This window comes from Parus major, chromosome 1A, assembly GCF_001522545.3.
Source record: "Parus major isolate Abel chromosome 1A, Parus_major1.1, whole genome shotgun sequence".
Classification (NCBI taxonomy): Eukaryota; Metazoa; Chordata; class Aves; order Passeriformes; family Paridae; genus Parus; species Parus major.
This window is the reverse complement of record NC_031773.1, coordinates 20426277-20570455: the sequence shown is the minus strand read 5'-3', so window position 1 is coordinate 20570455 and position 144179 is coordinate 20426277. Positions and strand designations below refer to the sequence as shown.

The 144179-nt window shown below is 39.5% G+C and overlaps 3 protein-coding genes, 1 long non-coding RNA gene and 1 pseudogene across 7 annotated transcripts; 4 read left to right on the top strand and 1 right to left on the bottom strand.

Moving 5' to 3' along the window:
• The first annotated feature begins 6891 nt into the window (after window positions 1-6891).
• On the top strand, window positions 6892-13137 carry LMOD2 (leiomodin 2). Its single transcript, XM_015628043.3, has 3 exons — window positions 6892-7372; window positions 11027-12349; window positions 12692-13137. Exons 1-3 carry the CDS (start codon window positions 7100-7102, stop codon window positions 12716-12718), a joined length of 1623 nt encoding a protein of 540 aa, XP_015483529.1. The 5' UTR covers window positions 6892-7099; the 3' UTR covers window positions 12719-13137.
• Window positions 13138-25104: 11967 nt separating this feature from the next.
• WASL (WASP like actin nucleation promoting factor) lies at window positions 25105-81853 on the bottom strand. 3 transcript variants are annotated; one of them, XM_033514428.1, is made up of 12 exons: window positions 81383-81853; window positions 55705-55839; window positions 54344-54430; window positions 53733-53829; window positions 48598-48621; window positions 43585-43753; window positions 40307-40349; window positions 39760-39913; window positions 36160-36680; window positions 34923-35031; window positions 33351-33442; window positions 25105-25251 (listed from the first exon to the last, which is right to left on the bottom strand). In XM_033514428.1, exons 1-11 carry the CDS (start codon window positions 81494-81496, stop codon window positions 33381-33383), a joined length of 1515 nt encoding a protein of 504 aa, XP_033370319.1. In that variant the 5' UTR covers window positions 81497-81853; the 3' UTR covers window positions 25105-25251; window positions 33351-33380. The 3 variants fall into 3 exon arrangements, with proteins under 3 accessions (XP_033370319.1, XP_015483530.1, XP_015483531.1); XM_015628044.2 differs by lacking the exon at window positions 25105-25251 and having other exon boundaries at window positions 30638-33442; XM_015628045.1 differs by lacking the exons at window positions 25105-25251; window positions 81383-81853 and adding an exon at window positions 70674-70784 and having other exon boundaries at window positions 30638-33442.
• Window positions 81854-82021: 168 nt separating this feature from the next.
• Window positions 82022-89355, top strand: LOC107205235. 2 transcript variants are annotated; one of them, XR_001521895.1, is made up of 3 exons: window positions 82022-83223; window positions 84206-84262; window positions 84795-89355. It is a non-coding gene; the product is annotated as an uncharacterized LOC107205235 (long non-coding RNA). The 2 variants fall into 2 exon arrangements; XR_001521894.1 differs by having other exon boundaries at window positions 82022-84262.
• Window positions 89356-104914: 15559 nt separating this feature from the next.
• LOC107204172 (hyaluronidase-1-like) lies at window positions 104915-123070 on the top strand. Its single transcript, XM_015626982.1, has 4 exons — window positions 104915-104992; window positions 114029-114982; window positions 121451-121540; window positions 122642-123070. The coding sequence occupies exons 2-4, from the start codon at window positions 114065-114067 to the stop codon at window positions 123068-123070; spliced, it is 1437 nt and encodes a 478-aa protein (XP_015482468.1). The 5' UTR covers window positions 104915-104992; window positions 114029-114064.
• A 13206-nt stretch (window positions 123071-136276) lies between these two features.
• Window positions 136277-137364, top strand: LOC107204171 (annotated as a pseudogene).
• The last annotated feature ends 6815 nt before the right edge of the window (window positions 137365-144179 follow it).

The window sequence follows — 144179 nt, the reverse complement described above, 5'->3', positions numbered from 1 at the left end:
CACTGTTAAAAAAAAAGTTACATCATCACAAAGGAAATGCTGAATGTAGTAAGTACCTGTTTTCCTCTCTGTGTGTAAAAAATAGAGTAATTTTTTTAATGGAATGACAAACTGTAGGTTTGTCTAAGTTATGTGGGAGAATTATCTGTGACTCAGGTATTAACAAAGGATGAAATCCATGCAGTTTTAATAATCACTTATAATTTAATAACTACCTGATATGGACACTCATATTACAGTGTATTTGCTAATACCACTACAAATAATATAGTTCTCACATTGATAGATTTTTACCTATTTTATTATGCTTCATTTTTTAAAGAGTAGCTAACTGTATCCCACTGAAATTAGCCTTCCAAACTGCACATTTTTTGTGCATACAGCAGTTCCTCTGTTACTTTCTTTGCAATACAGTGGCTTCTACTTCCTTTCCAAACCTGTTGAGCAATATTGTGATGTAGTTCCAAGCAGCTGCTGTGGTCACCCTATGTCTGTACATCAGTAGCAAGTGAAATGATTTCTATATATAGTTTGTAAATCTGTTGGCAATGTTTGTAAAGCACACTGAGATTCTTCCTGAGGAATAAGAGCAGCTATATGAAAGCAGGAGCGTTAAGACCATCCTTGCATCCAAAGCAGTTTATCTTTTTGGTGTAGCAGAAATGAGTAAATGGCTGTTCTGCAGAGACATGAAGAAGCGCTTGCTTTGGGCAAAACCCTGGCAGGAACAGTTTGTGCTGTCAAAGATAAGCAGGTTCATCTCACACTGTTATTGCAGAACATGACATTGTACTGACATGAGATGATTAAAAAGTATTGGCTGTGTAGGAAGGAAAGAAAACTGGGAATGGGAATGACATTTATTCAATAAGATTTATTTTTCCCTGTTGTCTTCCTTATTTTAGTGTGATTCAGGTACACAGAAGGAGCAATAAACCCTGAGTCTGCTGAACCCTTGGCACCCAGCAACATCCTCTCAGTATAGTAAAATAGACCTCCAGAATCCATGCACAAAGGTGCCTGTGCAATACGAGCAGTGAGTTTTCTTTCTTTTAATTAAAGGTTGAGAAATTTGTTAGTTCAGAAATGTTCTTATTTGCAGTCAGATGTATTTTTCCCCCATCCTTCCCTGCAGTCAGGTTGACCTCTTGACTCCCCTTCCAGGATGCATTCTGTCTGCTACTGTGTTCCCATCAGAAGCCCTATCAGAGCCCAATCACTTCTTCACTCCCTCTTACTCTTCTGTCTTGATAAGTAAGGCTATGCAAACTCCCCCACCACTGAAATGCATTAGATTAGTGGTTGCCCTGTGGCTTTTTGGTATATGGTATATAGTTATGTTCCCAGCAGCTGTTGGGAAAGCTGTTTTCAAAACTGATTTAAGCAATAAGGCAGCCCACATGCACATGTTTTTTAATAAAAGCTGATTACCATTTGTGATGGTCTGACTTGTTAAACTACAGCCTGGATCTGGAATCTCAAATCTGGAACCTCCTGGTAGCCTATGGTGTGTTGCAGGGAATCTGTGGGGAAAATCTGTCTTTGAGCTAGAATGCTGAATCTGATTCCCAAGCAAAGACTGGTTTTGAATTAGGGTCGTTTTTGCACTTACCCCACTTTGTATTCCCCCAGCACGGATAACAGAAAACAGCTTTTTCTTCTCTGTGACTCCCTGTTTACAGCATCACCCGGAGAGATGGAGTGAGCAACAGAATCATCTGGCATTGAGAAAAGCAGCTGAAAAATTGTTTCTTCAAATGCCTTCAGTGCATGCTTCATCCCATTTGCTCTGCTGATACCACTGTTAAATGGAGGTGATGACACATCCTTTTCAGGCACAGTACTGTGTGCACGATTCTCACAAGTTATGTGAGTCTCCCAAGGGAAAGAGCTGCAGCTTGTCCCATCAGTCTGCCTCGTGGTCTTATGTACTTGCCAGGCTGCTTGACCCTGTGTCTCTCCAGCATGGTTTGAATTCTGCATTCAGCCTGGGTCTGTACATGCAGCATACAAAAACTGAGACATATATAGAGATAAATATATATATATATTGCTATAGTGGGAGTGGGAGAGTGGCAGTGAGGAACACGAGGGCAGGACAGAGGAGATGTGCAAGAAGGAGTAGGAAGGGGAGGCCAGCAAACAGGTTGTGGAGGTGGCTGAGAACATTGAGGGCCTTGCAGGGAAAGCAGGAGCGGGGGTCCTGCAGGACCAGGCATGGAGAAGGCAGCACAGCAGCAATGAGGCATGAAGAGAGAATTCAGGGGCTGGTGCCTCAGGGTCTGCTTGAGTGGATGGCGTGAGGGAAGGAGTTGGCTGAGGAATGAGGGTTGCAAAAGTGGTGGTGGGGAGGCAGGAGGAAGCAGCACTGCAGATGGGCAGCAGAAGACAGGGGAATGCCCAGCATACTGTGGTGCATTGTTTTTAATGTGCTCTATGGCAATTGGAGCTGTTCCTGCAGTGTGGGACTGAGCTCAGTATGAGCCAACGCATCTGTCCCACCTGACAGGCTGTCCTCAGGAGCCGGGACTGAAATAGCCACTGTCCTGCGCCAGAGGACAAGGTTGTACAGCTCTTTCTTTGCCTGCCTGTAGTTTTCCCTGTGCTCATCTGAGTGGAAATATACATTTAACTGTGGGCTTTGTGCTGCTGAGAGGTGAGCACCACCTGCCACATGTTGCTTGTGGCCTTTAAGCAATTGAGCCAATGCGCCCCAAGTGTAGTAACATGAGAAGCGGAACAGAGTTTCCTAGGCTGCTGATTGAAATGGTTAATTGCTTGGAAAGGCAAAAAGGACACTTAGAAGGGTTTCTTCTTGTAAAACCAAGAAAATAAATAACCTTTCCAGCAGGTTAGGAAAGGTTGAAAGTCTTGTCTGAAATCTAGCTGCTGAAAGCCAGGAACCCTGGGTGCCAAGATCTACAATGACAGAGTGAATCCTCCTCCTATAAAATGGATTCTTTCAGTTCTCGTTTTCTCTCAGCTCAGGTTCTGAAGTGAACAAACCTTTTAATAATTCTGTTGAATGAGAGATGAGTTTTCATGGCCTGTTGTTGAAAAGGTTAATTCCCTGCGTACAGGATTTCAGCAGGGCATTAGGGAAGTGAATTTGGGTTTTCTGTTAGGAGTTGGAAAAGCACTTCATCAAATCATCACAAAGATCTTTTAGGTCATCAGGTTCAAATGTTAACCTAACACTGTTAAGACCACAACTAAACCATTTTCCTGAGCGCCACATATACACATCTTTTCAATACATGCAGGGATAGTGACTCAATTACTTCCCTGGACTACCTGTTCCAATGCTTGACAACCATGAAGAAATGTTTCTTAATGTCCAGTTGGAGGATTCATCCTAAGCAGCAGTCAATGTAGCCACTAGAAATCTGCCCTCCTATACTACATATGGTTCATGCTCTATTCACTGCCTCCTGTGATGGAAGGAAGTTCACTGTGCCACCTCACTAGCACACAATGGACTCTTCCTAAACTGTTTATCATGGTGTGACTGAGAACACAGCCAGACAAGTAGAACAGTTTGCTCAGACTGCTCGGTTTTTGCTTGTTTGGTTTTTTTTTTCAGAAATCAGAACATGTATAGTGCTTTCTCCAAGAAAGGAGACCACGATGTTTCAGGTAAGAATGCTAATAACAGAAAAACACAATCACTCCTGTCTTTGCTCTGAGTTGCTCTTGGAAGTTGGAACCTGTGATCTGAAATGTTGTAAGGATGGAAAGCTTCAGCCATGGCTGATGCCCACAGGAACTGAACTTTGATCAACTGAAATGCCTGCATAATGCCAAATACTGCCAGAAGGGGAATCCAAAATTACAAATTAGTGAGTACTTTCAGTCTTAAGGTTTCTGTACCTCTCTTCCTCTTCCTAAAACACCTTCATGTCCTCTGTAAAGGCCACTGGACAATTAAAATAATTGATCGCTTTACTATGCTGAAGAACAGGGGCAAAATAAAATGTTGAAAGGCTATTAAATGTGTGTGATCTTTCCCATGCAATGAAAAACAGTAAAGGTTCTGAGTACTCACTCACATGTCCAGCATCACAATATATTTGATTTCAGAACTATGTAATTAAGGACTGTGTTTCTGTGCTCATTAGCAGGCAACAACAAATACTATTCCCACATTTTCTGACGTGTGAGTACTTGTCTTTACAGTTGTTTTTGTTTTTGTTTTTTTTTTTTAATTTGTCATGTGCTACAGCCTTATTATTTTTATTAAAATTGTCCAAGAAAGTGTTCGTGGCTCTTTGCCTTTGGCCATTTCCCTGTACAGAATAGGTCCTAAAATTCCACAAGTGTCATATAGGATCAAGAAGGGACACAAACCTCTCATAATCTCATCTGACTGCCAATTTTCCCCCTGCTTCAGAGGAGAAATGTACAAGAAAGTACACTGTCCGTTTTTAGTAATATCTTTAAATTATCTTATCTCATGGCTAGAATGGACATCATTGGCATTTTGTATAGAAAAACATTGTCACTGACACAGTGTTGTATTGTGTCTCAGCAAGGAGTAGCTGAGATATTGAAGGTAATCATGTTATTTCATCTTCTTCTGGAATATTATTTTAGCAGTGAATAATACATACTGCTTTTTGAAGTTTCTTTGAGTTTAGAAAATTTGGATTATACATATAGAAGTTTGAATAGACAATTAAAGTATCTGTATGTCTGTACTTTGTATAATGGGCTCTCAGCTCAGGAAAATTGAAAGACTTAAAAATTTTGTTGTACCTGACAAAAAATAAAAACAGAAAGATGAGATTTTTCTGGAAAACAGTATATTTGAATAGATTTCATTTTTAACAGCATATTTTTCCTTTTAAGATTGCACATATCAGTGTTGTACATATCAACATTGTACTAATAAAATATAGCATATTTCTAAAAGCATTTCAGTTTCAATCGGCATTTTCCAACAGAAAATCTGTCCAGTTCACATTTCCTAACTCCATCAAAAAATGAAACAAAATGTTCTCAGCAAAAATTTACTCAAGAAAGAGAACTTTATTGTGCTGCTTCTCTGACTAACTCCAAGCATAACAATGTCAACCATTGTCCTAGACATACCAAAGAAATAAAATTGCTTGGAATGCAGCTCTATACATATTCTTAATGCCTATGTCAGCTCTACCAAAAAGCATTGATGATGCCACATTAAAAGACAAGAGGTGCTTATTGTATTTTCCTACTCTTTCACATTTTTCAGAATTTAGCACAGACCTCATTCTGCAGGTGCAGATGAAAGAGTGAACAGAGCTCCTATGGACCCAAGGAGTTGTCTGTGTGCACTTGACCCATCATGGGACATTATGCCATGAAGATATAAGGGTGAAGATAACACTCTTAGCTCCATAAGCCAAGCATCTGCCTACTTTTTATTTTATCCAAAGATTCTGTCAATGTAAATGACCTGCAAATATTTATTTTATATTAAGGTGTACAGTATTCTTATGTCTGTTTTATTAATGTATTTTGTAGGTTAGGAAAGACAAAGGCTATAAGCTTTCATACCATTTTTTGATCAAGATAACTGCATGAAGTTCATATAGAAAAATGATCAAAGGAAAAATATAATTATAAAATCTTTATGAAAATCATGCTCAATCTCTCTCTACTGTCAGTAAAGTTGTATGCATAATGATGAAACTAAATGAGCAATTTGGTTTAACAACATTCTTCAGTTCAGGTGTCCAATCCATACTGACTTAAAAGACATGATGTTGGACAGGAACAATACTTCAAATTATGTTCATTTACATTTCCATTAAATATTGGCTTGGCTGTCTAAAACAGACTGGGTGTTGTCATTTAAGGTTGATATATGTTGTTGTAGATGTGTTCCTACTTCCACGTACCAAAACCTCTCTTCCTCTCCCTCCCTCTCTCTCACAACACAGATTAGCAGATATTGCTGGCCTGCATGTTTCAGAAAAAGTTGCTAGTTCACCATCAGTCACTGCTAATAGAAAAAAAAAAAAAAAAAACACCAAAAAAAAATCAGAAAAACAAATAATAAACATTACAAAGTTTAATCTTTCTTTTTGTAATTCTTCTTATTGAAAGATGCCTGTCAATAAAAATAATATCAGAATAATATATAATCTATTAGCAGAAACTACAATGTAGCTATGCATTTAGAATAAAGAATTGAAGGGCACTCTCCAGCTGCACATCAGTCAGTGCCAGCGAGCAACAGCCCTTAAAAGAATAGCCACTAGAGGCCTTCAGCTGCCTGGCCTGTCAGAAGTGATGAAGGCACAGCCCCCTGCCCACCCGGGGCTTGTTTCCCTTCAATCTCTGGGTGACTCTGTCGTTTCTCCCCAGCAGAGCACAATTCTCCACGTGAAAAAAAAAACCTCACAGATGCTCAAATGGACATGTCCAGCTGATTCTCAGTCCTAGAAAAAATAAGGGAATTAACAAAAAATTCAGTTGTGTGATTTATTACAGGCAACATGTGACACTGCAGGAGCAGTGCTCCCCACAGCTGCCGGCACGCTCACCTCTTCCCCTTGGCTGCCTTTCCACCGATCCCAACCGCCTGCAAACACCTTGGTGGGATAAGAGCCTTCCACTAGAAAACCGTGAGAGGAAGTCCACTGAACAACAGCAAGGGTGTTTTATTTCCAGCCACTGTGAGAGCTCAGGATTAAATGGATTTTCATTGTTTTTTCCCTACTGCAATTTGGACATGATGCCAGTGTAAGTGCAGCCGGGGTTTTATTTGGTGCCGCCCCCCCGTCTGCAAGGCTGGTATTCTCCCACTAGCTGCCTGTTCTAAATATGGCCATGGCCAGTGTGTCAATAATCCCCCTCTTTAAGGGACTTGCAAACATTAGTGTTGGGACATTCTTGCTGTTCAGATGTCTAGCTGACGTCTGATGCTTAAAACGGAGCATGCTTTCATCCCTTCCTGCATTGTCGTAAGCCCCCAATGATTACTCTTAAAAGGGTGCCTCTGGCTATGCAGGGAAACAGTTGCTGACCACAGGAGACACAGCTTGCTTGCTGTGCTTGCTTGCCTTCTTGAATGCCTGGTCACTTTAGCTTTGTACCAGCCTGACCAAGCAGGACCATGTCTACCTTTGGGTATAGAAGAGAGCTCAGTAAATATGAAGACATTGATGAAGATGAGCTCCTCGCTTCCCTCACTGAAGAGGAGCTGAAGGAGCTGGAGCGGGAGCTAGAGGACATAGAGCCCGACCGTAACCTTCCAGTGGGACAGCGGCAGAAGAGCCTGACAGAGAAAACACCAACAGGGACTTTCAGCCGGGAAGCGCTGATGGCCTACTGGGAGAGGGAGACCAAGAAACTCCTAGAAAAAGAGAGGCTGGGTGCATGCGAGAAGGTAAGGTGCTGAGGCATTTGCTGTTTCCTATAGGTATTTGTTTTTTTCTTCATTGGCATGATCTCACTGACTGATTTCATTTCTTTTCAGTCTCTTGTAGTATTTTTAAGAACATTGCTAGCCATACCTCTATGCCTGCTAAAGCACTGAGTATTAGCTCAGAGAGTTTTTGCTCTCTCTGGAGGTACCTTAAGGGCTCAGCTCAGAACAGAGCAAAGTGCCATAAAATCTATAATTAGTGATTAAAATAGGAAAAAATTAAAGGGCTTGTTAAAAAATATTAATAGGTAGAGATGTGGGCTTTTGGATAGCATTTGATTTTTTAAGAAAGCTACAAAAACTGCTTTTGCCTTTCCTTAAAAAACAGCCAGTATTGACTGCTGAGAAGCATGTAAGGAAGATGATTTTGACTCCATGTTATGTCAGAAGTTGAGTAAGCGGATGCCAGGCTTTGTGCTCGCTGGAAGAAAGCAGCTTGTGTTGCTTTGTTCCTGCTGAGGACCCTTGGCATGGTTCAGCAGTCTTCTGACAACTGTTGTCAGAGGGCAGCTGTACATTATTTAAAATGTGGCCTCGGATAGAGTCATCAGTCAAACCATTTAACTGCATTCCCAAAAAAAACAACCAATAGTGTTTGTTAGGCAGCTCATCTCCCAAAATAAAAATGTTAGTAACAAAAGCCATTTCCTGAACTGCAAACAAACAGTACAGCTGGACAGGAGTGAAGGGCTTAGTTTTGGCAAGCAGTGAGCACTCTAGGTCTCAGCTGATGTCCACATTGGCACTCCTGATCTGTGCTAAAAGTGTATGTGATACTGAGCCCAGCCAAAAAGCAACTTCTGCTTTCATGATGGCTCCATGTAATTTCAGAGCAAAGTGGGACTTGGTAATTTTTAAGCACTGCTTCATACCAAGCTCTTACTCTGTTCATAGGGACACATTTTCCCATGTTTAAGCAGAAAGTAATTCAACAAAGGCAAAGACAGCAAAACCGAACTCAGAACCTCTAACAGCCCTGATTTGGGAGCTAATTTCATTTGCAAGGTAATAATTTCAGTTTATACATTAGATAAAATATCCTCCTAGAGGAAAGTCAGATGGATTAAATTACCCTGCAATATCCAGGATGTTTTTACATGTATTTTCTCTTGTTCGTGAATGGTGGTATAAGGTCTTTGCAAGCAAGTGCACAGACCAGTAGCTGTCATCAGACCATTAGTATCAGCTTGCAGACATCAACTTCACTCCCTGTTTGTCAGTCCTAGAGAGTAAATGGCAAGATTAATGTTTATTTCCAGCCTGGAACTTGAAACCTGGGCAGTTCTAAAAAACCTGCTGAACAGGTCTAGTTCAGTATCTTATACAATGGCAGGATCTTTGGGGTTTTTTTCCTTTTTCCATGTATACACAGCATTAATGACAGGTAGTGGCTAAACCTCCAAGTCCTGGCAAAAGACTCTATACTTTTTGATCTGAGAAAAAACTTCCTAAATGCATCCTTAAATAAGAAAAGGTTGATATGTTGATAACTGTCTGGAAATTTTTCACCTTTATCTAAGATGGTTATTCATGCTCCTTCTATAGTTAGTGGTGACAGATCAGCTGGTCCAAAAGGCAAACAACTTGCAGATAGCCTTTTAGGGTGAGTAACTTGTCCTCCAGAGATATTTACCTCTACATTGACTCTCTTAGTCCTAACTTTTCATTAAATTCCCACAAAGTAAGGTGATGCCCTACAGGCTGCCTGCAGCAGTCTTGTACCACAGTGCTGCCACAGTAAGAATACATCTCTGTATTAAATTTCAAAATTATCATGCAGATTATTATGACACCAGACAATGTACATGACAGGCAACTAAATTCTGCCTTTGACCTCAGAAATGCCACTCAAAAATGGTTTTATTAATCTAGCAACATTAAACATATCAATAGTGCATTTAAAGGCACCTCCTTCTGCTCATGTGTAGCATATGTTCCTCAAGATATAAAACCAAAGCTGTGAAGATAGGATTTTGGACACCTGATGTTTTCAGGCCTTAAAGCCCTACACATATATAGAAAATACAGATATAAATCTTGATCCCATAATAAACCTATAGGTAGCACAATATCTCTCAGCACAGGGGCGTTGCTGCACATGTTCTACAGGAGAAGCAGTGGGGCTGGGTCCTACAAGATCTCTGTGTGCAGGCCAATGCAATCAGACCCTGCAAGGCCCCCAGGTACTGACTGCTCAGGAGCATCAGGCAGAAACAGCTCAATGTTCTGTTTCATTAAGAGTCACAGTTCTGCAAACATTACAATTAGCATATTTTTTGCATGTATCCCAGCACAAAGTTGTACTGAAAATTCTGAAACAGCAGTACCATGCATTTTAACAGTTTTCTATTTTCAGAACCAGATAACTAAAACTGCACAGGTTGTCTAAAAATAGGCTGTCCTGTTAATAACACTTCTGTTTTCCAGAAACAGAATCACTGTGTCTCTGCAGAGTGTACTCGTTTTGGAAAATGCACTCTAGTATTTTACAGAGATTAAAACATGAATATTGCTAAACTAGTGCATACAGAGAAATTATAATTAATCATGTAAAGAAAAATACATACATATAGTTTTTCCAGTAGACAAAACATGACATGGAAGGTCTTTTTGAGCAAGAGGTTTAAGGCTGGTTGTTGATTCTGGGTTCTGTCATGCCCCATAGATCCCCATCACACTACTGGAGTCTCCATGTGGAGAGTGAGGCTTTCTTTTTCCTGCTCCCCTGCAGAGTGCTCTCTTTTGCCACCATAACTGCTAAAGGCAGCAAGCAGGGCTTTAGGGCATGGTTCCAAATTTGCCTTCCTAGTACCCACCAAACACACTAAAATAACCTTATGTTTCAGGAAAACAGTGCATTGGCTCTGTAGGCAATGAGTTATAACAATTCACAGTCTGGCAGCTGACCTGTGACCGCGGGTGGTGAGCACCAGCTTAGCTCTTTACAAACACAGAGAAATTCAGGGGTTATTGACATGTGATTACATGTTACCTGTGGGAGTGCATCTCAATCCTTTCATCACAAATAGTTTGTTAGTATGTACAGCGCATGCAGTACATCCAAAGAATTTTTGACATGACTTCTGTGATTCTGTATTGTTTTGCATGCTGGTATACAAGACTACACATGCAGACACTATTTGTATTTTAAATCATGGCAACCTTTAATTTTTTAGATATACTAACATATTTAAGGGAGTCTGAGATGTCTAATCCTCATGAAATGAAGAAGCTTGTTGCTCATGTTCATTTTGAAATTGTTGTCTTATGTTTCTGCTGTCAAGGATCCAAATTATATCCCCTGGCAGACATGCCAACACATAGAAAACCTGAAGTATGTCCGTGTCATAATACCTTGTATCAAGTTTTCTCTTGGCAGAAATCACTGACACTGGTAAAGTGGTTGCAATTTTTGCTGAGCATTTTCTAAAGAATGTAAAAGAAATAATGTTAAAAAGTGTTAAATGAAACATTTTCTGTTCTCCTAACTGTATCTGTTTGTTTTTAGCTTTCAATGTTAACTTACATAGTGTCAGTATAATTGTTCCTGTGCTAAAAGGCAGTAGTTACATTACTTCAATCATGTTTAACACCTACACCTACGTTCCTGTCCAGGATTCTGAGCAAGAGGAAGACAATTCAGAAGAACTTCAAGAAGAATGTTTCACAGAAAGCAATAGTGAAGTGTCTGAGGAGGCATATACCGAAGAGGATGATGAAGAAGATGAAGAGGAAGATGAAGCTGAGAGTGATGATGAGCATGAGGAAGAGCAAAATGCTGCAGCTGGCAGGCGTTCTGACCATATCAGACACAAAAAGTGTAATGGTGCAAAGGACAATGAAAACTTCCTCAATGGCCATGATGGAAAAGACAGTGATAATCGGAGCTTAAAAAGCAGTGTCATCCACCCTTGTGGAAATCCAACGGTTATTGAAGATGCTTTGGAAAAAGTTAGGAGCAATGACCCTGACACCACAGAGGTCAATCTGAACAACATTGAAAACATCACTTCACAGATGCTTATACAATTTTCTCAAGCCCTGAGGGACAACACAGTGGTTAAGTCATTCAGCTTGGCTAACACCCATGCTGATGACAACGTGGCAATAGCTATTGCTGGTATGTTAAAGGTTAATCAGCATATAACTAGTCTGAATATTGAGTCAAATTTTATCACAGGCAAAGGTGTGCTGGCCATCATGAGAGCTTTGCAGCATAACAAGGTTCTAACAGAACTGCGGTTCCACAATCAGAGGCACATCATGGGCAGCCAGGTGGAAATGGACATAGTCAAACTGTTGAAAGAGAACACCACCCTGGTAAAGCTGGGGTACCACTTTGACCTTGCTGGCCCAAGAATGAGCATGACAAGTATCCTGACAAGAAATATGGATAAACAAAGGCAAAAGCGTATGCAGGAGCAGCGGCAACAAGAGTCAGGTTGTGATGGAGCTGTCAGTCCAAAGACCAAAGTTTTGCAAAAGGGGACACCTCGGTCCTCACCTTATGTGTCACCTAAAAGCTCACCGTGGTCTTCCCCAAAGCTCCCTAAGAAAGCACTGCCAGTGAAATGTCAGCCTCCAGCACCTGCACCCCCACCTCCCCTTCCCCCCTCGCCCCCACCTCCCCCTCCTCCTCCCCCTCTTCCAGTTGTTCCAGAGAAGAAGGCACCTACCAGGAATATAGCCGAAGTCATCAAACAGCAAGAAAGCTCAAAAAAAGCCCTACATAATGGACAGAAAAAGAAAAAAGGCAAAAAAAGCAGAAAACATGAGAACAACATATTGAAAGAAATTAAAGATTCTTTAAAATCAGTCTCAGACAGAAAATCAGAGGAAGGTTCACGACCCTCCACCCGGCCATCCACCCCACAAAGGTCTCTCCATGACAACCTCATGGAAGCAATTCGGGCAAGCAGCATAAGGCAATTAAGGCGGGTAAGTGAGAGATCCTAGTTCAGTAACTGATTGTGGTCCAAATATAGCACAAGTTCAGTTAATTTTAATACACTTAGTTTAAAAAAAAAAAAAATCCTAGAAATGTGAGCATAATAAAGCACTTGGGAGGAGACTTCCCTCTGATTTGTCTTTTCTCAGTGCAGTGATTTCTGTCTGGCTGTGATTTTAACAGCAAGTGGGGTACTTTCCCAGGCTCAGCCTTGTGGGAGATGATGTGTAGCACAGAGCTCTTGGCAGTATGTCTGACAGCAGTTTCAGGTGTTTTTCCATCTAGACTGTACAGCAAATGTAATGAATGTCCTTCCTACCACTGTTTCATAGGTGGAGGTACCAGAAGCCCTTCGGTGAAAGCCTGGGTGACAGGAGAAGCAGAGCAGTGATCGAGGGGAGGCTGCTTGTCCTTTCACTGGTGGTAACAGACTGTCTAGAAAGCTGCTTCCAAAGTACACTCTTAGATGCAAGCCATTTCTCTTTTATTTCAAAGAAATAAACCTGCTAAATATAAAATAATGCTTTAATGATACACTTACATTGTAATCTGTAAATATGGAAATATTTTTCTTTTTTATTTAATGAGATTTATATTGAGAAGTTGTTGCTTATTTAGATATTCTTGTCAATATCCGATTGCACATCACTGGACAAGTTCTTTACACTGAGATGTAATAGTTTACCAGCCTGTGGTTTCTTCTTTTTCTTTTTCTTTCTTTTTTTTTTTTTTTTTTCCATTAATTTACAATAAATGTGGTTTGAAGCTTTCAAGCAGACACATAGTCCTGAATTTCTGTGAATGAAAACCCACCAGATGATTGCACCAAGTTCATGAGCATTTGGGAAGTCTCATGGGAAAGAACCTGAAATCTTTCTCAGCTGCACCTGAGCCTGTGAGGCAGATAGTATCTGAGCCCACATTAGTGCAGTTTCATATTTGCATTGTAAAAAATGGTTTATAAAGCTATATACCACTAAACCTAAGCTATGGGTTGTGTCAGGTCACCAGTGTTGCACACCAGGTCCTGAATCTTGGCCTAAAGAACTGGGAGATGACTAGAGCTGTAGTTCACCTTGACTTACAGGCTGATAGTTAATGTCAATATGTTAAGGATGCAGCAGATTTATTCAAGTGAGATCCATTCAGTACAAGTGCTGTTGGTAATCAGAAGTAACCCCAGTGCAGACATCCAGTCAGGGGAACTTGAAAAGCAGCCTACCGTCCAGGTGGAAAAAGGCTTTCCAATAGTATCAGTTGAACAACAAGCAGGGTGTGAACTGTCAGTATGATACAGTGGAAGCAGAGCCAACATCTCTTGGAGATGAACGACTGGAGGTATCACATCGCAGGCAATGGCACAAATAGCCCTTCTTCATGTAGCACTAGGCATCTCCCTCTGTCAAATTAGTTATGCTTCTTGGTGCTTCAGCTACTGTGAAGGCAGTGATAACCTGAAGAAAACTGAGTAGTGGCCAAGATGTTGAAAGGTGAGAAGAGATATGTTCAGAAACACTACTAAGTATTAGTTTGCTCATTGCAATGATAAATAACAGAATTAGTATTTCTTTTATATAAAGCCACATCAAAGAGAATTACTTAGGGTTACCCAGTAGTGGCACTGAAAAAATATGGGTAAGCTTGTACCTACAATTATTAATGAGACAGATTTTCCCAGAAATAGGAACAAATTACTGGAGGGAAATTAAGCCTAATGGAGAGGGGAGTCTTCTAATGAATTGTCAAAAATGTTACTGCCATGGCAAGGAAACAGTGAAGACACCTTTTTCTTTTGTATTTATTGACCAAAACATACCAAAAGCAATTTATAATTGAAACACTTTCCAACAATTTTCTTCCTGCTCAGGATCACAACAACTCATGAGTATTTCTAGATCCAGTATTACAGGAAATATGTACAATTGGTCTTTATCTGCCTTTATAATTGCATAGGCTCCCATAACATAAAAATCAACCTATGGTCAATCTCCCATGACCAAATGCAAGCTGGGGTTTGGGATCTTCTGAGGATGGAAGCAATACTGGAATGCAGACCACATTCAGGTGTAGACCTGTGGCCCCAGAAACTTGGGAAGGATGAGAAACATCCTGGATGTTTAATCAAATGGCAAAAGCAGCTAAGCAGCTGCAAGGGAAAACAGAAAGCAATGAGGGAACTCATGGAAAGCATGATGGAGAGGATTTGGACAAGTAAATGTTTTTTAGAAACAATACCATACTTTTGAGGAAAGAAGTAGAGTGACAAGTGAGGAAACTGTCTGTATGAGAGGTGAAAAAATACATAGAAAAAGGAGACAATAAAGAAGAAAATGAATACTTGAAAGTGGCAGATGAGAGAAGAGAAAAATGTGGAAGAATAAAAAGCCTAGAAGAAAGGAAGAGGATAGAATTCATTTTTTAGGATGGTGAGAGCTGTTGGAATTACCCTTTTGCAGAAGGAGAGGATGATGGGCACAGCTCCTATGAGGCTTTGTGTGGAGATACTGCCTGTGGGGGCTGTCAGGTGGCCATCAGCCCTCGCAGGTGTGAGCCCTGCTCCGAGGCGTTGTGCAGTCAGGAAGCAGTAGCCACGAGCAGTTATCAAAGCTCCTGCAGCACACTCCCTCACCAAGTGTCAAGTCCTGTGCCTTAGCCAAAGTCTAATCTGGGCAATTACCTTCTGCCTACATACATTTCACAGCAGTTTCCCTTGGAGACATTTCAAGGCATAGCTCTTATTTGCAGAGCCACGAGGCACCCCCAAATACCTTGTTAAGGTTTTGATGCCCCACTGAAAGGAAAGCCAGTCCCCTCCCCTCTGGGGTGTCAGCTCTGCTGCCAGCGCTGCTGAGCTCCCTCACAGATGTGTCCAAGAAGCAATTTCTTTTCCATTCAAACAGACAAGCAAGCACTGTATCACAAGCATGCCAACCGCTCTGGGAGCTACTGTGCTGCCTTCCTGGACAGTAACACGGTTCATTCATAAACCATTCATATGGTTTAGCAGGAGCCAAGAGATGCCAAGACGTGCTTCTGCCTTGGGAACAGACACCCCTGGGCCATTTCCCCTGGGGCCCAGGTCCTGCCTGTAAGCTCAGTTCACTTCTTTTTGATCACAGGGAGACAAGTGATCTCTGCTGGAGGCCTGACTGCCTCTTGTTTGACCTGCAGGAAAGGTGTCCTGGAGTCAGCTCCTGCACACCCTGTGCTATGCTCCCATCAGAGTTGTTGGACACAGGAGCCTCAGGATGCAGGCATGCTCCTCACTTGGACTCATGAGGCTCCTGCAGTGGGGGGCCAGTCAGAAAAACAAACACATCAAAATCCATCATTTACGTGTTCCATGTGGAACACGGGACAACTCAGCAACATGAGGCTGCACCTCGAATCCTGTGTGCCGCAAGAAAAACATTGAGGGGCTGGAGCACGTCCAGGGAAGGACAACAGGGCTGGTGAAGGGTCTAGAGAGTGACTGATATGAGGAGTGTCTGGGGTAGCTGTGTGTGCTCAGCCTGGAGAAAAGGGAGACCTTGTTGCTCTCTGTAACTACCTGACAGAAGGCTGAAGCCAGATGGGCGTCAGTCTCCTCTCCTGGATAAAAAGTGACAGAACGAGAAGAAATGCCATCAAATTTTACCAGGGGAAGTTCAAACTGGTTATTTAAAAAGATTTCTTCAGGAAAATGTGATCAAGTCCTAGAATAGGGTGCCCAAGGAAGCTGTGGAAGTGTCCCTGGAAGTGTTCAGAAAATGTGTAAGTGTGGTGCTTAGAGACATGGTTTAGAGGTGAATCTGGCTGTACTGGGTTAAGGGTTGGACTCAATGATCTTAGAGGTTTTTTCCAACCTTAAGGATTCTGTGATTCTATAAAAAAGCTGACCTTTGAAAGAACCAGATACCAGAGCCTGTTACCTGTAAATCCAGTATGTGGCCCTTTAGTTCATGCCTCGCCACCTAGAGAAGTGTCTGAAATTATAGAAAGAAAAGGACCTCAGAAAAGAGCAAGAAATTTTATTTTCTGGAAGTTTTGCTGCCTCCTTCTGAGTTCACTGTTGATGTTCTGGAGAGTGAACCACCTTTCTAGGGCTTGGCTGAGGGCGAAGGTGCTGGTCCAACCACCCTGCAGAGGTGACACCTTCCCACCAAACAGGGCAGGTGGCCATGGGGGCTCCTGCCAGGTGAGCCACATGTATTTCTGGAGGCCAAGTCTGTGCTGCACACAGGTGGGGAGCCAGAAGAGCTGGTGTGGGACAGTCCCTGCATGGCATGGTGGGAGAATGGATGTCCTGAGAGGCTGTGAGCAGACAGGAGTGGGAAGCTGTAGCCAAGGCCTCTCTGTTGCCCACATTGTAGCACAACACAGTTATAACTCTTGCAGAACTCAGCAGAAGCTGGGAGTATTGCAGACTTCCACGCCACCACTTGTATATCTTTCTCAGAAGTCCATCAGTTCAGTGGAAGTAATGATTAAGGCAGAGCAGCTCCACACCCAAAACAGAGAGGACTTGTCTGCAGGCTGTTTAGAGAGTGGCACGAATGACCACGGTGAGTTAGCCACAAAGGGGGTACTTGCCATGCTGGATGTAAGGGGAGAGGTAGCTCCAAACACTATTTTCACAGGTGCAGGCCCAAGTGAAACAGCATCTGGAAGGGTGTGTACAATTTCAGTAACTACCAGCCAGGAAAAATTGTTTTGAATTGGAAGAGGGACAGAAAATGGCTGAGATAATTGGGGAACTGAAGAGCTGTCCTGTGAGAGAGATGAGAACAGGTGGTTGGATCAATCTAGCCAAACAAAGGCTCAAAGGGATTTCTGCTCATGTCTATAAATACTGCAATGTGGAAAGAGCTACAGGACATAGTTAGCAGTAGAAAAAAACCCCAGAAACTGTGCATGACTGCATTTGGATCAGAAATTAGAAGACATATCCAAACTCTTAGAACAAGAAGGTGCTTGGAACAGCCTTCCCATTAAAAAAGAATGGGGAAATTCTTACTGCTAAAATAATGCAAGAAGTTTATGAAAATAAGCTTCTATGGTTTGGTGTTTCCAGAAGCAGAAGCTTGAAAGTGGTAACACAGAAGCCCTGCCATTATTAAATTAATGCTCTTAGATGTGATAACTCCACAGGATCTTCAACCTAGAATAGTACTGAAAGTTGTAAAAATATCCTACAATTTGTAGTAAGATGGTCTATTTTCAAATCCATGTAAGTGAGATGTAACTTTAGACAAAGACTATCACATTGAAATGGAAGTCTTCTACTAGATTCTGGCTTAATATCATCCACACTTGATGCCATCAGGAAACTAATAATTTACGAGAGGGAGTAGAATTTGATTCACATATTGATAAGCCCAGCACTGCATGTACACTCTCTGATTCTGTCAGATCTGCTTGTCCAATATTGCACTTATGACAGAATTCATTTTTAGATTCATTCTGCAAAAGTTATAAAACAAGTTTACTTTGACTTGCCAGTTCAATTACTTGATTTTGAATTTTAAGTTCTTAAATAGGATAGTAATAATTGTGCCACACACATAAAGAGAAATACTGCACCCAGGAAAAAAAGCCTTGCTTAAAAAAAAAATTGTGTACCTGTATCACAGAGAAGATGCTCTTTAGAATCACCTGGTGATTTTTCATCGCCCCTTTTATTTAAGTAGCATGAGATATTTTTCTTTTCACACATGTGAAATATCTGCCCACTCACAGTGTTTCAAGTTAGGCACTAAATGAAGTTTATGTTTGGGACTGTGATTTTTGCCGTATTTTAGTAATTTTATTTTATATGACAGTTCTCTTGCTCTGAGAAGTACAGAGGACTTATGTTGAAGAGTTTTTTTTACTCAGAAAACACCATTATCAAGGGAGAACACCTCAATGTCCTACCTCTTGGCTGGGTCTTGAGCTTCTCAGTCCTCAGCCTGACCCTGAGCTGCCAAGAGCTGGAGCCAGAGAGGATTAGGGACAAGGGGTGCTGTCACAGCTTGGGTAGGCAGAGTGAAGGTGTACATCTGGACAAAGTGGGTGATTGGTAAGGATGAGGTAGCTCCCAGCACAGACTAACCGATTGCCCCAGCTCCACACTGCTCCCTGCCTTGCCAGGGCTGTCCTGCAAGGGCAGCATGGGCTGGAGTCCATGGTGGTGCTGGGTCTGCTGGGGGGATGCAACCTTGTGCTGAAACTGGGAGGCAAAGGAGAGAACTGCAGTGAGAGAGAGCACAACAGCTGAGGGCTTTCTTTCTGTGTAGATAGTGGAAAAATAGGGCAACTGTCATGCATGGGCTGCAGGATAGCTGGGGAACTATCAGATCCAAATGTAACTGTTCTGTGTGAAAAGGATGGATCAGTCCAAAGGAAAAATGGAGATATGAACAAATTCTGTCATTGTGGAAAGCGAGGAAACAGTCTGATGAATGTATTTATTTCTATCTGTAACCTTTGACTGCTTTCAGCTTCAAATATATATTAATTTTATAAAGTTTTTTAATGGAAATAAAAAAAGGGTTATTTTCTACAGAACTATAACACAGAGAAAGACATTTTTCTTTTAATAAAATACAGTCATGGTAAAAAATCTTACTGAGTGTCTGGTAAGAGCCCAGACACGTATCTCAAAGCCAAGACTGAGGGGTATGGGCTGTTTGTGTACTCTGGGGTATATTTTTAAATTTGTTATGGCTCTGCTTTGCCTTGGAGAGATCAGTACTGATCCATCTCACAGTACTGCAAGGTTATGGTCACGCAGACTGAAGTGTGCTCCCAGACCCTCAGGCCTCAAGTGCTATTGGATTCATTATTACTATATTTGTTTTATTTTTATTTTTGCTAACAGGAATATATTTGACTGGTGGAATATAACTTCATATTTCTAAATGGTGTATTTCTAAATGGTGAGAGAAGCACAGCCCATGATCCAATGCAGGAAATTTTGCAAATGCAGATGAGGCAAGCCATGAGGACAGGAGTCACCTGGCTGTGAAAGAATGCCTGTGAAAAGGAAGACTTCCTCACTTAAGAAATAAGCAGCTAAGGAACTGATAGTCAGAAATGCTTATGCAATCTGAGGAGGATAAATCTGGGATTATTCCCAGGAGTGGCCTAAAAGACATTTTACCAGACTAACCAAGTATAGCCTCCATGCATGAGACTATTTTTCTTGTGTAGGACATACTTGAAGTTTCAGTTCTATAGGTAAATTCCTTCTGCAGCCCATTATGCCTTTCTCCTGAGAGCATTAGCTCAATCCACCCATGAAGGACTAAGTATATCCTGGGCTTTTCTCTCCAGTTTTTTTTTTTTTTTTTTGCAAGAATCCTTTGGAGCTATAGGTTTATTTTTTAATTATTACATTCATGAGTGTTCTTGAGGGCTGTCACTGAGCTACAGTTAAAGCAGTGAATTTTGCAGGCACCTGAAGGAAGTGTTTATGTGTACACAGTGTGGGGTCACCCCTGTTGCTCGGTCTCAGCTTACTGCTCTCTAAATCTGCAACCCATGCATGTGTTGCTGTGTTTCACAAACAAGTTGGAAGGCAACAGTGCTCAGGTTTCATGTGCTCTTAATCACTTCTGCCAAATTCCAGGCCTTTGTTTTCCTCCTCACCAAGTGTGCCTGGACTGTGGCAGGTCAGTCTCAGCTGCGGAGGACGGGCAGGTACAAACAAACTCTGCCCATATTGCGAGTGGTGGGACAGGAGCACCAGTCCAGGAGGTTTGTGACTGCACAGGCAGCACCCAGACAAGGCAAATACTCCTGCCTTTCATCCCAGTTTAGCATGGGTTTGGGTGTGTTACAAGATTTATGTCATCCCATGCCAGGATTATCTTCTGTCTAACCAGTCATGAGCTAAACTTGTCAGTCTCTGCTATAGTTTAAAGTGACTAAAATCAGTTTGAGATCCAATCACTCCAAATATACCAGTAGTTGGATTTTAGGTGCAACACCAGCTGGTGCAGCTCCAGGACAATTTTGCAGCTCTGGATGTACACTGCAGAAAAAAAAAAATAAAATCAACCAACATAAAGGAAGACTCTTCCAGTTTTCTTCCTTAGACCTCTCACTACAGTTTCAGAGCTGTGCTGCTGGTGCAAAGGAGATGCTGGGAACCTCTAGCTAGGAGCACAGGGAGGACAGTATTGGGCAGCATGGATTTAGCTTGGATTTAATTTTTCTGGATCAGTACCCTGACTACAGAGCCACAGATGTTGATAATTGATAGCCCAGCACAGCTGAGCAGCCTGAATAACCCCACCGTGCCACTGGCTGCCACTCTCAAATTCCCACTGCAAAGAATCCCACAGGTCACATGGAGAACTGAGCTCACAGCTGGGTGTCAGACAATCCTGAGCCCTAATCCTGCTCTGACAGCTCCCTGCTACAAGACATGGTGTTACCTCAAGGGCACCGAGCACATTTTGTCAGCTTCCCGTCTGTAGAGCATAAAAGCTCCTCCAGACTGGCCTTTGCTCCAAGAAAGCATCAAACATAATTAAATCGGCTCTTAAAAATACATAGTAGATAGAGTTCCTAGTCTGCCTAAACAATGTCCACTAGAAATTCTTATTTAGTACTTTGTCATCTTCCTAGGTGAAAAGTAAAGTCATTAATATCAACCTCACTGGACATGGAGGACCATTCCCACTGGACAGTATCACCTCAGAGTGGCAATGAATGGCCTTGCCTGTGAGTGACTGTACAGAGTGTCAATATTACAATTGTGTCTCATTCTAACACTTACTGAAATGCAGGGTGAGCAGACCTGCCCAGTGCACAGGGCACTAGGTGCTCAGACAGCTGTGGTCCCACCTACAGACTGATTCTAAAGCTATCAGCTTTCCCCCTGCAGTGTGTTTCTCCTCAGCTTCATTCCACACCAGAGGAGATGTGGTGCTGAGTAACTGGGAATGTGGGGTCCTCATCACATCTGGGGACCTGCATTACCCAAGACTGCTCTCCCATCACTTGCTCTGCCTCACATGCCTGAGATGGCTCAAAGCAAAGACCTGAACTTCACTCTGCCATATTTCAATGAATGTATAAACACCTGCTTTTCAAATCAGCTTCTTTCCAAGATGATAAATATTTAACTCCTCCTCCAAATGGAGCAGTGGTCTCAAAAGATTTTAAATTTGACTATAGTTTTGTTTAAAGGATATTTTCTTTGAAATTCAAAGTTAATGTGTCTCTTGGGCAAACTCAGGGTCTCTGTCTCATTTTATTTTAAATTAAGAACTCTGGACAGTTCATTACTTCTGGGGAAAATGGTAAAACTGCTCAGTTCTTCAACAAGCCATGAGGTGGAAAACTGCAGGGTCGTTCAGTTCTCTTGCTGGTTCTGGGGGAATTGCAATGGTCTGTGAAAAGAAGATTCACATGTGTTCACGTTGTTCCAGTATTTGTCAGCAAAAGATGCTGCCTGCTGTCCTGAGGTCATGGGAGATTTCCAGGGCCCTTCCTGGCATGTAAAAGCAAGCAGTGGGCTTGAGTAGCTATTTCTGACACAGAATATCACACTTTAAAAGCAGAACCTCTGGTTTAGTTGAAATAAACTGGGCATGACCTGAAGGCAAACCAGGAGTTGCATAATTAAACTTAGCTTCTAAGTGAAATTAGGGATTTAGTCTGGAAATTCTGTAGAGGCTCTTGCTCTGCTCTGATCTCCTGCCTCTTACACCAGATATACCATAATCCTTCAAAATACAAACACGGAGCTAACCAGGGCTGGCAGAATTCCCTTCACCGTAGCTGCTTTTGTGCGGGGCCCACACCGTGCTGCATTCAAATACACGAGGTAGAAAAGATGCCACACCCCAGCACAGTAAGGACACGTACCTTGAAGCTATCCAGAGGAGGCCATCAAGTTGATTAGAGGGATGGAGAACTTTTCCTGTGTAAAAAGACTAAGAGAAACGGGATTGTACAGCCTGGGAAAAAAATGGCTTTGGGGTGACCTAATTGCAGCCTTCCAGTACCTGAAGGGAGCCTACAAGAAGGCTGGAGGGGACTTTTCTAGATCAGGCAGTGACAGGACAAGGGGAATGGCTTCAAACTGAAAGACAGCAGGTTAAGATTAGAAATTAGGAAGAGATTCTTTAGGGTAAGGGTGGTGAAACACAGGAACAGGCTGCTTAGAGAATCTGTGGATGCCTCATCCCTAGAAATCTTTAAGGCCAGGTTGGATGGAGCTCTGAGAAACCTGATCCAGTGCAAGGTGTCCCTGTCCATTGGCAGGGGGTTGGAGCTAAATGCTCTTTAAGGTCCCTTCCAGCTCAGGCTCTATGACTCTAGGATTTTACTTGCTTTTCCCCCAAGCAGTGTGTGAAGATCACCTTGCAGTGGGGCAGAGGTGAGCACCATCCTGACAGTGATCTGACTTCTCACTTGAAGGGCCTTCTCACCAGCCTGGCCTCCATGCTGTACAGCACCAAGAAAAGCTTGACTGTGGCCAATTTTTCTTTTTTCTTCCCATATGTCTCATCATTCCTCTGATTACCACTTTCATAATTATGGAGGAATATGCTCTATCCCTTCCATTTTCTTCTGCTGACCCTTCCCTTCATTGCAGTGTTTTGCATAGAAAATGCTTGATTTTTTCTCGTTTGCTTTGGGACATTTGTCTGTTTAATAACTCTCTTGGAGACATAACCAGTGTGATTCAAATGTTATCAGCTTGGGCTTAGGGGCTCTCATCAGCATCAACCCTTTCCTCACATGTCTGCTTAAGTCCACATTTTTATATCAAAAGACACCGTGCAACCTTTTCCTCTTTAATCCTCATCTGTCATTATTTGGATAATGGAAGAGGAAAGTACCTGAGGTAAGAAAACCCAAGCCTAATCCATGAAGACAGTCTGAATCAAAGTTTCATCAAGCTGCTTTTTCCTTCCCACTGGCTCTGAACCAAAACAAAGGATAATACATCTTTTCATCTTATGTCTCACTACTGATAAAGGATATTCTCTCCTAGTATATATCACACAATCCCTCAACTGACATCCCTCACTGTGTTTCAGGTAAAGGGATGTGTCCTTGTGGTCGTGGTATCAAGCCCCTCAAGATCCAAGCCCCCCAAAATCTGAATCAAACTGCAATTTTTTCTGTTGCTAGTCAGCAGCTAGAGATGGGTAGTTATGATTAAGCAATTGCATTGTGAACATTGTGTGCTGAACTAATCTTTTAAGGGAAAGGGAAGACAGTCCCAAGCTGAATGGACTGTTTGGATAAGAGCCACCAGGAGTGAAGTCAGCACAACTGAGCAGTAACTGGGGGAAAGGTAATTCCAGCAGTGGGAGATCCTGACCACCAACTCAAAATGAACCCAACTCCAGTGGAGGGAACAACTGTGCATGCCGACTAATTAGCATGAGAATGAGAGACATAACTTGGGAATAGGAGTTTCAACACTAATTAATGAAAAAGTTATGCAATCTGTAACCAATGAATGCTGAGGCCTTTGTTAAAATGTATAAATAACATGCAGCTCTGATGATTGAGAAGCCAGCCTTTTGTGAGTTACGTCCCAGCTCCCTACTTTGCACAAACTTGAATAAAAAATAGAAATACCTAATCTCAGTGTGAATTGGTGCTCTGCACCCAATAACAAGCTTGTGTTTGGGACAACAGCTGGAAATGTGATAAACATGAGAGGCTTCCTTGGTATATAAAGATAAAACTGAAACTTCCACTGTGAATCTAAATAAATGTTCTTCAGCATTGATTTCTCAAAAGCAAAAAATTCACAAAGCATTTTTAATATAGATTTGCTTCTGTTCTGTATTCTAAAAATCTTTCTTACAGATTTTATTAGAAAACAGTTACATAATCACCTGCACTGCATATAAAATATGTAATTGTAACTAGGGGGACAAAATAGGCTTGTTCTGGTAATAAAAATTCTCTATCAGTAGAATTTTGTAAATACAGTGCAGCATGTAGAATCAGCCTTTTTTAAAACTGCCTTCTCCAGTACCACAGAGCTATGTTCTCTATACAGCTCCAACCTCTGGTCAGCCTAACAATGACTCCTGATACTATGCAATGTTTTGCCAGTTTGCAAGAACCACCAAAACTGTAGCAAGAACTTGTGGAACTCTTGATACCCACTGACATCCTTCTGTGTAATGGGGCACTGCTTCAGATCGCCTGGAAAATCCTTTCTGAACTCTAACTCCTGCCTTTGTTTTGCCCTGTGAATTCTGCCAATCCACAGCAGAGTGAACAGGGCTTTGTACACACTGTGCAGATTGCTTCAGATGCTCCCATCTGCAGTGTAAGCTTGTACCTTGTGCATCAGCTATGTGCTCCTCTGAGCTAGCTCACACTTGAGAGAAGCAGGGATGAGATGCAGAGACAACCTGACAGCACAGCTAGCTAAGGCACAGTGGCCACTATGAATCCTACAGGGACTCACTCTCTGCAGATTGTTAACTCTACTCCTGTGGTTGAAGTATCAAACCAATTAAACACATATTCTTCTCTGGGACTGAGACTACTGCTAGGGAAGTACAACTGTACCCTTGCTGCTGCAGGGCTCCCATCCTGGCTGTTTCCAGGACATCCCAACAGCATGCACATGCATGCACAGAACAACCAATAGTTAAACTAAGTAAAAGAACTTGGTGTTAGTACCTCTATGAGCTTCTGCTCAGCAAGACCTTAAGAAATTGTGTAGGGCAGAAACATTTTGCTAGTTTCACTCAAATTAGCAACACAATGGACAAAGGTTTTGTTTCGTTTTTCCTTCTTTAATGCAACAATATAGATGCTGCTAAATAAGCGCCCGTCTTCATAGGGATAAAACAGGAGGTCAGATTTAAAGAGCTGCGCTTGCCCTTGTGTTTCTTAGAAGCCTTCTCTGTCTCCATGTTGACAGTGCAGCTGTCCACTGAAAATTATGCAGAAAGATTAATAAAATCTTAGCTGGAATCTAAAAATGTATGCAAGTCCTAAAGTTTTTTAAGTAAGCAAGGTTCATGTTGTTCAGATGCAATAGCTGACACATTTTTACCTTACGGCTGTAGTAGTTATCAAGTGCAAATTGTAAAAAAAGAAATTTAATAGAGGAAAGTAAATCAATCTGACTTCAGCCACATCCTGTCACAATTTCTCCTAATGTCCCATGATGATCCAAGAGGCTGGGGAATATAATGTGACTATCATCCAGCAGCAAAAATATTATCACACGCTTCAAAGCTACTGGCTGCCTTTCCTCTAACCAAGTCAGAGCTGTAACGTGCACCCTGATGAAAACAGGATGGCCCCTTTCAAACCGAGGTGACAGAGACAGACGAGGCAGTAAGACGAAACCAGCAGAAGCCAGCACACACAGAGCTGCAGTAAATCTAAGCCATAAACAGAATGCCTTCTGTACTTCCAATCTTCCAAGGGCCCTGCACTTTCTGAAAGCACAGCAGCAGCACTGCTGCACCTCTGACCTTGCAGACCTACAGGCAGTCGGAGAAGCCACAATTCTAGTGATTTTAAAATGACTCAGGCCCATGAAACTCGATTTTCACCTGTTTGGGGAGGAATGTGTGGCTGTTGGTGGGCAGCCAGGGAGGCAGCCTGGTGCAGCCTGGGCACAGCCATACGATAGGGCTGCCCACACAGCGCTGCAGGACTCCCTGTTCGGGATCAGTTAAGCTTCTGACACCGTCACTCACAGTGAAGTGCTCCTGATGCGCGCTGTGCTGCAAACCTGGCTTGTAAACCAAGGGATTAGCAACTAGTCTGTAGGTCCCAAACCTCCTGTCTTTCACACAGTATATTAAAACATTTCTAGTTTATTAAAACTAAATCCATGGGGAACTGCATGCTGTGGTTGGGTTTCCAAAATATTAAATTGAAAACCAGTTTGATGCAACACTAGAGCATGACCCAATATTTGCACCTACAAGTAATCAAACTGCTCAGATTAACTGCTCTACAGACATGGTTCATGTTGTTTTGATTTTCATTTTGAGAGCTTAAAAATGGCTTCTGTTTCTGAAAACCAGACCTTGTGGAAATGAAGAAGTCTTACCTAATGTTTTTGTTCTGAGAACTGAGATAACTAAATTTGAACATGGAAATGGCATTTAAAAATATTTTAAGTGTCACACGTCTGGACTGCAGTACATGTCTGGACTAGATGTATTTATATGCATTGTGCTATTAGCACTGTTAGACAAACGAGCAACTGAGGCACAGAGCAAGCCAGATTTGGTTTCAGTTAAAACACCTGCATGGAAGTGTCTGGAGTACAAGATGGCACCTGCTCAGCATCTACACGCTCATTGCAGCGGGTGGAGATGAGTAAGGGTCAGAAGAGTGACTGAGTTGGACAAATGCAGGATTCCACTTTGAGCTGAATCCCCTATTGCTCAGTTACACATCACACGTTTCTGAGAGAGCACAGCTACCCCTCCTGAGCACTGGGCCATGGGGCCTGGTGTAGGGGACACGATCCCCACGCTGTTCTCTATACTTTCAGAACACACTGCCGAGATGCCCTGTGCAGACAATCTGCCCTGATGACTCCGTGGAGTCACCTTCAAACAAGCACCAACAGAGAACCTATTTGAGGTTACACAAGATGCTTCTGTCACACACAGCAGCAGTTTCATTCAGGACTCTGTCCTCCTGCTAGCAACCTGAATTTGTTTTATGGCAAAGAATGGACAAGACAGCAAATGTACTGACAGCTTGACTCTTCTCTGTCCTTCAGAAGGCACTAGTTCTACCTAGGCAGAGAAGGAATATTTGATCACAAGCCCTAAGAGGCTGAAAATGGCTTGGGGAAGGACAGAAGGCAGCATATAATCTAGTTTAGGTGGAAAGTCAAGAACTACAAAGATCTGTAATGCTTCCATACTGTAATGATTTCATATTCCATCACTCTTCTGGAGGATTTTAAAAGCAACAGAAAGGCTGTTCTGACTGAAAACACAAGGGATGCAACTAACAACTTGATCTACCACAGTATTTGATTTCAGTCAGGAGGTTGAAATTACAGCCTTTTAGAAAACAAAGATACCTTGTGTCTACAAGGGAGCACTGTGACATTTCACTTCTGCTTGACAGAATACACAGGACTCATCAAATCCTCCCAACTGCAACGCAGTTGAAGGCAACTCAGGTAAAACCTATCATCCAGAGCACAAAGTACAAGGAATCTGATCTGAGCTCATTCCCAATCCAGGTACCATCTCTAGACTGAACAGGCAGCTTGACCAAGGATGCATATCCTATATACAAATAAATATATGCATATCCTATATATAAAATGTTGGAATGATGATGATTAGCGTTGGTTGCTGCCAAGGTGTGCATGGCTTCCTGAGGTTTGCAGCCAGGAGAGTGAGCACACACAATGAACCAGGCAATGTACCCAGTACCAAAGAAAGACTGTAGACTTTTTGTTTTCCACCCACTTCTCACAGTGCTCATGAGAGCAACCAGCACAGTGTCTTCCCAACTGATCATTTAGGATCTCTGCTGTCCTTCACCTTGGTACATAGATAAGATCATTTTTTTTCCCAAAGAATTCAAATCAGGACAACTGTTCCTTTGAAATGTGCTAAACAATAGCCATGTGCTGTTAAGCTGTATTTCTACCCAGAAGTTTAGGGGCATTGTTAATGAAGACAAGAATGGTTAAGTAGCAAGGGCTGAGATGTGGCAACATCTGGGTTATCCAGGCAGGACATGAGTGTGAGTCAGGAGAGTATCCCAGCTCCTATAGGGCAAGCACAGAAGATACTACAGCACAAAAGGGATCTTTTAACATTACAGAATTATTTCATACTCTTTTTCCTCTACTAGCTGCAGGCCTGAGCACTGTGAACACAACTGGCAGGAGAGAGCTTTGCTCTCCAAAAATTCCTACACTTCTTACCTGTCTTGGAGGCAGCAGGTGAGTTTCAGTAACATATTCTCTAGGGATTAGATACTAGCAGCTACTACAGGTGAAAAAGACTACTACTGTCTAGCAGATTTCTGCTTTAACTATGGGCCTTTCACACTCATACACAGGAGATGAACCACAGAAAACATTTTTGATGTTAATTTGGTGTAGTCTGTTTTTCCCATTTCATTTTGAATTTAAAAATAAAGCCAGATTCTCTGCTGACAGTTGGAGAGCCATAGTCTGAATGACTACATTCTGAGGATTATTTCTTCTCGATTATTAAATAAGCACTGTTTTGGTCCAAAGGACTACTGCTCTGTAGTATTATCCAGAAAGAAAGAGAACAGAAAATGTGCAAGCTTTTCAACAGTTTGTGCGTCCATGTTCCTTGTATCCTGAGCATCTGGGAATGACCCATCTACCAATAAAGTGCTCCAAATCCAGCTCAGATGCTCCAGCAGTTCCCTGCTTTTTGACATCAACATCCAGAAGAACCAATCCACAATTCTGTGTTCCTGCCAATGTCATTTAAGCAAATACTTTGTGACTGATATATGATACAACCATTATCCTATTTCTTAAGCTTTAAACACCAGATTTCATTGTGTTCCCAAAGTGGTATGTACAAATATATAATGCTGCTAATGGGTGTTTTTTTAAGCAAAACTTGCACTCCCTCATTTAGTCCTTAGGTAATAAATTCAGAATTCATACTGCACAAGTAACCAAACTCAAGATGATTAAGCTTCAGGGAGGAAAAAGCACGCACATGAAGTAATGGCTCAAGAATTTCACTCCAGAGAGTCTCCAAAAACCCTTTAGAGCACAAGAATAAAAGGCCTTAAAGTAAATTTCTTAATACTAATAGATGGAAAAAACAACCAAAACCCACAATAAATGTAACATATCAAACTTCTTAATTTCAGGCATTGCTTATAGATGGGTAAGTACTGAAGTTATTACTTAAAAGTATGTTAGAGAAAAATTTGAGAAACTGATAAATTACTAGTCTAATTGATTTTAGCAGGTCACACCTGCAAATTCTGTAAAATTCAGCATAAAATAAAATTTGTCAGAAAAACATCCCACTAATTATATTTGGGCAATGATTCTATTTCTCAACATGTATCTGAATTGTTTTCAAACCTGTAAATTCAAGCAACCAATTTTTTTTTTTAATTTTTCAAGCTCAATATAGCAGACAAGCCACAGCAATTTGGCAATTAAAAAAAAAACAAACCAAAAAGGCTCCTTCACAACTGGATGAACATCCTCCAACTTTCAAAGACTGTCTTAGACACGACAGGCTAGAGTCACTGACAAGGTAGTCAGAACACGGATATGAAACCTCCCCAGCTCACATTCTAGCTCTTACTACCCCATCCTTTCCATCTTCTCACTCACAAGAGAATTCCAGGCAGTAAACAAATACATAGCAACAGGAGTCCTTACTGCAGCGCTAGAGGGTAACTCTGGTCCTTTGAGAGACAAAGGCTGAGTATCTTCTAAGCTCCCCTAAACCATTTTCACTTTTCTATAAATAAAGCTGCTTATCACTGTACTTAAGCTTCAGGAACTTTAATTAGACCAAGAATTCCTCTAATGATTAGATAAAGGCTGTTGCAGTTGAATGCTAACAGTCTTAAAAGCAATAGGAACTTTCCTCATTTTTCCTCTTTACAAGAAACTTACTTGGGAAAGTGACTACTGTCAAATAAAAAAAAGCCTCTTTTCAAAAGCATATTTTAACCTTCTGCTTATGAAGTGGAAAGGAAATTATTATATACCTCAGCTCATCCTGCAATTAACAATTCCAACTTTGCCTCACACTTAAGGCCTAGAAATCAGATAAGCACTAAACCTCAAAACCTAGTGTACACCAGGTGACAGCTTGAAATGCTGGATTCTTCAGATGCTTTAGGAGAGAGAAGCAAACTTCTGAAGAATCCTGAACTCAAACTCCGTAACATGCAGGACAAGGATTTACATCTGTATAACCCAGGTTAAGTTAGAGCATTCACTGACTAGAATTAATTATTTAGAACTTCTAGAATGTTTATTAATGATCCCGTTTGTTTGACCTTGAAATGTTGCTGGTTTATTGCACTTGCCTGCAGCAGTAGCTGTTTCCAAGGAAGCTGCTTAGCAGCGGAGAGATCTGCCAGGAGGATGGGGTGTCACATTCTTACTCATTGTGTTTACTCAACAGCACAATCCAACTTTCCAGAGACATGAAACTACTGCGATTTGACAGTGGCTATTTACTGCTTTGTGAACTTGGCCAGGTGACCAAAGTCACTTTTAAAGTGTGTAATCAATCTACAGATCTATTTTAAAACCTGTGCCGCAATCAGCACTTAAAAACCACACAGTTTTACACTAGTTGGGTCAAATTAATTTTATTATGCTTCATGATGAATTGCCACCAGTGCAACATCCTATTCACTGTACATTTCAAAAATTCACATACTAAAAATTTCAGTTTGATAAATGGAAAACTGAATGATTGAGAAGTTCTTACGAATTTCATACGTACAAGTGGCTAGCTGATATTGTCTATGCACATAGAGTGTTGAGATACAAAAGCCTCATGCTAGTTTGTTAATTGCTAAGGCTATCTGGACAGTCAATTAACCAGAATATATAGGAGGCCTTCATTACAATGTTTAGCAACAATGCACCAGTATCATGAAATGCTGTCTTCTGCTCGGAGTGCAAGTGGCAGAGTGCTGAAGCATGCAGCTATGACTAACTTAACTGTCGTCACAGTCTTTATGCCTGAAATTAATCATGAACAAACACTACTTGAAAGTAAATATTAACCTGGACACCACAGGTGTGAGTGTACTTTTTGTATGAAGAAATAGAAAACCCAAAAACTTTCTTTGGCCAGTATCTACAAATCAAAGTTTTATTCAATAATGCAACTTCAGAGCTCCTAAAATCCAGAATAGAAATTTGATTAATGAACTGTGATGCTTAATTATGAACTATATTACAGAAAGTCCAATTCTGGGAACAAAACAGCTAAACATATCTAGTAAGTAGCATGTTAGGAAAACCTCTAGGCCTCATCTGCTTAATTTTAGAACGCCCTATATGCAATAAAAATAAGAGTGCAGTGCCAGAAGTTATATGAAAGCCATACAAATATTTTCCTTAACTCCACTGCCATTAGCTACACCAGGCTGCACTTGCACTTGATCCAAAGCTCAAGCTATTACAGCAGCAAAGCTAGCAGGAAGTGTTTCCAGCAGCAGAGGCCAATGTGAAAGTTACTGCAAGAAAGTGAGACCACTTGGCAAATTTTTTCTCAAGTTATGTGCTTAAATTACCCTTGGAAGGAAGTTAGCATCCTCTGAATAATTTAACTACAACCTTACCTCTCCCACTACTTTTCAGCAACTTTCTTTTCTCCTCCTACAACTAAATTAATTTGCTAAAGACTAGGTTATAATTGGGTTAGAAATCCAAGCCATATCATGCAGGTCCAGCCTGTCAAGATCAGGTCAACACTGGGTTTCAGTCAATACTTTTCTGATAACTTAAATTTCGTTTGATACCCTGACTACAGTCAAAGACCCAGGACACTATGTATTAACTACACTCCAAATGTAACTGACTTAACTAAACATTCTGTGTCAGATAATGTGGTTTTTAAAAAGGTTTTCTACCTGAAAATTACAGTAAGTACAGTAATTAATGCTGCAGATATTAAATACCCACATAGCATAGATTAGTATTTCATAATAGGCAGATGTGCCAATGTTTACTGCACTACAAAGTACAATGTATATAAATGTGCAAGCTGTGAAATGAAAATCCCATTTATTGTCTACTTATTCAAATACTACTCTTGTGAATCAGGTTCTTGATCTTCATCACAACCCTCGGTCTTAAAGCCAACATATGAAGACAAAATAATGCCATTAAGTTCAGTACTTATCCAAAGTGTGTAATTCTGAGTTAATGACTTTCCAACCTACAGGATGTAGGATTGGTGTTTCAGCATCTGCTGTGTACCATAAAGCAAAGACTGCAAAGTAATACCACTTGTGTTTATTAGTACACCAATGTCCTACAAATTTTAAAAAGTAATTAAATGCTATTGAAGCAAGCCTTAAATGCAGCCCTTCAGCCTAAAAAAACCACAAAAAACTGATTTTAAAAATCAGTTGCCAGCCTCCAGTGCAGCCCCCAGTAATTTAGATATTTTCATTCTGAAAGTAAGAGCGGGGAAGAAAAAAACCAAATAAACAAAAAACAAACAAAAAAAACCCCCAAACCACCATAAAAAAAAAAAATCCACCAAATAAAAAGCCAACCAACAGAACCCAACCACCCAAAAATCCCCCAGAAACCCGTCCCAAAAACAAAACAAACCAACCAAAAGTTGAACCTGTCTGCATCAAAGTTGCCATTACCACTATGAAAATATAGAGCCACCCTGTTTAACTTAGATAGAGGTCCCCAGTTGAAGAATTTAATTACTACTGCTGTTCATAGCAGTCAGTACTATAGTCAGGGCAAGGTAATTTTCACAACTACCTCTGCATTTCTGTAGTGCTTTTCTGTTATGTAAAGCACACTGCTAAGATTTGAACTGCAATGTTTTGATGTATTTGAAACCATGCAATCGTATAAACCAGCCTCAACATTCATATAGCATTGCATTTGAAATCAAGGGGCTAAATAAACTAAGAGCTGCATCACTTAAAGAACATAGTGCTATACTAGGCTTTAATAAGAAAATTTAGATACAGAAAAAGTAGGGTATGAAAATAGTGTTTTCCTTCTTGCATTATAACTAAATTACATTAAGGTTTTTGTCAGTCTCACATATTACATTTAAACTCCCTTATTGATGGAATGGAAAGTATTCACATGTACATGATCATCCAGGTGTAAACTTGCACACATTAACAGGGAGTAGCTTTGTAGAGGATTATGACAAACCTTTACAGATTAAATGAGGTATTGCACAGATTAATAAAAAAGCAAAAGGCAACAAAAATATACAGCAAAATTGGTAGAACATTTACATGATAATTTTACAGAATCCATAGACAGAAAGCAGTGTTTAGTATATCATTCACCTTAAAAAATATATATATAATAATATATGATCAATCATCCCATTCGTCATCATCCTCAAAGTCTTCTTCATCGTCTTCATCCTCATCTTCATCTGCAAGATAGGAAAAGAAAGTCACTTGCATGCACAGAATTAACATGATAAAAGTATTACTGATTTCTGCCACAATTTTCTGAAAAGAGAACGATCAGTTCAAGGTTGTCATGACAATATGTTTAGCAATACCCATTTTAAGATTGCTAGACATGACATCCAGTTCAGACAGTTACTAGCTGGAAGTTAAATCTAATTTTCTTCTTCTTCTCTTACTCTTTTCCTCATGTAGGAAAAAAGTGTCTTGTTCTAGAGAAAAAGAATCAGAAGCTCTCATTTAACAGTTACTACTTATTACTCTTTCTTAAAGAATGTGCAAGTAGCCAGCATGTTCCAGACTGGCTGTTAAACTTCAGGAACAGATTAATTCCTGGAATGTAAGAACTGCCTCCCCAGCATTACTACATAATGGAATTTGTTTACTTTACAAGCAGATAAAAAACAGTCCCCAAAAAAAGGTCTGGTGAGCTAAAGACCATCATGGATACTGGAATATTCAAAGCTGTGTAATGAATATCAACTTCAAAGTCAATGTTTGTTGACTTTATTCAGCCTTCCACTTTTTTTATATACATCATACTTAAAAAAATATAGCCTGTTAAAATTAAACTACTTATTTGTTGGACAAGAGCATTTCCTTCCCATAAGAAAACATTGTATTTAACTCACTTCAGGTATTTAGTTTATATTAAGTACCAAAATTGTCAATTATTAAATAGGGCAGCATATCAACAAACCATACTGCACTTGGTGACATGCTCTGCAGACTGAATACCCAATTTTGATATCAAGGCAAGCTCTAGAAATGTATCAAAGCCTAGACAGAAGAAATGTACCCAAACAGCTGCATTGCAACTACTGAACTAAATTTATTACAAGCTGGTATTTGAGAAATGCAAATCCTCTTGCAGCCCTAATTTCTCTCAGCTCTTTGGAAAGTTGGTTCGGTCCCAATAGAAGCCTAGTCAAGTAACACTGAATATCTGCTCCTTATCCAGGAGGTGGCAGCCAAAGCCCACTGGGAACCACAGCACAGGAACTGAACACTGGCAAGAGATTTAGCATCAACAAACAGAAAACATCAAAAATTTTCTTCCAAAATCTTTTGACAGCTTATTTCATCAGATAGCTAGTAAATGAAAACAAGTCAGTTGCAACAACAACAACAAAACCTTTATAAGATAAAGCATATATGTTTTATCTTATATTATTATCTTATATATCTTTATATACAGATATAAGCAGTATATTAACCCTGCTTAGTAACTTAATCGAGGATTACTGCAAATTGCTATAGCCCAGTAGTTCAAAGCAGCATGAAGGAATCATTCAGCCCATTGCCAGGGCACTGCCAAGAGCATTCTACCCTGCTCTACCTGCTGGAATTCATGCTTTTCTCCAGGAGTATTTTGTGATAAACACAAGTGTTAAGTCTTGAAAACTTGACACCATGAGGTCAGAAAAATTCCATCAGACACACCTGAAGAATGAATGGCTTTGCTCCTTTTCTGCATAACTTCCATTAACGCACCCACAATTCCTGAGGTGGGTGCAGGTGTAGGTGGTGCACTCTCCTGACCATCAGATACCTTGGAACAAAAAGGTTACAACAGAAAGATGCAATTAGTAAAACAGAACCTCTGTATTTTGAGACAAACTTCCTTTATGATTAATGAGTTTATTTTCCACCAGAAGAAAGTGTGGAACAGCTTGTTCCTTTAACTCAAACTGCAAAATCTTTATTAAGAAAAGTCAACTTTTTTACCATATAGCTGAACAGTAGTTAGCTATACCCAAAGTTAAATATTTCAGCTCTGATGAAGTGGGTACTCATCTAAAGGAAAGCTTCGTAATATGGCTGTACAGGAATGACTTGTGTGGCTGCATAACCATTATTTATTTTATCTTTGGTATGTATATACCACAAAATATTTTTCATTGTTTGGGTTTGTAAACTGAGACTGCTTTGGGCCGATAATCCCTTCTGAAGTAATTAACTTGGATAATGCCTACCTCTAATGGCATATAAATATGAACACACCCTTACACTTTTTACAGCCAAAGCCTTGAGTGCAGAGGAGTGGTAAAAATAAGCATAGCAGGCAATATAGTTTTTAAGAAATTATTTTTAAGATAATCAGCGGCATCAGTAAGAAACAGTAATAGCCTGTGCTGCAGCAGGGACAGCTATGGCATCTCTTATGGGCAGCACTTGTAGCAACACAAGCAGCCACCTTCTCACAAGCCCTCAGTATTTGCAGAATACAGGTCCATTTTAGGATGAAAATAAAAACAAACTAATAAATCTAGTGTTTGCCTTCCACTACCACTACTCCTAAACTCATCCCCTGCAGTTTAGATTATTTTACTGTATAGTCAGGAAAGCAGCAATCTTTCATAATTCTTGCAAAAGTTCTGTACAGCCATGACACTATGGCATCACCATTTGTGGATTGTAGAAATTGTAGACTGTACAAATTGTAGGATTTATAGATTTTACTCAAAAGTGCAAAATGAGTTTGAAAGGGTAATTTCTTGCACCAAGACTCATCTGTAGCAGATGTGTGTTCTTTGCATTTTCTCAGTACTACTGTTAAGGGACTGCTTCAAAAACTCTAAAACTTACAATCCAGCCCCCAAAGCAGAGCCACACTTTACTGTTCATTCTGCATTTACAAGTCCCAAGGGGACCTGGATGAGAAACAGCTTTTACTCACAGATTTCAACTGTATACCCTGTCGTATCTGGTCTAGCAGTGCATCTCTTCCTGAGCAGGACACCGGTCGACTGTTCTGTTCTACCTTCTTTAACTGAGCTCCTTCTCTGATTTGATCCAAGAGTGCTGCTTTGTTTCCCGCAGGAACTGGAAGCTGGTGATCAACCTCCGAAGGAAGGCCTGGTGGTGGAGGAGGACCAGGAGGGGGTGGAGGAGGCGGAGGGGGTGGAGGAACAGATGACCCACTTGCTGGTGGCGGTGGGGGCGGAGGAGGGCCGGATGGTGCAGATGAGGAATGCACTGGAGGTGGTGGAGGGTACATCCGGTTGGGAGGAGGCGGGGGCACTGTTGCACCAGGTCTAGATGGAGGTGGGGGTGGAGGTGCCGCTGTGGGAGCTCTTGAAGGAGGTGGAGGTGGTGCCCCTCGGCCCCTAGCAGGGGGAGGAGGAGGGCCCGAGCTATGGGGAGGGGGAGGTGGAGGTGGAGGGGGTCCTCCTCTGCACGGTGGTGGCGGAGGTGGAGCTGAAATGAAACAGAACAACTTTGAATTACCTGCTGCTCAACACCTCTAAGTCTTTCAGACACCAGCAGAAAAAGAACACAGGCTGTGGCCTTGCCTTTTGCAAGGATCTCTGTGCCTGTGCAAATTTTACCAATTCTGGATTAAACTGGATACAGCTGAATATAAGCTATGCCTATAGGGCAAATCAAGCTAAACATAGTTGTGTATCATATCAGTTGTGCATTTTGTAAGAGTCAACCACTGCAGGAAGCAGGTGCAATACATAAAATGACTGATTAAAATTCATAAGAATCTTGTAAAATTTTGTTGAGCTAGGACAGAACAAAATAGAAAAACTTTTCAGAAAATACACTTAAAGTAAAATACAGAATTTCCACTTTCCAATCTATCCATTATTTTATTAGGTAATTAAAGAAGCAAGCACTTTTTGAAGCAGTATCTTCTAGTAACAATCTCCTCCAACTAATGCATTATAATGCAGCACAAACTGACTCTTCAGTCTCCTACTGAAAATTACTTACAACAATGTCTTTATGGTAGGGGCTGTCAAAAGGAAACAACTTTAGGGCTACACACAGGATCATTTCTCTGTGAAGTGGCCTTGAAATGTACTTGCTCTGCTAATGGCATTTTGAATAGCACTGTTTCATTTCCTCTTCCATTAAGCATCTAATGACTCATGGTACTTGAGGTTGTGTGGTTGCTATACATAATTACTTAATAATCCAGGTGCCATCATATAACTAAGAAAATTCATGTTTGATTTCACATGCCTTTATAACAAAAAGGGTATTACACTCAAGAAGATAGTTCTTTACCCCTTCTATTATCCCCTTCACATTATTTGCAAAGAAAGCAGACTGGCTGCACTGGCATAGAGAAGGGAACATCCATAAAAATGGGATTGTGGGGAAGCAGGAGTCACTAGTACTTCAATGCCTCCTTCCCTACTCATCTTTAAAGATACTACTCTAAATCATGTATTATGCTCTTAAGGTCCACGAGCTGGGTTTTTTTCCAACCCCTTCAAAAGAGCACCACAGAGAGAATTGCCTCTGAAATGCCATGTATTTTCCAAGAGATATACTGCCAACGTTCTTGATTTTAAAACCTGCCATTTTTGGCTGACATGGCTGTAGTTCAAGGCCACTGGAGGGCGGCATTACCAGGTGTAACAACCTGCCAAGCACTACAGATGGGTTTTGTGATACTGAGGAGATACTCGGTGTGCTCACGGCTCCAGAGTCTCAGCTGTTCCTAGATTTCGAACACAAGGTTTAGGTTTTCCAGTGGGGAAACGGTTTATTCACATTATAACTAGAGAGATATGCCACATCCCATCTGCAGAACCAGCATTTTGCACTCAAGTGTAGTGAAATGAGGGAGGAGCAGCAAGGAAGAGCACCATTAACTTATCCTCTGTCCCTTCCCCCTAAAACAGGTGGTACAAACAAAGCAAGAAAATAATTTTAGGTTTTTTTATAAATGCACACTAACCTGTACACTGCTATTAACAATAAAGTTTGAATAATTGTCTATAGATGGTAGTGACACCAAAAAAACAACCACCAGTACCAAAACTAAGGAAAGGGCAGAAAAAACAGGAAAATAATTTCCATCTCAGGAGAATAACTTGTCTGCAACTCTCTAGCCAGCATCCTAGCAGGATGAATATGTAAGCACAGAAATTCTTGCAATAAACACAGAAAAATGTTTTTCAGTTGAGAAAGAACACTTCAAACAGCAGTGAAGCCCATACATCAAATAACACAATTGTGGATAAACCCACTGAAATACTGGAGGAGTATTTTACCTACCTCTATCAAAAAGCACAGAGGTAGATTATCATCATGCATATTATAGATGAGGCAGTTTTTCTTTTAATTGCATACATGCAAATGGCCATAATGTGAAGTTAACATGTACAAAATAGAAAAATAGGCATTTAAAAAATATTTTAAGCTAGTAATAAGACTCCAAGGCAAGTCTCCTCAATCTAGTTTTGAAGTTAGCAATCTGGGATCAACAACCCTGTAAACATTTCAAACAGAGTTAAGATTCTATATAGAAGCTGACAGATTTCTTACTGAGCAAAAAAATTGTAATTGGGAGTTTTGCTTGAAGTTTAACTAGGAAGTTGGAACATAATTTTTAGTATTGCATTCAAACAGGTGCAGACTAAAGTATCATCTAGGAAAGAAATCACACAACAGCATGAATACTTTGAAGCATGTGATTAGACACCAGCTCAAGTACATACCACTCCACCGAGGGGGACCTAAGGAATAAATGTAACAAGTCATTGTACCCTGATTCTGTATCTCTTCAGTCACTGAACAATTTACCCACTGCTTTCAAACTGCTATAATTTCACCTTAGATACATTCTTACGAAGATCTCTAGGCAAATTTTTGAAAGTTTGATACCGGCAGTGTATTTTAAACTGACTTGCTATCTTCCACTAGATAATGCATCAGCTGGGGTCACATTTAAAGGTGAGGCAGGCAGCAGAGTATTTGAGAATTTTTTTGCAGCAGAGGCAAAACTAGTTCAAAACTAGTTTTTTAAATTTCAAATTAGAAAAAACCCTAATTTTAAGAAATATAAAAATTGAAGGTCTGTTGCTGTTTGAAGTCTCTCTACAGAGTGCTGCCAGGGTAAACGGGCAGCATATGTATGTGCCAGGCATCTACTTACTACCACTAAAACTGACATTAGCATTATGGCCTACAATATTTGAATTTACTTGCAAGATTGAGATTATAAATAAATATTTAATGTACACAGTCTGAAAAATCTGTATCAAACATACTGGGTAGCTTTGCATTCAGACTAAGTGCCACTGGAAATTACTTAACTGGCATAAATGTCCTTACTCCTCGGGGACAAGTACTCTCATGGATCATGCAAAAATGTTTTTACATAGTGTATAGTGTGGAGACATGATCCAGTGCAACTGCAGTGACATGAAGCCCAGAGATGAGAATCAAAAACTGCTCACCATCAACAGTTTCTACTTTAATCCTTAAGGTAAAAAATACCCTGTTAATTTTTATGTGGAAATAAAAAGAATCCCACCTTGTCTGCGCAGTTCATTTTTAACAGCCTCCACACCTCCTGTTTTTTCAATGAAATCGTATATGACCTTTGAAGTTTCTTTGTCTTTTAGCTGAGCCTCTGAAATCCCACACAGATCAAACAGATTTTTCAGTTCTGGGTCTAAGTTGTTCACCTGCAAGTCAGATAGATTAGTTTTAAGTAGCTTGGAATGTGGAGATATTTTAAAAATATCATTTGTATTAGGGGAAAAAAATACCCACAAACCATATAGTTACAAGGAACAGCAGGGTGACCTATCTGTCTCTGAATCAACCTTTCAAGTTAGAAAGTACTACTTTAGGAGGGGTAAGTACCCTGCATGAAAAACTGAAAGTTTTGAGTCTTTTCCCCCCTCACTCCTCCTGCCTATTCCCTTCTACTCCAACATCTGTTTACATCACATCATAAAAAATCCCAATTTACAACTATGTAATTGTACAATTAACTTTTTCTTAATGCAAATCTTTAATGCAAAAAGACTCTAAAGTTTAAATCATTGTCTTCAGTAACTTATTAAATTACTTACATCAAAACCTGTGTTTGGATCCCAACCAACATGTCCAATGTGTCTAAAAAAGCAAAAAAGTCCATTTAATCAGCATAAAAAAGATCTTGTTAACTAAAATATGAGGACACCAAGACAACCAGAGATCACTACCAGCTTCTAAGCAATTCTTATTTGTCAGTGCCCCACCTGAGAATGGAATAGTAAAACCTCTTTACTTTCACTTTTTGTCTCATGTCCAGAAGACCAAGTAGATAATTTCTCTCCTTAGGTTACAATCTGTGGCAAAACATGGTGGCTTCATGCCACCCTGTGGTGCATATAGATAATGATGGAAGGACTGCACAGAAATCAAGAAGACCTACTGCCAAATTTTTCAGTGCCATGCAACTGGAAAACCTCCTCCTCCCTATCACCACTGGGTGCTCTCCTATCAGCCCTTTCCCACTCACATCTCTCCAAGATAAGTCAGGACTGTTTTCAGCTGCCATCTTCCTAAGCATCTAGTAGCTATTTCATGTGGCTACTAAAATATTATTTTATGTGATGCTATAACCAGCTAGAACACAGACCAGTTTTGTGCCCCTCCAAGTTACATCATGATACTGCCACTGGATATGGAAAAGAGGGCCCTCATGTTACCAGGACTCCATGTTTTGTGATTCTTTTCACATAGAGTGACTTTTAGAAGCAAGATACAGTTTTCAGGAAGTACAACTCGGAGTTATAAAAAACACCAGGTGAGCTGTTAGTAGCCAATGAAGTCTAGGCTTAGCTTGCTAAATTAAAAAGACTGTTTGGCTGCTGTTAAACAGTGCCTTGCACAACAGACCTTCTATTCTTGCTTGGGTCTGTTTTTATCAACAGCACAAGTTTTCTTCATTAAAATACTGAAGTAAAATGATCAGTTTAGGTTTTGGTATAACTATGACTAGTTAGCTAATTTTAAGAAGCAAGAAAAGTAGAAGACCTGGTTTAAAGTGACCTTATGCCATTAAAAAGGAAACCAAAGTCCCCATTTTGCCAATTACTTAAATGCTTCTACCAAACTACCAGAATATGGGATGATTTGTTAATTACAGGATTTTGAATGGTGAACTACAGCTTGCTTCACATAAATTAGACATGCATTTCCCAACAGGGTCTCACAGCTGATCACAATGTATTAACCTGGCATATGTAAGTTGACATTAGTTTACCAATAATATAATCTTACCCACATATAAATATATAATATAATTTTACACACATCTATGCAACTTGGGATGCTCTTTTAAGAGGCTGTGAGTGTACAAATCAGAATTTAGTGCACCTAATTGCCACTAAAGTTTTATATGCCATAGTTCTAGCATTATTTTTCATTTATTTTTCACCCTTTTAGAATATGATAAATTACTTGTACACACTGACTGTAACACACTTTTTCAGATCTTTTCAGTGCAAATACACTTACCAGGTAACCCCAGGTCTTATGCTACTTAGAAGAATGTATACATTCTTCTATACATGTACTCAGCATGAATGTAATAAGTTACATTCATGCTGAGTACAGATTGTTGCCTTTTTTCTCAAAACATTGAAACTCTACATCTGTCTAATAAAAGGCATTTAAAAATTTCATCCACCAATTGCAACTTTGATCTGGCATAAACAGTGACCATGTTGGTCTTCACAAGTATCACAGCATATCACAGCACAAGTGATACAAGTTATCCTACTGGCTTATTTGCCCAACAATACCAAGTACCAGTTTCCATATGTTTGTACAAAACCAGCAATTAAAGTATCTTACAGAATAAGATGACACATAGCTGCTGCACTCTACAGGAAACTTAAATAGACCTTAAGCCACAAAGACTTTCAACGGACTTCTTTTGTAACAATAAATTTACAATTTAATGTTACATTTAATGATACTGAAATGTGTCTTTTGTTTGAATATCATTAAATATTTTATCATCTTACTCTCAGCTTCTCTAGGTCACAATCTGATATGTAAACAATGTCTCAAAATAATTTTTTATCTATGCTGCTGCACAACCCCTTCCACAAATTCCAAACAGAGGTTATGACAGGGTAATGCAAATTTTGTCTGCATATGCTCAAGTCTGCATCAGTAGACATCATCACAACAGTGACCAGCTACTAAGCACTCTTCATTTTTGTTTTCTTTTTCCTTCTTTTCCTGTATTTTTCCGTTCAATAATGTGACTAATGTGTTAGTGTGACACACGTGCAGCACTTCACTGATACTCAGATCAGTAAGAAAAAGCCTGATGCCTGAATTTTCTACACAGAGTCTGTTAAGAGAAGTGTTTTAGCCCACCTCTTATGTTCCATCCACTATCCCATTCCACAGAGCACTGTCTCAAAACACTCTGAAGTAATGTCACTGTAACTAGTAATGTGAATATTATTTTAATGGAATTTTATTCTGGGAAAACACATCAGTGCAATGATGCATCACACCAGTTCAAAAGAATAAGACATTCACTTGGCATGTAAGCATCACACTGGTTTTCTCATGCTTCACAGAAATGGATCTCTCCTGTAACTAACTCAAGCTCTTCAAATTCCTGTTGCTTCAGCAAATAAAGTACATTTATTTTAAAAGGCAGAAGATTATTATGTCAATTAATGTTCATGAAAGCAACAGTTAATTGAGTAAAGTGATAAAAACCAAGTTTCATGAAAGTGAAGCTTAAAGTGATACACCCTAACTACTCCAAAAGATTAAAGATACGTAAGAAATGACAACAGGAAAAATTCCTGAAGGGTGTATGCTGTACTTTCATCACAAGATACAGGTCCCAGCCTACACATCAGAAAAAGTTTGTAAACAGAAAGACAAAGATGAAATGATGGCAAGTAATTTTGGCAATTATGACAAGTCAGGACCCAAATATGTATTTCACATGATAATGCACAGCTAAATATGCACAGGTGTAAGAATCACAGTGTTGAAGAGTTGACCACTGAGGATGAATGTGTGTGTCCACTGAGCTGACAACTTCAATAAGGCACCTCTATGCAGCAAAAGTGTTTTCTAAGCTGATTTTGGATAGCAAGTTACTTTTTGTTTACAGCTGCAGGAAAATCTTCATCTGTGCATAAGCTAGCATTTACTTAGTTCGGGTTACACAGATTTAAGAGTTGGCCACTTTCAAGCATAACTGACACACACACAAAAAAAAAAAAAATCAGAAAAGCAAAATGCCAACATCACCCCAGGCCACCACCTCAGACAAAAAAAAATCCCACCCATTCAAAACCAAACTCTAACTCGAGAACATACTTACTGGAAATTAGATGGAGTTCCAATATCTGCCTTCGTCAATCTTCTCTTTTTAGTTTTTCCTTTCTTTTTTTCTTTGGTATATGAAATATTGTTGACTTGTGGAGTATAAAATCTGTTAGTTGTAATTTCTGGGTTTTTGATATCAACAGTTGCCATTGGTAGATTTGGACCTGTGGAAGTCAAGTACAGGATTTTTACTGCTGTGTTTTACCAATGCCATGCTCAATCCACAAACTTTGGGAGTTGTTTTTGAGCTGTAGAATACCTGTACTCTAGGTGTAGCTCTACATGCCACATGCATCCAGAAAGGTTCTGAATGTCAGATGCATAAACTAAGATATTTGATAAAAAAAAAAAAAAAAAGTTGCTAGAGCAGAGAAACAGGAATATTTTCTGAACTACAACTTTTTTTGCCACATGCACAGAACACATGGAATGATGAGATACATTAAGATACAACATGGCTACATCCTAGACAGGATCAAAGATGTGACTTTCATAAACAGTTAAACCTAAGAGCCAGCAGGCCATTACCTGGGTAGCACATTAAACTGATCTTTCAGGAGACAGAATCTTCATCTAACAAGCCCCAAGTGGGAATGCCCTCTGCCAGCACACACAGAACCTGAACATCACAACAGCTTCAGAAGGCTGCTCTGGACACACTACTGTCTTCAAATATAGGACAGTATCTGTGGAACTATTCAGGATTTTTTGTCTTACTCTTTGGCAAGTTTTCAAAACAGTAAAGTTCCAGATAAGAAACAGCTTTCAGAGACAGTAAAAAGAGCAATAGAAATACAATTCATAATTTGTGTGTTTCATTTATGTTCTCAAACTTTGTTCTTAATTAAAATAATTCTGAATTATTATTCTAGTTATTTTAAATGCATCTGAATTATACTCCTGCCAATTTTAGCATTTTAATATCATGTTACTTGTGTAGTACCAGCAAATGAACATATCTAGCACAGGTTCCACTCAGGTTTTTGGCTTCGATAGAAGATAACTCTTAATCTTAAGCAAGTGATAGAAGTACTTAAATACTAAGGGCCAATTTATGCATTTATCATATATATACATATGTATACATACATATACACACAGGTGTATTTTTAAAGAAACCGACAAAAATGGTAAGTAATTTCAGTTTTGGAAGAATGAGATTAAGCAGGTCATTTAAAAATAGTCTGGCAAGAAACAGTTTGAAAACATTCCCTACCTCCCTGTGGAGTTAGGACCCAGTGGTTAGCAAATCAACTAAAGTAAGACACAGTCTCACTGGGCAAATGATAAAAAAATGTCTCTAATGACTTCGATAAACCTGAACCTTGTTTTGACACTATTTTTTCATAAGTGTATTCAGAAAGAACCAACAAGCCTTATGTTCACAGTCCAATATAAAAAAACAGAAAGGACAAATAGACAACACAACAGATAACATAGCTGACACCTGCTACACATCTCAGTGGGAAGCACCTAGTACTGGCTACGACAAGAAACAAGAACAGAAACATGACCCTGGGCTAGACAAAACTCATCTAAAACATCATAAAAATTCCAACACTCCTGTAGGAATCCTAAAGAACAAGATTAAAACTGCATTGAAACTGCATGAAAAAAAATTCTAAAATGTTTCCTGCTAAGCTGAAATGCTTTTATCTAGAAATGTTTTGATCTAGACAACTGCCCTTTGAGAATACCAAAACATAAATTGACAACAGAAGTCTACACAAAACAATTCGCATTGTTAGTGTTTCACTTAAAATTACTAGAATTGAATTGACTAATCATCAAGTATTATCAACTCTAAACTTAATAATAAAGTTCAGTAAAATCTTCAGAATTAATTGACAATTAAAGTCTTAATTTCCTTAGTACAGAACAAAAACCACTAGGAGTTAACCTTGACTTTAATCACCTGTCACATTTTCTGTTACATTCTGCCCATTTTCACCTATTATATTGGTATTTACAGTTTCAATAGCTGTACTGACATTCAAAAAAGAAACAGGTACCTTTATAATGCTAATAAGTTGGTGATACTCTTCTCTCAATTTCTAATAGTCTTTGAAATGCATCTTTTTGTATACAAAATCCTGAACTAACCGAACATGGTCAGTTGTATGTAAAGCAGCAGCAATTTGCAAACGAAAATTTTATTCAGCTGAGCTAAAATCAAGGACTGATAGCCTGATTCCTTAACAATAATATTCATACATGAGGTCACTGAAAATTTAAAGATGAAAATTTTTCTTACCGTCTGGTTTAGACCTTAGCTGTCCACGAGGGATAAAAGAACCTTGGAAAGAACTGTACTCCTCTAGAACTGCCATATTTATATCCAGTAAAATTTTTCCCATCATTAAACATGCACCTTCCCCAGCAGGTGTAGACAGCTCAATAAACGAAGATGAGAGAGGCATATACAGCTCATCATTAGGAAGTACCTGACAGTACAGTGGCTTTAAGCATCCACTATTATCAATATCTGTGACATCTTCAGAAGGGGCTCCAGAAAATGTTGTACAGAACATTTTGAAATGTTAACTCTAGTCTGTATTTTATTTAGAGCCTCTCTAGGTATCTGTCCCAGACTACAGACAGCCCTACAAGAAATGCAAACTGTTCTAGTTAACAGCTGAAACAAAATTCTGCCACATGGTTCTTCTTCAAGATTCCCTTAAAACCTAATACTCTGACAAATCCTCATTTCATCCAGCACTTCACTATGAGGTCAGCTCAACCACAGTAATTCTTCTTTATTTGCATAAAGAGACCTAGCTATTACAAATGAGTAGAACACAAATCCCAGGAAATTACAGACTAAAACATTTTACATAACTGTTAATGCCAATTTGAGTTTAATCCTGCAATTCTAAAAAAAAAAAAATCATCTTAAATCCCTACCATTGGAAACGTCATACAAAACACCAAGTGCTTTTTCCATGCAGCTTCAATGTATGCAGAAAACCCAGACTAACAAACCCCAGTAAAACCAAATTCCTCACAGTATTTCAACTATGGGTCATGTGAGTACAGAAATGTGACTGTTCTTGTTTTTCAGTTTTAGAGCAATTAATGCATTAAGACCCAGCACCAAAAAAAAAAAAAAAAAAAAAAAAAAAAAAAGAGGTGCTTTAGCTTTTCTCCTGAACAGAATTTCTGAAAAGAAACTGCATATAGAGAGTAAAATAAAAACTAGCTTTTATTACAACAGGTGCATTTTTTTTTTCTTCTGGTTACATGCTGATAGTTATGTATCTGCTCTAGTCTTAATTCTGAATACTGAAATGTGAAGTCTGTGTGTAGGGTGTAACAACCTGAGTCTATAACCCATGCCCTGACCACATCTTATCTGTGACTACTGAGAACACAGCCACACAGCTTTTCATCAGCAGAGAAGCCAGGCATTAAAGAATTTGATAAAATCAGAAAAGGTTTTGACAGGTTTTGAAAGAGTATGTGAATGTCCCAGGGAAACAGCTTATTAAAAAACAGATGCTGAAACCTTTTAAGTGATTATAAATCTGAAACACTGAGTATAAACTCTGCCTTCCACAGAACACTCAGGATAAATTCAGCACAGGGACAATGACTCTAAGTTTAGCATGAGAGAATTTTTCTCAGAAAAATATTGTTCCCAAGGTCTTCTAGCATGAGTTATGGAGAACATTTTAAGCACAGAAGTTTTTCCAGTCTTAGTTTTCTTAAATCTTACTCTGTTCAAGGATAGAAAACTAGACCAATAAATTGTGTTATAACAGAGACAAAGGCTAAATCTTTTGTGGGAGGTGTTACTACATGATCACCACTACTGATGTAATTCTCATCTGCTCTGCAGACATTGCTATCAGGGATGTGCTGTTTAGGTGAACAGAGCAGTCAAAACCTTCTGAAAGCTCAGAAAGCTTCACATATGGTATTACTATAAGTGTTTCAAAACTTAACAGCTCAGTCAAAGTTTAATCTATACTAAAAATGACTGACCTAAATTGATGATTGCCTGACATTCCTCAAAACTTAAGCGCGTTTATGAAAAAAAAGCCATTTTTTTGAGGAGGATTTCATATGAGGGAAGTTTTATCTGTGTATATAGAAGGAATCATTAGTTATCATAATTCAAGATTAGTTATGAATTACCTATTTTGGTGATCGACAGAGAAATGCCTGAATGACTTGGTTAGAACAAATTTTTAGGCTATGACCTCAAGCCATAAGCAGATTTCAGAAGACCAGGCAACTCTACCCTTGCTCAAGCAGCACACTCACAGATACATACTATGACCTATGATCTAGATCAATGACAGAAATATGACAGGTGAAATCCCTTTTTAACTTCAGTGTGAATTCAGAAATCAAAACCACCAAACTTGATATTCATTGATGTGCCTTTTTCATGATTTTAGAATGGATGGTAAAAGAGTTCTGTATCAAACTGATACACAGTTTGATTCCTTCCATCAATTTAATAAGAGGATCTCCTGAGGAACCTGTATCTTCATGTTAGTGAGACATGATCCTGAGAGGCAAGGAGATTCAAATAATTCTTGATGAACATATGACATAAACCCGAAAGACCATGTTACATATTTAGCCAGATACACTGAAATTGAAATATTATATTCTATTAAATCCATCATTATTATGCCTGCCATTAAGACAAATGGACAAACTTTGTGCAGTGATCCTATACATGCATATTGTAAAGATCAAGCAGCAAATGCAAGGTACAAAGTTTTCGTCTCAGTTTAAACTGAAGGGCCCTCTCTCCCACTTGCAACAAAATATGTTCCTCCAGAAACATTCTTTACAAATGCCAGCTAAGCCACAAAGTTCTCAAGCCACAACTAAACAAATACCAAAGAACAGAAACAAAAAGAATACTGTAACCTCCAGTTTACTGCTTTGTCACTACATGACTGTCCTGAACAAATCTGAAACAGCTATACATAAACAGTAAATGAAAGCAGAAGGGAAAAATAAAATGCAGTGATTCATGCAAAAAGCTTACCATTTGGCGGGTCTCGTCTTTTCTCTGTTGAAAAAGAAAAAAAACACCTTTTAATCACAGGTATCACAGGAAAAATTAATTCTAAATTTTAGTCTCTCGTGAAGCTTTCTTTCAATGACCTTGACCTCAAACTTAAGAATCTATTAATATCCTTAAGAGTCCACTAGTGCAGTTGAAAAGAAGTATTACAGAATAAAAAAAACGCCAATCTTAGATAATAGACACTGATTTCAAGTGTACAAACTGAGCAGGAGCACAAGGTAATAGTTACTGACTTGGTTTCGGGCACTTCAACTATGAAGTAGAGTGAAATATTCAAAAAGTGTCTGTTTTAAATACAACCTACCAAAGTAATATTTTTGAAGCATTATACTTTCTGATGTTGACTGAATGAAACTGTTCTTTCATTTTAATCTGAAATGTAATTAGCACTTTTATAGAGTATTGTTTCCTCACAGGACCTAAACTTTAATTAATTTTTGCTTTATGCATAAAAAACAGAACACAGAGGGGCAAACACTTTACCTATGATATTCAAGGTAACTGAACAAAGTGGAAAGAACTAGAATCTTCTTGATATTATGATATTCTATGCACAGCACCACAGTGTTTCACAGGCTGTGAAGAATCTGGCTAAATGATTTAAAATGTAATATTCAATATTCTCAGCTTATAAATTCCCCTTTAAAGTTTCTCAGTTACTATTAATTCCTATCCACCCCCAGTATACATTTACACTATTTGTGTATCTATACACACACTCTAAAGACCTTTGGAGTCAGCAGCAGCCATAAAAGGCAAGCAGTTTATCATCTCACTACCACAAAAGCCACAGCTCTGTAAGGATCTGTATCTGTAGTTTAATAACAGGGGCTCCCAAGAGTTGCATAATCAGAATTTGTAACAGGCACTTCACTTTCCAGCAAGCCCCAAAAACTGTTAACTTGTTATATTTTTCCAGACTCACAAACATAAGAAGGGAGAGAGTACCTCCACAGATGGTGCTGACCTTGTCCTAGTGTCGCCCTGAAAACTCAGCTTCTGAGCTTGCTAACATAGCTTTCTAAGGACTTTCCCAGGACAGTAACTGTAAACATAGATATGTGTACATTCTTTCTGTTACATGTCTTGTGATGGACATCTCTCATGGCCAGTGCAGTGAGAAAGTGTTATCCTGACCATCCAATCCCTGGCCATGGTCAGAAGCCTATAAATCCTGGGAGGAAAAATAAACTCTGCTCTTTCTTTCACCACACCTCAACCTGTGTCTGCGTGATCTATTCATCTTCAGCAGTAACATCCTAGGAATACTTAAAACCAAAAAAATACAATCTTAAGTATGCAAGTCAGTCTCATGCCGGTCTGCTGATCTTTAGGTAGGAATAAAGGAATCTGTCAAGATTATAAAACCTTCATGGGAAGTGACCAAAACCTGTAGAGGATCAACTTTTGATGAACAAGCCTTCCAAAGACAGTTGATTTTTAGGTCACAGCAAGTTAGTTTCAGGGATAGAGATGGAGAACCTCTGCAAGGGTGCCTCAGGATAAGGTAGAGTGTCTGAGGTGAGAAAAAGATAAAAGGCTTTTTGGCTAAGTACTGTGCTCTCTCTTCCTACAAGATTCAGTTGGAGAAACTACATCTGGTACTGTTCCCCAGAAATAAATTAAAAAAGAAAAAAATCAACCCCAAATTCAACCTTTGGACCATAATCTAGTTCCAGTCAGCAACACAGAGATGGCAAAGGAGACTGCAGGACTGGTTGCAAGTCATCTGTCATAGATGGGAAGATGGCAAAAGCAAGAGGCATTCATAGGAAGTGTTAGGTGGCCTTGAGTCAAGTCATGGGAATCCTTTACAATATTCATTATAATAAATAGCTCTAGAGAAAAAATAGTGGGAAACAGAACAAAATATATATCCACTTCCTGTAATTTTTACTGGCTAGATTAATTTGTGGCCCAAAGAGACTAGTTCTGTTTTCCTGTGGTTACCACTGTTGACAAGAAAGTATGAACTTTTGTTCCTGAAGTGCAGATGACTTGATGAGAGTGGCAGATTTTCCGGTTTTTGAAGATGAACATGCCTACTGATCTAAAACAGATGAATATCAGCAGCTGCCTATGTACAAAAAACACAGCTCCCTTCAATGAGCATTCCTGGAAATGAGAATAATCTCTGCCAAGACTTGAATCCAATGCACGCTGAGCAGGTTAGAAATGTCCTTGTCACCCAGGCAACAAAAATAGAAGCTGTGACCAAAGATGAGAGAAAAAAACCAGAGCAAATCCCTCTCCAAATGAAGTATCTACCTTGAAACCTATTTAGTCCATTATGAAGGTACTCAGGAGCTAAAAGCTTGTGAAAGAAAGAAGCAGTTTCATGGAAGGTTAACAGAGCTCCCGTCCACGAGCTACAAGAAGTACACAAAAATCAGTCAAGAAGCCTCCTGTTTCAGAAAGAACTACTTGCAGTTATGAACAAAAGTCTGTTTCCCTTTCAAGGATGAGTGCTCAGCATGGGGAGAAGGCACTTGTGTCTGCTACACACATTAACATTTTTGAGGCAAGATAATGAAAATAAAAACTAATGATATCTATGTGCACTACCTGAACTGAGCATGTACTACAGTGACAAGCCCTGAGAAAACACACACAGTGTTCATCCTGTTTACTGGGGAACCTATTTGGGATTGGTTTAAGAAGTAAATGGAGAGATTATTTAAGTAAATCTACAGACAAATTAATGTATTACAGTAATTTTTTTCTAACATAAGTTTAAGAATTTAATTGTTTAAAGAAAAAAAAAAACACCTCAAAACTGAAAACACAAAACCTCCAAAGCATCAAAATCAAAAGGCCAACCCAAACCAGAGTTTATCTAGATTAAACCCTACACTATTACAAAGATTAGGACAACAGATCAAGAATTTTCTCTCTACCTTTGTTCCTCATTCTGTTCTCTACTTGATATTTACAAGATTTTATACATTTTCTGCTTGGAGCCAAACTTTCACCTCTCTGGAACTCCAGATGCACTTACTCAGGGGTTGCCTGTATACTGGAGTGCATCTCATGCTGAGTGAGGAAGAGCAGAACACTGTTGTGTCTCCTCTTAGCTGTCAGACGGTGTTTTATATACTATCCTCAGCACAAAGTCATAGCTTTGTGAGCCAGAACTGCTGTTACTGCTACCTTTCAACAACCTAAGTTTTCCATAAAACTCTTGGAGAAGTCTCCTAGCAAGCCCTGAATGCATAACAGGCAGCTAAATGATCACATGGGATACTTAGTTGAGTTGAAAGCATCTCAAGTGGCACTGCTATGAAATGAAATACAGTTTGGAAAGTATTCATGTAAAAATCCCATGAAAACAGAAAAACATCAAAATTATTACTGTTACCTCGCTAAGAAATTAAGATGTATTAATATTATAAATTACATACAACTCTGGTACCATATAAATCTGTATATAAAATAATATATATTTTATATAAGCATTTATAAAAAACTGAAAGCATAACCACCAACAACAAATCAGCTCTGATTTGAACAGTGTAAAGCCTGTTATTTTAGAAGCACAATTAGTCACAAGGACAAATACAGAACTCCATCTGGTGGCTTGACTAAGGAATCTTGCAACTGTTTTAAATTCTTGGTTTGCAGCTCTTAACAAGGAAAAATCTGAAATGTTTTGTTTTGAGGGTTATTATTCGTTTTCCATTTAATTTTCTTTTTTAAATGTAGGCTATCCTGAAGTTGCAAGTGTTTGGGGAGGTGGAAGTGTTAAAACAATATACGAAGTAACGTGACCTTTACCGTAAAAACCAAGATATTCAGAGAGTAAACAAGAAAAACTTAATGTGGTCCTGTGGAAGAAAAATCACTATGTGGAAGAAAAACTGCAAACAGAAGGTTTGAGTGAATCATTATTTTCCAAGTTTGCTATGGCCAATAATACAAACATACTACTTCCCACATCATGTCTGTGCATTGTAGCACTGTGTTTCAGACATGTAATAGAGCAAAACTTCAGGAACAGTAGATGCAAAATTACTTTTGCAATGTGAGTAGGAGAAATTTCATAAATGCCACTTCTTAATGATCCAACTTCTCATGAAACTTCATGAACTTATTCTGAGCTGAGGGAATCTTAAAGAAGTCATTTAAGCTCGAGGATCAAGTGTTCTGCTCCTGAGTCACCATGCTTTGGTGCAATCCATTTGAATATATCCAGGTAAAGCACATTTGCAAGAGTACTTGCAAGGGCAGGTCTCCAGGATGAAGGCTCGCTCCTTTTTCAGTAGTCTCACTGCATTGCTAGTATGATTCCAGAATGGATTACAAAAATGCATCCTGTAGCTTGCACACATGTCCACACTACATCTTACAGCAAGCCTGATCACATCTGCTTGTTCCAAGCCTGTATTTTGTATCACTACCCTTCATGGACATATGGCTGTCAAGTCAGGAAAGTTGTTTATGGGTTCCCTGGAAAATGACCAAGACCAGACCTGTAGGAAGTCTGAGCTGCCTTTAAAGCACTAACCACGTTTCCAAGGCATCTTGCAGCTGGCAAAAAGCATGCTGTGCTTCACTGACTGTCCTGTGCTGCTAAGGACAGTATAGGCACATTATGTCTTCTGTTCTTGGCCTGAGCCAAGATCACTAGTTCTGAATGAAAGATATTTCTCTACTAACTGTTGGATCAATGCCAAAAATTCATGAACTACTGAACATACCAGATGGTAAATTTTTTGTTACAACCCATTTGGGCTGAATTTAACTGACCAGTTATAAACAGCCCAGGGCTAAAAGAGGGTTTATTCCAATATGAAAACAACTTAGAAAAAGATTTCTAGTTTTCCCAATGTCAGCTTACAATTTTTGTTTCCCCCAATCTGTATTTTCAAATCACTACCTTGGGATCACACGGACTTATAGAACAGAACATCAAGGTGGGTTGTTTCAGGCAAGTTCCACAATAGAGAAAGAAGCACAGTTTAATAGCATAATTACTTCAAAATATAAATATGGCAGTAGTGCCTCCAGAAACTTTCAGACATAGCAGTGTCTTCCTGCCTCCCCCCCAAAACAACATAAACAAGCCTGAAGTTAAGATTAATTTGAATATTTACCAGATTTTCTCTGCCGTCGTCCAAGTAAATCTGTTACTGTTTTGCGGAATAGTTTAGCTTCTTCTTCATTAGCAAAATTAAGACCAACTTGACATGTCTGAAAAACATTAATATTTCCCCCCCCATGACTAAGACAATGTTTTAAAGGCTTTCTTAAATATTGTCTTATGCCCTTCTTAAAGATATAACAAGAAAAAAATCACTTCAAATTTGGAACCAAGTCTTAGTGACATGTATCTTAGGAATGTCTGTTTACTAATCAAGTTTCTAAAGATCATGGCTAACAGATATGAGCAAAATCTTGTAGCTTCAAATCAAAGAGGGGAAAGGAAAGGAAAATTTGTGTTTTAATTTATGACATGATATGTCATAAATATTATCTCCAAGTCAGAAATTAGTTTCATTAAAGAAAGTTGAAAATTAAGAACCATGCTTTATACTCCTGTACTATATGTTAAATTTTCTTGTTGAGATATCACAAAAATTCCTTTAATAAATAAGCTTTTACAAATAATTCACAGAATTAATTAATAACCTCAGTTACATTAAAAGAAGATACTGTTCAAACCAAAGGCATTTTAAAACAGGTATTCAAAGACATTGAGACTCACATCTCCAGCAAAGGTATGAAAATATCCTCTAGGACTATTATATACAAAGTTATTGTACAGCTCCTGCTCCCACAATAATTTCCCATCCTGAAAAGAAGAAAACAAACAAAAAAAGAAATGAAGAGATGATGAAAACAAACAAGCAAAAAAAGAGATGAAATTGGAGAGTTTAACTTATTTTATAATAGAACCTATTAAGAATTGGACACAGCATAGTGTTTAACATCTGCCTTGCTATTAACCCAATGGATAAGCTGTATCAAAACCAAAGTACACTAGAGCTTGTGGAAGAGCTGTGAAAGTCTATTCCATTGGGTCACTGTATTTGGTTCAAATTCCTGGATGTCTCCAAAAACTTCTTTCAAGTGCTACAACCCTGCAACACTGATACTGAGAGCAGTAATAGTGACCAGTCACAGGAATGTAGCAATAAAACAGCAACAGCAATAAAGGAGGCTTCCAGTCTCCTATCTCAGGCTTAACTTGAAAACAGTTAACTTAAAGAGAACAAAAATCTCATCTTTTTAAGAAGTCTCATGTATTTAAATGACACTATAGTTCAGCACCCAAGGAAGAGATTTCTGACAGTCTTGATAATCAAGTGACCAAATCACAAAGTCAAATGCAAGGGCCACCTGGCAAACCCGAACAAATCTGAGAGACGCCAAGCACTGAATGCTGACAGATAAGGAGCTGTTTCCTGGCTGCAGAGATAATGGGAAGCTTTCCGAAGTCTCAGCACATTCAGTAGGGCTTAGGTTTCTCAGCATCATTTTTGTTATGAAAACACATATTGGACACTTTGTCTCTCAGTTCCCACTCTCGAGTGGAATATTATAATAGGACAAAGATCTTCAGTGTGAGTATTTTTTGTGGAGGGGGGAATGAAAGAAAAAGCCACCCACCCCACCCAAAAGTCAGAACACACAACTTGTTTATCCTGCGGTTTTCACATGCACCACCACACCAAAAAGATTGTTTCCACCCATACATAAGACAGCATCTATTTTCTTAAACCATCCAAAGTAGTGACACCTGCTAGAATTTAGACAGCTATCCTTATCAGTGACACTATACTAATTTCCACTAATGTGATTAATCAGATCTGTAGAGGACAACTTCTGAGAGCCGTAAAAAAAAAAAGATATTTATTTCATCCATTAAAGATGACATACATGAAATTGTTTTGAGTACCTGAAGAAGTGCAATTGCCTATTGATAACATCTGCACTGCTTAAAGCACAACCACTTGCTTGAGAATGTCTATGAATGCATACCCAACAACCTATACTCATTGAATTCAAAATGGAGAATTAATACAACCAAAGGTAAAGGCTCTGAAAAAGAAAAAAGATGCTTACCTTTATGTCAAATATTCTGATAAAATACGACCTCTGCGGATTGTCCTTTACAAGGCAAGCTACACCACAACACTTCTTTGACCACATGGCATTGCGATCTGCTGCGTATATCTGAACAACTGCTGAAGACATCGTCTGAAAAGAAAAGGTAGCTATTACTTTTAAGGAAAAAAATAATAAATTCTATAATTGATCCTTTCTCAAAGCATCTCTTGGTTTTGTCCCTTGTTCTAGGCAGCAATTTTGCTGATTTCCCAGGTAGATAACAGTAAGGTTTAAATGACCCCAAATCAGTCCTATGCTTTAGATTTTCACTCACCTTATGGACCCAAATTAACTTTTCATCCTTTTTCATGAAAATAAGGTTTTAGCAAAGAGATTTTGCCTGTAAGAAGTAGACCAATAACTATAACAGTCTATAACATAGAGTAGCCCTACTGTGCAAGGAAATGTCTGTTTAGTACTTCAAACTCAATACAAACACAATATTCAAGATGAAACTGTAAATTGCACAGTGCCTGGACATACTCCTGGGTACTGGAATGCAATTGGAATACATTGCTTAGTTGTTTAAGTGATCTCTGGCACAATTTTAACCTATGCCAACTAGAGAACTCCGAAAATTTCTGGGCATGGTTTGAGAATTCACATGAGCTAGGCTCATTCCCAGCTGGCAATCAGAAATTGTCCTGCTTTCAAACTGAGAGATTTTAGTAAGAGATGAAGATTATTCCACAGATTGCTTCAGTAGCTAGAACACTCTTGAGCATATTTTCTAGTATGTATGTGTCTTTTACCTTAAGAGTCCCATAAGGAAAGGAAAATGGAAGCCCTTGAAGAATGTTTGTTTAGAAGCAAAGTCATAAGGACACAAAGCTTAAATGATCTGTAATGGGCCAGACCAGAGGCTATCTAGCCTAGGTTCTACATTCCAGCAGCACCAGATGCCAAAAGGAGGTAAGAATACAAGAATATACCATTACAACTATGCAAGCATATCCCCATGAAATGCCAGGTTAGAGCTCAAAGCTTCCCAGGACAGCAGCACATACTGTGTTTTTCCTTTGTGAATTTGTCTATTCACTCTTCAGACCCATGTGAAATTCTGAGCATGATAACACAGGATTGTGTTTCAGAGTTTTCTTAGGCACTGGGCAAATAATTAGCTCCTTTTATCTAGACTTTTGCCACCTGCTAGTTTCAGTTGATTATCCCTTGTTATTATTACACTAAGAGATAGTATTGATGGCTTCACAGTTACTCCTTCATGCTGCACATGCTTTTATAGATATTTGCCACACTTTTTTTGCCTCTATGCTCTCTTTAGGAAGTTTAGGAAGCAACACTAGTTTTGTGTCATTCTTGTACCAAGAAAAAAAAAAAAAATCACACTACACATCATCCTTGTCACTCTTACATGGATATTAACTAGTCCTTTTATGTCCTCCTTTGAGTGGGGATGAGACTTATGCTATATGAATACAGTTTGTTAGCCCTTTGAACATAGGGTCACAATAATAGCTTCCTGCTTTGTTCTCTACTTATTTCATTATCAGTCAAAAAGCTGCATTTCCTTTATCACTATGAAATACTAAGCAGATGTTTTCTTAGATCTGTTATAATTCCAAGACCTTTCTGGATGATTTATACCTAGTCTGAGTAATGGACTCCCTGTTAGATTTTCCCTACCTGCTCAACAAGGATTACTTTGCCTTCATCAACACGGACTACTTGCCAAAACAGTAGACATCTAGGCAGGCATATAATGCAGGCATATAATGCAGGCATATAATGCAGGCATGTCTTCTTGCATTATAAAATTTTCTACTAAATATCACTGTGACCATGGTCGTACTTTTCAAATGGCTTAAAACCCCCTAAAATAGCCTAAGTTTCACTGGTTCTTTTTTAATCAAAAAACCTTCAGTTTTGTTAAAATAGAGTCAACATAATATAGTCAGACTGACAGCTACACCTTAGGGAAGCTACATAAATTTTGCCCAAGCACTGTGATGCTAACTTTCACAAGTCAAGATATAATTTTGTTTCTCTTTGCAGCCACCTCGTCAGAAGTTGCCAGACTGACTACTTATCTTTCTGGTAACCTACAGAAGAAGTTAAAGCATGATTGTTTGATGAAAAGAGTGCTTTTTATTTGCTTCCTCAAATGCTCTACAACTATGTGTGGAGTAAAACTTCTCTCCCTATAATCTACAGAGTAATATGAGTAATTGAATCGTAACTGCACTTGTCACATGAGTAAAAATGGACCTAAGAATTAGCAATACTACCATAACAAAACAGTTATATCTGCAACTCTGTGCCATCCAGGAGATGCCATTTTTCCCTCTATGTTGCAAACAGGCAATGACCTAATTTTGGGCACAGCCAGGCAGATTTTGTTCAAAATCTCTGCTTCTCTAACAACCTAGTTCCCCTCATTTCTCCAGTATTGTCTAATTGTTAAATTGGTAACCTTGTAGACACAAGACCACACACGGGAACAAAATGGGCCATTCTACAGTTCACATTTAATCACAGCAACTATCTCACCACCCCGCAAGAAACCTTCTTAACACTCCAAGAAAAGTGTTGGAGTTAGCTCCACTAACCTCTACCCAACAGGACTTCTCACATAAATGAGTGGTCTTGGCAGGAATTATACAACTTAAATTCAAGGCACAGGACACAGTGACCTGTGTCAAGACACAGCTCCCTATGCATTGCTCATTATCATATCTAACTGCAAAAGAACCAACTGGATTATCTGGGTAAACCAGTAACTGTCGTAACTCAACAGTTGCTTATAAAACCTCGAACCAACACCTACCTCATGAGTACAAAGAAGAATGTTACACAGAGTGTGTCCTCATTCTGCATAATCATAATATATTTAATGTACACTTGGTTACCCTATGACTAGAGTTTGATTTACAAGTTAGGAAACAATTTCACTGAATCTAAAACAGGTTTTGTTTTTAGGTCTACCAAGTTTAGAGTTCTCATAAGTTCTGTACAAATTCCTAGTGTCGACAAACTGTAATGAAGATTTGCATGTTAGAATATAAAGTTACGAATTCTGCTGTTGTACCACTCAGTTTTTTTTTGTTAAAAGAGCAATACAGGAAAAAAATACAAAGTGTATTTCCAGGGGCAAAGGGAGTAGGACAATAAAATCCAGCTCCTTTTATTTCATCCCCTATTCATTTTCATTATGTGGAGCAGTGGTGCCACGCTTTCTGCTGTTCAGCTTCTGGAACAAAGATGGTAAAAGTAATCATCCACACCATTTGGAAATTTACAGACTCACAGTGAAATTTAAAACTTGACAAAGTAAAATTCATCTACCACTATTCAGTATGAATCCTAGCCACATAAATTCAATTTTTGAAGTTAAAATTTAATTGCATAATTGCAGCATCAGAGAACATTGACACAAATATCATAATTTGAGTATTCTACAGTATTTACTGAGTATTCACTGTCTATTTTGAAGCCAAGTAATATACTCAGCTCAGCTTCTCACAGAATTCTTGAAGAGAATCTTGCATTTGAAAGTATGGGTTCTTTTATATGTAAATATTTCTTCAGAGTAGGTCGGACCACAGATTCATTATAATGATTGCATTTTTTTATGACATGTAGTAGGTTACTTTGTTACTACTGTATTTTCAGGAGGAGGATTTTGAAGCTGTCACTACTTCTTTTTTTTAAGCATTTTGGTGAGGACCTTGTCCTTTTTACATAGCTGTATATTTAGAAAAGGTGTGTAGGGGAAAGAAATAAGGTAGTTCACAAAAACTGATGGCCATGGCGGTGAAAAACAATCCTGCTCAGTTCCCTTTACTTTTTCCACAGTCAACCTCCACCTGGAGGACATACCATTGATTCCAGGAACCTGTCACACACCCATCAAGCTGATGAGCCATGAAGCATTAGGTCTGCGCTGTCACCAGTGCCCTGGCTGTCTCACTGGAAGAGCTGGTCCCACCCTTTGACCCATACCACAGGATATGTGGTATCAACAAAGGGCTCACAAAAACACCTTCTACCTGCAAAACTTAGCCATAACCACTCATCATACATTTGCAGAATGTGATCACAGCAGCCACTGACAGTTTCTGACTGGGCAGTAGATAGCTGTGTACTTTGATTGGCTTCTGGTGTGAACATTTGCTACAGTGGCCTGTCAAGTTAATGACTTGAGCTGTAACTCAAGTGTTTCTCAAAAAACAGTGAAGCAAGCCAACACAGACGGTGGCACATCTCATTACAAGAAAGAATCATTACAATGCATGGCTTATGGCTGACAGACATTAAAACATAGCAGGCTGAAAGTCACAACAAAGAGTGGCAAGCAAGATTAAAACTGCAAGATATTCAGCCACCTCAGTATACACCAGAACAGAAAGCAAGACCCATTGCGATGGTTTTTTGCAGTGCTTACATACAGTTGACAACAGGCTGTGGTGCAAAGATCAAAGACTCATAAAACAACTTTGGTTGGATGTGACCTCTGTAAGTCTTCCAGGCCAAGCTCCTGCTCCAAAATGGGTAAGGAAAAGCCTAGAGTTCATTTGTTCATTTTGCAGTCCAGTTAAGTTTAAGGGCTAGAAAATCACCTCTGTGCTTAATCACTCCCACCTGGGTGCTTGTACAAATGTATCTAGGTTTCATGAATTTCTCTAATGGCTCAGTATTGTTGTGTCACATGTTGACAATACTACTGAAGACACACTAGCATTAACTTTCAACCTTTTCCCAATTCTAAGAGTGATTTTTTTTTCTCCATAAAGGTGCAAACCCCTGCATACACACATAAACTGATCACAGATGATAGGGCTTGCTTTTCTGAAATTACCATTCCCAGCCCCTGAAAGTGTCTTACAGATAAAACCAGGAAAAAAAGATTAAAAAAAAGAAGACTGTCCTGTAATGCCAGAATGCAAGTAGTAGCAGTTGCTTCCAAGAAGAGTAACCTCTTGAAAACACCCATGTTTATACAATGGCTATAGCTTCTTCACTAAGTCAGTCTGAGGACTTTCAGCTCAATTAGTTACTTTTACATTTCTGCGGGAAAAAGCAAGCTATGGTGAATAGTTGTGTGCAATCCAAACCCCGTAAGAACAGAAATCAGTATTTCTATTCTCTTTTCCATAAAGCAGGTATCTGGAAACATTGTCCTAATCAATACTAGAGCTGATGCGAAGGCACCTATGGCAGGTATTTTTAAGACATGCTATGGTCAGCCTGACCAGATGATGATGCTGGGTGCTCCTTGGTCCCACTTTTCTTCTTTGGTACAAAACCAGGAAGATAACTCACAGTTCACTTCTAGGGAAACTGTTCAAAAATAAAGGTTGCTATTGCTATTGTTTCTATTCACAGACACTACAACAGTGGTAATAGTTTTCCTCAGAGTGAAGGGTTCAGGAACAGAGGCATGCTAACACCAAGTACCACTTCACTGTAAAAATGCTTAGTAAGGTCCAACTTTAATCCTGACCACAAGAACAGCAGGGAGCTTCAGTACCAAAGCAATCTCTAATAGCCTAGCATTGGCTGAGTCACAAAGGAACATATGGGAACAATATCATTAAGACTCATGAATGAGAAAGACAAGAAGCAGAAGTGAGACCATGTTCTATAGAAAACTGACCTTCATTCACAGAAAATTAGGCAATTAGACAGAATTCAGTGGCTGACATTTTTTCTCCAGATGACAAATATTCTGAAGGAAAAAAACAACCAAAATATAGCACTGACTAATCTAGCAGAGACAGCATTTGAAATCTCAGGTTTTTATCCAAAATAAGCTTAGGTTTTAGCAATTACGCTTTTAAATGTTGGTGCTTTAATAAATTCACGTTATTCAATGCAAACAAAATTGCAGTCAGACAGAGATAATAACTCCCTGTTGTTTTGCAATTGCCTTATCTTCAGTGTCATAAATATATGGTTAGAGCTTCCAAAAATGTTTCTGCAGTGCTCAGTACAGCTATGCATTTCATCTCATCGCTCAATACAGAAACATAAAACCTGCTGCAGGGACCAGGCACCAAAACTTCCACCTGTTTCTCAAGGGAAGACTTGTGCCCTACACAATCAAGCTCTACTTGCTTTTTCTGGCAGTTTAATTTTCCTTCTGCACAGTGGTCCTGTTTCAAGAAAAAATGTAGCTTTTTTTCTTGGCATTGAGGAGTCTATCATGTGGGAACAGTATGTTCCCTTCCAGCTAGAAAGGGCTGATAACCCACTTCCAGGGAGAACGTTCTCTCCACCATGCACTCCTACAGAAGGCATGCACTGCAACCTCCTCCAATGGCAATTTTAAATAAATTGACTAAGACTTCCACTGTTGAAATGACCCCCAACTAATTAGGCAACATAAAAAACATGCAAATATGCTTCCCTAACAATTGCAACATTTTAAGTTAGAGAGGCATTTGCTAAAGTTGACAGAAAGCTTTCCTAGCACTTTCACAGAAACTTAGGGGAGTTTAATTAGATTCAGAATCCTACAATATTTATTAGCCCTGTAGAGTAGGTAAGCCAAACTTCTCAAGCATGGGTGTCTAGTATGATGATACAGGTGCAATTCAGGCCAAACAGAGAAAAATATGAATACAAATTAACATCAACACCAAATTTTAAAAAGCTCAGGAAGTGTTCATAAGTGTCAATTTGTAATTACTTTTCAGTTACGGGCGGGAACAGATTGAGATTTGAAGAAACTGGAGAGAAAGGACTGGTGATGCTGAAGACAGGCTACTCTTGCTTACTGCTGACACCTTCAACTGAAGGACTGCAAGGATTAGGGCCCCAGACAAGGGAATAAGTACAATAGATGCATCTGTCTTTTTAGGCTGTTCCGCTCTAACACCAGTGTATTTAGATTACTGCATCTTGTACAAAGAAAGTGTGATGATGCTGTCTTGACAGCACACACACACATACACGTGTGCTAAAAATATTCTTCAAGGACTCCACAACATTTTGACTACAAAATTAGATTTTCCTCAGTCAGATTTTGCAACTCTCAGACATAGTTTATGTTTTCACAGCAGGTTGCCTCCAGAATCATCACAACTGAGTCTAAATGTGACAGCATTCATCCAGTGGGGATTTGACTACTACCTAATTTTTATTCTGGACAAGCTGTTACAGCTTCTAAAGATATATTTAGCAAATTATTAAGAATCTCTTCTTTAAAGATAATTGTGTATTGCAAAACAGATACCTTCAGATGTTACCAACACTATTTTAAACTAGCTTCACATAGGAAGAAGATATACAGAACTTCAGAAGTTTGCTGGCAGATTTCAGTAAGCTAAGCAGCTAGAAACAATCTTCTAATTTTTATGCCATTTATAGGACACTGCTTTCCAAAGACCAACTGATTGCTCCAAAGACAGGAAAACTAAAGCAAGACTCCACATTATTTGATGGAACTGACAAAAGAAAGCATTTTGTAAATATCCAATCACATGAGTAAAATTTTATTTTGTGGAAAACGCAGAGGCCTCATCAGTTCTACTGCTTGTGAAATTATTTGCAACAATTACCAACAGTTTTAAGCTTAAAGCTTGCTTTTCATCTCAATTTCCCATGATTACCCACTGATTTTAAAATGCTGCATATACAGATGCTGAGAAAACAGTAACTTATTTCCACCTATACGCAAAGTTAGGCTATTAGAAATAAAGCCACTGTACAAGAGATGCTACTTTTTCTTATTTGAAGGCAGAAGGAAGAAAGAAATTTTTTTAGAAATAAAACCACCTCAAGTATTTTCTATCACTTCTGAAACATGAGAAGATAGTTCTGCTTAACACATAGCCAAAACATTTAAGGAAATAAGAGACTAAAATTAAAAAAAAAATAAAAATTAATACCTAAGAACAGATTCCCCGTCTTGCTTGTGCCCTGATAACCAGACAAGTCAGCTGCAATATTCCTTAATGAAGTTTACTGATATGAAGAAGCTATTGGTGATCATTAAGTAATGTTACAACAAGAAAAGGGATAAAACAAGGGACTGCTGTTTAACAAATCTAAGCCATAAAACTACATGTCTGAACTTAAGTCTGCTGTTGTCCAGTAAAGAGATCCTTCACTCCTAATCCTCTGTCAGCCAGTTACAGACAGCTCACACTTTAACAAGTGTCTTCAGATACAAATTCATTTGCCTTTCCAGTACCTCCCAAACCCCCCAGTTCAGTTAGAGCTGGCCAACTCCTTTTCAAAACATTGCTCACATTGTTCAACGGTGGATCACAGAAGACCAACAATTAAGGTGTGGGTAAACAGCATAGCATATAAAGCCTAATCAAACAGCACATGATTAAGAGAGACATTCTTTTATAAGGCACAGCATGAAGATTTTTTAAATCCTACAACGTCAGTTGTAGATGTAGAGAAGTCTTCCTCAGCACACAGAAGACTTCAGCCTTCATAAGGTATGACATAACCATAAGAATGCTGCGGATTATAATATTTCAAGCTATCTCAGTTTAGCAGATCATTTACCAGCTGACGTACACAACCTGGGGCTTCCAGCAATGAGCAAACTGAAAACCATCACTTCCTGTCAACCTGCACAGCATCACTCACTGAGCTGCACCTCACTACTTAGTGCTGCTGAAACCTTGGCTGGACACAAAACAGCACACATAGCAAAAGAGTTACTTGTGTTCTGGAGTTTAAGTTGTTCATATAGCTACGTACAGAAATAGAGAATGTGCTGCATTATGGGCTTTCCATAAATTTGTCACTGTCTACTGCCATGGAACAGAAATTCTCATTAAAGATATTTCTCTTGCAGTTCCACTTTCTCTCCAATCTCCCTAGAACCACTCAGATTCAAAGCATGCAAGACTGTTCTTGCCAAAGCTCAGGGAATTTTTAGACAAAATGCTGAAGTCTACTTTTCCATTTTGATCCATTTTAAATTTGTCAAGACTCCTAAGACTAGGATGAACCTTTTACAACCAGACCATTGTAAAGATACATAGATGAACCAGTTCTAAAAACTGTGTTTCATGGTCATATGCAGAAATTGCAGATTCAAGTCAAGAATCACGAGTTTCATGAAATGCACAGGATAAAATTGTTCGCCTGTTTTGTCCTGTTCCGCTGCCCATACAGCTACAAGAAAATCCAGCTTCCTTCCCACAACATCCCCTTCTCTTCTACAGTAACTCACTGCCTTCATGCACTGAAGTCCTCTTTCTCCAGCCCTCACCAATCATTCCATTCTCTGCACAGTAACATTTTGTAGATGCTAGATACTTATTAAACGCAGATTCTTACAAGCAAATCCTTAAACCCACTTAGATAAGATAGATAGATACAAGATATAAGATAGATAGATATAGATAGATATTAGATAGATATAAGATAGATAGATATAAGATAGATAGATATAAGATATAAGATATAAGATAGATATAAGATATAAGATATAAGATATAAGAGTGCTTTGAGAAAAGACATTAGAATTCAGGCCCATTTTTTCAGTTAGATCCGCTGCATTCCTTATTGACCTACTCAATGAAATAGGTATCATTTAGTTCACAAGTGAAAATCTGTAGAACAACAGTTAAATTGATTAAGGAAAGGATGTGAAGCATAAACCTCAGGAATTCATGAATTATCCCAGCTCTGGAACACTCATTAATGAACCCTTGAAAATGCTTTTCAGCATCCACTTGGCACTCTCAGGTCCAGAGTTAAAAAACAGATTAAAAAATGAGTATTTGCTTTGCAGAGATGATGTTCAGATGAACTTCATTTACAAACTTTACACTTGAAGACAGAAAATAGTATGGAATTTTGACTTTTGATATTTAGGGAAGATTGAAATAAAACAGCTTAAATTGTTTTAAAAACTCTTTTATAAGAGTACATTAATTACATGCCAACATAAAACAAAGAACTCCCTTCAAAATATTAAGAAATATGAGAAAAGGCTATTAAAAGTAAAACCTCTTTGAATAATAGCCAGCAACTGGTCTCACAATTGTGTATACAACTTGTGTCCTGTCCTGTAAAGCAGACTCAATCCACTTACATAAAGGTACTTAGAGATGCAACCCCCCCCCCATTTTCACCGTGCCACAATTCAACATGTATTAATTCCTCCTTAAGCAGTTCCCTTTTGAATAGAATTTATGACAATTCAAGTCAGACACAAGAAAATGTATCTGCATGTAAGTTGGGTTTTTTTTAATACATACCAGCAACTGAGTCTGCTATGAATAGTTATTCCCAGTGACAAGTCTTAGAAAGTAGATACAGTATGGGGAAGGAAAAAAGGCATGAATACGTGTTAGTTCTGTGATCCCTTACCATATTCAAAGTTTACTGCAGGATAAAATATTAGATACCAGTTGAGTGACCAAGAGACTGCTGGCTTTCATTTTGATCTGGCAACAAGAAGTTGAATGCCAGTGTTTGTTTCTCCCCTGTGCCTCAGTTTCCTTATCTGTAACATGGAAGGTAGACACTGACCTCTACCTCTGTAAAGTGCTTTGATAACTACTGATGAAGAAGCATTATGCTGTCACAGACAGAAATTACTTTTGGAAGGTGTGGGATATGTATCAACATTATTGTCTCTGCTAACAGCAAAGGTTAAGACAGGCTAATTTTCACATCTGTTTTAGACAGGAAATGGAGATATTCTTTTACCATGAGGGATGCCCCTTGAGTCTAATGACATTTATTACAGCTAACAGTTTCAATTATCACTGCCCAAAGGGGCTCCCTTCTTTGCAGGTACCTGCACTACATTTACCAATGTTCTGTGGAGGCCAAAAGACACTTTAAATTCACCTGTCTGTAAACAGACTTTAGTGGTTTGGAAGCAGTGTCACAGAATGGTGGTCTTAGATGGCCAAATGTATGTAGATCTCAGGCTTAGAATTTAAATCACCTATTTCCATTCTAGACAAATCATGACTGCAAATTCTTAGCAACAAACTTACTATAATGCTTTGGTAAGTCACCATCACACTTCTTCTTTACACAGTACATTTAACTTGTGATTTTTAAGATGGAAGATTAAAGCATACATGATGTATAACTCAAAACTTCCTATGTACCTGGAATTTCTCAATGGTCTGTTCCACAATAACCCCTAAGAAGTAATAATCCAGGAAGTCTCAGCATGTAAGCATTGAAAGAAATGGAAGACAATGCACCAAAAAACAACAACAAAAGAAGTTGTTTTGAAAACGACGCACTCTATCCTAGTTCTGTCACAGCCCCTCAATAAGGGCAATCTCATCATCCCCATGTAGCTAGGTCCATTTACAAAGGATTAAGGCTACATTGAAAAATGCTAGGGAGAGTTTAGTTGAGCTTTTGGCATTGCTACTTGGACCTCTAAACTCCCCCGAGAACTGAAAACTCCACTGTAACATGGCCTTTGCAGCTCAAGATTTGAGTTTAAACTCTCAGGTCAGGTATTACAAACCTTCAATTTCTACTACTGAAGAAAAGTCCCCAACAAAAAATAGTTTGTGTTTTTGTTACACTCTCCCCCTTGACTGTCCAAATGAGTAGAACAAAGGTAATATTTGAGTGTAGTGTATTAAAGGGAAAGAACACCCAACCTTAAGGAAAGAATTTCTGAGTTTGCAGTATTCAATTTCCAGAGTGAAAAGAGAAATGAATAAAACTGATCTCTGCTAAGCTAGGACTTAATAAAAAGTTCAGATTAAGAATTATTTTGAATTTCAGATATTAACAGTGGAGTTGAAAATTTCCTTTCTGAACTTGCTACCCACTATCTAAAAATAAATGAAGAGGGCTGCTGAATGGGAAAGCTCCTTCCCTGAAGCCAAAATTCTTCTGTAACTCCTTATAGTGCCAGAATGTTTCTTATAATGAAGTTGCCTGCACTACTGAACATACCTAGAAGAGCAAAAACTGTAAAGAATCTACGTATTTAAAGTTAATGATAAAGTCCTTATTTATACAGGAAAAATAACGTAGAAAGAAGGCAGCAAGATGTATTTTTCCACTGCACTTAACACTTCAGTGTCCAAATCTAGTCACCAGTTTCCAGTTTAAGAAAAAAATTTAAATATCACGTAGTACTTATTTTTTCTTTCTGGTAGAGGCGGTAGTACACACAGAAAAGGGGAGGAACAGATACAGTGATATTGTTCTCAATTTTTAATTCTTTAATATTAATGTCTGAATGATCAGAACAAAATCACCCTCATCTTCATTTGAAGATAGTTAGCTCCCCATAACTACTGTGTTCCTGTTTGTAACTTGTGAACATTGTTCAATAGTAGTAACATATATGCTACATGAAAAGTTACATGTACCCACCTGAACTTACAAGTAATATAAAAATTATTTCACTCTACTTACAACAGTACTAGTAGTACTAGACTCATGTGAGAAACAAAGTTTACAATAAAAATCAAAATTTATTAGACCAATATGGGAGTTTAGAATGCACAAAGTCACACCAATATAATTAACATGGACACATTAAAGATATTTTAACAACTGTTAGGACAGAAAATATTTGTTTCAAAGAATAGCTAAAAGAAACATCTGATCTGAAACCGATCTTTAATCTTTTTGGTGAGTATCATCTGAATTAATAAAATCCAACAAGTTGAGCCAGAATTTTAACTTAAATGAAAAAGATATGAAGATAGCTTTGCTTGTGATCACAGTGAAGTTGTAACACTGACAATCACCAATCTTTTGCACTAATTGCAGTCCAATTAGCCAGTATTATTATCCTAATCAAGCATCATATTTGAAGCATTACATGCTTCAGTTTCTGAACTACTTTTCTGCAAGTCTCCAAGTCTGTTCTGGAGCTGAGAGAAGCTAACATGCTCAATGTTACTGGCTCCTGCTGCTTGGGAGAACTGGCAACTGCTTTCTTATCATGTGAAGTGTTTGTCACTATTCTGAAAACCTCCACTTATGCAATAAATTACAGTACTTTTATGACAGTATAAAATCAGCAGGTAAATTGTTACACCATACTAACATAATAAAAATGTACATAATAAATGTTATGCTATTTAGAATCGATGAACAGATAAAAGTTATTAGTGACATAGTGATTATTTTTTTCATATGTGTAACACTTTTGGAAACAAGACATTCCTCTGTAAGGGCACTGATGTTCCACAAATTGCAATGACTGAAAGAAGGTACGCCTTGTCAAAGCAGACTTTGGGTTTCCAGGTTTTGTGTGGATACTCCCTCCCCTCCTTTGCGACCAATGAACTACATCAACTGCTCTGAGCACCTAACAGCCTCAATCTGTTAGTACAGAAACAGAAAACTCCTGATGTTGAGTGCACGACAGATAATAACACTCCCGTGTGTATACAGTTTAGACAAAAAACAAGCTGGTTACCACACTAAGACAGAATTCAAGAAAAATTACAGCCTACTCAAGAGACTTTACATGAATACAGAAATAGGGTACCTCTCCCAGTTTCCTGGAGTAAATTATCACAGGTGTGGGACCTACATAATAGCAATACATTGCTTGAAGTTCAGTATGGTTGATTATATGCACATCATACAATCTGTATAATTAGGTCTCAAAAGACCTGTAAGATAAATTGTCAGAAGCTTTAACACCATGGTACAAATGTTTTCTACAGGAAGACGGTGATGGGGAGTAACACAGTAACACAGCTGGATCTTGAGAAAGCCTTGTTGGGAGGGGGAAGTGGTAAATAAAGGTAAATAAAAAATCTTGATTTCGATAATCTAGTATCCATTCCTGAGCACACAGAGCAGATTTACAGAATAAATTGAAGGCTAGTCAGCTTCACCAATGGAAGTATTTCTTTGAACATCTGTTAGACAAAACTGCAGCCTTCAGAAGGCCACTGCCACCCACCATGTTATGTGCAGTATGATACATAGCTTGAGAGTTTTTTATTAGATTATGTGGAACTAAGATCTTTAAATCTACCAGTCCCTACATAAAAGCTTCAGTCCTGCACCAAATCCAACAGTCCTCTGCAGAATTCCAGACTTCAAGAAGTGACATGTCAGTCAGCTCATACCAGGACTAGGTTACTCTAACAAACCAGGCACCATGATGCACTTCAAGTGCCCAGAGTACCTGAACTGAAAAACAACCTTGATGATGCATAGCAGACATCTGTATTCACAGCTGATTTGTTTATCTGGAGTAAGCCAACTATGCAACACCCTTTGTTAATTCAGACTTGCATCATAGTGATATTTTTTTTATGTGGTGACCTTGGAGAAGTTATTTCCAGTCAAATGGATATTGGTACTGTATCATTTCATTGCTAAAACAATTACTGCAGCCAGAATTGACATGCAAGCCACCATCCTGAAATAAAGCCTAAAAACACTCAGTTTCTAAATCCATGACAGATTGTTATCTCCCTTCTGCTCTGAACCAAATGCTACCTGTTGTAGGAGCAAACTGCTTGCACAGCACCAAGCCTCCCTCACTAGAGGACCTGTTCCTGCCAGTGTTGACTTTTAAAAGTGACATTGGGAAAAAAATATGGCCTGAAGGGAGAGAGGGAATAACCAGACACTCAAGGGGAAAAAATGATAAACTAAAAACTTGAGAGAAGTGTTTACAAAACTGAGGCATGCAAACACTATCTAGCAGATCTTGTGGACACAGAAGACAGAATGAACTGAAAAAGCTTCATCAGACTGAAAGAGTCTCCTGAGCTCATACTTTTATACCCCAGACCAAACCATTGATTAAGGTGACATACCAAAACTGACAGAGTATGTGATGATTTAACTATCACTAACCCTAGAACAGTCTCTGGAGCTCAACCAGGAAACAAATTATTGCATCTATCCTTACAGGAAACTGCTACAACACTCCAAAATGCAGCTTCAAGTAAGATTCCAAGAGAACTAAGCACACCCCTGGAGGCTCTGAAGATGCACAGAACTTGTCTTAAATTACTCACAAAGTACTCATCAGAAAAGAAACTTTCAGACAGGATACATTTTCTTGGTAGGCCATCCCTCTGCAAATGAGAAGCGAAGTGAAAGAAATGCAGCATCCTTTGAAGTCATCTCTCCTGTATCTCATGTACTCTGTAGAAGCACAGCCACAAGTCAGCTACATCTCCTTACAGAAGGCAAAATATTTTTTTTCCCTCCTGAAATCAGAGATCAGAAACCTTATGAGTTTGTGTTCACAGTATCAGTATCAAACAGACTTCATAATTTGTCCACTGCAGCAGGTGATTGCATGCACAGGCACACTTTCATCTGCTGTAAACTTCTAGGCACCTGCATTTTCTCAGGTTTCCAAAAGCCATTTCTGGGAGGAGAAAGACAATACTGAATTTTGCTGCTGGCAGGAAAACCAGGTTTGACTTGAACTTAATGTAAAAGCAGACACCTGCACAGCAGCAGAGCTGACCCCTATTCTCTGATCTACATGCTACTGATGATGCTAGAACAGACAACTCGTATCTCCCCATCCCCAGAACTGCTTTTGTCTCCTCGCAGATTCCCCTGGTTGTGCAGATATGAGCTACTAAGACCTGTGCCACTTTCTGGATATGATGGGAAACGGTGCAGAACGCATATATGCATAGAGGAACAAATTCTCTTCCCAACACAACACAAATTGGGTAATGATGCCTCTACCCCATATGATGTACAAGGAGCTATTTACACCATTCTAATCTCAAAACCACACATATTAATTTGAGCAGCTAGCACTCAAATCTGTGCCAGGAAGTGTGCCAACAAATTGAACACCACAGACGGACACGGAACAGTGCCTGAGCTCATGCTACTGCCCCACTTAGGTCTCTTAGCCATCAGTATGTTACTACAGTTGGCTGACAGACCAGAGGTAAGAAAAAGGACAAGATACATCCTTCTGCCACCAAGCTTAAATGCTATCAGCAACATAAAGGTATGGTCCAGACAGGTATGACCACTGTGAGAGATGGACTCCTTGGTAACACTGTGTGAATCCTGGAGCAGCAGCATGAATACTTAATTTTTCAACAAACAATTTTCATAAACAATATGAAAAGAGGACAAAGAAACAAACAGGATTTGCCATTTACAGGCAGAAAAGACCAGAGATGTTCAAAGAGGTTGCTCAGGAAAAGCCCCAATGACGAACTGAAGCATTTAAAGCAAGAGCTCCTAACAGACACAAAAAGATGAAGTTAAAGCCATGACATGGAGTGAGATCTACATATCCCAGCAAAACATTTAGCACCAAATCCATCTCCATGCATCCTATAAGACAAAACGGTAACACAACTATAGGCATCTATATGCTTGAACTAAGGCAAGGAAGGGCATGCCCTGAGCAGAGACAGAAGTTGTATTATCAGTCTCTTAGTTATAGAAATACTGGCACCTGAATATGAAAGGGACAAATCTCTTAAAGACAAAACTGTTTTTTCAAATAAAGAAATGGTGTATTGAATTGCTACTGAGTTCTAGACACCAAGCGCAACGAGTATTTTCTGTTGCAATCACACTTTAAATTTAAAGCTATGCCAGGTTTTAAAGTTCCAGCTACACAAACTGAACACAGTCTAACAGTACAGTGTAACACAAAGAGAACAACATTGTTTAAGAAAGGTCAAAGTTACACCACCTATTGTATGGCTAAAAAATACTGGTTCACTTAACATTGTACAAAATTAAGCCCAAACCCTAAATTTTTAAAACTGTTATCAGGTTGCTAAAAATATAAATGCCAACAAATGCATGTCCAGTTATAGAATGAATTTCATACCTGAAGTACTCTTAACTAAAACCTAAAGCAAATAAACAAGAAAACAGCCCTGCATTTAATTTGTTAGAAAATACTGCTTCCTTCTCTGCAAATGCAAGGGGAAGCTTTTGCCTGTGGTATTGCACAGAACAAACACCACTACAGGATGTTCATAGCTTTCTTCCTCTTTTCAGTTAACCACAAAAATCAAGCACAGTTTTACAGAGAGAAGCTTATTTGGATGCCTTTGTGTATATTTAGTGTCATAAGCCAAGTGATGTTTCTGTTTGCTTTGTCTGACTGAGGGGGAGTAAAGGGAAAAAATGTCTACTTAGAAAGAATGACCACATCTTAGCTGTGCTCAGAGAGAGCTGTCACATGGTTCGAGGAGCAGGAAATAACTTACAGTTCAGTCAAAGCAGGACTAAGCAATTCTGTGGTTTTAAATCTGGGCCTGCAGAGTTGCTGAAGCTGTATCTTTCAGTATACAGTTTCTTAATATAGCAGCTTACAAACTGGAGAGTCCGGTCTTGCCTGGAGAAGCAGCAGTGAAGGGTGGAGCAGTGCAAGAGGCCTGAGGAATACCATACTCCTGTGTTTTTGTCTACCCTTCCCATATCCACTAAAAGTTCTCTTCCCTATAACAACATTAACAACGACTTTGGCCAGTGAAGATAAATATAGGTGAGAAATGTATAATGGCCAGGTCTCAGGCTCAAGTGCACTTCATGTCTGCATCAGCTAACAGCTGCCTGGCATAAACACTGACTCCTCTCCTAATGTCTCTCCTTGTGCAGCACTCTGCTGAGCTTCAATACATGCCATGTCTATCCCAGCACTGCGTATGGGTAGGACTACACATCTGATGAGACACAAATCAGGTCCTCCTTTGTTCATCCTCAAGAACAAAACAGCTGAGGAACTGAGAAGGGGGTATAAGGGAGGGGAGAATGGCGAGGAGGAGAGTCAGTCCTACCTGGAGATATTTGAGCAGATTATGCATGCAGGAGCAGCTGAAGGGAGAAAGGAAGATTCTGGAAGCACTTGAGGTGCAAGAGGGAAACAGGAAAGGAGGAAACCCTGTTACTGGGACAGGACAGAAAACTTAGTAAAAACATAAAAAGAGCACGTGTGTTAAGAGAGTACAAGGAGAATATCATGAAAGCAGAGACATGAGATTTCGAGGGCAGAGTCGCTATGCAGGACTACAAGGTACATCAGCAGGATGGGGCTTACAAAAGAAATAGTGGTTAAATTAATTGCTAAAACAGAAAATTCTTTTAAAGTCAATAAATTACTGCTTCTGTAAGAAAATGTACTAAGGAGGTTGTAAAAAAATCCCTTAGTTTCCTTTATCCCCAGCACAGAAGAATATTAATACAACAAATTAATAACCATTCCTTATCCACAAATCACACACAGATAAATTAGTTGTCTCCTTGAGAGAGGAGATTTTTTACTGCCAAATTCCCACTTTCAAATATTCTAGCTCTTCTGCCTAAACAGCAAGACAAATACTAGGGCTTGTTACTTAATGTCAGCAAGTGCTGGCTAACTTTTGGGAAAGCCATTATCATCAGTAATACTTGAAGTAAATGCATTTTTTAAAAGGATTTGCAATCTCAGAGGCAAGAGTCACCTTTGCATAATTGAAGCTCAAATAATGAAAAACAGTTTTCTAAGCTGTTCAAAAAGGCAAAAGTCACACTTTCTTTTGCTAAGTTGATGTTTCTCAAATTGCAGGCACCGTACCTTCACATGCAAAATATGCTTATATGGGAATGTATCTGTGCTCACTAAATACACTACCCTGATGCTGCATAGTGGTTCATGAACAAGGGGAGATAAAGCCAAAATAACACATTTGCATTAAAGGGAAAGGACATGAATGCAGGGAAATTCTGAATTACACAAAGTTCTGCAGGGGAAAATGGTGTGTGAAACTGTCTTACAGAAATTGAAACACAACCTTAGTGTGATCTTTCAGCTTTAAGCTAGACACACTGGAGAACTGAAAAATGTATTAACACTATTTCTCAGAAAACCTAAAAAGAAAATGCTGCCTTAAGAGTGAGGATTTTAAGGACAGCTAAATAAACAGTAGAGGGAAAACAGCCTCACCAAGGTGGGGATGCATGAAAGCAAGTGCCTAAAGTGAGAAGCAATCTGCAAATGTGTTGTGGAGCTCTGCAGCAACAGTTTCCTTGCCAGCAATGATCATCTCTACAGAACATTATGTCTACAGGAATTGAGTAATTCATTTAATGAACTTATTCCAGAATCATATATTCTTAACACAGACATTCTAATCTGAGTTGCCTTAAGTGTTATTTACTGTACAACGAGGTGTCAGCAAAACTGTCTACCTTTAACTGAGAAGTGTCTGAGAAAATACTACTAAATTTTAAGAATTAAGCAAGTGAGCAGCTTTCTAAGAAGTGTCCCTATGATTGTTTGAACTGCACCTTTTCTTTTTCTATTTGGACCTTCTAGAACACTGCTCCTGTCATGTGATGAACACAATACACTTCTTCAAATTTAACTTCAAGTGCCCCTGAAGGTAACTGCAGACATACCGTTCCCATTTTATTGGATATTCAGGCATCAACAACATGTCTGGAAGCCACAGAAGATAGGGTGGCAGTGTACCCAAGCAAATACCCTGAGAAAGTATCTTGTACAGCACCTGAATCATGTTCCAGTAGAGTGGGCTGTTTAAAACCACCCATGAAGACACACTTCTAGTACCACTAAATCCACTCTGCAAGATTTACTGCTACAAGGAGAACAAACTAGCCAATAAAAAACAATCCATCTGTGCATAAGGAACACTATGTCAGCCTTTCTTCAGGAAACTGTACCCTAACCTACCAATAAGCAACTCTGTCTAGTGCCTGTGACATATTTTCGTTACTTCCTGTATTTTATTATTTAGGTATTAGGTAATGAAACCATAAGTCTCCTGTATACTAAGATTTATTTTTGTACTACAAAGATTCCTCAAGAGACAAGCCTATGAAACATGCTCACTGGAGGAGAGGATACTATAAATCTTAGCACACAGCTTCAAGTCAACAGCAAATTTTCTCAGCAAACTGAGCATTTACAGCTCCACAAACCCCGTCTACTCTGCAGACAGTTCTGCCTATAAGAGGTCAATGACAGGACTGGGCCTTTTTTCACATTGGTTAATACACTAGTACAGAGTTCCTAGGTGGCACTCACTCATCACATACAAATACCTTCAATGCTTTACTCCACCCATTCCAGCACTAAGTTAGAAGATGCCAGTGGCAATTGCTGCCACTGTTGGCACCTGCAGCCACTATCAGTGAAAGCAATACACAAGCTCTTAATGCTCTGGCACTATTAAAAGTAGAGCAATAAGGGTCATAGAAACTTCTAAAGGAAAAAACAGGTGATATTTTTCAGGCAGAAGTACCAGAACTCTTTCAAAAAAAGAAATTCAAGATTTAAAACTAGAGCATTCCCCATTATTATGTTTTTAGCCTGAAACTGCATGGTTCTTACTAGATGGATCTTGCACTCTTCACTTGCGACAAGTTCAGCCAGTACTAAAACTTTCAGAACTCCAGAAGAAATAATCAGAGAGAAAAAACATTCGAGTTATAAAAAAATAAAAACAGTATTTACAAGCAGATAGTGCCAAGAAATCACATCATTTTTCCATTAAAGGAAGAAGAAAGTAGTCTTTAAATTTACAAATTCACATGAAATAGCAAACTCAATCTTTTATCTTCTAACACGAGCCGACCTCTTCCTTGGGAATTCTCCTTAGAAAGGGGTATCTAGACATCTTGGTGAAAAGCTTGCAGTCAAAACTTGACTGTTCATCTGAATCCTACATTAAAATTTTGCCCTCTTCTAAATTACTTAATATGAGTCTTAGGTGTGAAAAACCAGTAAGTTACAACACAACAGCTTGTGACTACAAATTGTTTTCATCCTGTTGTGTTATGTATACCATAGGATTCCAGAGCACTTATCAGGAGCATGAGTAGCATAATTAACCATCTGATTCACCACAGAGATGCTGAGAGACTTTCAGCACCTGACTGCCTCCAAAACAGACAAAATATATCTACAAAGATGCTCAGAAGAGAATGTAATAATGCTGAAGCCTTAGCAGAGTGAGGTCCAGGTTCCAGGTCTATCTTAGTAGATCACCTTTCATTCAGCAATACATAATGCTTCACAACAGACACACAGTGACTGAAACTTGTACCAGGACTCACTCCTCATATCAAGACACAATTTGTCTACCACATGAGGTACAAGAACAGCCAGGAGATATGTAACTTCAGTCACTAAAGCAAAGATAAAAACTTCTGATAACTGAGTTTCTATCCTAAAATCAGATTAATAGGAGATTCAGATAGCTGACAGTGAGGTTTATTGAAATTATGGGATTTTAACACCTACATTTCTGTCTTTTACTCCTTAATAACATCCCACACTTTGTGAATTGATGTTTTGTCTCAAATACATACTATGAGATACAGTGCCTTCTAGACTGTTCCCAAGCAGTCTCAAAACATTTATCATCCATGGGTAAATAAGCTAAAACAGTGAACTATGCTGTAAAGACTTCAACAGCAAGCTGTGAGGAAAACGAGCACAATAAACACATTATGATAAGGATGATGGTTGTACCACTTGCTCTACAGAGTCTGATATAATCCATTACTGTGAAAATCAGTTTTATAAGCACAGGTTTGGTTTAAAGGAGCTGTCAAAACCCCACTGTCATTCCCTCTAGAATGGAAGATTATCATGGATAAATTGTTCAGGGAACTCTAGTGGATACTAGTGAGGTGTCTAAAGATGTTACATGTCTTTTGTAGAAGAGGGTGAATCTCAAAAGAAATCCAGGCGTAATTCTCAATACTCTCCTGTTCAAAAAGACCCCATCCTTTACACTATATCTTCTCCCTCTACATCTCATTTAAAAATAAATGCAAAGATGAGAGAACCACCACTGAACTAATGATTCAGTTCTCCCTACTTGTACAGGTGATAAGTCCTTTTTAAACTGCAACGTCGATGTTTTCTGGATGTACAGACTGCAGCCTGAACTCAAACTGAGGAGTCCTATCACTTCTCAGGCACATGAAGTTGCCCATTACTTAGACCTGTAGTCTACCTTCAAATCTTAGTTCATTCTGTTTTCATGAGCACAAGTAATCTTACAAGTCCCTTCCAGATAAAACATTTAATTCTTATCAATTAAGAGCTATAACTGCTATTCAAGTTTCTATTTTGTTTAATCTCAACTATTACTGCAATTTGTTCTTTGGCTCTGATATACAAACTTATTCTGGTCACATGCACTTTTAAAAGCAGCCAAAACAGTCTTCTTAGTTAGCTTACTGCTGTGACACTTCTCTTTCTGCAACCTTCCTGTTTACCATATGAACCATGGCAAGATCTTACTAAAAACAACATACTCCTAGCCTTATTCATTAAAACTTATCCAAGTGTTGAGTCCTACTTCTAAGCAGCATAAAATATCTATACTCCATTTTTATCTACTTCTAATGCTACAAAATACATATTTATCATGGGGTTTTTTTGTTTCCTAAGGCCTCTCAAAATTACTTCTACAGAATAAACTAGTTTTGCATTACTGACATATCTGACCAATATTAATCATGCAAATCATAAAAGCTACTTCTTTATTACAGATTATAAAAGGGACACCTAGCATTTACTTTTTCTTACAAAACTCACTGTTATTTAAAGTAATGATCTATAACTAACCAGAACTTCCACAAAAACATCTAAGTTGGGCATAATCACACACACAAAAAAATCATTAATATGCATAAAACTAATCTCATAGCTCCTCTTAGTATAAGTGCACATAAATTTTATTTTTATGGTATTATTAAGAAGTTATTGAAAGCTTTTTACAGATAGCAAATTTTACACCTGGCCTAGATAACAAAGGTCACAAGCCTGAATGAAAATTAGTTACATGACTAAACAATGGAAGTCCTAAAGGGCTTTACCCTGGATACATTCTGTAAGTAGTGCTATAGTTGGATTCATATTTCAGCCAAATTAACTATAGCTACAGCTTTGACTATTAGCCAGTGGCTTGGCTTTGAAAGTCTGATGTGTCATGGGCAAAGGTATTTTAATTGCTTATAGATTCAGATAAACATTTTACAGCTCAGCAAGTGGAAGGGGAAAAAAAGAGTAGGGAAAAAAAGGTCAATTACCCTCTGTATGTACATTTGGTTAGTAGTAAGTTTCTCAAAGTTCCGGTAGTAGTCTGCAAAATGGTATCAATCTCAGCAACACACAGAGTGATGGCTCTTTACCATTTCCCCCACTCACAGGAAATTTTTCATCAGGCTTCATTACTTAAGATGCCATTGGAACTATGTCCATTTCCAAGTTCACAGACTGTGAGTACTCAATTGAAGTTATACTACTTGATAAATTCCTTTGCTTTTCCATAGAACAAATTCAGATAGTTGAATCCTCAATGTTATTTCAAAATAACTGCCTTGTTACCAGTCAGAAACAAAGGAAAGACTGAAACAAATCAGATTCAGAGCACCACTTTCTTAACTAAGCCCTTCAGGCCTGATACCAGCATGATGGCATCCATTAAGAACTCTATAAATTATTACTACAAAGAGTATCTAGGAGCATAGTTTAATATCTCAATTTTCCTCTGGTGTTCATTGCAGTAGTGATCTAAACACGAGGTCTAATCAAACAAAACCCAAAATTATGTCAATGTGGCTGATACACATCACATACAGTAGCCTCTCCATGCCCCAGAGTGACAGAAACACCACCTGCAGCAGCAAGGCAGCCCAGATATTTCAGGTGATTGCAAGACCAAGCATTCAGCACCCTACAGAACTCACAAAACTTTCCTTTCTTAAAAAGCAGCACTTACAGTCTGAAACTTCACTAATGAATAATTCAAATATGGATATTATGAGATCAAGTATCATAAGCATTACAGCAAAAAGGCATTTATCAGCCTTTTTGAGTTAATGTTGAGTCAAGCTAGAAGGTCAAGAGTCCCAAGAGTCCTACTGGGCTCAAACAGGTACTGTGGTTTCAAGTTAGACAGCTGAGGCTGTTACCATCTCCAGGTACTCATTCCACTTCTCCTTAAGACAATGCCCTCCAAGGGACAGAATATTTTATCTGTTCACTTGTTTCTCAATTTCTGGCTAATGCTACGCAGTAAGCCAAAAAAGCCTTGTTAAATACCTCTAGACCTTCAATGCTCAAGTCCTCAATATTGAACAGAAAACCTCAACTGTACTAAAATAAGCCTATGATTAACTAAGAGAGCATAAAGGGCTGGGGAAAAGGGTAAACAACAGACCAGAATTATAAGAACCTCAATTGGAAAGTCATCCAATATTCACTGTAAATCAGAAGAATGTGTAATTTCAAGCAAGCCATCAATCCCATGACACCCAGATACAGTGAAGATATTTACCTCCAGTCTGCTTTCAATAGACTATTTATGCAGAAAAGTTGGGAGCTTAACTAGGTGAGTTTTACAGCTGAGTATAGAAATCAAAAATGCATTCGCCTGACAAGAAAAATATCAAGTTATAGAAAAGCAAAAACTGGAAATCAATTTAGACATGAATATATGCACTATTTTTTTTATATTTAAAGTTGACATTGTTTTTTTTTCTTTCTCAGCAAAGAAGCTGCTGAGATATGAAATGCTGCCTCAAAGTAACTGAGGCATTTCTACAAATCTATACTTTTCAAAACATATACCTTCAGACACACAACTTAGTTACTGTGACAGCATCTTATCTAACCCACTCCAACATAAATATTCTCTACTTCCTGTTCAGTTGCTGCATCTTACGTTTTCCTTGCAACAGTCAGTTTGATCAACAATACCATTTCAAAGTCCAAAGTTATGTGGAATCAGAATGACTACACGGATATCCTGCTTTAAGTCACAGTTTTAAGCTCATGAAAACCCTCCATAGCTCTACAGCAAGTGCCCAACAGTATTTTAGGTACCGGACACAATGCACCTGAATAGTCATTGATTTAAAAAATATGATTTTTTTTTAAAAGCAGCTTCTTTTTCAATGGAAGTGGTTATCTTTTGAAGCTTTCAAACAGTTCTTTAATGCAGCTAAGTAGTTTTAGTAGTTTTATATTACATGCAAGAAGGTATTCTGAAATCGAACTTACTGATATAGAAATAGGAAAATATGCAGTATTTGAGTACACGAAACTACTGTTTAGGCTAAGAAAGTACAGACTAAACCAAGGCAGGCCTAGCACTGATATGAGCCTTCCCACAACTTCGTCCAACACTGCTTTGTTGTACCGCTGGTGCACCTGGGGTCCGTCCCAGCCTTGTCGAGCAATGGAACTTTTAGCCCCCCCCAAGCCCCGCGGCTGCTTCTTTGCAGCCAGTTCCCCCTGCAGCGTAGGAGTCGGCTGCAGGGCAGGAGGAGCCCCGCCGGCCCCCGGGAGCTCCAATATGCCGGTGGACAGCGAGGCGCAGAAAGACGGCGCCCACACCGGTGCCCGAGGCGGTTTCGGAGCCACCCGGCGTGCCCGGATTCGAAGGGAGCGAGGCCGGGCCCTGCGCTCAGGGCCGGCAGCCCCGCCGGACCGGGCCGGCCGAGGGGCCGCTGCCGCCGCCGTTCATCGCTCCCCGCCCGGCGCTACGGGGGAGCCGGGTGGGCAGCGAGGCCTGCGAGGGCCGCCCCCCTCCCGACGCCGGGACGGGGCAGTGGAGCGGGATGAAACTTCCGCAGCCTCAACTTCCCAGAGCCCGGCCGGGCTGTCCTCACACGCCCCCGCCCGCCCCGGGCCCGGACACGCCGCGCCCTAGTGGGGCGGCTGGGGGTGCCCCAGTCCCCTCGCCCCCCGGTCGGGACTTACCACGCATTTCTTGCCGAGGAAGCCGAAGAGGCTCTCGTTCTCCTGCGGGGTGAGCAGCAGCGAGCCCACGTTGGTGACCCGCCGCGGGGGCTGCTGCTGCGGGGCGCCGCTCATGGCCGGGGCCGGCCCGGCGCTGTCCTCGCCGCCCTGCGACCGATGGCGCCCGCGGCCCCTTCCTCCCCTTCCTCCGCCGCCGCCGGGGCCTCACAGCAGCCGCATCGCGGAGCCTCCCTCACGGGGCCGGGCAAGGAGGGAGGAGAAGAGGGGCGGCGGGGAGGGTGCCGGGGAGGTGGGCAGCCGTGAAACGGGGTGCCGGGCAGCGGTACAGCCCCGCCGGAGCCGCTCCGCGCCGGGGCCGATCCCGATCGCTCCCGCCCCTAAACTTCCAACTCCGGCCCGGCCCCGGCGGCCGCGCGATCCAACATGGCAGCGGGGGCGGGCGAGACCACGGCGCGCGGCAGCCAAGGGGGAGCCCGGCGAGCGCGCGCCCGCCGCGACCATGCGCCGTGCGGGGGGAAGGAGAGGGCGTCGCCTTCCGTGCCCGCCCCCTCGGTACCTGCTGGGCCGGGCTGTGCTGGGCACGGGGGGGCGGCGGGGGCGGGAGGAGGAGGGTGATCAGAGAAGAAAGACAAGAAGAAGACGAAAAGAAGGAGCGGTCGCCGCCGTAGGGACGCGGCTGCTGTTCCGCAGCCGTGGGAACCTCCGGGGCGCCGTGAGGGGCAGTGCCGCCCGGTGCTCCGGACTCAGGTCATGGGGAGCCCGGGTTCGTGGGGGAATCGCCCGGAGCGCGAAGGGGCCCGGACAACATCGCATGAGCGCGAGTATCCGGGCCGCCCGCGGGGATGCGGGAACCAGCGTGTGCTGGAAGCCCTTCAGCTGTCAGTGGAACCCGGTGTAATTTGCAACCCAAAAGTCTTTTCTCGTTTTGTGTCAGAAGGGAAGCTTGTTGCCCGCGCAGTTCGCCCAGCCGGGGTGTCACTGTGCGCAACCAGCGGGGAGGCCGGGCGGGGGTGTCACCCGCCCCCGGCCGAACGCTGCCTGCCACAGTCTGAGGTGAAGAGTAGGTATTTCACTCTCCGGGGGCCAGCTGCTGAGGAGAAATCGCGTATACAATCAACAGCCTTTGTCAGCCAGATTTCTCTTCCGCCTGCTTCTTTCCATGTGACAGCAACCAGCTGCGATGAAGGTTGAAGACATTTCTAAAACCAAAGACCCAAAGCACTGGCGCTTATACTCAGCCTTCAGCTGCACAAAAGAAATGTTCATGTTTCTCACGTGCAAAGGTGAAAAAGAGATATCAAAGTAAGCACCTTGCTAGTTTACTGTGGTTTTAGGTGAAGAGTGTGTCTCATCCAGTGATAAATGAATTGTGTGGAAGGTGCTAGGTGAAAGGTGGACGGTCCCGCACTATCATTTACTGTACATTGTAAAGAACTGAAGATGTACAAGAGGAAATGAACCAGGGAAGACAGGAGAAAAACCTGGGAACACAAGTGTTTATATGATGCTGTACTGACTTAGTATCTTCCAAAATATCGGGTGGGGACAAGATGGCAACCCATTCTGCTCTACTTACAGGCCCTTCTGCCTCTACTTAAGAGCTTGTAACTGTGTAAGGAAGTGTAAGGAAGGGAGAATACGGAAGAAAATCCTGATTTTACACCATAAAAATAGTTTTAAATGCATGCATATACAAGACTCCTCAATATGCAGATCTCTCAGAAGTGACTTGAGTCTTACTGTAAAGGAAAACCAGTAGGAACCAAGTGCTTCCAAAGTCCTTCTCAGCAATCCTAGGTTCTTCAGTTTTACACACTTTCTGTAAAGTACACACTTTCTTTGTAAGTATGTGTGTATTTTAGTGGAATGGGAAATACTTAAACTATAGAATACTGGCAGCATTTCTTTCCTTGCAGACATATGTAAAAAGATAAAACACTTGGAAGCACTTTACAAGATGGCATTTTGTGGGATTTTTTGTGGGTTTTATTTTTTGAGGTTTGTTTGTATGTTTTTGGTTTTGTTTTTTTTTTTAATTTTGTAGACCAAACAATTATTGTATCCTGAAGCCATCTTGGGGAAATTTACATGCCTCCCTTGTGGGTGGTGTAAATAACAAGAAATATAGTACATGTCCAATGGCTATGTGCTGGTATTGTCCTCATCTTCTAATCACTTGTATTCCTTGATTATTTTTTCTTTTTAAAAACTTTTGATGTTTGTTCCTGTGTAGATCTCGCCATACTGCCTGGATGTTACTGGCAATGCATTTTGCTTCATACTGCTCTTTTCAGACCAGCTGGCTGGTGGTTATTCTTAAGGGCCTTTTAACCTTCAGGCTCTATTGTTAGGATTTTGTTTGCTTTTTTAATAAGGGGAGGCAGGAAAGGGAAGAAAAGAGGGCTATTTTCAGTGCCTGTGTTTCATTAATTATTCAAAAGCTGTTTCTGTTTTTACACCATGGCTAAGCAGTGAGTCCTGAAGGGAAGGGGAAATACCAATATCTGTCAATACATCCAAGGGATCCACTGAAAAAATATTTTTGCCTTCTATATGTTTGCAGTAATTTCAGCAAAAACCTGCTGTTTCTGCATAAAACATCCAATTTGAAGCAAAGTTCTCTCAAGGAAAGCCACCAAGTAGAGTTACCTGTCTGTATTTTGAGGATGTAGGAGTGCTCTTGTTGACTTAGGGAAATTGCTGTTTATTGGAGGCTGTGTTCTGAATTTCTCACTGCAATCCTTAGGATTCAAATTGTGTTACCCATTGCTGATGTTTATGAGCTTCTTGGGAAGCTGCTCTTTCATATTTTTTCCATTTCAGGATGCCAGCTAAAGGTACTGAAATACATTGGAAAATGCATAATGTGTATCAAAATAAGTAAGTGTCGTGATTTTAAAGATCTATATTATAAATACTTATTTAATAAATAGATTTTATTATCCTTATCAGAGTTACCTTTGACAGAAAATTGAATTTTGCCTTTAATTGTGAACCTCTACAGTAACAGTTCATACTTTGAGTTTCACAGTTTAAATATTCACACAGTTTCAGAAGTAACATTCTACAATTGAAAATGGAATAAGAATGTGAGGAAAACTTTCTACCTAAAGTTCATTTTTCTAGTGCTATGAATCATACCTTAAATATTTTATTAATAATTGAACTATATAAGTGAAAAAAAAATAGTTATCCAAGGATTTATTATTTTTTTAGTATCATCACTGCATTTCCCAAGTCTTGTTCTTGTCACAGTCCTGGTTTTAGGTCACGGTTTGGTTTTCTGGTTTTCCATAAAATGAAGAGATAGTTGATTACACCAAAGAAGAAGCAAGGGTAACAGAGAATATGCCTTTCCATGGGGAAAAAAAAATAAATTCCTACCATCTCTTCCATCTCATGTTATTTGCAGTGACAAGTGGAATGGTCTGGGACAAGAGCAAACCTCACTGCAGTGACCAGAAGAGCATGGCTGAGGTAGATCAGGAGTGAGAGCGTATGATTACTGTGACCACACAGGAGGGGTATGTCAACAGGGCAGACTGGGAATGAACAAAAGTGAAGCAGGCTGCTTTACCCTCAGTACCCTTTTTGGTTAGGCCTGTAGAAAACACCAGTCTGCTCACTGCAAAACCGCTTGTGGTAACTGAAAATGAGGAACTGTCTTTGTGGTTGGAAGTGGGTTTGCAGCTGTGAAGACGCAAGTTCTCTTTTTTGAGTAAATCATATTTTTCTCAAAGAGACCCTGTTGAAGAGGATTGATTTGCTCTGTTACTGAATTGATGTCAGATAACATATTAGTTATTTGACTGATAACAGCCTTATTCACTTTCACTCTGTGTTCTGAACCTTTAAAAGCTGAGGAATCGCAGCCCTGAGAGGTACCCCCTGGAGGTGACTGAATCATCTATTAAGTTAGGGTTCATTTTTGACTCAGTCACAGTATTTCCTTTCTCAGAAATTTTTCATTTTCTGTTTCAGGTGAGGATCAAACCTATGGTGTTTTATTTTCTCTATACTGAATTGGTATGCTATAGGTTTCAATAAAAAAATGACATGATTTAGCAACAAATGTTGCCAAAGACAACAATTAAGTTTTATTTTAATTGGTCAGTAAAGCCTCTGCTGATTCCATGTGGCTGTGGAAATGTGTCAGTAGGAAGCAGCCTCCCCCTTGGTGGGCAGTCTGTGCAGCGGAGTGTCCTTGCCGCAAGAGTGAGCAGGCTGCAGCCTGAGAACCAGTGCTGTGGCACAATAAGTTCTTTCATTTCTTGCACGAATCCTGTCTTAGGTGCCAGCTTTTCTGTTCCTGTATTGCCCACTGTATATGTAATTTGTATCTTTTCTAGCTCTCATTTTTGATATCGGACAACTTACTTGAAGAAAAGCAATTTGTGCCCTTCCAGTTTACTCAACAAAGGATAAGTTTGGTTTTACTTTGGATATAGAATTGTACTTTCAAGTTATGGGGATATCTAGATCTTTTCAAGAGCTCTTCAGCAGTTTGTTTTTTTTTGGCCTAAAGCATTAGACTATATTGCTCTCCTTTTCAAGACTGGGGAAGATGGACCAAAAACATACTGGAAATTGAGGTGTCCTCTCTCCTATTATTTACTGATCATTGCCTGCAGCAACAGTTCTATAGCTGCTCTGTAAATTAGAGGAAAACATTTTTCTTTCCCCAGCCCAGGTAGCATCTGGCCTTGTGTTCGAGCTCATTGGCACAGGGTTTGTTGAAACGCTCTTCTTATTCTCTTTGCTTGGTCTATAACTCAGCAAAGGTATGACTTCTTGAATTTTAAACTCAGCAATAACCATGAGTGGAGTAAATAAGTTAATCTTGTTTTATTTGCAGGTATGAATGGGAATCTTTATTCCTTCCTGTAAGTTTCCTGACAATTTTTGAATTCAATGTAATTAAATTCCCCTTTAGCCATTAGTCAGCCACCATGGAGCTCAAGAACTTCACCAGTTAAAAAAAGCAAGAAAGAAACATGTTCTTTCCTTACTGTGATCTGCAAATCTGTTGTTAGAGCACATTTTCTTAACAACAAAAATCTTGCTCTGGCTTTGAAACGTCAGTTCTTATTTGCAGCGTGACTGACCTCCCACCCTGATCAGCATGGTTCTGACCAGGAAGCCTTGTCTTTACTGAGAGGAGGGAAGCACAGGCAAGTGCATGGAAAACCCACTCTTTTTACTGTAAGTGATAAGAACAAAGTATGTACTTGCCCTCTAAAATCTGCCTTCAGGTCAATAGTTTACTCCCAACAGGTCAATGAACAACTGGCAAATATGTAATGCAACTCAGCAACAATTGCTTTTTGGATCCTGATGGATGACTTAATAACTTTTATACAGTTTTTATTTCTATTTTTAATTTTCTTTTTTTCTTTAATTCTTTATCTGGTACATAACAACATTAAGGAATAGGCATGAGCTACTTTGCTGAGTTTGTGCTGCAGCTCAGACCAGCAGATCCTTGCTGCAGCCCTGTGGTGTGTCAGGGCTGGCCATGTCCTGGCAGTCCTGCTCTGCTGCTGCTGCTCTTCAAGAGGTCAAAGACTGAGATTCTGTCAAAGGGCAGATTTGGGTCCAGACATGGGGTTTCTCTGTTGCATCATACTGTCTCTGATACTTCAATTGTTTTGCTTACATGTGGGTTTTGCCAGTCAATGCAAATATTTGGGGAGGAGGGAGAAAAGAGAGAGCAGTCTTTATGCATCAGTGTTCTTGCAGGTGTATGGCTCCACCTCATAAAGCAAGACTGAGAACATGCATATCTTGATCAGCCTGATTTTTGTGTTTGGGGAGTTTGTGTTAAGTAACTTATATAAGCTGCAGGCCAACTAGAGCAACTGGTACAGTGAATTATATTGTTTTTATAGGGAAAAGAGAATATACTTAAAAATCTAAAATCTTAAATGTATATTGTAGGAGTTTTAATATATGTAAACAAAACAAAATTGAACATGCTTCAAACTGGCTTGAGAAGATGGATGAAAACTATCAATTTTTTTTCAAAACTACTGTGTTGCTTAGTGCATATAAGATAAGAAAATAAGAAAATCTGTAGTTTGTGCAGTTGTTTCACTTCTGAGAGAATTAAGTCTAAAAGTACTTTTTTGGTTTTGATTGCGTTCTAGTAAGTAAATACAGTTAAATTTCCTTAAAGACCTTAGGAATATCTGGAATTTAGTACAGACAGCCAGGTTATTTTAATTGGTACATTCCTGGCTCCCCTATTATTATTTTCAATTAATACTGACTCTTCCCATGGTGTGTTAGGATGGCACATACAAATTATGTCAGTGCTTTATGTGGATATCTACTTGGCTCATGCTCACCAATCTTCCTGAAGGAGATGTCATCCAATAAGAAAATACCTACCTGACTTTTTATAAGTAAAATGCTGGTATATGTGTAGCATAGCACTTCCTGAAGCCCTGTATTGTTTTGGTGCCCAGCTGCCTTTTAAGTACATATGTGAGAGCCCAGTGGCTGATCTGGGGAGGAGCTGTTAAACTTGGAGAACATCCACAGCAGTCCCCCTCCTAAAACTAAGCAGTCTTTAGTAAATATTAAATAAATATTTATTTAATAAATAAAATTAATAAAACATCCTGAAGTAGTGAAATTTAGTTCAGTTTCTATACTTCATGACAAATAAATTTTGGAAGATGTGTAACTTTTTTATTCATTGATATTGTTATTCTTCAAGTCTATCATTACATGTGTTAAATATATATATTTATGACATTATATATATATGACAGCTTCAGACCTACCATTTTGAAATGTAGATTGTTGCTACAGTGTAACATGTAACACTGACCTGTTTTGTCTGGTTAGCTTTCTTGACCTTGATTTTTCTCATGTCTATTTAAAAGATGAAACCCAGCACTTTTATTTAAAATACTGTCACAATAACTAAAGTACAACAAGTTGCTGTTCAATAACTAGAAAAGCTACAGCACAGCTAATAATGTTTTCTGAGAACATACTTGCTACTGCTGTAGCAGCTCTTTCACAGAGGTCGTGGCGGGGAGCCAGAGGAGGTTGGTAGACAGCTAGGCAACCAGAAAAGAACAAGTTTGTCAGCATGTATAGCTGATTAACCTGAGGATATTTTCCATAAGCATAGCCTGCAGTGCTTGCTTAAGGTGGGGGGGGGTTAATTTTTCACTAAACTTCCTAAAAGCTAAGCCATTTTTAACTGTAGTAGAAAGTAATTTGTTCAATTCAAATGGAATAAGGCTCCATAAGAGTTTTATGTTATTTTAATTCTGCCTACACATTGCGTTAGGCTGAGGTGTATTTCATATATAGGCAATATAAGGTTATTCCCATAAAGATACATTATGACAATTATTTTTGATAGGTGATTTTATTTCTGCTAGTTCGAGTGATCAGAACAAGAGAACATGAGAAACATTTATTGGCAGAAGAGGCAGCCTTTAGCTATGTTCTCCTGCTTGTGAATGCCATCTAGATTGCCAGCATGTAATAGGAAATAAATTAACTTGCTTTTCTAGGTTGCTTATTGTTATACATGTTACATAAGTCTATGGGAATATGAATGGTCTAAGTTTTATGGTGTTCTGTAACCCAGAATCTCTGTGCAAGTATGACTGAATCATAGTTCCAATCTCCAGAGCAGGTTTAGGTGTATTCAACTGCTGCACTGAATCTATACTTCTCCTTTCTCCAGCTCTCTCCAGGTGCAAGGTCAAGGATGAAAAGAGAATATTTCCCAGGCCTGTGTCATGCAGAGACTTCCTTCACACTGAAATAACCCAGTGTTTGCCTAAGGAACAGTATAAAGCAGATGGACTAAGATAAATGCACAAACTCTAAACTTTCAAAAGAGAAGACAAATCAATTCATATTTATACAGTTGGGTTTTTAAAAATTAACTAATAACTTACTCAATTCTTAATATTGTTCTTGAATATACTAGATATTTGCCGATATAACCATGTATGGTTTATTTCAAATGTGATACAACCCCTAACCTGCATTCTGCTGAATTTTGCAGTATGAACTGTCTTTATCCATTATTTATTGTGTTCAAATATGAGGAGGATCAAAATATTAGACAGAAAGAGAACAATGGTATTGAGGATGAGTTGTAAAAATGAGATGAAACTAAGTAGAAAAACAGCAGTGCTTAAGTGTCTGGATTGAGAATGAGTGAAAGGGAGATCCAGGAGCATTCAGAGTTGCCCTGGCAATGTGGCCTTGGAAAGGTGCATGCAGGCCCCTGGGCCTTCTGGTGAGAGATTCCTGCTAAAGCCAGGGAGACACTAGTGCCATTATGCAAGGCCCTAAAGCACCTTTTTAGGAATAATGTGTGTGATTCTCTCAGCCCATTTTCTAGAAGTGAATTTAGATTGGAACAGGTTCAGAGAACAGATAGCATATGTCTGTGAGAACAGGAAAAAGGAGATGAGGTATGGCAAAACAAAATGACATAAGATGAAAGAAAAGATATAAAAGTTATAAGTATAGTATACATCCTGATCAATGAATAGGTATAATTTCTGTTCACTTGATATAATTCCTGTTCCTGTATGTAATTTCTTAACAATCAACACTGGCTGCACTGTGATTTTTCAGATTTTTATGAGCAACAGGGAGGAAATGTTTTTTGTTTTTTTTTTTAACTAAAAGATGATGTTAGTTCCAGAAAAGTGTTTAGAAATTAATAACAGATACATTTCTAGAGAAATGTACAGATTCCTAATTCTGAGGACAGTCTATAATGTGTCTCCAGCCAAATTAAGTGGAGACAAAAAGATTTTCCTGCTTTAAAGCTGGAGCTCAAGACAAAGTGATTCTATACAGTGTTGCTTTTAACACCAAAGGACAGGACTCAGTTCAGAAAATCCCTTTAGTTTTTCTGTTCATCTTTGTCTTTTAGATATCTTGCCATCTAAAAAGTAATAATAAACCAAATCACTGTTATGGAAAGAATTTAAAATCCTTCTGTCTGAAGTTTTCTGAAACTAATAATGATTTGGGGGTCTGTTGAAGAACAGTAGCTTCTAAACAAATCTGTCAAATATTAATTTAAGTCTCTGTTTAGTCTACAGCAGTGAAATTGCTTTGAATAGAAAATACATGATAAAATATGTGTAATGGATCTTGTCAAAAAGCTTTTTCATTCTATTTCACATTTTCCAATAACAGACAATCTTCACTGCATTTAATAAAGAGTAATAAAACTTCTGAAGCCAGAACTGATTGCTGGTTAATTTAAAAGACAGGGAAGTTTATTACCTCTCTGCAGTATATTGCTCATTCTCTGAATCTAGAAGTCACTGGTTAAATAAAGTCTCTTTGGGAGGAATTTTCCACTGTGAGTCATAAGCATAGGATTGACAACCTTTATAGAAATTTAAATGCAATCCTTTTAAACAATACGCTTCAATAAATGCTGAGGGATAAATTTCTTTCACTGAGTGGGGGGGCACAAAGGTGCAGTATCTGAGAGAATGGCTTGTAGAGAGTTTATGTAGCTATGAGAAACCATAAGTTTGGGATCTGCCTGGCTGGAACACATGTAGTGTCCTATCAGGAGAACAGGATATCTAATGGTTCAGAGCCCATCAGCCACCAGCAATTATCTAAATGGTGTTTGTCTACAGGAATAAAGCAACAGCCACATAAATAAAAAATAGTTTGGTTTCTTTCAATATCACATTAGGGATGGATATTGCTCTTGCAAACATCACTTGAAACAAGTATTTCAGTAAAATGAAAATAACTATCACAATATTTCCTGATCTGCATTTTGAATGTACAAAATTTAGGAAAAAAAAAAAGTCCTCTAAACTTATTTTGTGGTTTCTTCAACTTTGTCTCCCGTAAATATTAGTTTGGCTTAATTTTGGGTTTTTCCCTATAAACTCTGGGTAACCTATAAGTGAAAAATTTAAATGTGTGCAAAAATTATTAAAAATTTCAAACACCACTCCTGTCACAAAAACAATAAGGCATAGGGGAAATTACTGTTTCCCATATTTACAATAACTGGCAAATGTAATGCCAGTCAACCCACTTGGCATGCTGAGCATACACGTGAAGGAGAAGACAAGAGAGATCATAGGTGATGCTGTAATGATGCACAGGAAAAATGCTGAGAAGAGGATATATGAAGATGCTGGACACCTTTCTGGGACAATAGAGAAATCATCCCCAGCAGGTATTTTGGGAATGCATAACATCCCTGTTTCGATTGAACCCAAGCACTCATAAATGCCAGTGTGTGGCCAAATTTTGTGAAGCTGCTGTGGTTGCTGGGCTGGGCTCATGGTGATGTTTTCAAACATGGATGTTTCTTGGTGGCAGCAATTCTCAAAGCAGTTCTCAAAGTCTTCACAGCTACATGAGCTTAAAAAACACCACTCCCAATATAATCCCTTCTGATATCAGGTCAGACACATGGTGCTATGCAGGTTATTTCTTGTTTTCACTCTTCTGCTATCACAACCTCTAGATCACTTAAGATCTGGCACTGGTGGTATCTTCCTGGGGAAGGACATGGCAAGGTGATTGCAAGCGGCATGTGAACACAAACCTCATGCAGCTTGGCACCGTGCTTCTCAGAAGACAGGAGTGCCAGAAGAAATGCAGTGAGGCCCTGCCACTGTTCAAGAGTGTTGCTAATAACATTTTCTTTCTTGTAGCAATAATTTCTGTCAACATCTACATGTTACTTCTTGTTTGTTAAAACAAATTATTATTTATTTCTAGTGATCAGCTGCTCTAACTTTCTCTTCTCCCTCAAAAACAGCTACTAATAAAACATCAAAGTTTGCACTTTGCTGTACATATGTTTTTTTCTTGGTAAAACTGAATAGCTAAAGTTATGCCAAAAGTTTGAACAAGCAAATGAACAAAACCCAGTAAAGAATCTACAGAAGTGAGTTGTGTTACAACACATTCTTCTGAGTCAGCAATCTGAGATTTAAAGTATTTGGAAACAAAACAATCCATTAACCAATGCAGTCCATAAAATTAATCAGCCATAATATACTCCCTAAGATTAGCAGTAATTTCCCACCAGCCATAACCTCTCTCCCTCCAGCAAAACAGGCACTTTACAGGTCTGTATCACTCCATGTCCCATGCCAGCTCACAATCCAGAGAGCAGCACAGCTATTTACAGTTGGTTTCATTAAAATTGCCATGTATTGCAGAGATTGGAGCATTTGTGCATGTATATATGTATGTATGTATTATATGTATATATGTATGTGTCATTTGTACAAATATGATCACTGATTTGTTTTGTCCTGCATTTCTGTTCCAACAAGGATGCATCCTGTCCACTTGGGTAAAGGAAAACTCTCATGAGAGAACCATTTACTTTCAACAATCTTGTAGAGCATCACTTGTCTTTGGCCTTTCCAATGCATTTTATACTGGAACATCTGCACCAGCAAAGGCTGTAACTGAACTTTTAATGTGGCTTTACTGTCTGGATGAGGTTTTATAGGCCAGGGCCTCAGGAAGGATTGGGCCTTGGAAGGATTTCCAAGATGCAATTTATTGGAAAGCTTTGAATAGCTCTGCTTCTTCACATTGATTTTTGAAATCACTTCTGGTCATGCAAGGTTATTTGAATCCAAAGTCATGTGGAAAACCTCCCACTCTCAAAGTCCTGATGTATTTGTGAGTTTTGTAAGCAGTTTGCCTATAAATGTCTCTTCCTATGGTAAACATTTACAGTGAATCAAAGAGATCTGTAGTGGGTGCATGTTCATTTCAACAGGTGTAGGACACTTCAAAGGCACTGCAAACATGACTGGTTCTCCAGTGTGTAGCCTTACCTGCAGTGAGGTAGTTGATATTTTTACTAAGAAAAGGTGTGGGAATATTTCCAGACGTGAAAACAGCCATAGCTCAGTACACAGCTCTTTCTTTTCAGCCACTGCTGACTTAAAATTCTAAATCATTCTATAAAATCTCTTTTTAGTTTGTTATCAAGAAGACTTACCCCTCTCTTGACTTTAATGGCAGACAGTGAAGGTTCAGAGACTTGATAATCAGTATTAAGATTTTTTAAATATATGATTATTAAATGATGAAATTTCAAATTATTCTGCTTTGTGCCATATTTTTATCATAATGTTAACAAAATCTTTCTTGATTGATAAATATTGCTGAAAATAAATCTGGATAAATCTTCTGATGGCTTCCCTTTCATAATAATATGTTTGTTTCCAGTGTCTAGTGATCTCTCACTTTGCCCCAACAAAAATACTGGAAAAGAGGAACTGTAATAAAGTATTGTCATTCTAATACAGATACATCAAGGAAGTGCAGAGAGCACGGCAATTAGCATGGCAATCAATGTGCCAACTGATGGTGGCAATGCTTTCTGCAATTACAAACCTGGCTCTGGGTTCTCTCAGACTCTCTCAAAATTCTGTTCAAATTGATGAGGCAAAGTTTAATGTTCAGAGGATTTTCCACTGAAATTATGCCTTTGTCTTAATTCTGTGAGGATGGGATGCCAATGGCAGGAGCAGAGATTTGGGGAAAGGCATCACACTTGCTGTCAGGCCCAGGATGCTGCAGGAGCAGTTTCTAATCTTGATGACATTTTCTATCAAAGAAGCACAGCAGGAGATAAAAAGGTGGGTGGAGTGGCTGGCGTTTAGATGAGCCAGAATGCTTCTAATATCAAAAGGGTTTCAATTCAGTAATTGGCCAAAGGGTCAACCAGATTCTTGCCTTGCCTAAGGCAGTATTTCCATAATGGTTTTGATCTGTGCAATTGCTTCCATACAAACATGGAGCCAGGGAGCCTAGGCAAACTCCTTAATTCTTAAAGGGCTTTGTGTTGGGCTAGGAGTTGTCATTTCCTTAAGCATTGGACATGTAATTACACATTTTATCTTCCCAAGTAATGTTGATTGTACAGTTCTGGTATCTCTTCTCATTGGTTAAATAATAAGGCTGATTTGCAATACACACTTTTTATCTGTGTTGGCTACTTTCTAGGTAATTAAGGTCTTGCTAAATAGGTTTTTGTCGAAGCATTTTCTTACGATTTGCCTTTACAACTTGATACATATCTACATGTATATCTTTATATCTATATTTAAATCTCTTTATATTTTTCCTACCTTATTTTTAAGTGGTGTCATTGTATTTCAGTGATTAAAAAGAGCATTTATTGTTAATTCACACAATAACCTTTGTTAATGTCACTTTCTGCATATACTTAGCAAAGGCAAAAATGAATGGAAAGTGCTTCTAAATGTAAAGTAACTGGTGCTATAATACATAGTTCCCCTTGTAGGTTCTCCACAATGGATAATGCCAGCCTCCTGACACAGCATGTGTAGTCTTATATTAAGCTATTTTAATGGCTGTTAATTTGTTTTTTATTTTTAGAGGTTGTTCTTGAAATATGTATTTAAGATTCTCTGTTTAAAAGTCATTTGGAGTTCTGAATTAAATATCATCCACAGGGCTCAAAATATCTCGATAATGTTACTTCTACAGGGGGTTGGACTCATTTGACTGTGTGCAGATCACTGCAGGAGTTATCTGCACCTATGCTAATCACATCATTTTCCTTTTTTAACCAAAGAAGAGAAATAAGTGTGAGTCAGCTGATCTACTTCTGATATGTGGTACAGGGTGAGATGAATTGCACCTTACTCCCTCGAGACTTCAAAACCAGCTTTGGTGACCAGTTCAAGCATAGACATTTGCACTGGTGATATCTAAAGAGAGGTGAATCCCACTGAGGTGACTGGCAGTAATTATGAGCATGCCTTTGAACGAGCTTCAGCGCTATACATTTACTCTTAGCTGTACAGCTGGTTGCATATTAAACAATCTGATAATACTCAGCTTCCACAATATCCGTTTTTTCCTATCTTTACAGTAGATTGCTTACAATTCTGACTAGTTCTTTGAAAGAAGAAATTTAGGTATTAAAAGAAACAAGTCTGCAACTTGGACATTCTAAGAGTGAAGGCAGGGGTAGCAGTTTTCAAGTAAATTTCTATTTAGCTATACTATTAGCTTTTAACTTGCAGGTTCTGAAAACCTGTGAATCAAGGCAAACCCGCACATTATGCTGAAATTCAGTTTGGATAATTTACTTGAGGCTTAAATTTTAAGCTTAAATATGTAATCAAATCTGCATGTGGATTTGAAGAATTTTGACTCACTTCTTGGAGTAAGACATTGCCACTGAAAATGTAGGCATTATTTTCTTGATGAAGACGTTTTAGCTGACCTTTTCTTTTAATTTCATGGATCTGAACTCAAAAGAATTTTTCTAAAATCGTTCTGTGACATTGGCCAATGTGTCAGAAATCTGTGAGGTATGGTAAGTATTCATAACATCGTGCATATTTTGCTTAATAGATCTGAGCTTTGTGCTAAAGTCTTCTGAAACAATGATTATTTTTTAGACTCAAAGGACTGGTCTGTAGACTTATAAGAACATAAAAAAAAAGGGGGGAAATGAAAGAAAAGTGAAAAACTTTTCTAAAGAAAATACACTTTCATTTTCATCCACAAGATGGTGCTACTTCCTCAATTTAAAATACAATTTTGAAAACTATAAAAATTACATTTGCCAAATTAATCCCCATGGAAAGAGTGAAGGAGCAGAGGAGTCCTACTACTGCCTTTAAAATAGCATTTAAATGGCATTTAAATGACATATGGTCCTTGTGCTGGCCCTCTGCAGAAGACTAGGATACATTCTGCCTGAATTCAGGGACATATTTGCTAATTGGTGTGACAGAAATAGCCTTTTAGTGCATATGGTCACTGTCAGCTCCTCAGCAAGTCATGGTGCTCCATCTGAGTGAGTTTCTGTTTCTTTCTGTATACCACAAAAACAATTTAGCAAATTTCAAAGCTTTATATCTGAGGAAGAGTACTGAAGATTGGTGATCTGCAGAGATACAACTGAAATTTGAGAAGAGTGTGGCTGCCAGTGTGTGCCTGTGAACCCATCTGACCCATTCACAATATTCTTTTTAGATCCATTTCAGAAGAAGACCTTTTGGAATACTGACCATGGTTTATTATTCATTCCACCTTATATGGGTGAAAACCTGAAAGAAAAAGGAGAAAACTCTATAGTTTGTGCAGCACTTTGTCTATAAAATTATCTTGAAGTCAGATGCTGAAAGAGTGGGAAATGGCAGAAGAGTCAGTCCCTTGCCAGCTGCCTGTCCCCATGCTTGGCTCTACTTTGCTCATCCCCACTGGTCCCTCTGGAGGCCCTGGCCTTTGCCCCAACTTTCTCCAGGAATCTCCTACCCGTTGTTGTCCTTGCCTGCTTCCCCTCATTGGTAGCTGCTTCCTCTGTGGTCACCCCAAAAAGGTACAGGGGAGCAAAAGAGCATGGAGTGTCTCCTTGCTTGTACTTAGGGTTTAAGCATCCCAAAAATAGGGTGTAATGATGCAAAAATGTTGGAAAAAGTTGACCATTACTAGTACAACACGTGATGAGACTGTGTTTTATTTTGGTAAGTATAAAGGTGTAATGTATTTTATCATGGAAATCGTAGTCTGTATTTAAGGTGGAAAAATCAACCTTTCATTCAAATGAATTGTGTGAGCAATTCCTACTGAAAGTCAAAACATGTAGCCTCCTACATCTCTCAAGCAGTCTTGTGAGGCTTATTTGAGAGTGTAACCCAAAATTGCTTCCCTTCATGTGGATAGGAGCAGCAGTGTGAATAACTGAAATGCTTTCAAGCATTTTTATTGCCCAGCAAACGCCTCTGAAATGTAGAAACCCTAATAACGGCAGCCTGGTGATGAGGCATGGGTGCACCTCTGAGCCAGGAAGGCAGTCATTGTCTCGAGGCAGTTCTGCACCCACACCCTGGCACAGTGTCACCCCTGTGGTAACCCCACATTCTGGAGGGAACAGGTTATTCACCACCTGGGGCATGTCACCGGCCCGGTGGGTGTCAGAAGAGATGCTGCAATTCAAATGGCATTAAGTGTGGGATTCTGTGTGACTCACAGCAATCTGATGACTCCGTACCTCGTTTGTTTAGGCAAGCTGCAAGCCCAAGGATGTGTCCCAGCCTACGTCATGCAGGTTGTTTCTCCTGTTCCTTATGGGAGTTCCCCACATGCATATGCTGCCTATGCTTGAAAAACAAAAGTTATTTTAAAGATGAGACATGACATTTTGTAGAAAATGACTGTACTACTTCATTGAAATCTAGAGTTGGTCTTATGTAGCAAGGCCCTTGAATTTTACTAGTTATGTAAGAAGTAAAAATTGCATTTTGTTTTTATGAAAATGGCAACAAAGGGAAGGTAAATAGAGGGGAGAAAGAAAACAGAAAAAGCTTTGGCATTAAGATTTTTAAAGAAGTGTTTAATTGAGTTTAATTTGAGTTAAAACTTATTAAAAACTTTAGTACATAATTTTTCTGAATAGTTCCATTTTATAATACCATATTTTTTATAATACCATATATTAGAGAAAAATAACCTCTCTTGGTATGCTTTAAAGTCATAATTAATGCTTCTTCTGTGAAAAAAAAAAAGTATTAGTTTGTGACATTTTATTTCATATTTCGCAGTTAAAATTGAATCATATTTCCTTGTAAATCAAAATAAACCCCTCTGTTAGGAAGGAGGAAGACATAGCAAAGGCAGGAAAATTTAGCTTCTGTATCTGGATAGCTTTAGGAGCACATGATCCAAACTGTGATCTTCAAACCAGGAAACACATTTCCATTTTTTCTCTTATTTTCCTCTTTCCTCTCATGGAATATTTGTTTCTTTTTTTCTTTTTTTTTTTTTTTTTTCCTTTTTAATCTATATCTGATTGTTTGGGACATGTTTTTATCTTGCTGCACTACGCTAAATGTAACAGGGTTAAGGTGATCTGCCTGGTGAAGATGGAATCCAAATCAGACAGAAAGCAGAAAGGATTGGAAAAAAAATACTGCAAAGAAGAAAAAGAAGCTGGAAAGGAAATTCACACATTAGAAGGATGGTTATTAGAAAGGCTTGTGTCAGAGGCTTGAAGTGGTGTTTTCCCCACGCTGATAGCTGCTGCCTCTTTGGAGCAAAGGGCTGCTGAGCCCTGCACCCTGCAGACGCAGCACCCCCAGGCTGCCAGGAGCATCACCTGTGAGCTCCCTGCTGTAGGCGGTTGTGACAAAGGTGTGCAGTGCCAGTGGGCCTGGCTCCTGGTTCTCTGTTCCTCCATCCTTCTTTCATCTTCAGCACTTTTTAGAGTCCTTCCTCTTTCAGTTCTCCTACCCAGAGAGCTTTTCAAAGGCCAGGGGGCATGACCAAAGTGAACACTTCTGCAAATATCTATATTTATGATGTTTCTACTAGCTGACAAACAAGTTTTTGACAAGATTTCATGAACGTGAATGTTCAAAGAACAAAGAAAAGGATGGAATAATTTCAAAAAAACAAAATTCTTGGTTTTATAGCAGCTTACTGTTACCCTCCCTACTTACCCAAGTTTTGGTTAACAACACAGACTTTAGAAAATTAGTCTAAAATGTGAGGTGTGGTTTGTACACAGTGTGTTTCTGGCTGTTACTTCTGCACACACACACACACACACACAGAAAAAAGCAAACTTTTTCTTCACATGAAAGTTTTTTTCTTAACTGCTGTCTTGTTATTTTCTGTTAGCATTCTAAAGTACTTATTGTTGCAGTTAAAAATCAATATGAAGAAATAACTTGATCTCCTGAGGTTTTTTAATGATCCTGCTTGCTTCCTTGTCATGTGAGAAAATACATGAAAAAATTGATGAGATGTGACTTAGCCATAGGCCTCAGCTTCTGCTTTCTGGCTATACAATAGAAACAGAAGAAAGTTGCCATGCAGAAGTATGTGGGTAGTCACGGCTGTTCTTTAGCTTCCTCCATAGTCAACATAAATTGGCATTTTTTTTCTCCTTATTAATTTATCTCCTGCTGTTGCCTGAAAGTACCGTCAGTCTCTCAGGCCTATGAGTCAGCCACCTCTCTGCATGAAGCTGAACAATAAATTCCATTTCTTCCTCCTTGCACTTTAAATATAGCTTCGTTCCTCTGTTCCCCTGGGGCAAGATCTGTTATTTATTCTCTTCCTGTGTGATAGGGTTACCAACTCCCTTTGGTGTGCCAAGAAAAATTAATCTGCATTCATAAAAAAAGTGAATCCACACATCTTTTTTAAACCAATGCCAAAATAATGGCAATATCACAGAAATAAAAAAAAAAAAAAGAAAAAAAGAAAGGAAAAAAGAAAAAAAGAAAAAAAAAAAGTAAAAAAAAGAAAAAGAAAAAAAAAGGAAGAAGAGTTCTTTGAGCAAAGTCTCTCTTTGGATATCAGTGTCTCAGACCTGGTAACTTGTATCTTCAGACCCCACTTTTCTGTTTGAGAGATGTTCAAAGAGCAGGGACAGCATAGATCTGATTTTGTGAGAGTTGTTAATAATGCATTAATTTCTCCAAAACTGTCCTGAGAGTGATAAGCTTATAAATGTTTGCATGCTTTGAGGTTTAAACACATATATCTTTTTATTGTAAGTGACCATCACCGGAATAAGATCCCTGAGTGCAAAGGTCCACCAAGCCAAGTGTGTTCTCAGGAGCTCCTTGCAAGAATACCTAAAACTAAGGTATTCTTAAAGGTATCCTAAAAACTAAGATTGGCCAAACCACTGGATCGATGCAGATAATGTTACTGAAGGATAGGCTCTTTACATTTACCTATGGAATTAAACATTTGTGGAAATGCAGAGGCATTGATGTAAGAGGTTCAGTCTTAAATGATTTTTTTGTTCTTTAGAAAACATAAAGAAAGTGAAGTTGTCTTAAATTTCTCATGATTAGTATTAGACTAAGAACAGGCATCAGATGTTCCCTGGGCAGAACCTCTAACCATATTACAAAACTTCCATGTAACACTATTAAACCCTTGATCTTTCTCCCAATGAAGTCAGATTGCTAGCCCAAACTTCACATTGGTGTTTTGTGATTTGAAACTGCCCTGGTACACACAGGACTGACCTTTCTTTCACCCTAAAGCTGTGCACGCCCACTGTCCTTTCCTGTGTGGCAGAAGTGCCACTCACACGTAGGTTGTGCATATGTTTTTCAGGGACACTCCTACACAAAGGAGTTTGTGTATATATATATTTGTTATGTATGCGTGCTTTGGCATCTGGGGTTGTTGCCTCCAAGCCAAATGCTTGGGGTACATTGGATTTGGTCCTGCAGGTTGGGGGAGGTGGATATGACTTTGTGTTGGAGGCTGGGTGCTGGCAACAGGAACCAAGCATTTTTCTGGCAGAGGTGACCTGGGCATCCTTAGCTTCAGCCAGACTTCACCAAAAACCTGTCACAATAGGCTCCCCACAAAGGTGTTGGTGATAAGCATTGACAAAAAGGTGCCAATACCAACAATTGGTACCAGCACCCCAGACTTGTCCCTGTCCAAACAGAAAACTGGGAGAGGCAGCTTATTCTGTCTCATGGTTAGCTAGACAGGTTCAGGGTGTGTTCTAGTTGTAGTTTATCTAGCCATAGAATCAAGCATCTATTATTTATGATTAATTATGTTCAGAAAGGCAAGAGAATGATCTAATCCTTTAACCCTTGGAGGGATCGATTTATAAAAGTACATAAAGGCTTAAAGTGCAGTGAACTAATACCTTCAAAATTAGCAAACATGGTTCAGTGACATCAGTTATGCCCAATGATAACTAGATGTCTTACTGCACTGAAATTGCCAATAAGCAAGAATAAAATATTTGAATATTTTTTACAGATATGGACCCTTAGTCCTAAGAGTCCAAATCATTTCAACTGCTTTTAACAGCATCAGTAAGTTCCTGTTTGCATTTTTGGGCAATGATGTCACTTGGAAATTTGATAAGCCCTCTTACTTCACATGAACTTTAAATAAAGAAGATTCAGGAGCAAAATTCAGTTCTAGATACATGTATGAGCTTGAAGTGAAACCCACAGTCCACAGGTCTAAATAATCTGACAATATTTATTTTAAAAATGATTATTAAAAGTCAGACTAATACTAAATTATTCCCATGCTCCTTCTCACTTTTTTTCCTAGCTATCAAGCAAAAGAAGTTATTCTGTAGGTAGTGTTGAATTTTTTTTCTAAACTCTCAAAACTCTTAAAAGCAATATTGTTATTAAATGCATAATCTGGATAGAATTGTTATGCTACCCCATTTGTTAAATTACATGTGAGTTTTTTAGAAGCCTTTGTTATTCCAAATGAATTTGCGACATGGCACAAAACCTGGGTTTTAAAATATATTAGGACTTCATCTTTTTCTTAAAGATCAAGTCTTTAAACACTGATGTTAATAACTACTTGGTTATTAATTAGCAAATATGCATTCTAATTATTTTGTCAATGGTTTGGAAAAGATTCCCAAATCAGATCAGTTCTGCATTTGAGAACATATTACATTTTATTCAAGTGGCAGCCCACATACCTATTGGGATTTCCTGAGGCATTTCTTCCTTGATGCATTGGAAGCTGAATTACATTTATCAGGAGTAAAATTGTAAATAAAAATATTATTCTTAGATACATAATAAGAAGCTGGAGACAGCTGATATTTCTCTCCACCTCTAAAAAAATGTGCTTTACATAAAATATAGCACTCTCTCTCAAATTCCTCCCACTACAAAGAACTTGGTTTCATTTCTAATTCAAGTAAAACCAAAGCACAAGTGACTCTCTAAATTATTTATCCAAATATGTCTCCTTATAGTTCCCCCTCGTCTGATGCAGCCCACCATTCCTTGTGTCCCCCAGAACATTTTCTGCATGGCTGGGGATGAGGCTTGGCTGCCAAGGAGGAGCAGGACCTGGGAAGACTCCTGATGCAGATGCCCACCCCCTGAGTTCAGGGTGACAGAGCAAGGCTGCTCTGGGCTTTTGTTTTTAGCAGAGGTTTTGTATGGCACAGGAGGAGGTTGGCTGGAGCTAGACTGCAAGTCCTGGTGTCATTCTCCTCTCCGTCAGAAATATATACATATATACATATATACACACACAGGCATCCTTTGTCAGATGGTGGGAATCAATAGCTGCTGACTCATGGCAATTGTTGCATCTCTCCCACGATCTCCATTCCTAAAATGTCAAGTGAAACTACAATATTGAGTAAAACAAACAATATTTCAAATTTATTCTTCTTTACCATTTTAGCTGGGGGAATGCAGTGTTTTCTACTGGTTTATCTAAGTTGTTTCTTCCACTGTTCCTCTTTATATTAAATGTGTTCAGTTCTATTTTTTGACTGTAGCAAAGATTTTACCTACAAATGTATATAACCCAAACACATGTGAACAGTGCGTGCATATTTTACTCTTACATAATGATATTTTATTAACATTTAATTGGGAAGTTATTCTTCACGTGGTATTTTTGAACAGAAAGAAGACATTAATGGGAAAAAAAATCCTCACAAATTATGCCTCTGCTTGCTTCATATTCTGAGTGCAGATAAGAAAAGAGGAAATGTTTGAGTGGAGTGAAATGAGATGTAGAAGAAGAATGGAAGTAAAGGAGAGGGTACATAACTGCAGATCTGTCAAGGCTGAGCTGCACAAAGCTGAGGATCCAAGGGGATGCTAACCCTTGCAAAAAGGGTAAATGTGTAAGGATAAGGAGGAGGTGGGCAATACCTGCAATAGCAGCCACCCTCCAAAGGAAAAATTATTCTAGAAACACATGGAGAAAGAGGCATTTCAAACATGTCAGATTGGCCTCCACTCTCGAGCCTACAGACTGAGATAATTTGACTTAAAAAAGAGACGGATGTAAGACCAAACATGAAAAGCTGTCTATTTAATTTTACCCTTTGTCCTGTAATCTATTTCAGGGAAATGGATGGCTTTTTGTTTTGAATGAGGTGTTGCTGAGGTCTGTCCTGTACTCAGGAAGAGTTGTACTTGCTGGCTGAGCTCTGGACAGGACTCTGAGCACTGCTGGGCTGCAGTTGGGTGCTGAGGGGCACCTACCAGTGCTGCAGAGCTGCTCTGTGGCATGGCTGGGACAGCTGATAATGCACCTTCTGCTGATGATATTGGGTCAGCAATTAGAAATTATTTCAGCATTTCCCATTGTTGGAGGGATCTTCAAGCCCTTGCTGACCATACAGATATGAGCAAAACCCTGTCTGTTTGTCTGGCTGCAGGTGCACGGCCCTTCCTGACAGCAAGTATCAGCCAGACACCTGAGAGAGGCTCAGGCTTCACACACCATCTCAGAAACCAACTCATGGATGGAAACAGCCTGCTGAGTAAAAGGCAAGGAAAAAGGGAGTCATGCTGCAAGCTGGAGAACCAGTGCAGGAGAGATCTTTTGTACATGCCTTAGCCTTGGGAAACCTTAGTTTGGAGTTCAATCAAGGATGAGACACAGGCCCATAGGAAACTTGCCTTTATTATTTCCAAGGCTCAGGGAGCTACTTGTTTCCTATCTAATCCAAATAGCTCTCCAGATTTGGAGACAAAAGTGGCAACAACAATAACAAGAATGTCTGTAGTTGTTCCAATAACTCTTTGTACTTGTTTCCTGTATTTGTTTCTAGTTTAATACTTAAATGGCAGCTGTCATGCTTGACAAGATAAGGAAACCCAGGGTTTCCTTCTTTTACACTTCCAGTTCCCACATGGGGATATGGACATTTTAGACCTTTTAGTCTGCATTTTTAGGTTACACAAATGCCTTGGACCATCTAGCTAGTCCCTAGGTCTGTACGTAGAGACTCTTTCTATCCATCCCTGTACATCTGGTGGGGGTTTGACTGGTCATGGAGGTGGCGTGTAGCTGTTGTCATGCTGGCCCACTTTAAAAGCCTCTTTACTGTGATATCACTGGTCCCTTGTGCCCTTCTTTGCCCACTCACATCATCCCATGGCATGCAGACACTGGGATCAGGAAATGGTGATCCCTGGGGTCCACTTCCATGTGTCCTGTTCAAGGAGTAGCAAAGACTGAGCATTCCATATTTAGTTTTAGGGAGGATTATGAACAAATGATAGAAACATGGAATAAGTTTGGAAAAATCATCCCTGAGGAACACCACTAGTGACTAGCTGCCAACTGGATTTGAGTCCATTCACCACCAATCTTTGGACTCAGCCACCCAGACAGTTTTTAAAATAAGTCTTTGTGAGATATTTTGTTTGCTTGGTTTTCCCAGCACCCCTGTTTCTCCCCATGCTGCAGTGACCTAGATGTCCCTTCTGTGAATGCCTGTCGCTGCTGAGTCCAGTGTGTAACTCTCAAAATGCAATTCCTCTCAAACACCAGTCTGGTTGATCCCATACCAGGTCATAAAAGCAGGCGATACAAAATTATTACAAAAAGGGCCCAGATGCTTACAAGTAATATATCTACCTTTTAAATTAATTTATTTACTCATTTTACAATTACATGATGAGTGCTTAGGTAAAATTCTACTCTCATCTTCAAATGCCCTTAGTTTCTCATTAGTTAAAAGCCCACTCATTAGGAGGAGCACATTCCTGGGACAAACACATCAGCTGTTGTAAATTGTTTCAGCAAAATTTTCTGCTATTCATTGATTTTACGGAGGTAAGTGCCATGTTATTTACTTAATTAACAACCAGTAAAGACAAAGTTTTTGCTTCTGCATGCAGTCTACCACTTAGGAAGGATTTCTCTATTGTATTCTGTATCATGTCAATTCTAGATCGTATTTGATTTCTTCGTTTGTATTTTTACCTGTAACACTCCAATATGTAACTGCAATATGTAATTGTAAGCAATCTTGGGTTAGAAAACTGATACTGACATGCTGTTTGTGAATAAAATTCACATTTCAAAAAAAGAGTAATGTTTTGACTTAAAGTATATTTAAGAATCTGATTTATCAATTTAGCTCTTAAATGCACTGGGCTGTGCGTGCAACACTGCTCGCCCAGAGGACAGCTAATTTATGCTGTTTGAGTATTTAATCCCATATGAAAAATAAAAAAATACTTCTCTCATTAGAAGAAAAGCATTTAGGGAAATTGCTTCAAAATGGCAGTCACACCTATGAACAGTGCATTTTAAAATAGTCTCAAGAGGAGCCCAAAAGAAGATGCAGTTCGTTGTTTAAAAATGAGTTCTATTCATTAATGATTTGTGTCAATGTATTGTGCTGGGTTTTTGTAGAGCTAGAGATATTTTAAATTCATTTATTTGGAACAATGTAGACAACAAACTAAGCTGTCTATTGGCATGCAAATAAAGTGCAAAGTTAATTTCACCTCAAATGCTTTATGCATATCTTCCAAATTGTCTTGAGTTTCTGTTGCCAAAGTGTAAGATTCCCTTTTGTATTTTCCAAAGAACAGTAATTATTTACTGCAAGCAGAGATTTACAGTGGAAATACACAAATGTTTTAAGAGTTTGCCAACATATTAGGATTTTTTAACTGACTAAAGGTACATTTTTCCTCTCACAAGATTATAAATGCTTAATAACTCCATGAATTCAACTGGAATATTTCCAAATTTATACCCCTCAATTAATTTCAATTGAATTTTCTTGAATTACACTATCTGAAAGCATAATTTATCTTTTTGTGTAGAGAAGTTAATTTAGCTTAGAGCATTTTCTCAAGAATAAGCCAAGGCCTGATTGTAGGCATTCTCTCTGTTATCAATTTGACTTAATTTTCTCTCTTATAAGTGCCTCTAATAACAATAAACCTTTCAGAAAATGGATGTGTGAATTTAGCAGATGGTGTGAAAGAAGCTAAACTATTTTAAATGCTTTGCAACAATGTAAACTCATGTATTATTTATCATACAGTGTTACTCATTCATACATTCTTATAAGCCATTAAAATTCCATGCCAGAAGGTAGGATGTATTCTATTAGTGCCAATTAATGTTCATGGTCTTCGGTTAAGAATATTTAGTAATAAAATGAGAAGGAAAATCTATAAAAAGTGAGAACTTCTTTGCAGAATGCGGGTGGCTGGCACTTTAATTTTCACCCATTGAAGGTCAGAGACAGAAGAGTGCACTGAACAATGCTGAGGACATTAGTCTTAATTATTCAGGGAATTAAGGCTTTAACAGCTCTGATAATCAATATGGCTCTTCTAAAAGGTATAACCCACCAATTTATTTTTCCCCTTTATTCTTTGCATATGGAGAAGAAATAAATATTAAATTGAATGTAAAATTCATGCTTTTGACATAAATTTTGCAACTTTAAATATTGGAGTATTTTTTTCCTAGTATACTTTTGTCTTCAGTTTATAATGCAATAATAGAAGCAGACGGACTGGAATTGAAAATAACAGTGCATCAGGCTTTTACATAAAAAAAATTAGAAGAGGAATTCATGTATTAGATGCAAGCTAAATTCATATATTTGATAAATAAAATGGTATAATATTCCAGATGTTGAGTGGTTTCTTCCACCCACAACATACTTCTTTTTCTCAATCCTTCACTAATTGAAAAATTGTTTGTGGCACATATACATTTAATCTCCCTGTACAGACAGATTTAAACCATATTACTTTATCTTCCTCTGGTATTCAAAGTGTCATCAATAATCTGCAGTGATTTAAAATGACAGCACAATCTTTTAACTAGAATAATACTGGGAATTATGACCTGCATCTTTATTTTCTCTCTGTCAATGTTCTGAGTAGCCCTCAGTCTTGCCGGTACTAATGAAGCAGCTTGGCATAAGAAGCAATGTGCATGATGAGCATGTAACAGTCTGGCCTCTAAGAGTTAGAGACAAAGGCTTTACAGGTAGATGAGGATAGACAAAGTCATAGGAAATACTAAAATGGTTATTCTTAATAGAATGATTTCAGGCTCCATGGGAGCAATATTTTGTCAATAGCAGTTTGCTCCAGTTGATTTCCATGCTTCCTTGCAGCCTTTTCTCTCAGTTTAAGGCATGACACCAGCTGCACATAACAGAAAGAATAAAACTAAACAGGAAATGCCTAAGCAAAACTCTGCCCCAAAAATGATTTACTGTGAATCTGTGATACGCACCAAAGAATGTCCTCTGGCATTTTCCGTTTGCTTTTACAAGAATAATCCACAGTTCACAAAAACGTCAGCAAAGATAGCATATGCTTGAATCCCCTTGTCCTTGGTCTTTGAATTTCTTTTCATGCATTTTGCATGAAAATAAAGAGATGCTACTCCATGCTTTGCTACCTGGTATTTATGCTCTTCCCTGATATTGGAAGTGAACTGTAATATGTCAATCATACGTTCATTTCTGAACTTTGATCTTTATGGAAGATAACAAACATAGAATCATTGAATCACAGAATTATAGAATGGTTTGGGTTGGAAAAGACCTTGAATATCATCCACTTCCAGCCCTCCTGTCATGGGCAGGGTTGCCACCCACTAGATCAGGTCACTGATCACTAGATCAGGTCACTAGATCAAAGCCACATCCAACCTGGCCTTGATCATTTCCAGGGATGGGGCACCCACAGCTTCTCTGGGCAACCTGTTCCAGAGCCTCACCACTTCACAGTGAAGAATTTGTTCCCTATATCTAATCTAAACTTACTGTCTTTCAGTTTGAAGCCATTCCCCCATGTTCTTTCACTATATTCTCTTGTAAAAAGTCCTTCTCCATCTCCCTTGTAGGCACCCATTACGTACCAGGAGGCTGCTCTCAGGTCTCCCCAGAGCCTTCTGTTCTCCAGGCTGAACAACCCCAAATCTCTCAGCTAGTCTTTATAGGAGATGCTCTGATTATCTGAGCATCTTCATAACCCCCTTCTGGATACACTGGGACAAATCCATGTCCTTCTTATATTGGGGTTCCTGGAGCTGGCTGCAGCATTCCAGGTGGGGTCTCACAGGGACAGAGCAGAGAGGCAGAGCCATCTCCCCTGACTGCAGGTCATTATTCTCTTCATGCAGCCCTGGGTGTGGTTGGCTTTCTGGGCTGCAAACACAGGGTGCTGGGTCATGTTGAGCTTCTCATCCACCAACACCCCCAGGTCCTTCTCCTCAGGATGTTACTGTCCTGTTCACTTTTAACTTCACTTTTTGACTTGGGATCCAATCTGAGAAATATAACTGGAGAATTACAAAGGCATATGAGTCAAGAGACTAAAAAATGTTCGTTGGGAGGGTACAGTGGATGCTTAATCTCTCTCTAATGCAGTTTTACATTTTGGACAGAAGGTTTCAGGATAGAATACTTTTGTTAAGATGGTATTCTCTGTCCATTTTTCCACGTTACTAATGCAAGCCATTATTCAATAAAACCAGGAAAAGTGAGACTTTTTGCATAATTTTCAAGCAGAAAAATAACAACAGAGTGAGACCAAAACAGAGGCAGGCTGGACAGACTTGTTCGCTCCTGTATTTCCTAAGACAGAGAAATAGACAAACATGGGTAGATAAACACACTGTATATTCATATAATATGCATATAAATTATACCTCATAGGGAATAATGTATTCATGCACAAGATTTTCCAAATTATTTGCAAGCAACTTTGAAATGTGATTGTGTGACAAAAAACCCCCTTAAATACAGTTGAAATGTTTGTATTTATTAGCCATAAGAAATTTCTACACCAAATGAGGTCAGTCTACATTCAAAAAAGGACACTTCTAGCTGCCAATTTTATATATTCCTTGGTGAAATTCAAACAATTCAGTTTAATTTTTTCCGTTTTTGGCATCAGATTTTATTTCTTTTCCTAGAAAAATAATTTCCTACAAATATGAGAAGTACTAGTTAAAATGAATATGTTTACCATGAAACAAAGTGTGAAGTATGCTCAGCAGCTGCAAGATAGGAGGCAATAGCACATATGAGAGGCTGAAAGAAACTTGGGAAAATGTTGTAAACTTGGTTTAGATCACAAAACATTACTTTTTTTTTTTTTTTTGAAAAATCACCTTTCCTCTGTGAGTTAATTGTACTCTTTCCTATCCTGGATTTTAAATTTTGTTGATCACATACTGCTTATGAGGATGTCATAAGTGTCTGTTGCCATAGGAACTCCAGCTTTTATATTTTTTTTCAAGTTTGTTTCTGAATTTTGAAGTAATTATTGAGTTCCATGACAGATGTGCAGTATAACAATTCTTCACAGATTAAACCAATCTGTCATAGCTAATTGTGTGGACTATACTTCAAGTCAGCACGTAGATGAGGATAAAATGAGAGGATGAATTTGCTGGCTGTTATGAAGTTATGTTGTCTGGTTATATGACAAACATAAAAATCAAAATATGCAGCAGCTGAAATGTCATGTGTTGCAGTGCAAAAACTGCTGGGATAATCAATAAAAACCATTAGAGAAGAAGGACTGTCCATCTAGAAAACAACATTGATCTGTGTTGGAACACATGGTGTGCAAATAGGTTTCTTTAGCATAAGAGTCTATATTTTTATGAATTTAAGTGGTATATTTTGCAATCAAGGTGTGCAATTAAGATGTCTAGTTCAGTTGTTTTCAACTGTTTGGAAATCAAAGTAGAGTGGAATTCTGCGTAATAAACACAGCTGAGTACAGATTGGACTAAGTTAACAGCAGTTGCATGGGATATGTTTGCAATTTTAACAAAAATTATGAGAGGAATATGCAGAAATTAACTGATCTTTTCTATTCAAGAAATGGCAAATTCAAACTTATTAAATGATACATTGAAGTCCAGCCATAACCTGCTTCATCCTAAACTGCATAACAGAAACTGAGAAAAATAGAAAACTACACGTTATATTGCACAGTGAAAACTGATCCAGAATTTCCTGAACACTATAAAAGAAACCTCAACAGCTCTGCTAGATTTGTGATCAGACCCCATTTCATTCACTTATGAAGAGCTCATTTTTGTTTTTAGAATATAGAGCAGAAACTCTGAGAGCATATTCTACTCTGAAAACACTGTAGTGCTACAGAAAGCTATCTGCATGTTTGGGAAGCTAAACTGACCATGATAATGTGTCATTGAATTAAAAAAAAAAAAGATAAAAAAGGAGAATTTGAACCACAGTTGATAATGAGCTTCAGGGGTGAATCGTTATTGTCTGTGCTCATTAAAAACAGGGATTAAAGCAGTCCAATTAGTGCCCATGCACAAGAGTAAAGAGGACAAAGTCCAAAGACAGAGCAATGGGAATTGTAATAAAAGATGTTTTGTTCTTGTTTAGAGGTTCCTTCATGCATTTGTGAAACAACAGATATTTTTTTTCTCATCATTCAGAATTATAGGCTTGTCTGCTTCTTTGAAAACTTGTTCCCTTTGCCTTCAGAAGACTTTTTAAAGAAAAAGTATCTGTAATTAAATTCCCATCTGCAAATAACATCAGAATTAATTGCAGATTAATGCAACTGTATTGGAACTTCTTCAAATGATGATTTTTTTCTTCTAATTATCTCCCTTTTCAGGAACTGTGTGTATGGTAATATGTCCTGTGTGGAATAAAAGGTAGCACAAAAAGTGAGATGCTTTGCAAGGAAATGCAGTTCTTTAATTGCAGTGAGATTCTTTAGCCATCTAAAAGGTAGGTACGTTATCTGTGCACTTGCCATCTTATTTAGATTAATAGAGATAGCTGGGTGGCTAATTCCATATAGCTTCAAATAAGGAATTTATAGCAACTTTCAGAGGTATCAAGTATTCACTAGAGGATCCTGAATGACTGTCATTGACCAGCTGCTAACTTCTAAACAGCTTGAGCAGGATTAGACAGATTTCTGCCCCTTTTCTGTGGGATTTTTGTGGATTGCAGGTGCAGAAATCTGCATGTCTAGAGTTCAGCAACATGTCCAGCCTTCTTTGGAATTTCAAAGATTTGGTCAATCCATATCTAGAGATTTATTTGACATTTCTTGAGATAAACGTTTTCATTTTGTCACTTGTGATGTTTTGTCCTGAATGACTAGCTCTGGGGGTGAGCCAGATGACCTGCAGATGTCCCTTCCAACTTCAACTACTCTGTTATTTAAAGTCTTGTCAGGGACTTTAAAATCTTGTCAGGCATTAAGAATTGCCCAAAATTACTAAATTTAGCAAAAAAACCTTAAAATTACCCTGCAATATTATCTCATGATCTAACTCTGTTATGATTTATTATCTTCAATCTTCTAATATTTAGGGCTCTCAGATCTAAACAAGAACTGTACTGTATTAGTCATCATTATCTAACAAAATGATCTAATTATAATAATAACACAAGGCTGAACAATCCAGCATTTGGATTGTGAGAATAGGAAGCTGGGATCTTTTCCTAGATCTTTTCTTACACAGAAATTCACTAAACTTCTCCTTTTTCCTGGTGCTCTTCCCATTTCATCTGAGCTACCACTTCTTGAGAAAACCAGTGTTTATCTTAATGGATTTGTTCACATGTACTGCAAAGCAATCCAGTCCAAACCATGAAAAATCACTTACCAGTGTAGTAAGATCATTTGCTGCATCAAAGAGGAAATTCAGAGTACTGTGGTGCATTCCTCAGTTTGTATAAAACAGGAAGGGAAAGGCAGTTTTTGTGACTTGTTTGTTTGTTTGTTTGTTTGTTTTTCTCAGACCATGGCATTACTTAGATGATTATGGAAGAGTGCAGGAAAATGGAGAAAAAAATACCAGCTGCAAGCATAAAAATTCCTTCCAACAGATCAACGGAGTGAAAATAACCTTCCATCCTTTTTCAGCAGGCAGGCTTTTAAGTAGTGTTGGCTTGGTGGCAATGGGCCATTTCACTCAAGGATGTTGTTCTTAATAGGGTCTAGAGGATTAGGAACAAAAATTTAAAACTTGGGTGCTAAATCTATATTTATGTCTACAGAACAAGCATCCAGAGAGGGTAAGGAAACAACGGAGCATAACTCTCTAGTTTGGTAGTGAGGTTTGCTCCTGGGCAATCCTGCATTTTGCTTCTTGCAGTCCTGCCCTTCACTCCCTGCCCCAGCCACTGTTTCATGCAAATTGCTTCCTTCTCATCTTGGGAAGGTGCTCTCATATCAGACCACAGGTGAGGGAACCCAGTGCTTTTTTTGGGACTGGGGATGGAAAAACACAAAACTGAGGATACAGAAGGGCTGTTCTGTAGGAGACATAAGGACAAAGTAGAGTTTAAGGGAAAGGTAGAAAAGTAGGAGAGCAGTGTCAGACAGGAAAAGATCCTTCAAACCCAAAGGATGGAAGAATGGCATGGAAGATGACAAATGACAGAGGAAGAAATCCTGGTTTATGTAACTTATTAGAGCAAACATATTTTCAAACAGGGGAAAGCTCCTTTAGTCTTGAAGAGGAATTTAGCAATTAACTGATGTTAGCTGAGGAAATACCAAGCACAAGTAAAGCTAGACTTTACAGGCAAGGAAACAAATCACTAAAATGGATGTAAAAATAGGGAAACATCCAGTGTCAGGACATTTAAAATTCATGTGCCTGGTGCATGAATTAAACCTGCAGTGCACACAGTGATTGCAGTGATTTAACATGTGCCTAAAATGCTGAATGATAGAAAACAACAATTGAGATTATAACTATTTCATAATATATATATTCATAGAGAAACCTTTTTAGTGATCTCTGTATCATAAAAAGATCAGCAAAGAAATCTGAATAACAAACACAGGACAGAGCTGAGTTGTGTTTCTTGGTGACAAGACTGGAGCAGAGACAGATTCTGGAGCAGAGGCAGATTCTGGAGCAGCCACTTGTGGACAGTGGGTGAGCAGCTGCCCCATCAGGTGCAAAGTAGGCATGTGTCCAGGGCACCAGCAGCCTTGCAGCTCTGACAGCTCCCAGAGTACTGCAGCCCCAAGCCAGGGTATCAGGGAAAACATCAGACCCTGAAAGGAAAAATTAAGATGAGCACCACTCATTTCTACAAAGTAGCCCCTTTTTCAAAGATACAACGTGTTCTTTCAGCTAGTTCAGATTTTCTTAACATAATTTGTCTTCTTTAACATACAGATATTTAATTTGCCTTCAGAATAAGTAGCTTAGACCACTAAGTCATTAGTAGTATCCCTCTTCTAGCCTGCAGATTGATTATCACTCTTGCATCTATTAATTTAGAAGATGAAAATTAAATTCAGGAGTAGATAACAATAATTTCATATCCTGAAAACTTCAGAGTTTCTCAGTTGTGTTCATTAATCTGTGTGAGGTAGAAGTGTCTGCCTTTCCCTTAAATTACCTTTCCTGTTGTGACCATCTGAATACACAGATAGTATAGGCTGTAGCCCTGCTGTGATGATCTTTTAGGCAAGTCAGGCTGACCACAGCAAAGCTTGTTTGGAAGCTGAAATTTCAAATTAGTGCACATTCTTTTTTTATACCATCATTTTAAGTTATTGCTTTATTATCTAGTTTTGTAGACATGAGGGAGAAAAGAAATGTTAATGAAAGGTCTGAATCAACTGTGTGAGGAGCCTGGGTGAAAAGAAAGTGAAGTTTCCAGACAGTGTAGTCTCAAAGCATTTCAAATTAGTGTTAACTTTTACTAGATCAGTTTTGCACTTTTCCCTCTTTGTGCTGAGTTTGATATTATCAAAAGCAAGTCAAACCAAAAGGCATTCATTCCCTTATCATCAAATCTGCCTCCATGCTGTCCCTCTAACATCTTACCTTGGTTTTGTTTTCAAGGGCACGTCATAGCAATTTCCCTGAGCAAAGCAAGCCATGGCTGTTGGGGTCAAGCAGTGGGTGGTGATGGTGCTGCTGGCTCTGGCTGATGCTCACCTGCCGAAACCAGCACGGGCCCCTCTGGTCCTGCACAAGCCCTTCCTGGTTGTCTGGAACGCGCCAACCGAGCAGTGCAGGCTGCGGTACAAGGTGGACCTGGATCTCGGTGTTTTTGACATTGCATCCAACATCAATGAGACTCTGAGTGGATCCAACGTGACAATCTTCTATCACACTCACCTGGGATACTATCCCTACTACTCTGATAACGGAGATCCTGTAAATGGAGGGGTGCCCCAGAACGAAAGCCTTATCAAACACCTTAGCAAAGCAAAGTCTGACATTGACTATTGCATACCCATGAAGAAATTTCAGGGACTTGCAGTCATTGACTGGGAAAACTGGAGGCCCCAGTGGGATAGGAACTGGGGCAATAAAAGCATTTATAGAAATAAATCTCTCGAGATTGTTAGGAGACGGCATCCTCGGTGGTCAGAGGACAAAATTAGGAAAGTGGCTAAAGAGGAATTTGAAAATGCTGGCAGGAGTTTTATGAATAACACCATCCTTCTGGCTGAGCATATGAGACCGAACGGTTTGTGGGGTTACTATCTTTACCCAGACTGCTACAATTACGATTACAAGGAACACCCCCAGAGATACACAGGGAAATGCCCACCCATTGAGTCTTTCCGCAATGACCTCCTGCTCTGGCTGTGGAAGGAAAGCACGGCTCTCTACCCTTCTGTATACCTGGATTATATACTGAAGTCAAGTCCAAATGCACTAAAATTTGTTCACTATCGGGTTAAAGAGGCGATACGTGTTGCCTCAATTGCCAGAAATGACTATGTTTTGCCTGTGTTTGTTTACTCCAGACCGTTTTATGCCTATACTTTTCATGTTTTAACAGAGGTAAGCAGACAGACTTCTTTCTAAATTTAGAAATTAGAAATAGCCTCTTAGGAAAAAAATATGTTCTAGAAGGTTCTCCTGTATAAAAGCACTTATGCATTTGTTTTTCATATTTAAGGCAGCCCCCTGAGAGGAAGTACTGTAGCCATGGTACAAAACTCTACTCCTTTCAAAAATTAAGATTGCAGTGATTTGGTCTACCTCTATGAGATAGTGTTGTATATTTTTAATGAAGGTAGTTTAGAAAGACAGTACAAAGAAATATATTTCTTAAGGAAGTAATTAATTCTGATATTTTTATTCTTCAAGGCAGCTTGTGAAACGAGCTTGACAGATTTTGTGAGGTTTAAAATTAATTAGTGCAATGGAAAGATAAACTTTCATGAGACAGGAGCCTCAGGGCTTTTTTGTTTCTTTATGCAAATGTAAATTCATTCAGTATAGAAATAAACTAGTCAAGTAAAGTAATCTGTCCTGGAGTTCCTAACTCCTGCAGGATGAGCACTGGCCATCTATCTCACTTTTCAGAGGTACAACATCTTCACATCTAACATTTAGGGCTAGACTGTGGAGTTCTTTTATTAAAGAAACCCAGTTTTTGAGTCATGCAATGTTCTATCAACCAGTGATCAAGTGCAATAAATATGTAGTGGCCACAACGCTGATGGTAAATTATATATGTTCAAATCTCAGACTTTCTGGATATGTAATGATGGTTGTTGCTCTCACTTTGTTTATTCACATAATAGGGACGCACAGACATTTATTCATTTCTCTAATAGTTGCCTCAAGTGCCAAAAGTTTTTCTTTGGTTTCTATCAATTCCATGAGAAAGGAGAAAATCTGTGAGAGGGAAGTCATAGAAATAATCCCTTGATGACATAGGGCATATGGGGCTGCTCCCTCCCTTTATTTCATGGAAAGCTGCATGGGAAATTCCTTCTAATGCTGCCAGAGACAAGTTCTTGGTTCAAACCCGAACAGAAGAAGAGAGAGAAGTGGCAGGGAAAAGGCAAAGTTCAGTCCAGTGAACCACAGGCTGTGGGGGGCTTCAGCCTGGAGCTGGAGCTGAGGAGGTGCAGCAGAACCCTGAGAACCTGAGAAATAATTCAGGCTGACCCCAGGAAACAAATGGTACTTTCAGGCTGCCCCTAGGACGCAAATTGTACATAGAAGTAATTGGAATTTGGTCTGGTTCATTTTCAGCAATCAGGAGCTCTCTGGAGGTGTTTTCTCTGTGGAAATCACGGGTGGTACTAGATGACTCAGAAATCATGGGCAGATTGGCCAGTCTAGTCCTGAAGGCAAGGAGTCACTGGGGTCAGTACAGGCAGGATGTCACCCAGAACACCCTCACTGAAGAACTCAGGCTAGGAAATACATAAGAATTCTTCAATGCAGTCTGTAATAATACATGTCTATAAAATTAATTAGTTCCTTGATCAATATAAAAATACCATGAATGTTACTGTAAGCTATGAAAACTAGCATGCTGTTACCAGTTATGTGTGAGTTCAAAATCTGTGGTGGTATATAGTCACTGTTTCACCTGAAGCTATTTTCTGAACAGTACAGTGGTAATTTGAAGTGATGCTCCTCTCAGGTTACATTCTTTAACTCACCAGCCTGCAGCATGTAAGCCATTTACTTTTGGATGCTTGAAAGATTGTTTTATTACTCTGCAGCCTGAAAAGATCTTTTCATAGCCAGAGAAACATATTTGGATTATGCACCACTACATATTTTCTAATTAGGACAGCATGGGCAGGGTACTCAACATGGGACAGGGCTTAATGTGTCCAGACTACACACATCATCTGTGAGAACAGTTTGGATCTGACAGGAACTTGCAGGGCTGTATTTAAAAACCTTCTACATAGAAATGATCCAGAAAATTTTGTTCTTGTATTCTTTCATAGCCCTGGAGCCACTGGGATAATTTAAATGCAGTTTTGTGTGTTCAGGCTTTAGACCAGATTGGAGCTTCTCATTTGACCCATGCCATACCCCTAAGTGATGCTCACAAAGTTACAAACAAGGCATGAAACCTCTGAGCTCCAGAAACAATGTGCATGGAGGTGACAAGGAAAGGTCCCAGGACAATGACATCCAGGCTAAATGGCCACAGAAAAAATGAGACAGTAGGCAGATGGGATAGTTACCTGACCTCTGGCAGGGACTGGGCCAGGACAACCACAGCCTGGCTCCATTGAGCTGTGCAAGATCTGTACTTTCTATTCCAACTGAAACACTACTGACATTCAAGACTTGTGTGCAAGCCCTTCTTTACAAAGGGCTTATGTGAAATTGCACAGTGGAGTCAGAAAAAATGGTTGTAAGTCAGAGTCACTGAGGAAGAGACACAGGTCGATCAAACCTTCGAAGAGATGAAAGGCCCAGACAGGTGCTGTAGCTGTGTGTGCTGTACCTTTCACCCTGACTGCATCTGAAAATCAGGTGAGTTGTGCATAAGATGTCTGAGAAATTAATCCTGCTTTTTATCTTGGAAACAACTTATAGATTCTGAATTAGGATCCAAATCATTATGAAAGGTTTTTGTATTTGCTAGAAATGTGTATAAGCAGTTTGCCATCTGTAGGGTATTTAGAAACTCTCTGCTTAGACAATTCACTGCTAAGTGTGTGGGAGAGGGAAGTCGCACAGTAGCATCTGTGCTTCCTGACTAGATGTCTGGAATCATTAATAAAGCAGGATGACAACTGACAAATGATTAATAATGGATATCAACCCTGTTGTTCCCCTACAGATAGTATTCTGTGATGACCAGGTGTGCATGTGTATAGAGACCAACCCCTGCAACCATGCTAGGCTTGAACTACTATTGTGAGCACAGAAAACTCTTGTCTGAAACTAAGGCTCTTCAAAATTACAGATACTTTTCTTTTTTCAACATGTAACTAGAACTGACTGTCTTGATCCATCTCGAGCTCCAAAACCGATGGTTTAGTTCACCTCCTATCCTATCCTTTGGGTGATCTAAATACAAAGAAACAGTGACAGACACTAGAGCCCCCTCCTCCCTGCCAAGTCAGGTGTCCATTTGGGGATAGCCCAGCATAGTCTTGAGGACCTTAGGTAGTTGCACACTGCCCCCAAAAGCTTGAACAAGAATGAGCATCAAAAAGGAGGAGTCTTTGTTGACTTGTTAATCATTTGGACAAATACAACTTGCCATATTCTGATACAAGGATCGAATTAGGATTCCCCAGCTAGATAAATGCTAAGATATTAATATTTAAAATACCTATTTTTTTTTTATTTAAATTGCATGTTTTCTTCCATATGGGACTTTAATTACACTCTCAAAGAAGAGCCATGCCAGTGAGTCCCCACCAGTGCCAAGATGTGCTGTGTGAGAAGGGACACTTGGTTCAGTCTCAAAACCAGGACTACAGTGTCTGAGGCTGCTGGTGGAGTTCATGCTCACACAGTTCTTCCTCGAGGCTCCTCCTTATCTCTGGCCCAAATTTGCCATGCTCAGCTATTAGGAAGAGGCACATACCTTTCCTTTTCTCAAAATACCCAAATGAAGAATGAAACCTTTATTTTCTAACCCTGTCTGTGGCAGAGGAGGAGGAGGTAGGGGGTGGTGTCTCCTTCTTTGTATGACTCTCCGCTGGTCAGAGCGTCTGCCTCGGGTGCAGAAGCTCTTGGCTCTGTTCTCTTCCCAACCTGCTCAGGATGAATCCAGCATCCTGTTTCAGGCACCAGAAAAGAGTTAAGGAATCATCAGACCAAAAAGAACAAGCAATGAGAGAGCAAAAATAATGCAAGGGTGCAACCTCCTGTCTATAGGTCAATTGGGGAAGAGCCCGTCTGTGTTGATGGCTTTTGAGGTACTGAGCCTGACACATTAATTCAATAAAAGACATAACTATGCCTGGAAATGGCAGCCAGAAACCTTCAGTCTTTCCTGGTGGGCGGGTTATCTAATTAACACAGATTTATCATAAATGTAGTTAGCTTCCCAATTATTTCTCTTTCTCTCCTCTGAACCTTCATTGTTCTGGTGCACAGTGAAATGGCATCAGACAGAGATGTCATCTGAAACCTCATGAGGAAGGTAACCTTCTCTGGGTTATGTATCAGACCAAACTCTTTCTATTTCTCTCTTCTTCTGGGAAGGACTCTTAGCATTTGACCTTTGTTCCAAAGAATACAAAAAGAGGAAATAAAAGGCACAAGGAAAGTGTTTCAATGTAGTCCTATGCAATATTTTTGTGATGAACTGCTGTTTTCACCAGCATTTAGCACCTGTCCAGGTGCTGTAAGAGTCCTTTAAGAATCCCTAGGAAAATATACCTTCCAATAAAATGCCAAATTTTGGTCTTAGCCCAAGAAAAATGCTGAATTTCTCAGTGTTGTTGAGGTCGTAATTCTAGATTGCAGGAAAGTTGAAGAGAAGGTGCCCCAGTGCCATTGGTCTTTACACATCTAAAGGCCTGGATGAAATGTAAGGATTATTCTTTTTCAGTTTTATATCCATACGAATTAGATATGAAGTGCTGTAATATTTTTGTGGACCTGCTAAAACTAAAAAAGAAAGATGTGGAATATGGGGTTATAAAAACAAGATTTTCTGACTTCTGGTGAAGCACTCTAATTCCCAGAGCATATTCCTTACAAAAAGTTTATTTTAGTGTTTTCTCAGGTATTAGTTCATCCAGCAATGGTAAATATTTATTGAATATTTATTCTGATAAGTTTTAATTCATTTCTTGATGACATCCGAAATGTGTTAGTGCAAAATCGCTCAACCGTCATGTGAATAATGTAGAATCACAGATCACTCTCTGCATCTGGGTAAACTTCATAAAATGTGTTGCAGATGATGAAAGCCCACTTACACAGAGGAATATATTATTTTGTAATTAATAATAACATGGTTCTTCCATTCTGTACTTTTGCTTTTCTAAATTTGCCACCACCATACTGAGATAATTTGGCTGGTATTTTTGGTTGTTCTCTAGTTAAAGAGTTGCAAAGACTGTTTAAAAGACCATAAGCATCTTTTTAAAGGAATTTTTTCTTTGTTGAATTGAGAAATGTTGTAATGTCTGTCATTACAAACATTGATCAGGAATTACTTTTTAATGAATTATTGTATACAGAAATGGTTTTAGGTGTAGTTGATTATGCATTGAAATTTTGGGAAAAAGGTTCGTTCCTACATATTTTTTAAGATTTAATTGCATTTTTCTAGACATAATATCCATAATCTCAGAGAATGGCTTTAGGACACTGTCAAGATACATTGCCATGCTGTTGGTAAGGCACTGGTGACTCCTGTTCAACACTCAGGCTGCTCTGGTAGAGCTGTATTATTGCTACTGCTACAGCTCAGCTCCTTATTGGTTCAATTCTAAAAGTGGACATGGTTAAATCAAAATGCAAATGTGTGTGCATTTAGTTTTTTCCCCCTCCACTTGGAACTTGTAGCAGGGAGAGAGGTTCATTTTTCAAATATATGTTTCTTGGACTATTGGCTAATATACTACTCATGCTGGTAGAAACAGCAGCCCTGTAAGTAAGTCTGTTGGCATGGCTAAAGCAGCACGAGTTAGACCCCTGCCTAAAGCCATCAACTGCAACTAGATACTGATCCAGCGATGTGTGGTCATACTGACCATCACTTGCCAAAAAATATTACCTAGGTAGTTTTGGTAACCATTCAACGGCTAGTAGATAAAATAGATCACTAAATTCTTACTCCACCAGCTTGGCTGGTGGAACCCTTGTGAATAAACAATAAAGATTTCATTATTTAGTGGGCACACTTATGAATGCTACCTATGCAAATGTTTGTAGAGATGCAAAAGAGCTTTCTAAACTAAACTGATTTTGATGCCTTAAGTTTTAGCTTTCATATTTTTCATATTCTGTGCTGCCTAGGTGTGTAGTTTTGACCTTCATATTAAGTGTTAGTGAGCTCTCTTCACAGGGTAGGCAAGCAAAACAATTCCTTTTCTAGCTTGAGACCAAGGGTAATTGTTACGAGTTTCAGGCCCAAGAGCATAAACTATGGTGGACTGGAGAGAGAAAACAAGGATGGGACTTCATAACCTGAAGCTGTGATTGGACAATTAACCCCAATATGCAGACAGACCAAAACTTAGAAAAAGGTGGGACCTTGTGACCAGTGGTCCATTTTGTGACCATTTTTGGGTCCATCCTGGGTGTAGCCCTGGCCAGGCTCTTGTACTGCCCAAGGTGTATCCTTTAAGGCCTTTCAATAAACACCTATTTATTCTTAACTCTGTCTAGCCTCTGTTCTCGGTCAGCCTTCTAAAGGCATCAGTTCTGTTGTGAAGAATATAGCACATCAATGGGTATATTCTGGACCAAAGTTGCCTCTGGGGAAAAAAAAGAAATTATGCTAATAGCCTAGTGATATTTTACTTTTGTATATTTGTTTTTCTCATGTGTGAATTTGGCCTTCTTTTTCAGAGGGATCTGGTCAATACCATTGGGGAAAGCGCGGCTTTGGGAGCTGCTGGAGTTGTTCTCTGGGGCAGTATGCAATATGCCAGCTCAAAGGTCAGTCATATCAGTTCAGCAGTTCCTAGGAATCACCACAATGCCTCTTTGTCTGACACCACACCCTCCAGAGCACCTATCTACCTTTGTCAGTGTCATCAGCCAACAACAGAGGATGATGGCTCAGTACTGCTTTCAGGTCTCATTAATTCTGTTAGGCTGAAAAGTCCTGTTGCTCTACAGCACATTGATTTGGGCAGGTCATTTGTAGCTCAGTGGAATAATGAGTCCAGGTGAGGAGAAAGACATGTTTCAAAAAGAGCCATGCAAATATAAGCACAGCTTGTTTTACAGTGTTCTACTTTGTAACTACAGCAGTTGCCCAGATCGACTGGGAAGGAATGGAGTCTGGAGGTGAGGTATTTTCTCCAGTTGCTAATGTTGAAATGTTACATGGAAAATAATGTCACAAGACAAGCCCTAGTTACTTCTCCTAGGTTCTTCAGACTTTCATGAATAAACCTTCTTGAGGAGATGGGAGGCAGCACTGGAGTGTCCCAGGAGGCATGGGATAGCCCCCATTCCTAAACCTGGGCTTTGGTGCCCACTCTGCTTTTCATGCAGTCTGCTCTCCTACTCCTGAAGTCTCTGGCAAAATACCACTGACTTGGGCAGAGGAACCAGGAGATTTGAACTTGAACTTTCCAATTACAATTGCAGCAATTTCTGTTCTGGTTTACGAAAATTATGTGGCTCCTGGAAAACTGAAGGTATTGGAATGAGTGGTGACTTAATGGTTAGTCCCATGCATTTTGTCTAGTCAGCAGTTACCAGAAATCTCTACTTAAGGAACCAGTTAGTCTCAAATATGAACCATGTGAACTCTCTGCTTCCTGGGACTCCTCCCTACTCTCACACTACATGTTCCTACCAGACACTCAAATAGAAACTAAAGCAGAAGTCAATACTTTTCTAATCGTCCACATGGAATTAAACTCATTTAAAACAAATAGATCACTTCAGTATGTAATTCCAACAAGATCTATCTCAATGGATTACTTTAGGCAAGAGCAGCTTAGTACTAGCATCTTTTTAGACATAATAATCTTGGACATAGTGCTAGATGCTGAGAAATGTGTTGTGGTCTTCTGTTATCCACAGGAGAGCTGCTTGACCGTGAAGCGGTACATTGACGGACCTTTAGGACATTATGTCATTAATGTGACCTCAGCAGCCAAACTCTGCAGCAAAGTCCTCTGCAAGAAGAATGGAAGATGTATCCGCAAAAACAGTGACTCTTCTGCTTATCTCCATTTGTCACCCGCTGATTTTCAGATCCACGGCCACCACTCAGAGAGGGGCCCCAGGTTCTGGGTGACTGGTGAACCCAGCCTGGAGAGTATTGAAGCTATGAAGCAGAGATTTATTTGTCAGTGTTACCAGGGCTGGACAGGAATATTTTGTGAATTGCCTGACCAAAGACTATTGGAACACTGGGTTCGTGTAGTGTTTAGTAGATCAAGAAAACAAAGCTTTTTTATCTTCCTCTTAGGAGCCATGCAGCTTCTTCTGCTTTGTTCTACACATTAAGGTCTTCTAAGGCAGTGCAAGGGAATAAAAATGGTGCCTACAACAGTTCTATTTCTTAAAACAGATATATATTGTAAAGGGAAAAGGCATTAGTGATTAAATAATTTCATTTTGTTTTAGTTATTTTCCACTACTGCAACTTTTTAAGACATTAAAACTTTTGAAAACATTTTTTACCCGCTCCTTTACTCCTTCCTTCTGTTTCACTTGTGTTCAACAGATAAAGATTCTGTTGTTGCAGTGGAAGTTTTACCTGAGGAAAGAAGTTGAATGAACTTGTACAAAGATTCAGCCATGTAGAAGTTTAAAAAGAAGAACACAGAACCTCTTTGTTTCAGGGCTGGGTGATTTAACATGGTGGTGAGGACAGTCTTGTGGACCAGGGATTGGGAACTGTTCTCTGCAGCTCTTGCTTAAATCAAGTGGTACCTTGTGTAAGCATCTGCACTGTGCCCAGAGCCACATCCATTGATCCTCCTGCTTCTGCACAAACAATATGAAAAGTGTAGATTTATACATCAGCACACAGCTTTAAAAATTTATATTTGATTCATGTTACTTCTAGAGGTATCAGTATTTCCAGTATTAGTGTTCTGCCATCAAAGATACTGTCTGTCTGAACATCTCTCAATTACTCTTAGGTGAGGGGATTCTGAGCTCTGAAGGCAGTGCTGGCAGCTGGCAGCCAGCAGAACTTCTGCCTGGGCAGGAAATAGGGAAGCTCTTCCTTGCTCTCCCCACCCCTTGGGAAGGAGGCATCGCTGCTGCCTTTGGAGCTGGTGCAGGTCTTTGCTTTCTGCTGGCTGGTCAGGGAGTGGGAAATGAGAACAGATCCTACTGTCAATGTGCATTTCCCTCAGCAGGTCAGGAGAACATGAAGAGCTCCATTCATTGAAATATTTTGGCTTGAAGCCTTTGGCTTCAGATGGGGACCTCTCTGAAGGTGGTATAGCTTAATGAACTACTGATTACTGGTTAATTTAGCATCCATAACACGCTGTTCTGTCAGGCTGTGCCATATCCATTTGCAGCTATTCATTGATTCATGTTCATGTGTGAGCAAATGTATTCCATCAAAGACCTATCTGTCTTCCACATAGCCTTTCAATGGAACAAACAATGGATGCCTTCACTGAATTGAAGACAAACCCAAGAAATTTCCTATACCACTCTGAATTACTAAAATAATTTTATTTGAGGTTTTTGTATGATGCATTGGACTGAGTATTGTTCCAGATCATGGACACAGACATTAATAAGAAATTCACATGTGAGTCTAAAGCTTCTTTTTTTCCCATACTAGTGTCTATATTGATCATCCGTGGCCTGACTACATTGCTTACATTACACAGTACCCAAATCCTGTAGCAGTTTGATTAAAATCAGAAAGGTTCTCTGGAGAAGATATTCAACTGTGTAAGGCAGTCTGAATCTGGCTCTTATCCAGGCCCCCTTCTTGACACTGTCCTAAATTATTTTAAACATTAACATATTTTTATGAATTATAATCTTCTGTATCCTCTGTAATCTCCTTATCTCTGAACATTTCTTCATGGTAACCCTACATAACAAAAACTGTCTTTGTTTTGCCCAGACCGGATTAACAGCTGGTGTGAAAGGTGATGCTCAGATTCACTTGAACCAAAGATCCAGCTCACTACAGACCTGCAGTGGATGTTAAGGCTGTCTTTAAACCTAGCTGCTGAAATTGAACAGACTTCAGTTGACACTGAGTGACTTGGGGCCTATATTGAGTCACTGTAATGTCATGTGCTGAAAAGCTCCAGGAGAGCTTTGACACTGACCTTTTGTTTTGTAATGTGTAACAGCAATGGATGACAGCAAAAATAAAGGTAAAAAACTTCCTTATTTTGGTGGGGGAGAGGAAGGATTAAAATTGAAGTTTAGAAAATCTAACAGCTATTAAGAGCCAAGCCTTTAAATTGAAATTATTGTGGTTACCTTATAAAATATTTATATCTATTGATATATTCTGCTTTAGCTTCTTTATCCAGTTCAGATTTTGGTAAACTTCAAGGGAACTTACACCTATTTTATTATTTTGAGAGCACAGAAACTGTTATCCCAGTTTTGCTAAACACCTGTCACCAGTGTCAGTCTGTATTTAAACTGGGTGCTCCTGGTTTGTGTAATGCTGTCCTGTAGAGCTGAAGTGAAAATATTGTAGTGCTTATACACTGTGTCAGTGAAATGTGTTTATAAAATGTTCTGTTGTCACTTCATAATATGTTTTCGTTATTCCTGTATGCTTATAAGGATAAATGATGTTGAAACTTAAGTAGACTATTTATTTGGGTAGCATAAATTCAATTAAACTGACATAAGGTCTTCATCAGCTAAAGTTCTGGTACTTTGTGGGAAATTTCTGCAAACTAAAAAAATGCTATGGGTGAAATGTCCATGTTCATGATTCAGTCTGTGATGTATATGCTGTATGAGGAAATACTGGTAGAGACTTTTACATAAGGCTCTGTCAGTTTATGTCAAGTCTGAATTTGTCCAGTGGTTCTTCTTTAGCCTAGGGTACAATTTCACACAGAGTGTGTGAGTGTCTGTGGTAGTACATCTATCTGGACACAAAGGTTTTTGAATTTGGGTCATATATTTCTGTGAAGAACTGTGAGCCCAGTTCTGCATCTGCATCACAAGGTTGTCTTAGGTAGAAGAGCAAAATCAGAATGTGGTCCAGGCTTCTTAACAGCTATTAAAGGAATCAAGTATCTAAGTGAATGTAATTTTACAATTTATTTTCTATTTCACTAAGTTAGAGCCCTTTCTTTTGTGAAGAAAACACCATTTACCATATGACAATGTCCCTGGAAGAGGTGGAGTTGGAGGTAGCTCTGCTGCTGACTGAGGACAGGTAGAAGTTGCACTTAAGAATGTAAGGTATCTCATGTCTTGAGTGGCCCTGTGTGGGACCACCAACTACACCAGCCAGTAGTATGTATTTACCAAAGTTAGCATGTATTTGATTCCTTAGCTCCTCAAATGGGTCACTTTCTGGGAGAGGGTCACTGTGTGGTGCTGCAGTGGTGCCCTTTACCAAGGAGAATCCAGGGTCTGGTCATGCCAGATTGGCTGGAACCTGATGCTGGGCAGGACCACAGAGCATGCACCACATGGAGAAACATGAAATATAGTCAAAACCTTGGTAACAAGTTAAATTAATCTCCCTTAAATTAATACTACTCTTAAAATTAAACTATTAACCAATTGGTTCACTTAATACAGGTTGTACAGTTCAATCCAGACACGATCCAGCTTGTGTCTCTAGTACAACTATTGGAGAAGGGAGAGTTTAAAGAAGAAGAGAGCTTTTATGATGATATCCTTACCTAGAACCAGTTCTTAAACCATAGTTGATCCTGGAAAATAGATATTGATTTCCAGAGACAACAGAAATAAGAGTTTGATTTATCTGAACCACTTCTGCTTCAAGATGATCATGGACCAAGACCCCTGTTATTCCCAAACAGTGAGCTGTAGACTCCTTTAATTAGCTGAGGATAAGCAATGCCAACACACTGTCCTGCTTTCAGTTTTTATCAAGTTTTATCATTTAGCACTCAAAACCTTTGAAATTTGGGGAAATATTATGCTAATTTCCTATTTCTCTCTCACCACAGCTAGGTGTTGCACTTAATAAGTTTTTATTTTGAGCAACTCATAAAATATAGAAAGCCTTGGACTCATTTGTTCCACTTCAGTCTGACTGATAAATGTGTGGGACTGTGGTTCCAACTTAACCAGCTTTAGGTGCTGCTGGCATCTTCTTTCCACTGTTAAACTTTCCTCTCACTCCCATCCATCCATCCATCCATCCATCCATCCATCCATCCATCCATCCATCCATCCATCCATCATGTGTGCTGTTCCCTGCTTCTGCTGTCACAGATGCTCAGGGGCCCTTGACCTGATCTGGATTGGGAAATCCTCCAGGTCAAATGTTCCCTTGTTAAAATACAGGTGCTTTCCCACAATGCAATTTTTTTTAATTTTCTTTTATTTTTTTTTCCTGAAAGTCACATTAATTCCTTTATCTGACTCACATCATTCTGCCCATAATGTTGAGCCAAGGCTAAGGAAGTGTACAAAACCCACAAGGAAGTGGTAACAAAGCCGTAAGCCGAGTATTGTCACCCAAGCCAATAAAGTGTGAGTAAGCAGCCTTGGTGTGCAGCTGGCAGCATCAGTCATGGCTCACCCAGCCCGTGCCCTGGGTCTGTGTGGCAGGGGAAGGGCAGTGCCCTCCTCTGCTCTCCTCCCTGCCCCCATGGACAGCAGGCAGCACATCCACCCAAGGATGGGGATACTGCCATGCCAGGGCACCTGCTGGACTCCCCAAAAACTGAGGGCTCCTTGCAGTGATCAGCCCAGACCTTGGTGCCTCTCAAGATACCAAAATTCAGGATAAGCAAAATTCAATATTTAATGTGTTTTCTGAAGTACCCTTTTGCCACTGAGTCTTAAGGCTGAAAAGAGATGAGAAAGGCTTCCTGGCTGAACATAATCCTGTGACTTTTTTGTGTTTCATCAGCTTTTTCCAAATGCAGTGTTCTTGGCTAGGGTCAGTGGCTTTGTAAAAATGGGAGTGATAGGATTGTTTAGAAAGGAGCTAATAGCTCTCACCAATGAAACCTACAGAATGAAATCTCAGACCAGTTTGGATTTGTAATGCTGCACATAAATACATTTTTGTATGCTTCTTTTAAATCTTCTTTTAAAACTCCTTTCTAAGATTCAAAAAATGTTGCTTAAATTAAAAATTATATCAGTTTTGCACTGAAACCATTTGCTGTAGATAATGAATTAAATTTTCACATCATACACAATAAGGATAGATATGAAAGTTTTTCACCAAGGAAACTTTGATCTGCTTAAGACACTGCGGCAACCACAACTTCTCTTTTTTTTGCCTTTCAGGAAAACAAATTTCCTGTCAATCTGTGCCAGACTCAGAGGGTGGGTGTGTTTGCAAACACAGGTTACTCTAAAAACAAGTAGGAAATTATAGTTCTGTACACTTTGAAGAGCCATACTGACTGAGAACAGTGCAGCTTCTCAGATACAAATGTTCTATCCTTCTAAAAGCCTAAGGAAAATCAATGCTATTGCATATTGCTTGATGAATTTAAAGCCCCTGAGTTGTTCTCACTCAGCCATGGCACCCAGTGCCTTCCATATACTGTAGCATGAGGCAGTAAGGAGCAGCTAGAGGTCCCGTTATGAAAGAGAGGAGAATTCTTTTGGTGGCTTCCCAAATTAAGTTTGATTTAACCTAGAGAGTTAACTTTTCTGCTTTTAACACTTGCAGCATATGAGATTATCCCTCTTTGAATGTCAACAGAGTAATTCCACGGTGGCATTTTTCTGATTCAAGGAATACCTTTTTAAGCTGTAGTAAGAAAACAAGGGGCTGTGTGAATGGGTGTTGATATCCATATATATCCAGGTGCACATGTAAATGACAGTATGCATCTTCAGACTGTAATGCATGTGTCTGTGAGCTTGACTCAGAAGCAGTAGAACAGTTCTGAGGGGTGTGAAACTTTGTTTTTCTGCTTGGCAGGAACAAGCTTGGAGCAGTTGCATAACCTTATAGCCTGGCATGTATGGCCTGCACGGCTGCATGGATTATGTCTGTTATGTAACCCCTTTTATACAGGAAGCTAACAGCATCTAACAAGATAAAAATAAGCAGACTTCTATAATTTCAAACAACAGTATTTTAAACTTCATTTACGTGGCTGCTTCTATTTCAACATTAAATTTGGCCTCTTAAAAAATTTTATTTATTTTTTGACTAGGGTGGTATTTTAACACACTGGCAGCCTGTTTTCTCAGAGCAAGTCAGAGTTCCTTTGTCATTTTCCCATTACAGCAAGAACTTTCCTAGTTTTATTTAAGGTGCTCTCCAATGTCTGTGAAAACAAAGCAGCCTAGAGCATCAGTCCTGCTATTTTTCCTCAGACAGTCAAGAAGTCTGATATTTGTGGTCAATTTTTGGAAAAATGATGTTTGTTTTCATGGCAGTAATAACCCTCTCAGTCAATTAGACAGCAGATTATTAAGAGCACTTCTTTATTGTTCCTTCCAAAGCTGAGTTTGCATGGCAGAACATAAAGCATTTAGTTTTTCCCTCTGCTGAAGGTGCTCCTTACCTTGGCTCTGTGTCCACTTGCCCTGTGTGCTGTGGAAACCCTTCAGGGCTGAAGCCTCCCTCCTGGACAGCAATATGGTCAGTGGCTCACATACACAGGGGACAGCTGGGGTTTTTAGCTGACACTTGCATTCACCCTGTGTTGTTACCCTTGCCCTCCATGTGTGCTGCACTTGCCTGTTCCATCATGAGGAGAAGTGAGCATTTTAGTGCCCAGGGAATCTGCCTCTCCATTCTGCACATGGCTCCCATGGGATTGTTAAAATGGCCAATGTCAGGTATTGCCTCTCCCATGCTGGGCTGTCTTGGCTCCGTGGCTGCAGGGAATACCCAAAGCACTGGCAGGGCAGTTTGATACAGGATTTCCCTACATGGGACACCACAGGCCCTAGTGGTGATTCTGATTGTCCTCCAGTGGGACCCAGGGGTGGGGCAACACTGGCCCCAGACGAGATGCAAGCTGGCCTTGGCAGGGACAGGACAGAGGCAGGGCCAGTGCAGGCCACTCACTGCTCTGTCAAAGGTGCTTCCTCAAGCTTTGTAAAACTGAGTTGGGCTCAAAGATCCCACCTTGAGACCTTGAGTACCTACAATGGACAGTGATGCTCTTTGCATGGGATTAATTAATCCAGGCAGGCAGTGAAGTCCTTTGGAAGTTTTGGACTGCACCTTGGACAAGGATTCTTTTCTTAAGTGTCTAACATCAAACATTCTGGTGTGGAATTTGGGCATTTTTTCTAAACCTAGAAGTAGGGAGGAACGAGACAAACTCTCTCTGGGCCCCCATAAGAATTCAGGTACCGATACACCTCAATTTAGAAGGAGTGATGATGTGTAAGCACCACTGTTGTATTAATATCTTGGCAGCAATTCTCAGATCTGAGCATACTTAGGTTAAAAACTAATAATAAGCCAACCTGATTTCACTGAAGATGCTAATTTGAGTGGTAGAGCTACCTCACTTTTCACACTAACCTCACCAGAAAACAATCTCCCATTTTAATTTTGTTTGCATTTCTCCACTCTTAAAGGGGCACAACCTCATCTACTGTAAAATGGTTTATCATCACAGACTTGGAGTAGCTGAAAAGCAGGCATGAAATATTCATGTTTGCTTTGTTCACCCTTGGAATTTTCCTTTTAGACTGGCCTTAGTCCATTAGTTCCCAGCACCCACCAGCTGCTGTAAGGACTGTCAGTAGCAGTTCCTGAAAATATCCCCTCAGTTCTCCTTGCAGTGAGGCAGCAGGTCCTGTGACAGCTGATGAGAGCCAGATGGAAAGGCAGTACAGGGGCATGGCCACTGAGAGAGGCTCGTCAGGTTTGTTCCAAGTCTCCATCCATACACGAGGCTTACCAAGATTTACATGACCCCTGGCTCAAAATTATTGCAATAATCCCTTAGACTGACAACACTGAATGGCTGTATTTTGTGCAACACTAACATTTAACTCTAATCTAATGCTCAGCTGGTGGGAATGAAAAAAATCAAGTGGGTTTTTTGTTGTTGTTTTTGTTGTGTTACAGCTACTCTGTAGGAGTAGGAAGAGAGGAATGTCACCCATATCTTCTGGTGATCGGTGCAAGCTGTAATCATTCCACTGCGTGTGTGGGTGCTTATTCTGCTCAGTTTGGGGGCCAGTCTTTCCCTACCTCAAATACACACTAACTCTGCTGGACCCCAGGAAGGGTGGTGGGAGGAGAGTCAGCTCCTTTCAGCTGCACAGGGCTGGCCTCCTGTTTAATTTCTATGAGAAGAACATGCTCCGAACATTAAGCATCACTGGTTCAGCTTTCAGTTGGGATTTGCCTTACAATTGCATCAGGAAATTGGGCAGAGAGGAAGGCTGCTTCTCAAAAGAACCAATTCAGCTCAATTTAAAATGCTGTGAGGAGTAAGAGAGGCAGAGGGAGAGCCCAAGCAGTTCTGATGCCTTTAAATGGGCTCCTACATTTTTCCTAACTCAGCCTGAAGTCAGGCGGCTGGCTGTGCTGGATTGGGGTCCTCTGTGCACATGCCCCATCTCCTGCTCTTTGCAGTCTGGTATTTTGAACTACAGGTAAATGAGCAGTGTGACAGGAAACCTGGGCATCCTGGCAGCTAGCTGAAGACAGCTCCTCAACACAGTTTTTATGTCTTGAGGCTGATGTACCCCCAAAGAATGTGAAACTTCTTGGCTGTGCACATGCTGTAATCCATATAATTTTTAATCTGCTGTACCCCCTGAAGACAACAGAGTAGCAATGCAGCCCACTCAGGCTGTTTTAAAACTCAGGCCAGTGTGCTGACTTTATAGTGTAAGCATGCAAAATATAGCTCCAAGTGTAAAGGCTACTGTCTTTGGAAAAGGCAAGTTCTGGAAAGCCTTTTGGCTTAAAACAGGTGGAAAATTGTGGTATTGACCACTGAGCACCTTGTGAGGCTGGGCATGGGCCAAAGAGGTTTTGTGATTGTTTCAGTGTATGCCAGAAAATGACCCAGCACTGGCATCAAGAGCATGAGGAAAGCACAAGAAAGCATAAGGGCTGCTTCTATGGATGTTTCAGTGGGCCATTAAATCAAACCATCAGACCATCTGCCTCTTGCTAGGACTAAGCAGGAGTCTAGTCTCCCAGGCAGGACCACTGTCAGGTGTGATTTGTATACAGATGAGAGATATTCATGCAGCAAGGAGTGGGGGACATTTTTTCAGCTATCTAGTATGCCACCAGAATGCATGTATTTTCATATAAATAATAAGAAAAAATTGCTACAGGGGAAAAAGGAACTAAGATGATAGAGGCCAAATGTTTGTCCAGATGAGCCCAATGCACAGCTGTAGCTTGTCTGCTAAACTGTGATCTCCTGTGTCTAAAAGTCCCACAGAAGTCATAATAAGTTAAATTTTATACAAAATTGCCTTCCAATAATTCAGCATTTTAACTTTTGATTCATTATTCAACTCATTCTTCACAGTGTTAGGGAAATAGCTCTATTGCATCAGATTCACACTTTAATTAGTAGCATTTTGAGGAGACCCTGCCCTAATTTTGAAATGTCCCTCAGCAGTTTATGCTGCTCAGGTTTTATAGCACCTTCATCAGGATCAGTGAAGCACTGTACTAAAATAGTTTGAGTCTTAGCTATAATCAGCCATGTTTGTTACTGGGTCACAGGCAGGTAATTGTGAGATGAGGTCATTTTTATTATCCATCACCCATTTTTATCATTATTTTCTCAATTTTTATTATCTGTTATGTTGTATCTTCCATTCCCTGCATTTACTAACATAACAGAGACACACTGCAGAATCTCAGTGGCAAATCACTAAAGGTTGCCTTGATCTAATAATCCCCCATGCATATGAGTGAAGGTAGAGACAGCAGCAGTGCATCCTGCCATACCCCCACCCCCCCGAGGTTGCTGCAGGCTCTGTGGCTCTTGTGGTCATTTCCTTTGTCACCAGGCCCCCAAGCACATTGCCACCAAATCTGGGTCCAGCACAGACAGCAAGATTCACTGCTGAAAGCATGACTTCCACTGGAAAAAACACTCATTCCATCATCAGACTTCTCAGTGTATCAACTTTAGCTTTGCTGATAAAAAGCCAACAAAAGGATTATTTTGTAAAAATCCAGGGATTTTATTGGATCTCCGTGGGTGTGAAAATTCTTCTTTCAAAGAACATTCCTTTCTTTGATAAGAGTATTTGGCAACTGTCTTGCCTGTTGAAAAAGCCTGGCTTAAGCCCTTCAGAGTTGCGCCCTTTCAATGCCATATTGTTGTAGAAAGAAAATATTCTCTTTTTTCATCATTTTTAATTTTTCTAATCCCTTGATATGAATAGTGGAACATCACTGGAGTCGGTTTTCCGTTATAAGATAGATGACAATATTGAAAATGCATTCCTGTGCTCTAGATTAATCGGGGGAGAGAGATACAGGGTTTATATCAACTGGTGAATGCTTAGTCATTTTCTTATCATTTCACTGGCTATTTTTTTTTCAGCATCATCTTTTGTTCTGGTTCAAGTACTTCTCTCTACGTGACTTCATTTCAGAACTGCCTTTTTAAAGCTGATTTTGCTTAGTCTTAGCTAGAGCTGTTTGCTGCCTAGTAAAGATACACAGTTTCTACTTTCTCTGTATTGGCAATTGCTGTCCACTCTGCATTTTCACAGTCAGCTGGACACTAACAAGGGCTGCCTCTGTGCTCCCCTTGCCAAAGGAAAATCTAGTTAGCAGAAAGGGTATTTTGGGTTTTGTCAACTGTGATAGATACAAGTGAAAGAAATACCAAGCAAAAAGAGCAGGATCATTTTTTAGAAATCCTGCACAACTGGAAGCTAATTTGAAAAATCTAGGGAAAGGGAAAAATACTGAGCAGTGCTTGGGCACATCCTTTCTACATGTTGCAAACAAGTGACTTCAGAGACTGCTCTCAGATGGAGCATTTATGTGTAGTGTGGCTAAATGCAGCAAATGGAATAAAATTAGAAGTCAGAAGTCAATGAATAAAAAAGAGCAACCGTTTCCTCCTTAGTAATAGAGATCCTACAAGTTTCTTTCTGTGCTAAGCTCCCCAGGAAATGTTTTTCTCAGGGGCCAAGGTGGTCTTCCACTCCCTTGCAGTCTTCAGTAACCTATAATGATATTATTGTGGTTGTTAGGTTGTTGCTGCTGGTTTTTATTTTTGTTATTTTCTTCAGCTTGCTGATACTTTGCCATGTGCCAGAGGATTTTGGAGCAGCAAATCATTATATCTAGCAGAAAGTAAAGCCTAGGGCTAATTGTGCCCCAGTCCTGCCTGAGGGGAGGTGTGTGGACCCACAGTGGGGGAAAGCTGAGCCTTCCCCCATCCCACTGCTAGGCAGGTCCCAGGAAGAGCAGCCTCTGGTGAGTCCCCTGGCTTTTGGTATGGTGCCACAAGGTGGCCTAGGGCATGGGTGCCTGCCAGTGCCCAGCACTGGCTTACTTGTGCCAAGTGGCAGAGGTCCTGCCAGGGAAGTGCTCCCTGGAACGGGACCTAAATCACCTGAGGATGTGCTCAGCACAGGTAGTGACACCTCCCTGGACCAGACTGTACAAACTTGGAAGCAGAGGGGCAGGATGGTAGTACAGCTCCCATGGGGGAAACTCAGTTTGCTGCTGTTCAGAATCTCAGTATGTGGGAAACAAAAAATTGTAGGGATTTGCTGCCCTCTGGCAGGATTTTGCTACAGCTCAGTTTTTCTGTGAACTGCAAGAGCAATGCTCAGCAATAGTGCCCCAGCACAGCAAGGTCTGCATTTTCCTTCTTTTTTTTTGCCAGAGCCACTGGTCAGCAATTCTGCAGCCTTCATGGCACCCTCCTGGAAAGCCAGAAGTACATGTTGATCCCAGGCTGGTGCAAGGAGCAGGGCTGCTGGGCTGGCAGGAGGTCCCTGTCCCTTTTCTCCATCTCTCTGCAGCTATGGGACAGCCTGACTCTCTGAAGGTGGTCCTTTTGTTGATTGTCTCCTCAAAAGAGCAAGCTCACCTTCTTCCAGCTTTGCCTGTGCAGACTTTTGGTGAGAAATTCAGTTTGGCCTCCTTCTAATGCTGACAAGCCCTGAGTGGCTTTGCCAAGTTTGATTTCTAGTATATGCCTTCTGAGAGATGATCAGGCAAATCAGGCTAATTTTCTTTAACACTATTTTCCAAAAAGCTCAGTAATGCTGATATGGCACTTGTGGGTAGTGAGTTTGGAAAACTGTGTTTGCTATGTACTGTGAGTCTCATGGGGCGAGATTCTCTGATAAAACATTGAATTCTGCAGTGTCTGCCCCATACTGCACTGGTCCTGTGTATGGCCTGCTGGTCAGCAGGAGGAACAGGCACACCTTGTGTGCTGTAAAACAAGCTGGTGTCTCACACTGTCAGAAGACTATACCCTAAAACCATCAAAGCCTTATTGAAAATGCCTAGGTTGGTTACCTTGGATATTGATGGTTTTGATGAAATTAGGTTATGCTAGGCCTACCCTAAAAAAACAGAAAAATGTGGGATTGGGGAGGCCCATAAAAGTACCTCAGGTGTGTAGATATTCCTCACTGTTTTTCAGTTTTGAGAGAAAGGAAGGATAGCATAGCTCCACTATTCCCAGCAGTATACATCTAAAAGCCTGGCTGCCCATATGACACCCATGATTCTCACCTCCAGTAGGTCACAATCCCAGGAGAGATAAAAAAATAGGCTAAGACTGAGGAAGAAGAACAATAGAACTCAAATACAAATCCATGATGGCTGATTGTATAGGTGAGTGGGATCTTCCCAGGGTTTTGAAAGCATGGGAGATCTTGGAGCTGGAAAATCATGCAACTCTCTCTCTTACATATAAGTATGTCGATTTTGCTGTAGGGACCTTGTGATTAATGATGCTGCTTGTGGTAGTGGCACAGGCCTTAGCTACAAAGCCCACATTGCACACTGCAGTGCTGTGCAGAGATATCAGACATGGTCTGGAAGGCACTAGCTGCATGTGATAGTGTAGCAAGGCTAATAAATAGCTCAGAACAAGTGTTCATGTATCTGCTTTATTGCTATCAAGGGTTTGAACTTGGATCCCTTTATGGTACTGCACAGTGACAATGAGATATGTGTGCTTGTTTAGAGCTATTTGGAGTGTCTCTGGCTGGCACCACATAGACACTCCAGGGATGCTCACTAAATTGTGAAGATGGTGATAAAAGCCAAAGTTTGATTTTAGAGTTACTCTGGTTGTTATGGAGAAAGCTTGAATGATAAGGAAACCATGTCTTCATCAGGCTTTCCATTGCAACAGCCACGGGGATATCCTGGGGCCCACTGAAGTGGTGGCAACACCCTCGGTGAATTGATGAGAAAAGTAACTGCGGGCTTCCAGTATGCTGGAAACATAAAAAGTATGCTGGCTTCCAGACTTACACCAGTTTACTTTGGCTGGGAATTTCCCCCTTTGTTTGGGTTAGATTGTGCTCACCTTCTTTCTGTAGTATTAGCATGGTAGATGTCTTAGAACTGACTGATGCCAATTCATGTATTTATATATGGAATAAATACTCTTCTGTTATGTTCTACAGACAAACTGGGAGATCTGTCCAATGTCATCTCTTATGTTATGAAAGTACTTCCCTGAAACAGAATGCAGTTATGCATTGTTCACTTTTCAGCCCCTGGCATGGCTGCACATACCACTCATCTGCACTTCTCTTGCTTTAAAATCAGCCTGACCACCAGTTTGGGAGAGTAAGCCTTTCAAGACTCCTGGAATGCCTGACAGAACTGTGCTTCCTGAGGTATGATGCACTGAACTTGAAAATATTCTACAGGATTTGAAGCCCCCTAGCTAAAGGAAGAGGGCAGGCACATCACAGGAAATCTGAGTTAATGGTGGCGTACCCTAAATCTTCAGTTTTCAAACCCATCCAGAAAAAAAAAGACATGGCATTAACTGTTACATCCCAGCTGAGGTCTTCACTGGGGTAGCAGTTACAGATTGAGCACTTTGGAGACCTTAGTGGGCCTGCAGCTGTGGTGCAAAAGATGTCTACAGAGGAAAGTCCAGGAAACTCATAACTGAAATGGAATATTTCAGCAAATGATGTTAAATCTTGGATGTTAACAATTTCCTTTGAAGAAAGTGCAAAAAGCTTTTATGAAGCAATGGAAAGCAAACCAAAGGGCCTGTGGGAATGCTACTTATACCCTGACTGTCATAATTATGGTTTCCATGATTAGAACTATATTGGTTTCTGCCCAAAGATTGACATTTTGAGGAACAATGAATTTTCCAGTCTCTGGAATAGCTTTGCAAGCCCTATATCTTTCCATTGACATTTAGAAACCCCTTGGAAACAGTCAAAAACATTTTGTACTTCTCTCAGTTTAGGTTGAATGAATGCATAGGGCTCCTTCCTCCATGGCATCCCAAGACTATACTTCACCTGTATTTGTGTATACCTGACTAGGCTATAGAGAGGAGCCTTTATTAGTTCTGTGTATTGAAAGTTTCTGCTGGAAGAATGTAGGCTGCATTTATCCTTTAACCATTCTTGCAGATGGTGCATCAGGATGGAAAACCTCCTACTTGGGCCAGCTCTGCTGGTTCATGCTAATTATCCACATGCTTTGAAGAGCGCAATGTTCTGAAGGAAAAACACAGCTTTGAATATCTTCTTTTTAAAAATTATTATTTTTTGCTTTACTTCCTAACTAGGCTGTACTCAAGAGAGCATTTGAATGGATTAAAAGGATTTCAGAAATTTGGTGTAGTACATAGGAGTCTGTTAATGCATTAATCCTCCCTCATGGTCAGGTATGCTATCACTAATCACTAGTAATTACTCCCTGCCCTTTTTTTAGAAGGGAAACCGAGGCAGAGATGTTAGAAACTTGTTCTTTGTACATAAGGATGGAAAATTGGAACCAGCAGTCTTTCTGCATGCCTCTACCTCAAAACCATTTCATTTAGTCCCATAATACCTATGTTGGTCCAAGCCAATGGTGCCCCAGAACAGAGGAGTACCGCTCCCATCTGTTGAACACATACAAACACACAGAGAACAGTATTTCTGAGAGAAGACCATTACCCTAGGCCTCTTCTGTGTGATTCTGGACATCCTCACAGTATGCATGAGGGCAGTAGACTTCCTCTGAAATAGCAGCATAATTTGTCTGTCACTGCCCTGGTCCTGTTCTCACCTGTAGACAGTGACTGCACCACCAGCAGACCCCAGTTTCTCTGTTTCAGAGTTTAGCAAGTGAGCTGCATCTGCTTTTCAAGGCTATGTTTGAATTTTCATCCCATGTACTGAATCTGAAGTTGGCACCTTGTCTGAGAAGGAGCATTAGCTCCCTCTTCTATGAGGTCTCACCACTCCCTTATCCCTGCCATTACTCACCCACTGCACTTCCCAGCAAGGAGCTTCGCTTCTCTTGGTCTTGAAGACATTGAAGGAGACAGAGACACCTGCCTTGGTGGTTTTACTTAGCTTGCTCTTCCTTAGCTTTGCAAGGAGAGCGTAGACAGACATCAATAACTGCTGCATCCTCTTTGCCATTTTATGCCCAGTTCCTGCCTCTTTTCTCCTTTCAGGCAACATATCTCTGAAGTTTTTTCACATCAAGTCAATTATTGATGTACATCCCCTAATTCAGTGATGTCTAGGGAGTCACTTGCTTATCAATGGCCTTTCAAATTCTGTGTTTATGGCATAGTAATTCACTTGTTGCTGATCCTTAGCCATGGTTCAAATTAAGGATAAATATCCAAGCACCAAATACCTTTTCCTTACAGCCTGCTCTGTGATCAGGTCAGTGAAAGACGTCTCTCTGGAACAAAACTAGAAAGAATAAAAATTCAAAAGAATATTGTAACTGAAATTCTTAAAATTTTCCAAGTCTTGCATTTTCTCTTTCATTTAAGGTTGCACAATCCTGATATTTCCCTCCCATAGTGTGAGCCTATTTACAGTTGCTTTTTCTAGGTTTTTATAAGAATCTGAGTGAGCTCCTAGGGAAAGCAGCAAGAACAATGCATGCTTTTGGAACCACAGATCTCAAATTGGAAAGGGACTGGAAAACAACTGATTGACATAGCAAAATGTCTCTCTCCTTCCCCTTATCAACAAAAAGAGGCCTGAGGCAATGTTTTGGGAAATTCTTGTGTAAAAAAATCCCACTTTAATGAAAGGATTTAAGTTGCTTCTAGTAATTGATGAGCTATCAAATAACTGTGATTAAATTTTTGCATCAAAGTGGATTAAAATGCTTTTTTTCCCCCCCAGTTAATTCACTTCCTTATTACCAACATCTCACCCCGTACCTAATTTTGCAATTTTAGTTTAATATTCATTGTAGTCTAGACAACAAACCTTTATCCAGAATAAAATATAGTTCATGTGGGTGAGAATGAAGCCCTAGTCTTTAAGAAAGCCACATAACATACCACTGGGTTTCTTTAGAAAGGCTGTGAAATGCTGAATTAACCTGACAGTGATATCTTTACTCTTTTCACTGTAGCAAGATGTTTTTAACACTATTGGAGAGAACGATCTGGAAGCTGCAGGCATTGTTATTTGGTGAGGTATGAATTTAACTTCCTTAGAGGTAAACCTTAGCCTGACTTAAATGCATTGTGTAAGATCCTCCTTTTATCCTGTTAATAGAGAGTATCTGACTGCAGCAGTCCTGAGTACTCGGCACCAGCAGAGCTGACTGCTTAACCAGCCTTTGCTGTCCTCCAGTCAGGACAACATGGAACATGGTCAGCTCTTCCTGGCCTAACAAGCCTCTTGTGAGGCTCATAGGCAGCCAGCAGTAGGAAGCCAATGGCTAATACCAGGCATTTTGGGAGACTGTTCTTCAGTAGTTATCATCCTGGTCAAATTCTCTTCCAGCTGGGTAAAACACTAGGAAATTATCTAGAGTGTGGTTAGCACACCAGACAAGGTCTAGTTGGTGGTGCTCTGCAATTTGTCAGGTTATGAGAACTGTCCTTGTGTGTGGGCAAGAAAAATAAAGCAGGCTGTTGAGATCAGATGGAGAGATTTTGTACTACATATCAGACCTAGCCACATTAAAATCAGAGATTGATTTTTGAGGCTCTGCCATGTCCTGCAGTTTTCAGAAAGCCCCATATCAAACTTTGTCATAAAAAAAGACTTTCTCCTTAAAGCTGTGTGAAATGGGTGTTCTGGGCTGTTTTTCTCCTGGCACATAGTATAGAAAACCCAGCCAGCATGAGAATGAATGGCTGAAAATAAGTGTTCAGTTGTCCTCAGGAAATTCAATTACTTCAGCCACTTTTTTAAACATTTGGATGTAGTCTCTGTCAGAATCAATACAAATAGGGGGGTGAACTTCCTTCCACCCCAGTTAAGTGACAAAGGCAAGCTTCTGGAGCTTCCCCATCAGCTCCAGACACCCACAGTCTTACCACACAGCCACGCTGACACCACCTGCTTTTCTAGCATATATCATGGTCTCTTGAAAGATCTACACACTGGTGTTTCCTGGGGAATGCAAGTTGCTAAAATATTTTGTGCCTCAATAGGATTATATTTTCTGTATAAAAATTCTTACTAATCCTTTAAATTAATGAAATTTATGTTATCTGGGATTAATTAATTAATGCAGACTCCTTACATTTTGCTTATTTTTTATAATGTAAAAGGGGATAAAAAGTATGTAGTCTCATATTAGCTAAAATGTCTACCTTTTACAGACCAGCTGCAGAGAACTGCAAAAATTCATCCATTCTGAATCTGAGCCCTACGTTATCAATGTCATAGCAGCAGCTGAGGTGTGAAGGAGGCATCTTTGTCAGGACAATGCATCATGTGGGCAAAGAACCTGGAGAGCCTCAACTTATCTACACTTCAATTTAAAGGCCTTCCAGACAGATGCCTTGGAGAACCAGTGATTTATTGTGAGAGGAGAAACATTGAATGAAGATCTAGAAATAATGGCAGAGACAGTGTCTGCCACTGCTGTCAGGGCTATGAAGGAACTGGCTGTGATGAAGTTAAAGTTGTTGAGCACCATTCAGGGAGCTCTGCAGACTGTCTTCCCCAGATTTGCAGTTATCTTCTCTAAGTACTGCTTAATCAAAGGGCTGGCATCAGTCAGCCAAGAGGAAAGGTAGAGTGGATCTAAGGAAAAGTTTCACATGCTCTGTAGCTGGGGGCTGAACGTATCATTGTCCCAGACAAAATCCAAACCCTGATGTTTAATGTCCATAAAGGACAGAAAGAGAGGGGAGCACCTTGGAGGCTGAGTCAAAAATGCACAGATTTCAGGAGCATGTCTGGCCCTCAATCCCATTTTCTGAGATTAGGCTGTTCAGCAGTCTAGAAGTCTGGTTTCTGCTCAGCTGTCAGGAACCACCAGGACAGCAGAAGACTGCTGCTTCTGAATAAAACAGCACAAGGTCACTTTTCTCCTTTGTAAAGAAAGGAAGTGTCTGCCCATATCATACTGGATGCCCTCCTGGATAGACCATTCTCCCAAGAATGATGAAGGGAGATTCTTAGTTTCTGTTCAATTTGAGTGAATTCAAGTTCATGATTTCCTCTTTCATGGTCAATGTGATGAAGGTGTTTATGCTTTGAGCCCTCCATAAGATAAATGGGAATAAAACAGTCAGGAGCTGAGGAAGAAAAAGTATTAGTATATTAATGTATATACTGAGAGAAGAATGCATATATTCTACTACAAAACAAATTGTGTCTTTGTGTTTTTTAAAGCCATGACTATTTAAAATAAAATTAATAAGTAGTGCTAGAGGCAGGAGTATTGTATATGTATTTGTATTAGAGTATGTGTAACTGGATAAGAAATAGACAAATAGCCATATGACAAACAGGGATCAGTAAGACCTATTTTGAGTTCCCTGCTTTTTCTTCTATTCGATCCAGGCAAACATTTGCAACATAACATCCAACTCCCACCTGCTCCTATTACTTCATTTTGTTTCAGAACCTTAAAGATCCCATCGGGCTTTGACCTTTGTGAATTTGCACCTCTTTGCAGCTTTTCCTTCTTTAAACATATGTTATTATCCTCATATATCCTCAGTGAGTTATTGTTGTAATAACTATGTTAGAAAAGCAATTGTGCATTGAACAAACATTATGTTAACAGAGCTCTTGAAGGTAAGTGAGAAGAACTTCCATTATTTTTTTAATTCCATTGAATTCCATTGTAGAGATAAATATTTTAGATTCTATTTAGGTTAGGAGAGACTATGAACAAACCACAGCCAATCAGTAAGAAATTAATTAACTTTACAATGATCCTTCTTTAAAAGAAAAAAATATAAACTAAACTCAGGCTATTTATTTTCAAAAAATAAATTAAGGATATCTACCAAAATTTTTCTGAAACATATTTTTATAGTGAGAAAAATTAGAGATTTTTAATTTTTTTTTAAATAGAATGGCTTTCTTAGACAAATGCAGTTTTTTAAAATCAGAGTATGATTGTGGTAGATTTTTCAAAGGAAGGGTGTAAAAATGATTCATTTGACATTTTGCTTGTGCTGTAGGACTGAAGTACATGTTAGTAGGAAACAAAATGTTTCAATATTTTCTGAGCAGCACTGAATTAGATGTTAGTTTGACTCTTCTTGCTGCCTCCATTAAGGTCACATCTTACAGAAAGGCAGTTGCACTCATAGTAACAGAGCAACAGGGTAGGTATTTTATAAAATCTTCTGTGAATATGATAAATTTGCAACTGTCTGTAATGCATTAGTGAATCCTGTATAAATGTCTATCCAGGTATCCCGGTATGCAGGCCCAGATTTCTCCCACTGAATATATCCACTGAAGTGGGGAAACTAAACTTGTAGCTCACCTTTTAGGTGGGAGAGCACCTCCACTGGGCTTTATCTGGTTTCTGTCTCAGCAGTCTTGGCAGACCAGATGATTTTGTGAGGGTCAGGTAGCTGGGATCTGCCATGTGCGAGGATGTGCATGGTGAAGAGGTGCTCCCCAAGCCCCACCAACAGGGTCTGTTCTCATGGGGAAAGCTGACCAGGTGCTCTTTCTGACGCCTCTGCTAGCATCTCTCTCTCTCCTTCTGAGGCTGGACACAGGCTGTGGGAGATACATATCCATACATCTGTATCAGCTCCACTTCTGAGATCAAATCCTTTCTCTTCTGTTCTCCTGTAAAGATAATTTCTGATTTCTAATTTTATAACTTTCTGGATTTCTGTTTTCTTCTCTTTGTGTTTCCTGTTGGCTGCATTTTGCTATCTTTAACTGGTGTGCTGGCATTTGCACATTTCTTTCCTGGGATCTAACCATCATAGAGCATCCTGTGAAGAATCAGATGCCATAAACTTCATATCATGGGTTTCTCTCAGTGCCTATATCCTTAAGATTTAGACATACCAAATGTTACCAATACAGTGACTAAATTTTTTACAGTACGAGTTAGATACCAAAACAGGTGTGAAAATCTGCACCCGGGCCCTCAGCAGCTGCATGGTTAAAACTTGCAGTGTGGGATGTGGAACATAATGCAACGTGTTGTAATGAAATTGACAGTAGAAAAATTTATTCTAGCTACACTTTTGTTCCTGCAGTGGACTGAAGCTCAATTTGTGTTATTATAGCTACTGAGTGGTAGTGATAATATTAAGTAATCTCTGTACATCCACGAGAAGGATGTTTTTAAATATAATAAACATGATTTCTTCTATTATAGTACAAAATGTGATTCTTTCTTTCATGTTTGTGAGACTTAACATTTCTTAGCAGTATCAAGTGGAAATAATACATGAAACTAAATGTCAGGGGGAAGATAAGCACAGGACCCTCTTGGTGCTTTTGATGGTCTGATCCAAAGCCATGTGAAGTCAGTGGTAAGCTGCCTTGGTTTCAGTAGGCCCAGCATCAAGCTGGGGTGTCTCCCAGGGAGTTACACCAGAGGGTCTTGTGATCTTGACAGGTGTCTCTTCCATGGTAGAACATGCCTAAAATAAATCAGAAGGCATGCATTGCAAGCAAAAGCATGTTTTAAAGAAGTATGTATAGACACCTAAACACAGAAATATCTGAAAGTGCTTGTTAGTCAAATAAGGCAAAGATTTTGATAAGCTGCTGAGCATTTAGATAAGAAATAGATATCCTATTTGATGTGATTTGGATTTTAACAATACTTTTTGGTATAAGGTATGAGAATAATTTAAATGTTGTTTTGCCTAACCAAAAACTTAACAAACAGATACAGATCTGCTAGTATCTCACTAATAATTGAAACCATGTACACTTTTCAGCACATCTAATCTTTTAGCAGAGGCAACCAAAGTTACTGAAATAGTTTTGTAGACAGGAATGAGAACAGGACGGAAGGAAAACTGCTCTGACATAATTACCTGCTGATCAACCTACCAGGCTTTTCTATGAGTCACTTTCAAATGGGAAATCTGATACTAAT

Coding starts and splice junctions, on each gene's coding strand:
- LMOD2 (XM_015628043.3), top strand. CDS start 7,100: ATGTCTACCTTTGGGTATAGAAGAGAGCTCAGTAAATATGAAGACATT. Junction 7,373..11,026: donor GGCTGGGTGCATGCGAGAAG/GTAAGGTGCTGA, acceptor GTTCCTGTCCAG/GATTCTGAGCAAGAGGAAGA. Junction 12,350..12,691: donor GCATAAGGCAATTAAGGCGG/GTAAGTGAGAGA, acceptor ACTGTTTCATAG/GTGGAGGTACCAGAAGCCCT.
- WASL (XM_033514428.1), bottom strand. CDS start 81,496: ATGAGCGGCGCCCCGCAGCAGCAGCCCCCGCGGCGGGTCACCAACGTG. Junction 54,431..55,704: donor TCAGAATATTTGACATAAAG/GTAAGCATCTTT, acceptor TCTTCTTTTCAG/GATGGGAAATTATTGTGGGA. Junction 40,350..43,584: donor GGAACTCCATCTAATTTCCA/GTAAGTATGTTC, acceptor TTGCTTTTTTAG/ACACATTGGACATGTTGGTT.
- LOC107204172 (XM_015626982.1), top strand. CDS start 114,065: ATGGCTGTTGGGGTCAAGCAGTGGGTGGTGATGGTGCTGCTGGCTCTG. Junction 114,983..121,450: donor CTTTTCATGTTTTAACAGAG/GTAAGCAGACAG, acceptor CTTCTTTTTCAG/AGGGATCTGGTCAATACCAT. Junction 121,541..122,641: donor TGCAATATGCCAGCTCAAAG/GTCAGTCATATC, acceptor TGTTATCCACAG/GAGAGCTGCTTGACCGTGAA.